This window comes from Hyperolius riggenbachi, chromosome 1 (genome assembly GCF_040937935.1).
Source record: "Hyperolius riggenbachi isolate aHypRig1 chromosome 1, aHypRig1.pri, whole genome shotgun sequence".
NCBI classification, from domain to species: domain Eukaryota; kingdom Metazoa; phylum Chordata; class Amphibia; order Anura; family Hyperoliidae; genus Hyperolius; species Hyperolius riggenbachi.
The window spans coordinates 398,119,610-398,263,788 of record NC_090646.1 but is presented as its reverse complement, the minus strand read 5'-3'; the positions used below and the strand labels follow the sequence as shown (position 1 = coordinate 398,263,788).

At 46.1% G+C, this 144,179-nt stretch overlaps 2 protein-coding genes across 3 annotated transcripts in view; one reads left to right on the top strand and one right to left on the bottom strand.

The window, feature by feature from the left end:
• TTC39B (tetratricopeptide repeat domain 39B) overlaps positions 1-9,053 on the bottom strand; it is a 275,315-nt gene extending 266,262 nt beyond the window's left edge. Inside the window, exon 1 of the mRNA XM_068234826.1 lies at positions 8,878-9,053. Within this exon, the coding sequence (XP_068090927.1) occupies positions 8,878-8,919 (42 nt within the window). The 5' untranslated portion in view covers positions 8,920-9,053. The remainder of the gene's footprint in view (positions 1-8,877) is intronic.
• Positions 9,054-23,503: 14,450 nt separating this feature from the next.
• On the top strand, positions 23,504-143,223 carry SNAPC3 (small nuclear RNA activating complex polypeptide 3). Of its 2 annotated transcripts, XM_068234854.1 has the most exons (9): positions 23,504-23,782; positions 58,011-58,094; positions 102,704-102,785; positions 115,305-115,409; positions 122,061-122,210; positions 123,271-123,353; positions 130,825-130,989; positions 133,449-133,556; positions 141,259-143,223. In XM_068234854.1, the coding sequence occupies exons 1-9, from the start codon at positions 23,559-23,561 to the stop codon at positions 141,404-141,406; spliced, it is 1,149 nt and encodes a 382-aa protein (XP_068090955.1). In that variant the 5' UTR covers positions 23,504-23,558; the 3' UTR covers positions 141,407-143,223. The 2 variants fall into 2 exon arrangements, with proteins under 2 accessions (XP_068090955.1, XP_068090964.1); XM_068234863.1 differs by lacking the exon at positions 122,061-122,210.
• The last annotated feature ends 956 nt before the right edge of the window (positions 143,224-144,179 follow it).

The following is a 144,179-nucleotide window of genomic DNA, read 5'->3' as shown; positions in this document are numbered from 1 at the left end:
GAAATTCACAGTTATGCATGTCAATACGAAATATGCTGCAAATCGTATTGTACACGTCAATACTTTCCTGCACTGTATACTAGACCCTTGATTGACACATTCTGGCAAGTTACAGGAAAAAAAAAAAGGTTATGAAAATTAATTGGATCACTGTTTGCACAGAAATCCTGGGGAAATTGAATGCCAGGGAGGTTAAAGAGTGATTGTCACCATAAAAATCAAATTTCAACAGCAACTGGTCTGAGTGTATTAAGTGATAAAGTTGCTAATCCTGCATTCAAAACTTTATCTGCTGTTATGGTTTGGAGTTATCATATACCCTATGAGCACTGGCCCTTTAATTGCCAAACAGTTGCATGTTGGGGGATCTTTTTATCTATAATATATTCCACCTCCCCCCCTGTATTTCCCCCTTTTTCTAATGACATAAGACAGTGTACTTCCCAGTATAGACCTCAGTGGGAGTGTCTGAAGACTCTGGGAGGAGGGCGGGTAATAATTACACAATTGGCAAGAGGAGAAAAAAAAAAAAAAAAAAAAAAAAGAGTGAGAGAGGAAATGATGTCAGGATTAGCTTCATTCATAGGTAACCAGGATGGAAACTGTCTAGAATAAGATTCTCTGCTTTTCCTTGGACAGTGCAATACATCAGTTATGTAAGTAGAACTAGTATTTATCTACGTGTTTTTTTTTATTTCTATGTTAGCATGTCGCTTGTTCTTTAACTGGTAGCTCTATACTTTTTGCAAGGATCTCATGTGATTGATTTTTCCAATGGTAATTTTTCTGGAATAGCTACATCAAATTCAAAAAAATGTGATGAGAAATGGCACATTCCCCTATCCACCTTTACAAATAATGAAAAATCTGTGTAAACTAAAGTGAACCTGAAGAAGGAAGGCTCTGGATCCTGTAGAGGCTTCCTGTGTCCTCCTCAACCCTGCCACCACTCACTGGAACCATCTAGGAGCAGGCTTTCTCAACCAGGGTTCCTTGAGTACTCTGCAGGGGTTCCTTGGCATTTTCCTCCATCGTGGGTACTGGGGTAGTAGGTATGATAAAAAGCACACTGTAATAGGGGGTACTGTAAAAAGCACTAAAGTGGTGGTCAGAATAATAATGAGCACATTAATAAAAAGCACTAGAATAAAGAGACATTATAATCAAGGGCACTGTAATAGGGCATACCAGCTTTTAAATAAAGACCATGCCACATGCACAATGAATTCAGGGGTTCTTTGAGATCCAAAAAGTCTTTGCAGGTTTCCTCCAGGATAAAAAGGTTTAGAAAGGCTGGTCTAGAAGATCCAGGCCACACTCCTCTTCATGGGAGCATGGCTGTGCCTGCACAGTAGCATGGAGCCGCTCCTGCATGAAGTGGAGCACGATCCAGATCTTCAATCAGACAAGGACTTGTTGGATTTCTCTGGTGGGGTTTGCTAGCTGCAGCGGTGGTCTGGAGGAAAGTGTGGGAAGCCTCTACCTACATGATCCAGAGGCTTACTTCTGGGTAAGAATCTGGTTTTAGAACCAAGGTTCGCCTTGGGTTTCTGAGATCAACATGCTAATACAAGTCCCAGTTAGCCAAGGGATTTCCCTTAGTTCCCACACTGCAGCAATTTAGTTACATCATGGTAAGATAAACTGCATCCACAGCAATGAATAGTACATGTAACAAATTATGCACTTTCATAGTGTGTGTGTTTTGCCATCATATAAAATATTTTTTGTTTGCAGGAACCAATTAATTATGTGCAATAAATCATGCAGAAACACAATTTTATCTCGAATACAGTATACTGTAAATGCACATAATGACGGACAGCTTTTCACCAGTTTGGGCTGGTGCACACCAAAACCCGCTAGCAGATCCGCAAAATGCTAGCAGATTTTTAAACGCTTTTTTTTATTTTTATGAGGCGTTTTGCTAGCGTTTTGCGGATTGCTGCTGCGGTTTTCAGTATAGTAGATTTCATATATTGTTACAGTAAAGCTGTTACTGAACAGCTTCTGTAACAAAAACGCCTGCAAAACCGCTCTGAAGTGCCGTTTTTCAGAGCGGTTTGCGTTTTTCCTATACTTAACATTGAGGCAGAAACGCATCCGCAATCCAAAAAATGCCTCACCCAGGCATTTTTCGTTTCTGCAAAACGCCTGCCGCTCTGGTGTGCACCACCCCATTGAGATACATTGACCAAGCAGATCCGCAGCCGCAAGCGGATCTGAAAACGCCCAAAAAGCCGCTCGGTGTGCACCAGCCCTAAATGCACGTAATGACAGGCAGCTTTTCACCAGTAAACGCACCATAATGACAGACAGCTTTTCACCAGTAAACGCACCATAATGACAGACAGCCTTTCACCTGTAGATGCATGTAATGACAGCGTTTCATGTAGCCAGGTGTATAGTTGTCCCCAGCATAGGTAGGTAGGAGGACTTACCTTGTCCCCAGTATAGCCAGGTGTATCGATTCCCCAGGACTCAGGAGGGGTGGAAGGAGGGAGACATGGGGACAGCGGTGGCCAGTGGGGAAGGGGGGCCGGAGAGAGATATCGATCTGTGCGCCACTACAGTGGTCTAGACTAGACCAGAGTAGCGGTGCACAGATCAGCCGCGCTGGGAAGAGAGGAAGTCTTCTGCAGTCAGCTCGCCGCTCATTTCTAGAGGGGGAGCAAGAGAGAGAGTCCCAAGGTGAGGGAAGGGGGGGGGGGGGGGATAGTCCCCCCTTCCCCACAGCTCTCTCCTCTCTCCCCGCTGCTACCCCACCTGCTTTTTGGCAACCCTGCGGGGGGGGGCTGACAGCTTGTCAGCTGGGGCTCAAGCCTGGGTAAGCCCCAGTGTAGCGCCGCCACTGCCTGATAGATGTTCTTTGTTCCGGTCTGCACCTTTTGCAAGTACTCTTACCAAGGACTTGTTTTAGTCTAAAGGGAATAAATATGTCAGTCTACATATCTGTCTCACTTCAGTTGTCTTTTAAAATTCCTAAGTGTTGGCAGATAAGAGACGAATTTCATGTTACATACTTTTAATCAACAAGATTGTAATATGCAAATTAGGAGTCTGAGTCGAGGAATCGGAGTCAGAGTTGGTGGAATCCTAAACTGAGGAGTCAGAGTTGGTGGATTTTTGTACCGACTCCACAGCCCTGAAGGTCGCAATAGATGGTGCACTGCATTGTATAAGCAGCGTGATAAAAAGCAGTCATTACACGTCAACACACCACAGCGTATGTGGCATACATAAGTACTGTACAGACACATTGCTCAAGCATCCTGTTCCTAGACCAGGGGTCTCAAACTCGCGGCCCATTTGCGGCCCTCGATACAATATTTTGTGGCCCTCGCCGGCAAAAGCTTCCTTATAGTTCGCTTCAGTGCTCCCAAGTAATCTGCCGCATCCCCGCCGCTAAACGAGGGCTGTAGAGCCCCCAAATCACCTGGGGGACAATCCACTGGCATTTCCTGGAAGAGGCAGAGCTTTCAGCTTCAGCTCTGCCCCTCCTGACGTCAATCGCCGCCTCTCCCCGCCCCTCTCTGTGAAGGAAGAGTGAGAGGGGCGGGCAGAGGCGGCGATGCGCCGCGATTGTGAAATTCCTTATGCGGCCCAGCCTCATCCTGACTTTGCCTCCTGCGGTCCCCCAGGTAAATTGAGTTTGAGACCCCTGCCCTAGACACCCAGCAACAAATGGCGAGCAACCAAACAGCAGGAAGAAGAGTACAAATTAACAGCTTTCATTTATTGGTGACAGCTTTACAGAAGCTACATTTTGCACACTATGTTCACAAACAACTGTCTCTAACAACACACTAATGACTAAAATCTAGCATGTGTACTGAGCATAAAGGCTGGTATACACACTAGCAAGATCGTGGCCAAGGTGGCTAGTCAGGGCCATCTCTGCTGAGAATCAAGCATATGTCTAGAGGGCTCCCCAATGTCTCACCACAAGACCCAAAGTGGCAGAGGATCTCAGCTGAACGCATTGAAAAAAAAAAAAAAAAACCACGCACAAAAGTAAACATACCAGTGCGTTAGGGGACATCTCCTATTCCCCTGTCACAATTTCGCCGCTCCCCGCTGCATTAAAAGTGGTTAAAACAGTTTTAAAAAGTTTGTTTATAAACAAACAAAATGGCCACCAAAACAGGAAGTAGGTTGATGTACAGTATGTCCACACATAGAAAATACATCTATACACAAGCAGGCTGTATACAGCCTTCCTTGTGTATCTCAAGAGATGATTTGTGTGTTTCTTTCCCCCTTCAGCTCTCATCCACTGAAGTGACAGGCTGTTTCTTACTGCAGAGTGCAGACAGCTCTGCCCGTATGTAATTCATCAGTATGTGAAAGCCCAGCCAGCTCAAAGGACGATTTATCCAGCTTGTAAAAGATAATAGAGCAGAGAGAAGCTGCCCTAATCTAAATAGCACACAGGCAGTGTGCAGAGAGGGGCCTGGAGGGGGGAGATGCATCACAGAACCACAATACTGAAGAACTTGGCAGCCTTCCAGACACAGGGCGACAAGTCCGACAGGGGAGAGATAGGCTGATTTATTACAGAGATGGTAATAGAAGAAAGTGCTGCAGTAAGCCAGAGCACATTAGAATAGGTATAGGAACTTGTAGGATGGTAGAAAATAGGATTACATTTTTGTTACGGAGTCTCTTTTACCTGCCCACTGGAAATCGCTCTGTTGTGCTCTGTTTTCGCCTTCCCAATAACAAAAGGGATAAGGTATGCTATTTCGGTCCATAATTGTCACCCAAAAGATTGACTCCCTACAGGCTACAATCGTTAAGCATGTGTCTGCACTTTAGTTCTGTGTATGGTCTACAACCCTGCTGGGTCTTCTAGTGTCTAGTTTCTCAACATGTGGTATGGGTACCCCTAAAGTACTTGGGCTTTACCAAGTTAAACAAATGTAAGAAGTTTTGTGGTTTAGAACATACTAAAATAATGTTGCGAACCACTGCACTAGTGTAAATAAAACACGGGTTCATACAGGATTTAAACGACAGTTGTGGTGTTTGGCACTCAAGCACTGTCCACTTAAATGAATAAAAAGAGCTTTAAGGTAACAGTACCATTATTTCCCATTGTTTGCAAATGCCGCGCTAGATCCCGTCCTCTTGTTTCCTCCTGGATGCTACCGGCTACATTCCAAGCTTCTGTGTTCCCCTGTGAGGGTCAAAACCCAACACAACGAACCATGGGAAGTGCTGCCAAAAGTTGTCAAGTGCTTTTCTGCTCGCTAGCAGGCATGCATTTTACAGGGTCTACACAAGATACCGCTGCAGCTGGTTCAGACGCCTGTCTAAACCAGCCCTAAAAACTCTTAAAAGGAGGACATTAGAAAAAGAGAGCCATCTAGGATCTACATCATCTTTCATATATTACTCAAGACTACCAGCTCTACAGGTTAGGCAATTTCCCCCCAAAATGACCACTCTTATAACAAACAGATGAAGCAGATTTTGAAGGGTCCGGCCAGCAAGGTGAGATGACATCACACACCAGTTCAAACAATATTTAGGTGGATACTAGGTAGAACCCGAGGTGGATCTTCGGGGGGCAGTTGGGACACAGAGCCATGTTCTCTGCCTAATGACATGGCTCTGTGTCCCCCAACGGCCGCTCTCTGCCCCCCCCATCACCACTCTATAGCCCCGAGTTTAGCGACAAGATTTGTCGCCAACTTGGAGGTAGACAGAGGGGAGAGCAATTCACTGTTTAAAACGTCCCCCAGGGGCGTTCTGTAACGATCGGTGTAACACAGAGGATCTGATTACCGGTGATCTGCAGTATCACTGGAAATACAGATATATACCTGTTTATTGATGATCTGCAGTATCCCCGATAATCAGATATACAAGCTAACCTCTGGACACCTGAGTAGAGTGTTTGGTGCAAACAGTAAAAATGAGAGGACTGGGCCTCAGAGCAGTAAGGAGTACTGCCCAATTCCTTCTGGACTCTCCCGGAGGGAGGAGTCAGGCTGAGAGAAGGAGTGACAGAACGAGAGTGACACTCTAAAGGAAGTGTCACTATCAAGACTGGGAACCGCCTCTAACAGTAAGGTCGGTTCTCGAGGTTGGACAGATCAGGTTGTAACCACACGGACAGACCAGGTACAGATTCAGAAGGCAAAGGCGGAGTCTAAAGTACAGGCAGAGTTCGGCAACAGGGTATCAGAAATATCGGGGTACAAAAATCAGAAGGCAGATGCAGAGTCTATGGACGAGCCGGGGTTCGGCAACAGAGTAACAGAATGACAAAGTACAGGATCAGAGTTCAGGAGAATGGTCAGGCAGGCAGGAGGTCATAACAGATAATCACAATCAAACTAGTACTTTAAGCTATCAACAGAATCTAGCTAAGTGTAGGATTACAGCTCCAGCTGGTCCCGGCATATTTAAGGATCTGACTAAGGTCTGAGTGCTACCACGTTGTGTTCGCAACGCCAGACAACCAGCAACTGAACAGCCAGCAGTATATATACACACAGGCATCATCCCAGCACCTCCCTAAGTGCTGGACCAATCAGGAGTGGAGCCAGAGTCAGCTGACCAGCCTGGTCAGCTGACTCATTTCTGGGTGTCATAAAATCCCTGCCTCAGTGCGCGCGCGCGTCACCCTAAACCCAGAGGGACTATGAGTCCCAGCCACACCAGCACTGTCTCTGCCAGCTGCGGGAGCTGTCGCACTGCACGCGGCGGCTTTTCCGCGTTCGCCGCAGTTCTCGCGGCATGCGACAGCTTCTCCATGCTGCGCCGCCATGCCGGACGCGGAAGCAGCCGCACTGCTCTGAGAGCAAACGGCTGCCTTTCCGTGTTTTCTCACACGTTCCTACAGAGTTTCCTGAGCTGCCATTGGGCAGCTCTCTCCCCATGGTCCCGCCTCCTGCTGCTCCCCCACACGCTATGAGAGACAACACAGTCTCTCAGTGCAGCGTCATGACCCAGGGGTCGTGGAAGTGGGCCGTTGCGGTCCACAGGAGCGGCGTTTTTTGCGGCTACCTGAGCCACTCAGCCCTGCGGATCAGGCATCCTACTTTTTTTAATTTTTTGAGCTTACCTCGGGATCTCTTTAAAAAAGATGAGATATGACAATGGGCATGATTCGCAAAGCTTTTCACCTGTTTTCCTCTGTTTTCACCTTATCTGTATTACTTTTTTAAGCATCCAAAGAGCAAAAATAATTAAGGTAAGAAAAGTAATATTGAAATAAAGCTAATTAGGAACAACTTACATTACGTGATTATTTTGCTTGTAAATGTGCTGAAAAGTTATTTTTATCAATTAGCTGATAAGTCATTTATGAGAGGTTTTGTGAATAGAGTCTATTGTAGGAAGCTCAGATACAGATTTTCATTTTAGTATACTTTAAAAAAACAACAAGGTATCAAACTGGTTGTAGCACATGGCACAACCGTTACTTTTGGAACAAGGAGGTTCCAATGTCCGTTCTGAAAAAATCATAATCATAATGCTGTGAGAAGCTACAGTAGAGAGTGAGAGCAGGCAAGTCTTTCCGTACAGCGCTGCCACTACATGGGATGATCACATCTCCGCTGTGCCCGTCACCCTGACAACCAGGAGCAGAAGGCTGCTCCCAGCCATCTAATATTAGACGCTTTCTATCTCCTACACACATATGTGCCCGCTCTGCCGTCATCCCAAGAGGGCTACCACTGTCCCTAGCCATGAGTCCTTCCGCTATAAACAGCACACCAAGGCAAAAGGCTGTACAGCATTTGCCTGGTAGAGCACCTGATGCCTGTTGCCGTGCATTTTAAAAATACACATTTGCTTTGGTCATCATCCGATCATTTTTTTCCAGAGACACGTAGCATTCCGCAGGTTTCTATAGCTTGCAGATTTACTGTTACAACGCAAAAAAAAAAAAAGTGTCATCAGCACTCTGCTTAGTGGATTTCATGTATTCTTTATGCTGAAATCTGACCCTGCCCGACAGGAGTATACTCTCAGGGCTCGTTTCCACTGTTGCGGTGCAGAATCGCCTGGATTCCACCGCTGATGAAATCGCATGCGGATGCGATTCCCCATGCGTTTTTTGCCGCGAATTCGCATGCGAATTCGCATAGGTGAGGGTATATGCGATTTTAACCATGTCACTGCCTGTGTGAATTTACATCGGTACCTATGCGAATTCGCATGCGAATTCGCGGCAAAAAACGCATGGGGAAAACGCATGCGATTTCCCTATTAAATACATTGCATGCGATTCGCATGCATTCCACTCTCAGGCGAATTCGTTGGCTCTTTTGTGCGTTTTTTCACCGCTCAAAAAAACGCACATCACCAACGCAACAGTGGAAACAGGCCCATTCACTTGCATACCATGTGCGAATCCGCATGCGTTGGATGCATGCGGATTCGCGATAGTGGAAACGAGCCCTCATCCTTATGACAATAGTAGGGCATTACACGGTTCACTCCGATCCAGGCTACAAGCAACGCTGCACATTTCCCATCCTGAGCAATAACACCTGCCCGTCCGTCCTCCTCCTTCACTATGCTAGGAAACCACCTGTTATCCTCCTGCATCTCCCATGGCTACCAACACAGCAGCACTTCCCAGCAGCGATCAGGTGGCGACACAGAGGTGTGGGAGGAAGCGTCCGGTGTGCTTTATTACCAAGATGACAGCTTCTTGCCCAATACCCAGAAACACCTTTCACTATTAACCTCTTTGCTGCCACAAGAATGGAAAAATATCCCTGTGGTCGGCTACCACTGTAAGATGATGGCTTACCATAGCCCTGCAAACATATAGGGCTCGGACCTGCTATGTACATGTACTGCAAACACAGCACCATACAAGGAGAGCTCGTCATGACAGTCACACACATGTACCTCCTCAGCTTCGTTCTCTGTGCCATTGCTGACACGCGCCATGTCTCCTGGATGTTAGCTCTCCTCGCTGTACGCGGCGCACGGATGGACTACTGCTGCTGCTGCTGGTGTTCAGAGTTATAAGGAAGAGAAGAGTAGCTAAATGCACAGCGAAAGGGTTCAGGCTCTTGTTCCTACCCTCAGTCCCCTCCCTCCCTGTGTAAGAAGATCCAATCTGGCGACGTGCCTCCTCCAAGCACGCCTTTTCATGAAATATTAAACATACAGACAGGGCTCAGCTGTACTCGTGCTTCTGCTACATTACTTAGCTATAGCAGCGTCTGCCTCATTCTTTCACCACCAAGGACTCTACTGCTATTGCTACGGAACCCTATTCATCCCCTGCATGTTTTGCATTTACTTGCTTTCCCTTTGTTTAGTTTCTGAGAATGTTTAAGCAACTTTTTGAAACGAGAAAAGGGGACACTTAAGCCACGCCCATGCCACACCCCTGGTCACGCCCCACCACGGCCCTAGTCACGCAAACCATAAAGGTTTCATAAGAAAATATGTTGTTTTATAATTCAACCCACACTGGTCCTTTCTATCTCGGTTAATTGTCCCTCTTAGTAACATTTTAAAATTAGTAATATATCAATTTAAAGGATGGAAATAAAGTTTAGAGTCAATCAAACACATTTTTAGTATACAAATATATATATTTATATAGAAAGAGGGACAAAGTCCTGAAAGAGGGACAAAGTCCTGAAAGAGGGACAAATGAGGGGGAAAGAGGGACAGAGGGACATGGCTCCCAAAAAGGGAATGTCCCCCTGAAAGAGGGACAGTTGGGAGCTATGCTAAGGTAACTTTGCACTCAAACACTTCTGATTATGGAAAAACAAAACTCTATGTCATCAGTGAGCTTTGGCAATCCTTTAGGGCCTGTACATAAAATCGCAAGCGCGATTGCGTTTTTAATCAAATTTCTACTTGCATTTTTGTGCACATGCAATGCGCTTGAAATTTTGCTGGGGCTATCTTATCCTGGTTTCCTGATTGATTACATAAAAAAACAAAATCGCATGTACTGTGATTTTTTTGTGATTTTCAAACACAGCGCTTAAAAAAACGCAGCAGTCACACCGATTGCGTTTTTCTAAAAATGTGGTTTTCTAAAAAAATAATTGATACAATGCACCAAAACCTGCTAAGGACAGCCATAGTGTCAGAGGTGCAAGAAGGGAGTGTGGAACAGTTTGTTAATGATTACCACTATTCAAAGTATCTATAGAAGTGATTATTATGAGCACAGGACCAATAGAGAGCTAATACTGTAGTTGAAGGAGGGCCCTGCAGGGCCCCTCTGGCCCAAGGGCCCAGATGTGGTCGCAACATCTGCAACCCCTATTGCTACCCCCTGTGTATCGCACCAGTGTGTACAGGTCATCACGATTTTCATGATTTTTCAAAAGACCTTGCAATTTAAAAACGCGTGCAATTTTAAAAACGCAGCGCAAACGCAGCAGTGTGTATGGGCCCTTACAGTTATAGGCTGAGGTCATAAGAGCCAGGAGAGTTGATTAATAGCAGGGGTGGACCTACAATGAAGCCACCTCAGGCATCAAAAGCTATGAGGCGGCGTTTGGACAAACATGTTGGGCCACCTGGCACCTGCCCCTCTCCTTCCGGGTACACACACTACCCTTCTCATTTGGTCTTCATTGGCCCGGTGGCACCTGCCACGCCTCACTATGACCTCAAAAGCAGGTGAGGTGTTGATATATGCCTCTTTAAAGGGAAGGTTCAAGCAAAAAAAAAAAAAAGAGATTCACTTACCTGGGGCTTCTACCAGCCCCATGTAGCCATCCTGTGCCCTTGTAGTCACTCACTGCTGCTCCAGTCCCCCGCTGGCAGCTTTCTGACCTCGGAGGTCAGGGCCACATTGCATACATTTTTACGCATTCCAGCTAGTGCAGGAACAAAAATTTACGCGTTTCACCACTAACGCGTAAAAATGTATGTGTTAATGATCCTGCACTAGTGGGAATGTGTAAAAATGTACGCAATTTGGCCCTGACCTCCGAGGTCAGAAAGCTGCCAGCGGGGGACTGGAACAGCAGTGAGTGACTACGAGGGCACAGGATGGCTGCATGGGGCTGGTAGAAGCCCCAGGTAAGTGAATCTCATTTTTTTTTTTGCTTGGACCTTCCCTTTAAAACATGCGTCACCAGTGAGAGATCACCAAGACTAGTCAGAGGGGAAGCTTTGGCACGCAACCAATCAGGCGGGCGTGCTGGCACCAGACCAACCAATCACAGCTGCCAGCTGCTCCTTTTGCTAACTAGTGTTGATGGTCTTGCAGACAGGACTGCACCGTCATTGGGCCAAATTACTGCACGTGATCAGCAGCAGTGACATCTGATACCGGCATTGAGTCTCCAACCCATCGGGGAGCCAATAGTGAAACCCAGGAACCAGGAGAGGAACGGGAAGGCTTTGGAGGACCCAGAGCCTATGTTTTTTTATTTGCTTTTGTTTTTTTAATTTTCGCTTCAGACTAACTTTAAATGTGCCCACAAATGATACAATCTTGATTGTACAAGCTTACCAAATGTATGCAGTAGAAAGGTAAACTGAGGGAATATATACTTTTAATGGGTACTTTAGGTAGTCCATCATATTGGGCAGAAATGGTAAGATTGGACAATGAAGAATGTGTCTTTAACTTTACCAAGAGGTAATATTTCATCTTATCTAAAGAATAACTTTCCATTCACTTGAATAAGAATCGTGGCAAAATTGGGGTAAAAGCGCAACAAAATGTTACCACAATTCTATCACAATTTTACCACGATTCTCATTCAAGTGAATGGAAATGTGTTTTGTGAAGTGCAAATGCAACAGAGACGTTGCAGAAACGCAAACGCAGCACAGCTAAAGTGCAAAGGCCCTTAGAGCCTTCCCATCCTCTCTGTGTCCCCTCGTTCCCCCGCTGGGCCCCCGTCCAAATGTCCCACTGGTTGTGTCTTCCGGTCTCTGAGTACTCCCAAAGACGAGCGGCGTCATCGACGTCAGAGGGAGTCCCGATCCACCCCTCAGCGCTGCCTGGCACTGATTGGCCAGGCAGCGTACGAGTCTCGGGGGGTGGGGGGGCACCCTCTGATGCGGCGGGTAGCGGCGATTGTAAGTGACACGCAGCTAGCAAAGTGCTAGCTGCGTGTATAAAAAAAATTATGCAAATCGGCCCAGCAGGGCCTGAGGAATCCTCCGCGGCAGGTTACCCCGAGCTGAGCTCGGGATAACCGGCAAGGAGGTTAAGAGAAAAGGCAATAGAATATGGGCCTATCTATGTACGCTGCATAACACCCACAATACAACACCTTCATAAGGCAACACATACACTGTGCTTATTAAAAAGCACACATTATTTTCACATCATAAGAAAATTGTATATACCATGCATGTTTTCACTTGTTATACAGAAATGCAGTATAGAAAGTGCTCCAGGAGAATGTATTATGTTACAATGCACAGGTGAGAATATGCCCATAGAACTGTGTGGTCATGCCAGTACCGGTTCTAGTTACATGAGGCCCCCCTTTTTTTGCTGCTAAATCTCCCTCAGGCTCAGCTGCCGCCGCCGCCCCCCCCCCCCTTCCCTTAAGTCTCTCCCCTAACTTTATTGTGGTCCTTGCTGCATCTTTGCAGCACATTTCCAGTCCGTTTACGTTTTTTTAAAAATTTTCCATGTCCGGGTGGGGGGGAGGACGCCATGCTGGAGGGGGTAGCAGCCAAGAAGGAGGCCAGCAGGCACAGCAGTGGGGAAGGGGATCGGACCCCCCCTCCCTCACCTGGGTGCCTCTTCCACGCTCCCCCTCCAGCTACTTTTGTTAAAATCATTGCCTGCGGGGAGTGGCTAGCGGGAACTCACTCACTTCCTTGAGTTCCACTTCTATACTTCAGAGGGCGGCATTGCAGGAAGTGACGCAGCAAGCGGTGGAACAAGGAGGTGAGTGAGTTCCCCGCTCCCCGCAGGCAATGATTTTAACAAAAGTAGTTGGAGTGGGAGCCGGGAAGGGGGCACCAAGGTGAGGGGGGGAGGGGGGGTCCGTCGCACCTCCCCACTGCTGTGCCCGCTGGCCCCCTTCTTATCTGCTACCCCTTCCAGCAAGGCAATCCGAATCTCCCTCCGTTTCTGTAGCCTGTGTAGAGCGAGATCCGCTTTTGTATTGCCTTCAATACCCCTCTGTGTATCCGGGAGCGATCCGGGGTCAGTGAAGTCCCGCAAATCCGGACTCTGCATTCAATTTTTCTTCACGGATCCCCTGGATCAGTTTTTTTTTTTTAAATGAGTGAAGACAGGTGTTATTTTTAACATTGGTATCCGTGTCTCGGTTTTTTTTAAAACAAGTGTGAACTTACTCTTAATTCTCACAAGGACGACCTCTCCTCTGTGACCTGGTGCATGGTATTATATAATATGCCACCGTGTCACTGAGAAGATGCAGCCAGCAGGAATGAAGACGGGAGCGCACAGAGCCACAAATAGCATGCCAGATGGGACAGGTGAGCCACTACTTTGCCTAAAACTTTTCAGGGGCCCCGGGGACCACAATGAAATTGGTTATTATGATTTAGGGGGGCCCGGCAACTGGCACAGGTCTCTGGGATAATTGCCAAGATTGCCCCTATGGTAGTGCCAGCCCTGGCTTGTGTGTGACACCTATACGATTGTCAGCATATCTGCATAGTACAGATACTGTAACTTAAGCTGAATCGCTCCAAAGAATGTTACATGCAGGACATTTGCTGCTGTGGGAACACCCTCACTGGGTTACATTAGCAAAGCACTTTTAGATACTCATGCACTCTGAAAAGTACTCAAAAGCGCTCTAAGCCTCTAGCTCTAAGCTTTGCTCAAACTTTCTTTCATTGAAACTGGTGAGGGCATCAATGCCAATTTCCTGGAAGTTCTACTGATCTTTTTGGCTTTGTGTCTGAATGCCACACCTAATACAAGCATGCAGCAAGTCTAGCCAGACTTTAATCACAGCACCTGCTTCTTATGTAAGTCTGTGTCAATGACGTAGGGTTCTTTCACACTATGCAAGCGTGGCAATAGGATAATGAAAGGTTGCATCACGCAGTACAAGTGCAAAGCGTATTTACGCATACAGTAAACCATACAGTACACAGAAGTATGCTTCACTGCAACTGTAAAAGCGCTAGTGTAATGTAAAGTATATGGCAGTGAGTTTAGGTACACTTTAACAGCCCTTTTCCACAAGGTAACCTTCAATTTCCACTTTCACAATATGTCGGGTACAAGCACAACCGTACCAAAAATCACGCAGGTCGGCAATTGCAATTCGCGGCGAAAAAAAAATCACACTAGTGAAAAACAGTACCGCAATTTACATGTTAATTGTAATGCTGTTGCGATCGGAAAAATGGCCACAACCTGTTTTTGAAGCAGACTGCAGCCTAGTGGACGAGGACCCTAGTGGAAGGTAAAAATTTTTTTGTTTTTTTTGTTACAGAGAAATAAAATCTCTTATTATCTGAATACTACCTTCACCTTCTTTTCTTCTAAAATCTTGATTGCGTGATCATCTACTGCCTGCCACAGGGTAGGAACACACTAGGCAGAAACGCACATAATCCAAGTCAATGGGCGGCATGGAAAAACGCATGTTTGTGTTCTGCAATGTGCGTTTTTTAAAACACAGGACTTGCTGCATAATTTTCCAAAACACATCTAAAACGCACATAATGAATGTCAATGGTGACGCAGAGGTATTGCGTTTTAGAGAATTTTAGTGTGTTTTTATGCCTTTTTTAAAAACAAAAAACAAGTTTGATGATGTATTTCCGCTTCCTGTTAACTTCCTAGTGATTAGCATAAAACGCATATGCAAAATGCATATGCGATATATATATGCAAACCGCAAACACATTAAAACGCATGCAGAATGCAAAGAAAACGCATGTGTGGAACAAAGACACAAACGCACTAAAAGCGCATGCAAAACGCACTGAAAATGCACAAATACATATGTAGGGCCGGATTTATACTCTTTACTGGGTAGCCAGATGACCCCTCCCCTCCACCCCAAGTATAGATAGCCAGAGAACCCTTCTCCCTCCCTCCAGTATAGGTAGCCCATTGACCCTTCCCTCTAGTATAGGCAGCTAGATGACCTTTCCCCCTGCCCCAGTATAGGTAGGTAGATAACCCCCCCGACCTCCAGTTTAGATAGCCTGGTGACCCCCCTTGGAGCTGCTTCCCTCCAGTATAGGTAGCCTGATGACTCCTCCCCCTTCCCTCTAGTATAAGCCCTTACCCCTTTTCCGTATAGATAGCCTGATGACCCCCCTTCCTCCAGTATAGGTAGCCAGGTGACCCTCCCCAGTATAGCCTGCTGCCCACCCGCCCTAGACCCTGTGGTGTCCTAGGCCATGGCCTATGTGGCATTGCCTTAAATCTGGCCCTGCTCTGATATCATTGTTCTTAAACTGCACGGTCTGCTCCGGCCCATGCGGCGGTGATTGACAGCGCCGATCGTGCAGGCACAGTACAGAGCGACCTCCAGGTCGCTCTGACGTCATCGCCAGGTACCGAGTCGGAGCTCCGGCGAACGACTGCGGGCAAAGCTGCGGCGAGGGAGATCCTGGGAGCTTGGGTCTGGAGAAAGCCCCCGGTAAGTACCACTCATTTTAATCGATTTGCCCTGATGACTCCTTTAAACACAACACTGTCAACATCACTACCACTACATGCCAGACTAATGCCACAATAGGAATACACAAGCCCTAACAAAAGCATCTTTATATATCCTGCCAGGGCACCCTGCCTTGGACCAAGGAGAATTCTCCCTAATGCTAGGTACATATCATACAAATTTCTGACAGATTTACCTGCCAGGTCGATTATTTCCAACATGTCCGATCTGAATTTAGTTTGATTTTTCAATCTTTTTTTAAATTGTTTTTGGGTCAGGTTTTTTTTCGATTTTCATAGAACTGAAAAAAAATCGAAAAATCATTCGAAATTCAGATCGGACATGTTGGAAATAATCGATCTGGCAGGTAATTCTGCCAGAAAATGGTATGGTGTGGTACACACCATACAGGTACTAGCATTAGGTCTGGTTCACATTGGCCTAAGAAATGGACGGTTTAGAGGACCATAACGGAAGAGAACAGATGCAAAGTGTACCAGAGATGACGTGACATGATGAAATAGAAATTATTTATTTAAGTATTTATATAGCGCCAACATATTACACAGCGCTATACAGAGTATATTGTCTTGTCACTAACTGTCCCTCAGAGAGGCTCACAATCTAGTCCCTACCATAGTCATATGTCTATGCATGTAACATGTAGTGCATGTATCATAGTCTAGGGCCAATTTTAGGTATAAGCCAATCAACTTATCTGGATGTGGGAGGAAACCGGAGTGTCCGGAGGAAACCCACACCGACACGGGGAGAATATACAAACTCCTTGCAGATGTTGACCTGGCTAGGATACAAACCGGGGACCTAGCGCTGCAAGGGGAGAGCGCTAACTACTACGCCACCGTGCTGCTCCATGTGCATATACAATGGCAAGCATACAGACACTTATGCTGTGCTACTTTTCTTTTTTCCTCTGCCTCAAAGAGTTTATAATTAGCTATGGAACTGACAGTTCTTCTCCAGTCAGGACCCAGTTGGCTCACTAATAACACATTACAGCTATAAAACAGTTTTCTAAGCAGATCTCTCGGCTTTTTACTGTAATAGGAAACTATAAAAAGGTCAATAGCTCATGTATTTTCACTCTGGGACTCTTGAGACACTGCAATTGAGCCAAGACTATAACATATTACATCTGCTTTGTAAATGTTTATACATAAAATAAAACCTTGAGATATCTAAAGCTGGGCATACACGGCACGTTTCTGGATGCAATTATGCGCCGGATCGAGCCCTTAGGGCCCATTTTTACTATCGCGAATTTGCATGCGTTTTTCACATGCAAATTCGCATAGCAATACAAGTGAATAGGACTGTTTCCACTTGTCAGGATTCCTTTGCGTTTTTCTGTGCAGGAAAAATTTGCATGGCAGAGCCATCAGAATTTGCATACCGCTATGCGAATCGCATACAATGTATTTAATAGGAAATTCGCATGCGGTTTGGGAATGCGAATTTTCATGCGAATTTGCATAGAAACAATGGAAAATCACACCAGCACTGCCATGGTTAAATTCGCATACATCGTCATCCGTGCGAATTCGCATAGACCCGCATGCGAAATTCGCATCTGCATGTGAATTTTTCCCCCGACAATTCCCACCGCACAAGTGGAAATGCAGCCTTAGAGTCATTTTTAGGAGTAGGAGGACAGATCCAACTGTATATCTCATTAGTTTATTTTCATCTCTGGTTCATTAACCACTTAAGGACCACAGTCTTTTCGCCCCTTAAGGACCAGAGCCTTTTTCTCCATTCAGACCACTGCAGCTTTCACGGTTTATTGCTCGGTCATACAACCTACCACCTAAATGAATTTTACCTCCTTTTCTTGTCACTAATACAGCTTTCTTTCGGTGCTATTTGATTGCCGCTGCGAGTTTTACTTTTTATTATATTCATCAAAAAAGACATGAATTTAGTCAAAAAAATGACTTTTTTAACTTTCTACGCTGACATTTTTCAAATAAAGTAAAATTTCCTATACATTTGAGCGCAAAAGTTATTCTGCTACATGTCTTTGATAAAAAAAAAAAACCATTCAGTGTATATTTATTGGTTTGGGTAAAAGTTATAGCGTTTACAAACTATGGTGCCAAAAGTGAATTTTCCCATTTTCAAGCATCTCTGACTTTTCTGCGCACCTGTCAGGTTTCATGAGGGGCTAAAATTCCAGGATAGTACAAATACCCCCCAAATGACCCCATTTTGGAAAGAAGACATCCCAAAGTATTCAGTGAGAGGCATGGTGAGTTCATAGAAGATTTTATTTCTTGTCACAAGTTAGCGGAAAATGACACTTTGTGAGGAAAAAAAAAAAAAAGTTTCCATTTCTTCTAACTTGCGACAAAAAAAAAATGAAATCTGCCACGGACTCACTATGCTCCTCTCTGAATACCTTGAAGTGTCTACTTTCCAAAATGGGGTAATTTGTGGGGTGTGTTCACTGTCCTGGCATTTTGGGGGGTGCCTAATTGTAAGCACCCCTGTAAAGCCTAAAGATGCTCATTGGACTTTGGGCCCTTTAGCGCAGTTAGGCTGCAAAAAAGTGCCACACATGTGGTATTGCCGTACTCAGGAGAAGTAGTATAATGTGTTTTGGGGTGTATTTTTACATATAACCATGCTGGGTGGGAGAAATATCTCTGTAAATGACACATTTTTTAATTTTTTTTACACACAATTGTCTATTTATAGAGATATTTCTCCCACTCAGCATGGGTATGTGGAAAAATACACCACAAAACACATTATACTACTTCTCCTGAGTACGGCGATACCACATGTGTGGCACTTTTTTGCACCCTAACTGCGCTAAGGGGCCCAAAGTCCAATGAGTACCTTTAGGATTTCACAGGTCATTTTGAGAAATTTGGTTTCAAGACTACTCCTCACGGTTTAGGGCCCCTAAAATGCCAGGACAGTATAGGAACCCCACAAATTACCCCATTTTAGAAAGAAGACACCCCAAGGTATTCCGTTAGGAGTATGGTGAGTTCATAGAAGATTTTTTTTTTTTGTCACAAGTTAGCGGAAATTGATTTTAATTTTTTTTTTCACAAAGTGTCATTTTCCGCTAACTTGTGACAAAAAATAAAATCTTCTATGAACTCACCGTACTCCTAACGAAATACCTTGGGGTGTCTTCTTTCTAAAATGGGATCATTTGTGGGGTTCCTATACTGCCCTGGCATTTTACGGGCCCAAAACCGTGAGGAGTAGTCTTGAAACCAAATGTCGCAAAATGACCTGTGAAATCCTAAAGGTACTCATTGGACTTTGGGCCCCTTAGCGCAGTTAGGGTGCAAAAAAGTGCCACACATGTGGTATCGCCGTACTCAGGAGAAGTAGTATAATGTGTTTTGGGGTGTATTTTTACACATACAGATGCTGGGTGGGAGAAATATCTCTGTAAATGACAATTATTTGATTTTTGTTACACACAATTGTCCATTTACAGAGAGATTTCTCCCACCCAGCATGGGTATGTATAAAAATACACCCCAAAACACATTATACTACTTCTTCTGAGTACGGCGATACCACGTGTGACACTTTTTTGCAGCCTAGGTGCGCTAAGGGGCCCAACGTCCTATTTACAGGTCATTTTGAGGCATTTGTTTTCTAGACTACTCCTCACGGTTTAGGGCCCCTAAAATGCCAGGGCAGTATAGGAACCCCACAAGTGACCCCATTTTAGAAAGAAGACACCCCAAGGTGTTCTGTTAGGAGTATGGTGAGTTCATAGAAGATTTTTTTTTTGTCACAAGTTGGCGGAAAATGACGCTTTGTGAAAAAAAAAACAATACATATCAATTTCCGCTAACTTGTGACAAAAAATAAAATATTCTATGAACTCATCATACACCTAACAGAATACCTTGGGGTGTCTTATTTCTAAAATGGGGTCACTTGTGGGGTTCCTATACTGCCCTGGCATTTTAGGGGCCCTAAACCATGAGGAGTAGTCTTGAACCCAAATGTCTCAAAATGACCTGTGAAATCCTAAAGGTACTCATTGGACTTTGGGCCCCTTAGCACAGTTAGGCTGCAAAAAAGTGTCACACATGTGGTATCGCCGTACTCAGAAGAAGTAGTATAATGTGTTTTGTGGTGTATTTTTACATATAACCATGCTGGGTGGGAGAAATATCTCTGTAAATGACACATTTTTGATTTTTTTTACACACAATTGTCCATTTACAGAGAGATTTCTCCCACCCAGCATGGGTATGTGTAAAAATACACCACAAAACACATTATACTACTTCTCCTGAGTATGGCGATACCACATGTGTGACACTTTTTTGCAGCCTAGGTGCGCTAAGGGGCCCAACGTCCTATTCACAGGTCATTTTGAGGCATTTGTTTTCTAGACTACTCCTCACGGTTTAGGGCCCCTAAAATGCCAGGGCAGTATAGGAACCCCACAAGTGACCCCATTTTAGAAAGAAGACACCCCAAGGTATTCCGTTAGGGGTATGGTGAGTTCATAGAAGATTTTATTTTTTTGTCACAAGTTAGTGAAAAATGACACTTTGTGAAAAAAACAATAAAAATCCAATTTCCGCTAACTTTTGACAAAAAATCAAATCTTCTATGAACTCATCATACACCTAACAGAATACCTTGGGGTGTCTTCTTTCTAAAATGGGGTCACTTGTGGGGTTCCTATACTGCCCTGGCATTTTACGGGCCCAAAACTGTGAGTAGTCTGGAAACCAAATTTCTCAAAATGATTGTTCAGGGGTATAAGCATCTGCAAATTTTGATGACAGGTGGTCTATGAGGGGGCCAATTTTGTGGAACCGGTCATAAGCAGGGTGGCCTCTTAGATGACAGGATGTATTGGGCCTGATCTGATGGATAGGAGTGCTAGGGGGGTGACAGGAGGTGATTGATGGGTGTCTCAGGGGGTGGTTAGAGGGGAAAATAGATGCAATCAATGCACTGGGGAGGTGATCGGAAGGGGGTCTGAGGGGGATCTGAGGGTTTGGCCGAGTGATCAGGAGCCCACACGGGGCAAATTAGGGCCTGATCTGATGGGTAGGTGTGCTAGGGGGTGACAGGAGGTGATTGATGGGTGTCTCAAGGTGTGATTAGAGGGGGGAAATAGATGCAAGCAATGCACTGGCGAGGTGATCAGGGCTGGGCTCTGAGGGCGTTCTGAGGTGTGGGCAGGTGATTGGGTGCCCGCAAGGGGCAGATTAGGGTCTAATCTGATGGGTAACAGTGACAGGTGGTGATAGGGGGTGATTGATGGGTAATTAGTTGGTGTTTAGAGGAGAGAAGAGATGTAAACACTGCACTTGGGAGGTGATCTGATGTCGGACCTGCGGGTGATCTATTGGTGTGGGTGGGTGATCAGATTGCCTGCAAGGGGCAGGTTAGGGGCTGATTGATGGGTGGCAGTGACAGGGGGTGATTGATGGGTGGCAGTGACAGGGGGTGATTGATGGGTGGCAGTGACAGGGGGTGATTGATGGGTGATTGACAGGTGATCAGTGGGTTATTACAGGGAATAACAGATGTAAATATTGCACCGGCGAATTGATAAGGGGGGGGTCTGAGGGCAATCTGAGCGTGTGGGCGGGTGATTGGGTGCCCGCAAGGGGCAGATTAGGGTCTAATCTGATGGGTAACAGTGACAGGTGGTGATAGGGGGTGATTGAAGGGTGATTGATGGGTAATTAGTGGGGGTTTAGAGGAGAGAAGAGATGTAAACACTGCACTTGGGAGGTGATCTGATGTCGAAACCTGCGGGCAATCTATTGGTGTGGGTGGGTGATCAGATTGCCCGCAAGGGGCAGGTTAGGGGCTGATTGATGGGTGGCAGTGACAGGGAGTGATTGATGGGTGGCAGTGACAGGGGGTGATTGATGGGTGATTGACAGGTGATCAGTGGGTTATTACAGGGAATAACAGATGTAAATATTGCACTGGCGAATTGATAAGGGGGGGTCTGAGGGCAATCTGAGCATGTGGGCGGGTGATTGGGTGCCCGCAAGGGGCAGATTAGGGTCTAATCTGATGGGTAACAGTGACAGGTGGTGATAGGGGGTGATTGATGGGTAATTAGTGGGTGTTTAGAGGTGAGAAGAGATGTAAACACTGCACTTGGGAGGTGATCTGATGTCGGACCTGCGGGCGATCTATTGGTGTGGGTGGGTGATCAGATTGCCCACAAGGGGCAGGTTAGGGGCTGATTGATGGGTGGCAGTGACAGGGGGTGATTGATGGGTGGCAGTGACAGGGGGTGATTGATGGGTGGCAGTGACAGGGGGTGATTGATGGGTGATTGACAGGTGATCAGTGGGTTATTACAGGGAATAACAGATGTAAATTTTGCACTGGCGAATTGATAAGGGGGGGTCTGAGGGCAACCTGAGCGTGTGGGCGGGTGATTGGGTGCCCGCAAGGGGCAGATTAGGGTCTAATCTGATGGGTAACAGTGACAGGTGGTGATAGGGGGTGATTGATGGGTGATTGATGGGTAATTAGTGGGGGTTTAGAGGAGAGAAGAGATGTAAACACTGCACTTGGGAGGTGATCTGATGTCGCACCTGCGGGCGATCTATTGGTGTGGGTGGGTGATCAGATTGCCCGCAAGGGGCAGGTTAGGGGCTGATTGATGGGTGGCAGTGACAGGGGGTGATTGACGGGTGATTGACAGGTGATTGACAGGTGATCAGGGGGGATAGATGCATACAGTACACAGGGGGGGGGGGGGGTCTGGGAAGAATCTGAGGGGTGGGGGGTGATCAGGAGGGGGCAGTGGGCAGGAGGGGGGGATAAAAAAAAATAGCGTTGACAGATAGTGACAGGGAGTGATTGATGGGTGATTAGGGGGGTGACTGGGTGCAAACAGTGGTCTGGGGGGTGGGCAGGGGGGGGTCTGAGGGGTGCTGTGGGCGATCAGGGGGCAGGGGGGGGGGGAAATCAGTGTGCTTGGGTGCAGACTAGGGAGGCTGCAGCCTGCCCTGGTGGTCCCTCGGACACTGGGACCACCAGGGCAGGAGGCAGCCAGTATAATAGGCTTTGTATACATTACAAAGCCTATTATACAATGTGTCAGCGGCGATCCGGGTGCTAGTAACCCGCCGGCGCTTCCGAACGGCCGGCGGGTTACAGCGAACGGTGGGCGGAGCCAGTCCCCGGCGGCTGATCGCGTCACGAATGACGCGATCGCCGCATAGCCACTCCCGCAGCCGCCGATGGGCGTATTGCGGTCGTTTGGGCCCGGACTTTGCCGCCGCCCATCGGCTGGGGGCGGTCCTTATGTGGTTAAACTAACAGATCCATACACATTGGTTCGTTCCGCTGCAGTTTGGGTCTGCAGCAATTTTTCCAGATTGACGCTTGTGTCGCATTGTTCACTTCAGATCGAAAATTGATGCCTTTAAAAACCGATCTGTTCCACGGATCAGTTTATACATGGATCAGCCTGCAGGGTGTATGGGCAGACAACAGCTCTTTCTCTCTCTAATAAGGCACAGACTAACCAGCAAGCTCATGGTGACCCAGAACTCATTGGAGTGTGTAAGGGACTACAATGGTCCTAAAAGCCCCCTTACCAAGAATCTAATAAGATTCGATGAGATAGATCTGCCCATCATCGCTAACTGTATGGGCACCTTTAGTAGGATTAAATTGAAATAAAGCTTGCCATTAATTGATGCATTGAACCCAAATGAAAAAAAAAGTGTACGTTTCCCTTTACTAGCCTATACAGTATACGCAACAGATGTACTAGCTTCATTTGCCCCTTCTGTATGACCTAAAGTAACCATTCCATTCCACAGCGAGGGACACAACAGCACCACCACCACACCATCCGGATAACAACAAGGCAGCCCACACTTCTAGCGCGGCAGCGCAGTGAAAGCAGAGGGTTGTGGGAAATGGAGGCGGCAGTTCCCGGCATGCAGCGGGGCAGGAATAGACTGTACGCCAGCCATGGAAGTGGAGCAGGAGGAGAATGTCCCTGTGTATGAGGTTACCCATGTCACCACGCGGATAATCCACATAGGTGCGTTCGGGCAGCTGTGGAGAGACAAGCTGTGTGAGGCGGACCTGAGCCTGGCGGAGGAGGAGACGCCGCACGACGTGGCTGATGCTGAGTTCGCTGCAGAGCTGCGCTGTAGTGAGGAGACTGCTGCAGAGCTCAGCCTCTTGTGCAGGTTATTATTATATACTATACGGTATTCTTTCTGTACTGCTGGCTGCTTACGGTATATAGTCTGCTCTAGTCTGTATTTCCTTTCCCTGGCCAGTGCACTACTGCTGGGATAGGAAGTGGTTTAACTACAGCCAAAGTTTTCCTGTAGGCTAGCACCCGAAATACACACTTCTGTATAGATTCTTAATAATGTATGAATTATTTTTACAGTGTTGTATAAGACTTAAAACCTGTAACAAGTAAAGTTCCCCTGGGGGGTACGCACCTCGGGTGGGGGAAGCCTCTGGACAGTGCAGTTTCTAGGTTAAAATGCACCCAGGGCGAGGGTGTAAAAATTGCGCCCCCCCCCCCCCCCCCCGAGCAAGGTATGGGTGCCTGCAGTATAGGTTAGCCAGGTCTAGTTGCACTTAGTATAGGTCCCCCCAGTATAGGTAGCTAAGAATAGGTACCCCAGTGTAGGTAGCCAGGCATAGGTGAGCCAGTATAGTTGCCCCCGCTATAGGTTAGCCAGGTAGGTGCCTCCAGTATAGGTAGCCAGTATAGTTGCCCCCAGTATAGGTTAGATAGGCAGGCGCCCCCGGTATAAGTTAAATAGGTAGGTGCCCCAGTACAGGTTAGCTAGGTGGGTGCCTCTAATATAAGTAGCCAGAATAGTTGCCCCCAGCATAGGTTAGATAGGTAGGTGCCCCCAGTATAGGTTATTTAGGTAGGTGCCTGCAATATAGGTAGCCAGTATAGTTGCCACCTGTATAGGCTAGCTAGGTAGGTGCTCCCAATACAGGTTAGATAAGTGCCCCCAGTATAGGTTAGATAGGTAGCTGCCCCCCAGTGTAGGTTAGATTAGGTAGCTGCCCCCCCAGTGTAGGTTAGATTAGGTAGCTGCCCCCCAGTGTAGGTTAGATTAGGTAGCTGCCCCCCAGTGTAGGTTAGATTAGGTAGCTGCCCCCCAGTGTAGGTTAGATTAGGTAGCTGCCCCCCAGTGTAGGTTAGATTAGGTAGCTGCCCCCCAGTGTAGGTTAGATTAGGTAGCTGCCCCCCAGTGTAGGTTAGATTAGGTAGCTGCCCCCCAGTGTAGGTTAGATTAGGTAGCTGCCCCCCAGTGTAGGTTAGTTTAGGTAGCTGCCCCCCAGTGTAGGTTAGATAGGTATCTGCCCCCCTGTATAGGTTAGATAGGTAGCTGCACCCCAGTGTAGGTTAGATTAGGTAGGTGCCCCCCAGTATAGGTTAGATAGGTAGCTGCCCCCCAGCGTAGGTTAATTAGGTAGCTGCCCCCCAGTATAGATTAGATAGGTAGCTGGCCCCCAGTGTAGGTTAGATAGGTAGCTGCCCCCCAGTGTAGGTTAGATAGGTAGCTGCCCCCCAGTGTAGGTTAGATAGGTAGCTGCCCCCCAGTGTAGGTTAGATAGGTAGCTGCCCCCCAGTGTATGTTAGATTAGGTAGGTGCCCCCCAGTATAGGTTAGATTAGGTAGCTGCCCCCCAGTGTAGGTTAGATTAGGTAGGTGCCCCCCAGTGTAGGTTAGATTAGGTAGGTGCCCCCCCAGTGTAGGTTAGATAGGTAGCTGCCCCCCCCAGCGTAGGTTAGATAGGTAGCTGCCCCCCCCAGCGTAGGTTAGATAGGTAGCTGCCCCCCCCAGCGTAGGTTAGATAGGTAGCTGCCCCCCCAGCGTAGGTTAGATAGGTAGCTGCCCCCCCCAGCGTAGGTTAGATAGGTAGCTGCCCCCCCCAGCGTAGGTTAGATAGGTAGCTGCCCCCCCCAGCGTAGGTTAGATAGGTAGCTGCCCCCCCCAGCGTAGGTTAGATAGGTAGCTGCCCCCCAGTGTAGGTTAAATTAGGTAGGTGCCCCCCAGTGTAGGTTAAATTAGGTAGGTGCCCCCCAGCGTAGGTTAGATTAGGTAGGTGCCCCCCAGTATAGGTTTGATAGGTAGCTGCCCCCCTATAATGGAGGGGGGAGCCGGAGCCGCGGGGAGGGCAGCCCGACCTCTCCCTCTCTCTCCTCTCCCGGTCCGCCCTCCGTGCTCCCCCCTCCAGACTGCAGAGTAATGCTCAGGGAGCGCTGTATACAACATACCTCCCTGCGTTCCAAGCGCTGCTCTCTCGCCGCCGGTCTCTTCCTCTCTGCCTATACGATGATACACACGCTGCTTCCTGTTAGCCGAAAGCAGCGTGTGTATCATCGTATAGGCGGCAGATAGGAAGAGACCGGCGGCGAGAGAGCAGCGCTTGGAACGCAGGGAGGTATGTTGTATACAGCGCTCCCTGCTCATTACTCTGCAGTCTGGAGGGGGGAGCACGGAGGGCGGCCCGGGAGAGGAGAGAGAGGGAGAAGTCGGGCTGCCCTCCCCGTGGCTCCGGCTCCCCCCTCCATTATAGCGCCCCCCTCCCAACAGCGCCCCGGGCGGCGGCACGGCCCAAGAAACGGGCCTGCCTCTGGATCCTATCGAGGCTTTCCAGCATTCCGGATCAATAAAAATTAATAAAAAAAAAAAACCTGGACAAAAAAAAAGCTTTAAATTTTTTTCGGGAGAGCCGATCATATTTATCGAATCGCTGTAAAATCGTATCATTTTATTATATCGTGTGTTGCCACCTTAACCCCTTGCCGATTGGCATGAATGCGGCTGCAGCCCCAGAACCACTCCATACCAATTGGCGTAAAGTCCTGAGGCGGGGTTTTGCAAATCTCTGCTTGAATGATGGAGATTTGCAAATGACTTGTTGGTTGAATAAAAGTAACTTTTTAGGCTGCTTTCACAGTGGGACGTTAAAGTTAAAGCAGCCCAACTCACAGTAATGAAAAATCAATGTGCTGTTCAGAGTGCCCACGTTGCGTTACATTGTAACGCTTCACTTTGAATGAAAGTGCAGCATGGTGTGCGTTATACTGGGCTTTAGCTGCGTTAGACTGCTTGCACATGCTCAGTGACTAGCCACATGGCTAATTCACTGCACTGTGGTGGACTAATAGTGTTGTCCGGATCATGAATGAATCGTGCATTTGATCCGGATCTTTTTTGTGAATCGAATCATCACGATCATCACAATGAACGATTCGGTTCACAGTGGATGTCTGTCTGGAAGAAACAGGAACGTACAGAATGTACAGTGCAGGGAAAGTCCTGTCCTGCTAGTCATTTAACCCCCAGTCTGCTTCCCTAGTAAAATGATTCAAATGATTCGGTTCAAAGATCCGGATCTTTTCAATGATCTGATTCAAATCATCTGAATCCTTGAAAAGATCCGGACTTCCCATCACTATGCTGGAGCGGCTGTTCTATCAGTATAGATTGAACGAAAACAGCGCACCAAGTGCTGCATAACGCGGCTCAATCTGACGTCCAACACCACCATGCGTTGCTTTAGGGGCACGTTATGCGACCTTAACGTCCCCTAAAACGCAACGTCTTGGTGTGAAAGAGGCCTAAGTCAAAATTTGTCAGGGGTATGAATAATTATGAGCAGCACTGTACAGTGTTCTCCCAAGGACTAATTAGGTGGGCGGGCCGCCTGCTGTTTTGAAACCCCACCCGGGTGCTATCCAAGGCCGCCCGCATTTAACACACAGTTCTTATATGCGCTGCCGTCCGCTTGCACAGAGCGGGTCCTGTACATAGCCGTCCCTAGTTCCGGCTGTGCAGCCCAGGGGAGTACTGGCGAGGCCCCTGGACGGACGGGGGGGGGGGGGGGGGGGGGGCGGGAGGTAAGTACTGGAGGATGTGCTCCCTAGTTACAGCTGTGCTGCCTGTGCCCGCCTGTAGAGTTCAGTCAGACCTTCAGATCAGCGGCAGCCCGTAAGGAAATGAGAGAGGAAACTATGTGACGTCACTTCCTATATTTGAAGTCTATGGCGCATTACCGCACATCGCCCCTCTCTCACCTATCCCTGCGGGCTGCCGCTGATCTGTAGGTCTGACTAAACTCTACAGGCGAGCACAGGCAGCGCAACCGGAACTAGGGAGCACATCCTGCGGTCCCCTCCAGTACCTCCCTCCCCCCTCCCGTCCGTCCGTACATGGGCCTGGCCAGTACTCCCCTGGGCTGCAGCCGATCCAGTCTCCCGTCTGTGTCCTCGCAGCCGATCATGGCTTTGAAGATAGTCAGAGCATCCTGGGGTGCATGGAGCGCAGCGAGCAGCAGGATGATGGTGTGCTAGTTGACGGGGGACGGGTGCTACTACATCAAGGAGGCCATCCAGCTCATTTTCCAGATCGTGGCTGCTAATGGGGTGAGCAGGGGGAGGGGTTTACATTTGGGAAGTGTTGTTGTTAGTGGTATAAATTGGTTGTGTATTGATAAATAGAATGGTTATAGTAATGCATGGGCTATAATGTATGTTCTATAATGTGTAATGTACTGTATGTGCTATAATGTATTGTGCTGTGCTGTAAGGAGGGTGCTGGGATGTGATCACTAATAAGCTTTGTAGCCTGTAGGTCGGTGCAAAAATATGTAGTGTGGTGGGTGCTGTATGGGGTCATACTGAAGCGCAGTAATATGTGGAATGTGATAGTGGTGCAGTAGTGTATGCAGTGTTCTCCCCAGGATCAAACAAGTGGATGGGACGCCCAGGTAAAATCCATTACCGGCTATCTGCGTTCCAGCTGTCATCACCGCGTGCCCGGCTATCGCAAAAAAAAGAAATGCAAGCGCTGCTCCTAAAGCTACACAGTTCCGTGCATGAGATCTTGCGCTTCCCGGCGAGCTCGTGCATTAATTGGCTGAACGGTAGTAGTAGGAGGTGTAACCAGCCCGCGAGGCTGAAGACTGTCTCTTCAGAGATGCGTATTGAGGCTATCTCCGTGAAGAGCAGTAGCAGGAGGCGGGACCAGTGCGCGAGGCAGCCGACGGTCTTCAGAGGCGCACATTGAGGCTGTCTGCATGCACGGACACTGTCAAGCCTGTAAGTATGCGCACATAACAGGCTGACAGGGCGGCTGATATAAAGCAATATGAATGATGTTACTGGCGGGCGGGTTGTCGGGGGCTAGTTGGGAGCTGCATGGTATTGCAGGAAAAAAAAAAAAAAAACTGCTAAACACCCCCACCCACCCCCTGAAAACAGCAAATATATATGGAAGTAACATAAAGTACCTATAAGTGATTCATCAACGGAAATAGCGCAAGCAACCTCCTGTTGCTCGCTCTAAAAAAAATCGATGTAACTTAATTTTGTTTCCTTGCATGCTACGCGCACTAGTGACATCGTTGTGTGTATAACTAAGCAACGGCTGCGGCTTACAGTTGCTTAGTTATGTACGCTACGCGAACACTAATGTGCGTAGCATGCAAGGAAACAAATTAAGTTGAGCTGATTTATTAGTGCAACCAATTGGAGGTTGCTTGTGCTATTTCCTTTGATAAATCAACCCCATAGAGTCATATTAAATAAAGCCAATTCAACAGCTGTGGTAAACTTTAGTCTTCACAGCAAAAACATATAAGTAGCAAATCACACTAATACCCCTGGGACAGCGTATAAGGAGTGAGGCTGTGGTAAAATCACTGTCACTGACAATTCAGCCCTTCCCTTTGTAACAAACAGTGAGGCCCCGTTCACACTGCACGCGTTTCCAGCCGCGTTTTGGAAACGCGTGCGGGATGCTGACACGCACGACATCAGACAGTGCATAGAGTGCACTGTCTGATGTTCACACTGCATGCGTTTCTCAGACCTGCGCGGTCCGGGAACGCATGCTGCACGCATTTTTTGCAAAAACGCGTGGCTGTCCCATTCACTTTTCAGTGATGGGATCAGCCACGCAACGCACACAAACGCGGATGGCGTGCGTTTGCATGCATTGCGTTCCGCACGCATGGCCATCCGCGTTTGTGATGTGAACGGATCCTTCAGGCAGCCGTAAATCTAGAGATGATGGTCAGATAGACTAAGAGACCTCTTCCTAATCGAATCGGATTAGAGAAAGATCTGTCGGCTGTCCATACACCGCAGGCCAATTCCTGATCGATTTCATGCAGAAATCGATCAGGAATTGGCCCTGTGATGCCGCGTCCACCGCCTACCCCCCTAATGTGCAATGTACTCCCGCCCCTATACTTTACCCGTCTGTGTGCACCGCTGGCTCCAGGCTTCGTCCTTTATCCACACATGTGCCCCACGTGGTTGCCAGCATACACATGGGCGCATGTGTGGGACATAACACATGTGCCCATGTTACTCTGGCAACCACGTGGGGGACATGTGTGGACATAGCTGAGAGCGAGCGGCGATTAAGGACAGATAATGTATAGTGACTCGGGGGGTGTACATTGCACATTAGGAAGGACAGCGTCGGGGGTTTTATCGTGTTCGTGTCTCTCACCTTTCCCGTTGCACAACCGATCAAGCAGCTTGGCTCTACATCTTGCAGCATGTCGGACCGATTCATCTGACCAATTGGCCGCATCGTCGATTGGGCATGCACTTGGCGGACTCTATTTTCATCCGATTTGATTATCGGATAAACATGGCCACCTTAAGATTACTGCTGAAATTCGAGACTAGCAGAAGTCGTCAAAACGTCAATAGTCAAGTCGTCAAGACCCAGCCACATTTAATTTTCCACACCGCCAAATTTCCCCGTGCCCCACCCGGCTACTTTTTCATGCCACCCGAGACCCTGGGAAGAACACTGGTATGAAATGTTTGAGAGGGCAATACCTATTTTATAAGGAAATAGGACCCAATACTGTTTGAGTTTTTTCCTGGGAGATTTGGGGTGCTGCAGTAATGTAATGGGGTGAAGGCATGCATGGCACGTGATGGGTGCAGGGATGAATGGGATCTGATAGGGGTGCAGGGATGCATAGGCCATGATAGGGTGTGCAGAGATGTCCTATCCTGTAAGCAGAGTTGCCGCCCCTGCATTACCCCGGTTGCACCCCACCCGACTACTTTTTCATGCCACCCAGGCTGGAAAAAAAATTCTGGGAAGTACACTGCCGTATATACCTGCGCATTGCGATTTTTTTCTATTTTTTTTAATACAGCGCTTTTCTAATCGCTTTTGCCGAGCGATTCTGTTTTATCACTTCTTGATGTCAGAAAGTGAACTTTTTCACCCGGAAATGAATAAATACAATGGGTCTGATTCACAAAGCGGTGCAAACTTTTTCGCGGACTTTTGCGCGCGCAAAGTGCCGCGATTTGCGCGATCGCGGACTTTTGAGCGGCAAATTGCGCAAATTGAATGTATTTATTCATGAAAGGGTTGGGGAAATCGCTATACAAAGTGCTTTTTTTTAAGTGCTTTGTGATTTCCTTATACCTTACATTGAGGCAAATTGCCCCGAAAATGGTACAAGCAGCACTTTGGTGAGCGGATTGGAATCAAATCGCTCATGTGAACACTCTCGTAGGGAATCATTGCGCAAGGGCTTTTAGAGCGATTTTAAAAACTGTTTAAAAAAAAAAAAGCCAAAGCGCCCTTATATCGGCGCTCCCCGCTCGCGTCCCTTCCCTCCAATCAGCGGGAGGGAAGGGACGCGGGCGGGGAGCGCCGATATAGAGGAGGAGGGGGAGTGGCGGTGACAGGCACCACATAGGTAAACAGCCTGCTGGCGACACGCTGTGTGTCGGTTGCACGGTGGTTTTTGTTACAGGGGACAGCAGAGCACAGGGGGGTCCTGGGGCACACTATAGGGCAACAGAGGCTGGTAATAGTGTGCACAACCAGCCTCTGTGCCATACTAACATTATTAAATCCCACCTCGGGTTCTCTTTAAAGGAGTTATCCGGGCTATATAAAGAAAATAAAAGCTACTTACCGGGGGCTTCCTCCAGCCCCAAGCTCCCAGGACCTCCCTCGCCGCACCTCTGCGTGCAGCCGTTTGCCGGAGCTCCGTCCCGGTCCTCGGCGATGACGTCAGAGCGACCTCCAGGTCGCTCTGTACTGCGCCTGCGCGAGCGGCGCTGTCAATCACCGCCTTGTGGGCTGGAGCGGACTGCGCAGGCACAGAACTACTGCGCCTGCGCAGTCCGCTCCAGCCCAAAGGATAACTCCTTTTAAGATGACGAAATTTCCTTATAGGAAAAATGTCCTAGATCAGATGCTGCTTTAGCACAATATTCAAGGGACTCGGATTTAACTTTTGAGGCCTCCACAAACTGTTGAGCTGTGTGCTCAGCAAACCGTTCACAGGCAGCAGTAAGCAGTTATCATGTAGCAACAAGCAGTTACCAGGCAGAAGTGAGCAGTTGAGAGAGTTTTTAAGAGGCATTTCACTGCCTATCAACAGTTTGTGGAAAGGAGACCTGAAGAAGCAGGGGTTTTAAAGACCCAATGGATAAAAAGGCAGAAACATTACTTCAAAGTTCATCGGAAGCTGTCTCATTTGCATTTAACCACTTCACCTAAGGGTTTTTCACCTTTAAAACCAGAGCAATTTTCACCTTTCAGGGCTGCGTCCATTTATCTGCCAATAACTTTATCAGTACTTATCACACTGAAATGATCTATATATTTTTTTTTCCGCCACCAATTGTTTTCTTTGGGTGGTACTCCTTTCCTAGAATTATTCTATTATAAATGCATTTTAATGTGACTATTAAGAAATTTTTTTTTAAAAAATTCATTATTTCTCAATTTTCGGTTATTATAGTTTTAAAATGAAATGTTCTACTGTGGATAAAAACCACACATTGTATTTGCCCATTTGTACCAGTTATTGGAACGTTTAAAATATTTCCCTAGTACAATGTATGGCACCAATATTTTTTCAGTTTTGCATCCATCACTAATTTCAAGCCCATAATTTAAAAGTAACAGTAATATACCCTCTTGACATGCATATTAAAAAAGTTCAGTCCCTAAGATAACTATTTGTTTTTTTTTATCTATCTATCTATCTATCTATCTATCTATCTATCTATCTATCTATATAGAATTTTTGCAAAAAAATCATTTGGGTAACTACTGGGGAGTTTGGGAGGTAATGAGTTATTACTATTGGCCACAAGATGTCCTTTCACATAACTTTCCTGTGCGTACTATTACTACGCAAACAGGTAGTAATGCGTGGACGTGTAAGTACCGTCTTTTTAGTGAATGACGCGGCATCTCTTGATGCCAGCAATCATTCACACGGAGACTTAGAATAATGAATGGAAATTGTGTTCCCATTCATTGATCTCCCCTTTAAAGAGAATCTGTATTGTTAAAATCGCACAAAAGTAAACATACCAGTGCGTTAGGGGACATCTCCTATTACCCTCTGTCACAATTTCGCCGCTCCCCGCCGCATTAAAAGTGGTTAAAAACAGTTTTAAAAAGTTTGTTTATAAACAAACAAAATGGCCACCAAAACAGGAAGTAGGTTGATGTACAGCATGTCCACACATAGAAAATACATCCATACACAAGCAGGCCCTATACAGCCTTCCTTTTGAATCTCAAGAGATCATTTGTGTGTTTCTTTCCCCTGCATCTCTCATGCACTGAAGTTTCAGGCTGCTCTTCTCTTCCTGCAAACAGCTTTGCCCTTGTCTGAATTTCCTCAGTATGTGAAAGCCCAGCCAGCTCAGAGGACTATTTATCCAGCTTGTAAAAGATAAGAGAGAAGAGAGAAGCTGCCCTAATTTAAATAATACACAGGCAGTGTGCATAGAGGGGCCTGGAAGGGGGCGTTCATAGCAGAACCACAACACTGAAGAACTTGGCAGCCTTCCAGACACAGGCCGACAAGTCTGACAGGGGAAAGATACATTGATTTATTACAGAGACTGTGATAGCAGAAAGTGCTGCAGTAAGCCAGAACACATTAGAATAGCTTTTTGAACTTGTAGGATGATAAAAAACAGGATGCAATTTTTGTTACGGAGTCTCTCCCTTTAAGGCTCCTTGCACACTGCATGCGATTCCGATTCAGATTCCGCTTTTTAATCGGTTTTTACATCCGATTCAGATTTTTAATCTTTACTGCATGCTGCATTTTTTGACCCGTTTTTCTGTTGAATGTATTCAGGGTAAATCAGAATTGAAAATCTGAATCGGAATTGCAAAACGGATTTGCAGTGTGCAGGGAGCCTTAAGGTCGGTGGCGAAAACGAGTGCAGGAGCAAGTGGGAGTGCACATCAGCAAGGGACATGAGAGCAAATGGTTAAACAAGTTATTGTTTCAATTTGCATTTCTCACACTCTACAGTAGCAATAAAAAGTATGTAAACCCTTTGGAATTACAGTGGGTTGCAAAAGTATTCGGCCCCCTTAAAGTTTTCCACATTGTCATATTACAGCCACAAACATGAATCAATTTTATTGGAATTCCACGTGAAAGACCAATACAAAGTGGTGTACACGTGAGAAGTGGAACGAAAATCATACATGATTCCAAACATTTTTTACAAATAACTGCAAAGTGGGGTGTGCGTAATTATTCAGCCCCCTGAGTCAATACTTTGTAGAACCACCTTTTGCTGCAATTACAGCTGCCAGTCTTTTAGGGAATGTCTCTACTAGCTTTGCACATCTAGAGACTGAAATCCTTGCCCATTCTTCTTTGCCAAACAGCTCCAGCTCAGTCAGATTAGATGGACAGCGTTTGTGAACAGCAGTTTACAGATCTTGCCACAGATTCTCAATTGGATTTAGATCTGGACTTTGACTGGGCCATTCTAACACATGGATATGTTTTGTTTTAAACCATTCCATTGTTACCCTGGCTTTATGTTTAGCGTTGTTGTCCTGCTGGAAGGTTAACCTCCGCCCCAGTCTCAAGTCTTTTTTGCTCCAAGAGGTTTTCTTCCAAGATTGCCCTGTATTTGGCTCCATATATTTTCCCATCAACTCTGACCAGCTTCCCTGTCCCTGCTGAAGAGAAGCAACCCCAGAGCATGATGCTGCCACCACAATATTTGACAGTGGGGATGGTGTGTTCTGGGTGATGTGCAGTGTTAGTTTACCGTCATACATAGCGTTTTACATTTTGGCCAAAAAGTTCCATTTTGGTCTCATCTGACCAGAGCACCTTCTTCCACATGTTTGCTGTGTCCCCCACATGGCTTGTGGCAAACTACAAATGGGATTTCCTATGCTTTTCTGTTCACAATGGCTTTATTCTTGCCACTCTTCCATAATGGCCAACTTTGTGCAGTGCACGACTAATAGTTGTCCTATGGACAGATTCCCCCACTTGAGCTGTAGATCTCTGCAGCTCGTCCAGTCACCATGGGCCTCTTGACTGCATTTCTGATCAGCGCTCTTCTTATTCGGCCTGTGAGTTTAGGTGGACCGCCTTGTCTTGGTAGGTTTACAGTTGTGCCATACTTCTTCCATTTCTGAATGATCGCTTTAACAGTGCTTCATGGGATGTTCAAGGCTTTGGAAATCTTTTTGTAGCCGGAGGCTACAGCAGGCTTAGCTTTAAATTTCTCAATAACTTTATCCCTGACCTGTCTGGTGTGTTCTTTGGACTTCATGTTGTTGTTGCTCCCACTATTCTCTTAGACAACCTCTAAAGCCGTCACAGAGCAGCTGTATTTGTACTGACATTAGATTGCACACAGGTGCACTCTATTTAGTCATTAGCACTCATCAGGCAATGTCTGTGGGCAACTGACTGCACTCAGACCAAAGGGGGCTGAATATTTATGCACACCTCACTTTGCAGTTATTTATTTTTAAAAAATGTTTGGAATCGTGTATGATTTTCATTCCACTTCTCACGTGTACACCACTTTGTATTGGTTTTTCACGTGGAATTCCAATAAAATTGATTCATGTTTGTGGCAGTAATATGACAAAATGTGGAAAACTTCAAGGGGGCCAAATACTTTTGCAAGCCACTGTATATGGATTTCTGCACAAATTGGACACCAAATGGGATGTTATCTTCATCAAAGTCACAATAGACAATCACAGTCTGCTTAAATTAATACCACACAAATAATAAGTTCATTCCTTAAGATAGATAACTATTTGTTTTGTTTTTTTAGTGTGTGTGTGTGTGTGTGTGTGTGTGTGTGTGTGTGTGTGTGTGTGTGTGTGTATATATATGTGTCAGCCAGCTGGAGTCCAATCAATGAGATGAATTTTATAGGGCAGCTGCCCTGCCCTATAAAAAACCATACACCAGATTTGGATTTGCTTTTCCCAAGAAGCATTGCCTGATGTGAATGATGCCTTGCACTAAAGAGCTCTCAAAAGACCTACGATAAAAGGATACCCGAAGTGACATGATGAGATAGACATATGTATGTACAGTGCCTAGCACACAAATAACTATGCTGTGTTCGTTTTTTTTCTTTGTCTGCCTGAAAGAGTTAAATATCAGGTATGTAAGTGGCTGACTCAGTCCTGACTCGGGAAGTGACTACAGTGTGACCCTCACTAATAAGAAATTCCCCTTCTCATCTCTTTCTCGCTCTCAGAAGCCATTTTCTGCTAGGAAAGTGTTTTATAGTTGGAATTTCTCATCAGTGAGGGTCACACTGTAGTCACTTCCTGTCTGAGTCAGGACTGAGTCAGCCACTTACATACCTGATATTTAATTATTTCAGACAGAGAAAGAAAAAAAAGAACACAGCATAGATATTTGTGTGCTAGGCACTGTACATTCACATGTCTATCTCATCATGTCACATGTCACTTCGGGTATCCTTTAAAGGAGTTGTCAGGGAAATTATAATAAAATAAACGCTACTTACCGGGGGCTTCCTCCAGCCCCAAGCTCCCAGGACCTCCCTCGCCGCAGCTCTGCCCGCAGCAGTTTGCCGGAGCTCCGACCCGGTCCCCGGCGATGACTTCAGAGCGACCAGGAGGTCGCTCTGTACTGCGCCTGCGCGATTGGCGCTGTCAATCACCGCCACGTGGGCCAAAGCGGAATGCGCAGGCGCAGTAGTTCTGCGCCTGCGCAGTCCGCTCTGGCCCACGTGGCGATGATTGACAGCGCCGATGGCGCAGTATCGTTCTGACGTCATCGCCGGGGACCGGGTCGGAGCTCCGGCAAACTGCTGCAGGCAGAGCTGCGGCGAGGGAGGTCCTGGGAGCTTTGGGCTGGAGGAAGCCCCCGGTAAGTAGCGTTTTTTTTTATTATAATTTCCCTGACAACTCCTTTAAGAATTGTTGACTTGCATAAAGCTGGAAAGGGTTATAAAAGTATCCAAAAGCCTTGCTGTTCATCAGTTCACAGTAAGACAAATAGTCTATAAATGGAGAAAGTTCAGCACTGCTGCTACTCTCCCTCGGTGGCCATCCTGTAAAGATGACTGCAAGAGCACAGCGCAGAATGCTCAATGGAGTGAAGAAGAATCCTAGACTGTCAGCTAAAGACTTACAAAAGTCTCTGGCATATGCTAACATCCCTGTTAGCGAATCTACAGTACGTAAAACACTAAACATGAATAGAGTTCATGGGAGGATACCACAGAGGAAGCTACTGCTGTCCAAAAAAAACATTGCTGCACGTAAAATGTTTGCAAAAGAGCACCTGGATGTTCCACAGCAGTACTGACAAAATATTCTGTGGACCGATTAAACCAAAATTGAGCTGTTTGGAGAGAAACACACAACATTGTGTGGTGAAAATGAGGCACAGAACACCAACATAAAAACCTCATACCAACTGTGAAGTATGGTGATGGGGGCATCATGGTTTTGGGCTGCTTTGCTGCGTCAGGGCCTGAACGGATTTCGATCGTCAAAGGAAAAATGAATTCCAAAGTTCTTATCAAGATATTTTGCAGGAGAACTTAAAGAGCACCAGAGACGAAGCACCCTCATATATTTTACCATACATATCATTGGGAACTTGACAGTAAACACCTACTCTGCTCTGTGTTTCATTTTTGACTGCTCAGTCTTCTCTTTATGTACAACACACATATGGATCCATCTATCTGATGGAAAATTGTACCGTGTAGATGAGGCTTTATTCAGATGCTATTGCAGCCAAAGTGATCAGCAGGACTGCCAGGTATTGTTAAGGAAATAAATGTCAGCCCCCATATGTCTCTTACCTTAGGTTTCCTTTATGGCTCAACTAAACTAAAAATTGAAGGCAAATTCTAACTTTTGCAGGAAAATAGTAATGATGACGGAAGACTCGAGCATAGAATCTACAATTTCATTAAATAACTTGTCACGTACTTGGTTACAGAATGCGTCTTTTTAACTACTTGTCACGGGAAGTGAGCTTTCTCTCTCTTTTTTATTTAATTTGGCGCATCAATATAAAATGTGATTGGAAATAATTATTCACCAGGATTTCCTACACAAAAGTAAAATTGTCTTATGAGACCATGTGAATTTTGACAAGACTACGCACATTTTGTAGATTAATTACCGAGGCATTCTAGTTTGTATGTGATATTTCCTTTTGACAAAATATTTAGCTTCCTGTGCCTTTAGCAATATACTACGTGCATTCTTCCAAATATGAAATGCGCAAATGTGGCTTACAAGTTTAGTTGCAGTTTGGTGTGAGTTAATTCATTTTGGTCCTTGTCAGCTGATCCGCTTGATGACAGCCAGGAAATTAAGATTATTGGGCTTCATGTTTTTCAGTGACGCAAATTAAACATCAGTTCAGGTTACATCTAATCTGACTAATGGATTATTTGCCTCATGGAAATAAAAAATCTGTTTTTTGATGTTCTCAGATTGTGTTGATCAGTCTAATGCTGGGCATACCCGGTCGATCCGGCGGCCGGTTAGCCGCCGGATCGACCCCCGCCGCGTCCCCGCTCGTCCGCGCGGATTGATTCCCGCTCGTCCCCGCTGGCGCTTCCTATCACCCGCTCGATTCGCCGCTATTGTCCGCCTGCGGGGATCGAGCGTGGAATCGATCCCCGCGGTGATCGGACACGTCGGATATTATCAATCGAGCCATCGGGCTCGATTGATAATCCTCCCCTCGACGCCGTGCCTTTATTTTTGCTTTACAAGTCATTACTTTTTTTTTTTGCTTTGTCTTATCTTTTCCAGAATTCCTTGAACTGTATCATATGTACCAATCTATGGTTTATTGAATGTTAAGTACCAATTACCTCTTTTTTTCAGAGCCTCGAGTTAGGGAAAAAAAGGAACTTTTTGTTCCAAGTCAAGCTTAAATCCAGGAGCCAACGGGCATTGGGTACCAGTTCTGTTTTAACATGTGGCGAAGCCGTTAGATGTTAGGACCCAGCTATCATTTTTTTAAAGAGACCAGGCTATGGGAGGTTGTTAATTTTCAGATTTAGGGTCTATTTCCACTAGTGTACGGAACGATGTGCATCCGTAAATTCATAATGGGATTTAAAATCATGTTTGTATGCAATTTTTAATGTGAATCTTCACATTGTGATTTCAAACCTAGCAACCTCAATTCCCATCAACCATTGCTGCTTTTTCTGCCCAGCTATGATGTGTGGATCAGTTGCGGATTTCCGCATTACACATGCAGATATCCGCATTGCTAACGCAATCCCATTGACTCATTATTTGCGAATCGCCTCCGGCCCTGTGCGGGCTGCAGACACCTACAGCATGCAATTCATAATTTTTCTGCATCGCATCACATCTGAAAATTCGCATTTAATGGAAATTGCTCCATTGACATGCATTGGTTTCGATTTTGATGTGGAAAATCGCAATACGAATGTGCATTTAGTGGAAATGGGCCCTTAAAGCAATCCTGTAAGGAAAAAAACTGCCTCTGCAGGGTACTTACCTCAGGTGGGGGAAGCCTCTGGATCCTAATGAGACTTCCCCCGTCCTTCAGTCACGGGGATCCAGCGCTGACTGGCACTGAACATTGGGCGGCAATATTCACCAATCCTTGCGCCTGCGCAGATGCAGTACAAGCTTCTCCTCGAGCACTGTTTGAAATAGCTGAGGTGGATTGGGTCCGCTCTCCTGCCCAGGCACGAGTCACCTGTGCAGTAGAGCAAACCTGATCGGGTTTGGCTATTTCTGCTGGAGCCCGAGGGGAAGGTTGTACTGTGCCGGAGCGAGGATTGGAAAATATTGTCTGTGTTTTTCAGGGGCTACCAGCGCTGGATCCCTGAGGCTAAAGGGAATGGGGGAAGCTTCATTACGATCCAGATGCTTCCCCCTCCCGAGGTAAGTACCCTATAAGGGCATTTTTTCCCCTTACAAATTCTCTTTAAAATTTTCATTCTGTTCACAGATCGGTGAAGGTAGATAGATCCCATGTGTCATACAGCTGTTTGGTATGATGTAGGCAACAGCTGATAATAGTGGGAGTATAAATAATAAAATAATGAGTGTGTTGTACAGGAAGAGCAGGCAGAAGGATTTCAATGCTATGGGCCAGAAGTCAAACCAGGAAACGGACAAGTTGAAATCAGCAAATAGGCTGGAGAAAGGGCAGGCAGCAGTTACGGTAATCAGTAGATTAATATTATTTATTGGATTTATAGAGTGCCAACATATTCAGCGCTGGACGAAAAATAAGGTTACAGAAAATTATTACAGGGCTTACAGACAACACAATACAGGTAATCAGGGCCGCCATCGGAAATGTTGGGGCCCCTCACACATCATCAGGCCTGGGCCCCCCTCCCTGGGCCCACCCACTGGTTGCTGTGCCCGCTCACTAGCCACCCCACCCCTGTGCGCGAAGTGCGCTGTAGTGAAATATGTGCATGGCACCGACACTGAAGAAAGCGGCATGTACAGCATGATGCGGCAAAAAGTGCGCGTGACTATGGCATATTGTGGGGGTAGCCAAATAGTAGTCCCCGGTTAACAAATGAGATAGGGACTTGTAGGTCCGTTCTTATCCTTAACAGTTCTCTTTTGCCCCCCTCTTTTCTTCATGTGCCTCTTTTGTCCCCCTCTGTCTCACCTCAGTTTGTGCCTCTTTTGTGTCCCTCTGTGTGACCTCATGTTCCCGTCTCCTCTCTTTTCTCCCTGTGCCTATTTTGTCCCCCTGTGTTACCTCTTGTCCCCTTCTGTCTCAGCTCGTCCCCTTGCCCTAGCCAGGTATAGGTGTCCCCAGTATAGGTATCCAGGCATAGGTGCCCCCTGTATAGGTAGCCAGGTATAGGTTCCCCCAGTATAAGTAGCCAACTATAGGCGGTGCTCCAGTATAGGAAGCCTGGTGTATATGCCCCCAGTATAGGTAGCCTGGTGTAGCTGGTGCCCCAGTAGAGGCCAGCAAGATACAGGTGCCCCAGTATAGGTATTCAACTATAGGTGGTGCCCCGGTATAGGTAGCCTGGTATAGTTACCCCCGGTATAGTTAGCCTGCTATGGGTGGTGCACCAGTATAGGTTAGCCAGGTACAGTTGCCCCTGGTATAATTAGCAAGCTATAGGCGCCCCAGTATAAGTAGCCAAGTACAGGTGGTGCCCTCAGTAAAGGTAGCCAAGTATAGGTGGTGCCCCAGTATAGATAGCCAGGTATAGGTGGTGCCCCAGTATAGGTAGCTAGGTATAGGTGGTTCCAGCCCCAGTATAGGTAGCTAGGTATAGGTGGAGGCCCAGTATAGGTAGCCTGTAGACAGATATAGGTGGTGCCCCAGTAAAGAAAGTCCGCTGTAGCGGGCTCACCCATCTGCTCCCCACATTCAAGCGCTGATGTCACTCTTCTCTCAGTGCTGGAACGCGGTGTGCTGGTCAGTGAGCCACAGGCCCGCAGCCAGCACATGCGGCCCTTCCAGTGCTTGGGGGTGATGGCCCAGGGCCCCCAGAAGCCCTGGGCCCCTCACTGCAGTGTTAGTTGCCCCCCCCCCCCCCCCCCCCTGATGGCTGCCCTGCGGGTAATAGGCGATTAGATGCACAATGCCAGATCATACACTGGAGTAGTCCTAATAATACAAGTTCATATTATTCTGTGTGCATGATCAGGTAGGATACACAAGGGGGGAGTGCCCTGCCAAAAGCTTACAATCTAAAGGGAGGGCGTGGTGACACGATAGGAGAGGGATTGCAGCGAGAGGGGAAACAGGTGATCAACTCTGAATTATTTTGAATCTTTTGTATCACACTGAGAACACTTACACAAGACCTGTCATTTTGGAGATGCTCTGATTCAGTCCTCTAGCAGTCTAGCACACAATTTGGCGTGCCTCAGAGTTGCTTAAATCCTTATTCTTGTCCTTTCCAACACCATGCCACCCTGAAGTACAGCTGTTCATTTGCTACCTAACATACCTTACCAGGTGTCGTAACCAGATTTAAAGTGTAGTACACTTTAGTAGAAAAAAATCACTTGGCACACAGCTGATCAAATAGGGGGTAGAACTAGCTCCAATAGGTCTGCAAAAAACTTCACCCATACATTGGCACCTGGTGGTTAGCTCACAGTCCAAGCAGAGAGAAGTGCAGCAAGCCTTTAGACAGTGCAGAGCACAAACTTAGACATATAGCACACAAAAAGAACGCTGTGCACCTTACTCTTGCATGTTTTTATTCCATCCTTCAGCCAACAGCCGGCATGAATGATATAGAAAAACAGAATTGTCAAACCTGGATCGATGGGGGTGCCGGGGTGAGCGGGGAAGAAGTGACCAGGGGATAGGTGGACGGCACTACAGCCGTTTCACGTCGTCTGGCGCTTGTTCACGTGCGCGTGTCCAAAACGGGGCAGCGCTGCACGGCTTCCTACATAGTCTCAAAGCCGCGCCCCCAGCGCTGTCCCATTGGTGTGAGTTACGTGGGAGTGAGGGTCGGGGGTGAAGAGGCGGAGACTCATCAGGCATACAGCTTGCATCATCGTGCTGGGCTGCGCTATGCAGCCAAAGTGGGAGTGACATGTGCAAACAAAATAAATACGTGAAGTACACACATACATTAGTGGACATAATTTCATGCCAAAAATCACTCCTATTACCTGCATAACATATTAAACAAATTAATGTGCATAAAGTTTAAAGTGCAACAGTGCATATTTAAGGGCATACATAGACACCGGCATTATGGCTTAGCTGCCTGGAATCCTAAAACACTGTATGTTTAAAATTAAACCCTTTATTAGTATAAACTTAAAAGGGGGGAATCGCCCCATCAGACCCACCCCAAAGGGGCTCCCACTAAAAACAAGATTGGGGGGTAAAATTGCATACAAAGAGACCTAATAGGGCACATTCACATTCAGGAATGCGCCCATACTCCTATTTTGTTCAATTCCATCTACAAGGAGTGAGGGTTCAGGACTGCACACCCCACACACAAATAACCGGAAGTCACCCCATTAATACATTCAAAACGGGGACAGGTCATTCCCTCAAGGGGGAGTACTTAAAGAGCCAGCGCCTTGGACTTAAGCCAGGTACGTTATAAGTCAGATTCTTGTGGCCAACATGTATCTGGTCGGTGACTGAGAGAGGAAGAGGGAGAAAGAGGATCTACAAGGTGGAAAAACACCCATAAATTCCATGCGGGAGCAGACCCGAATCGTGCAGAGCGGGCTGGGACAATTGTACCCATAGAAAGAGGGAAAGCCAAAGCACCACAGAGTCCCTCACCAGAAATGTCCCCAAACCCAGGACCAATCGCCAGATCCGACCCCCGTACGCCAGGATTTTATGCTGGTGGCACCTCTCTCCTTATCAACGCACAAGATCCGACCCCCTCTTGTGCGTTGATAAGGAGAGAGGTGCCACCAGCATAAAGTCCTGGCGTACGGGGGTCGGATCTGGCGATTGGTCCTGGGTTTGGGGACATTTCTGGTGAGGGACTCTGTGGTGCTTTGGCTTTCCCTCTTTCTATGGGTACAATTGTCCCAGCCCGCTTTGCACGATTCGGGTCTGCTCCTGCATGGAATTTATGGGTGTTTTTCCACCTTGTAGATCTTCTTTCTCCCTCTTCCTCTCTGTCACCGACCAGATGCGTGTTGGCCACAAGAATCTGACTTATAACGTACCTGGCTTAAGTCCAAGGCGCTGGCTCTTTAAGTACTCCCCCTTGAGGGAATGACCTGTCCCCGTTTTGAATGTATTAATGGGGTGACTTCCGGTTATTTGTGTGTGGGGTGTGCAGTCCTGAACCCTCACTCCTTGTAGATGGAATTTAACAAAATAGGAGTATGGGCGCATTCCTGAATGTGAATGTGCCCTATTAGGTCTCTTTGTATGCAATTTTACCCCCCAATCTTGTTTTTAGTGGGAGCCCCTTTGGGGTGGGTCTGATGGGGCGATTCCCCCCTTTTAAGATTATACTAATAAAGAGTTTAATTTTAAACATACAGTGTTTTAGGATTCCAGGCAGCTAAGCCATAATGCCGGTGTCTATGTATGCCCTTAAATATGCACTGTTGCACTTTAAACTTTATGCACATTAATTTGTTTAACCACTTCCCAACTGAGGGGTTTTACCCCCTGACCACCAGAGCAATTTTCACCTTTCAGCCCTCCTTCCATTCATTTGTCTATAATTTTATCATTACTTATCGCAATGAAATGAACTATATCTTGTTTTTTTCGCCACCAATTAGGCTTTCTTTAGGTGGGACATTATGCCAAGAATAATTTTATTCTAAATGTGTTTTAATGGGAAAATAGGAAAAAATGTGGGAAAAAATGTATTACTTTTCAGTTTTCGGCCTTTATAGTTTTTAAATAATGCATGCTACTGTAATTAAAACCCATTAAATGTATATGCCTATTTATCCCGGTTATAAAACCGTTTAAATTATGTCCCTATCACAATGTTTGCCGCCAATATTTTAGTTGGAAATAAAGGTGCATTTTTTTTTTAGTTTTGCGTCCATCCCTAATTACAAGCCCATAGTTTATAAAGTAACAGTGTTATACCCTCTTGACATAAATATTTAAAAAGTTCAGTCCCTAAGGTAACTATTTATGTATTTTTTTAAATTGTAAATTTTTTATTTTTTTAATTACAAAAAAGAAAAATTAGGGAGTGTGGGAGGTAAGGAGTTAATTTTTTGTGTAAAACAAGTTTATTTGTGTGTAAAAAATGGTTAGGGTGTAGTTTTACTATTTGGCCACAAGATGGCAACATTACCAATTTGTTTCATGCGACCTGCAAGCGTCCTTCCGGACGCTTGCAGGAAGTAGAAAGAGGCTGGGACTTTGTTATTTTTTCACAATGATCGCGCTGCTCAGCCGAGCGGCAGCAGATCATTGCGGGGCTGAGATCAACGAACGGGAATGGATTTTCCCGTTCGTTGATCTCTGGGCGAGCGGGCGGCGGCGTGTTTACTAGCGGCGGGCGGCGTGTTTACGAGCGGGAGCGGGGACAGCGGCTGGAGTGCGCAGAGTACGGATTTCTTTGTCCCTGGGGGTGAAAGGATGGAAAAAGGGGCGGAGAAATCCGTACGCGCGGGGGTAAAGTGGTTAATATGTTATGCAGGTAATATGAGTGATTTTTGGCATGAAATTATGTCCACTAATGTATGTGTGTACTTCACGTATTTATTTTGTTTGCACAGGTCACTCCCACTTTGGCTTTATAGCGCAGCCCAGCACGATGATGCAAGCTGTATGCCTGAGTCTCCGCCTCTTCACCACCGACCCTCACTCCCACGTAACTCACACCAATGGGACAGCGCTGGGGGCGCGGCTTTGAGACTGTATGTAGGAAGCCGTGCAGCGCTGCCCCGTTTTAGACACACGCACGTGAACAAGCGCCAGACGGCGTGAAACGGCTGTAGTGCCGTCCACCTATCCCCTGGTCACTTCTTCCCTGCTCACCCCGGCACCCCCATCGATCCAGGTTTGACAATTCTGTTTTTCTATGTCATTCATGCTGGCTGTTGGCTGAAGGATGGAATAGAAACATGCAAGAGTAAGGTGCACAGCATTCTTTTTGTGTGCTACAGATATAAAGTGTTATTCGTCTGTCAGTGAATATAATCTTGTGGCTGTTCATATATGACTACTTTGTGTGGGTAATTTTATTGCACAGTGCATCCGCCTTTTTAAAATTTGTGTTTGGTGTACAGAATGCCAACAAGTTCTCCTCTTTCTGCTTGAATAATTTTTTTTGCGCACAATAAGAGAACACAAATATTAATGTCCCCAGCCTTCATTCTTCAGTACCGTTATTTTAGTGTACAGCTAGATGAGGAATTCGTAGCAGCAGGGTTGTTTCTAGGCATAGGCAAACCAGGAATATATGTTGGATAACACCTGTAATAGGGGGCTCCATAGAGTTATACTTAGCATACTGTGAATTATAGAATTCTTATACACAACTGCTAGTTCCATAAACAAAGGTAAGGATTGTCATTTTGACCCCTACGTGGGCATTGCTGAATAGCATAACAAAGGATTGAATAGCATGACAGTTATATGGCAGGTGCTAGTAATCTGCGAATTAATCTGTAATATATATTACAGTGCTGTACAACGAATATAGTCTTGTCACTTAATTGTCCCTTAGAGGGGCTCGCAATCTAATTCCTACTATAGTCATATCTCCATCATAGTGTAGCACCAATCTTTAGAGGGAAGCCAATTATCTCCATCATAGTCTAGCACCAATCTTTAGAGGGAAGCCAATTAACTTATCTGTATGGGATTTTTGGGATGTGGGAGGAAACCCAATAGACACGGAGAGAACCTACACACTCTGTGCAGATAATGCCCTGGCTGGGATGTGAATCGAAGACCCAGTGCTGCAAAGTGAGAGTGCTATCCATTATTATTATAACAATTTACTGTGGTAGATGTCATAGTTTATATATTTTTAATTATTTTTTTTAACAACCCTGGGATTGACAGTTCAGAGGTGCCCACTCTTTTTCGGCTTGTGAGCTACTTTAAAAAATTAGCAAGTCAAAATGATCTACCTATGTACAATTTTAGAAGCAAATGTGTATATACAGAATGGAAAATGTAGTGGGGTCGGGATTTACCATGAAGTCCTTCGCGATCTACTGGTAGATTGCGATCTACCTAATGGGCACCTCTTTTATTTAACATATCCTGTTGTGGTATTTTTCTTAGATTGCATATAAAAGCAAATATTTAGAGCACTCCTGTAGAAGCCTGTTTTTTTTTGTTTGTTTTTGTTTTGTTTTTTTGTTTTTTTCTCAATGTAAGTGTAGTTTTAGGTCACATTCACAGTGGGACGTTATGGTAGCACGTTATAAAGTCTTATAGCGCAGCTTACTGCAATGCTAATCCTGTGGCCTGTTCACAGTGTGACGTTAAAGTCGTATTAAAAACTGTTGCGTTGTGGTAACTCGCTTGTTGCAGTGCGTTACCTCTTACGGCAGGCGCGTTGCGACTTTCACGCCGCATTAAAATGCAACGTCCCACTGTTAATACAGCCTTACTTTAAATACTAATACCACTGAAACTAATTATCTGACGCCTAAAGTTTACTAACACTAATCAATGTACTTTACTCCTCAACAAGTAGACTATTGTTTTGTCCAGTTGCTGTATAGTGTAGTACTTTTTATTCATAAAATTTACTGTGAAGTACTAAAGAAGAACTTGTTTTATATTTTGAGAGCTAATGTGTCTAATGGAATAAAACCCATGTAAAGTGGAGCTTCATGGTTTTTAAAGGCCCAATACACACATGTAACCATAGGGCCATGGTGTAATATATTGCTGGCACTACATACACTATGGTCCTGGCTGTCATTTCACAGTTGCTCTGGGCAGTAAGCACAAATGCTAATCACATATGAGGAAAAACAACTTGGTCCGGGGTGTGCCAGGGACTGAATATAGTATATACAATCAAGCTTGTCCACACCCTGTGACTAGGCCAGTGATCTGCAAACGTGGCTCTCCAGCTGTTAAGGAACTACAAGTTCCATGATGCATTTGCCTTTATGAATCATGACTGTGGCTGTCAGACTCCTGCAATGCATTGTGGAACTTGTAGTTCCTTAACAGCTGGAGAGCCAAGTTTGCAGATCACTGGACTTGGTCCTATACAGTAGACCCTAATTTAAAAGTGTATAGCTAGCCCTCAATGGTGCAAGAGACAGTGGGCAGGAGGTGTTGTTATCCACCTGTGTTACTTTAGAATAACATCTTACACAGTCTGGAACAATCCCAGCAACACTACTTTGCCCCTATGACATATATATATAAGTAAATCCGCATTCCTTAGTGATTGTGGTGGGCAAACCTCAAGATTAATAAAGCCATATAATATTAAGAAAGAAGAAAGAAATCCTGAAAGAAGAGGGACTGCACCACCACTGACAGTATAACAAATCTTTATTGAACAATCTGTACAATATTATAAAATCACTTAAAAAGAGCTGAACACCAGCAACTCACCACAATACAATTTTATGTGGAATAAACAATCAAAAATGCCTCACCTCCTAAATTCCAAATAAGCCCTGCAAATTGCATCGATCATAACCTGGGTTCAGTATTGAGCCCAGTGTACAATCCTAGACCCAGGTCTGATTAAGTGAAAGTGCTGTGCTATCATCAAAATAGGTTTTAAGGTATAGAAAACCAAGGTGCATTGGTAAAAGTGCAAGTACATTAAAATTATGCTCAAGGAACACATCCCCTAATAATCATAATGGACCGTACATATAAGGATCAAAGTAATGTAAGTGCAATTGGGGATCTATACATACGTATACCAGGACCAGGTGTGTAGGCAGCTGCAAGTCAGGGCGGAGGGAGGCACACAAGATGCTCCACGCATGGTGTGGTTCTAAGGACCACTTCCTCAGGCTGATGTGTACCTCTAGATCTCACTAAATATCTGCAGCGATCCCTATTTTTCCAGTAACCCTCCAGGACAGGTAAACTACGAGATTTGGCCCCTCCCAGGAAACAGAAAACATCCACTTGGTCTCTCTATGTTTAGACCCACCGCAGGTGTCCGGCAGTATGGATGTTTCCTGTTTCCTGGAACAGGTCTCTCTGTAGTTTGTCCGAGTCCTGGAGAGCCTGGGGGGCTAAGGGCTTTGGGCATGCTGCTGGTCCGACATGACTGCTGTGGTGGTAAAGAGAGAGGTCCGGTGGCTTACCTCCCTTAAGACGCATGGCTTTGGCAGAGGATGGCGGCGGGGAGAGGACTGTGGCAAGAGTTCTATTCAGTGGAGGCTGTCGGCGCGGATAGTGGACGCTGGGAGAGGTGGAAGTGGTAGGCAGAGGCCAAGCACGAGTTCCCTCACCCAAAATGGTGGCGATAGTACTTCCCGCGCCGCCGTGACGTCACTTCCGGCCACCGGATTAGAGGAGCCACAGCGTCTTGGCGTTCACTCTCTCACTTGTGCGGAGAGTTATGAGAGATGGACGCTACTCAGGAGTCCGGCGCAAGGCAGGAGGCCAATAAAGACGCCAAAACGGACAAGCCTGAGGGTGACCCTAGCGCAGGAGCGGTGAGATAATGGCTGATTGGGGTTTATGGCAGCTAGCTTTGGCTGCGGGGGAGACATTGTTTAATCTCGTTTGGTTGTGACTGGGCGTTTTTTTTTTGTCTTGTGTTTTTACAGAGTAATGCTGCTGCTGCTGCTGATAAAACTGACAGGCCCAGGTCAAAGCGCTGCCCTACTTGTATTGCTAAATTGTCTCATACTTGGGCAAAATCATTGTGTCAAGCATGTATTATTACTGTATTAAATCAGGAATCTGCTACCTCATATAAATATTTAATGAATACTATGAGAGCAGAAATGGCTGAATCTATTAAAGCATTTAGAGAAGCTATGGCAGTATCAATGATACAGGCACCTGTTGCAAATGTAGTTCAGGATAATGTAGCTGCAGCCGCTAGTCATGCACCTATTGTTACTCCACCTGTGGAGATTACAAATACTGAAAGTAATAATGATGTACCTTTGATTGTAACGGAAGAGACAAACAGTAAAAATTCTGGAGAGTCTGTTAACGTGCATAGGAAGGCTTCATGCAAAACTGACAGACAGGTTTTATCGGATTCTGAGCCTGAGGAATTGGAAATTGATGATTTATCAGGTTCAGATGAGGAGGCCGACATTGATGGAGATTTAAATACTGACAAACCTACAAAGTTTAAATTTCCATCAAATGAGACAGAGGAGTTATTGAAAGCTATATACGATGCCTTAGATCTTAAAATGGAGGAACCTCAAAAGACTTCTGTGCATGACGAATTATATGCTGGAATGGAGGGGGATCAACCACTTGTCTTTCCAGCACATACTTCCACGAAAAACATGATTAATAACCAATGGAAAAACCCTGACAGGAAAGTGTTTCTATCTAGAGGGTTTAAGCGCAGATTTCCCTTCTCTGAAGAGGACAGCAAGCATTGGGACAAGTGTCCTAAACTAGGTGCTGCGTTCTCACAAGTTAATCGTGAAAACGAATTAGCCTTTGAGGATATTGGTAATTTGAAAGAGCCTTCAGATAAAAAGGCGGAATTTGCGTTAAAGAAAACTTGGACAGCGATTGGTGCAAATTTTCGACCCGCCGCCGCTACAACTGTAGTTGCCCGTACTCTGGACTTGTGGATGCGGCAGGTTGAGAGGCACATAAAGATCGGTTCAAGTAAAGACATTATCCTAAATTCGTTTATGATGATGTTCAAAGCCATTCGTTTTATAATTGGTGCGGCATCTGAGTCGATTAGATTAACAGCCAGAGCAGCGGCTTTAGCCAATGTTGCTAGGAGAAATCTTTGGATAAAGACATGGGAAGGTAGTGCACTGTCTAAAACCAAGATATGTACAATTCCGTTTTTGGGTGATCTATTATTTGGGCCGGAATTAGACCAAATCCTTGAGCGTACGTCGGACAAAAAGAAAACCTTTCCAAAGAAGAGATCTTTTCAACAGCTGAAAAGGTTTTTTCGTAAAGAAAGACAAAAAACAATAAACCGGTACGGCAGAATAAGCGTTGGCAGTGGTCCTTTACGAAAGAGCAGAACAAACCAAGCGCTTTGTTCAGAAGCTCGGACACTCAGCCCAAGCAAAAGTGACAACGAGAGCCAGGTGGGAGGAAGACTAACGCAGTTCCTTCCTCACTGGAGGCAGATTTCGAAAAGCCCATTTATTTTAGATCTAATCGAAAACGGTTACCATATAGTGTTTCAGGAGAGACCTCCGAAACGCTATGTAACAACAAATCCATTAAAAATTGCAGAAGGAACAAAGGATTTGGACATAATTCTAAGCGATATGTTGGAAAGAAAAGTGATAACGGTAGTGCCGGTAAACCAAGAAAAAAAAGAGGTTTTACTCAAAAAATGTTCTTGTACGGAAACCAACAGGGAAATTTCGGTTGATGCTGAATCTAAAACCAATAACTCCTTTCATAAAGCATGTGAAGTTCAGGATGGAGTCGATATACTCGGTACGGAATCTCCTAATTCCGGGAGGGTATATGATAAGCGTCGACCTCAAGGATGCATATTGGCATGTGCCAATAGAACCAAGATCTCAGGCGTTTCTGAGATTTGCGGTAAAAAATTCAAACGGAATGCAACACTATCAATTCCGTTGCCTCCCCTTTGGGATAAAATCGGCGCCGAGGATCTTCACAAAATGGATTGCAGAAATAGTTGCAGATCTACACAGGAAGGGTGTGATGTTAATACCTTACCTGGACGATTTATTGGTGCAGGCGGATTCAGTACAACAGCTAATTGTTCACAGAGAAATAGTGATTACGGAACTAAAAAAAGCAGGTTGGATAATAAGCCTGGAGAAATCTCATATGGAACCATCACAGATAATTCACTTTTTGGTGTTTCAGATAAATTCGGTAACTCAAAGGATGTATTTACCGGAACAAAAGATAGAGAAGATTGTGCAGGAAGTAGTAAACTTCCAAGACACAATATTAATATCAGTAAGGGAAGCCATGAGACTGCTGGGCCTGTTGACCTCATCAGCACCGGCAGTACAATGGGCCATGTTGCACACCAGGGTTCTTCAAAGTTGGATTTTGAAAAACTGGGGCAGGTCAGTTCAGACACTAGATCGGATAGTAAAGATAACAGAGGAGGTGAAGCGTTCTCTACAGTGGTGGCGAGACAGAAGGATTTTGTCACAGGAAAAACTGTGGCAATTTCCAGTAGATGTATTGCTAACAACAGACGCAAGTATGACGGGTTGGGGAGCACACGTGAAAGACTTCGAGATGCAGGGAGTCTGGGATCAGCATACCAAAATTCAGTCTTCAAATTACAAGGAAATGATGGCGGTAAAATTCTCAATGATAGCAGCGATGCATTTACTAAAGGTTCAACACGTTCAGTTGAGGACAGACAATGCTACAGTGGTAGCCTATATGAACAGACAAGGGGGAACGAAATCGTTCAGATTACTCAATCTAGCTTTGGAAATTCTAGAAGTAGCAGAAAGCAACCTAAAATCCTTCACAGCAGTTCACTTAAAAGGATCAATGAACAGTCAAGCGGACTTTCTCAGTCGGAATCAGACGTCAAACATGGAGTGGAGTCTGAACGCGGAAGTGTTCACAGGTCTAACTCGGATCTGGGGAATACCAGAGATAGATTTGTTCGCGGACAGAGGGAATGCGAAATGCAGGAAATTCTTTTCACTCAATGCGTGGGATCATCCAGTAGCGGTGGATGCTCTAGCGCAGAAGTGGGAAGTCAGACTTGCATACGCGTTTCCTCCGCTAAACATATTACTGCTAGTTTTGAGGAAGATAAGAGATTCAGTTGTCACGGTAATTCTAATAGCACCGAATTGGGACAAATGATCTTGGTTTCCGCTGTTGTTGAAAATGAAGATCGCAGGCCCAGTTCTGTTGCCAATAACCGACAACCTAATATCAGTGCAGGGGGTCAGTGTTCAGCAGGTGATGAAATGGAATCTTTCGGCCTGATTGGTGAAAGGGCTTTCCTGAGATCCAAAGGACTATTGGATAGAGTGATAGGAACTCTATTGGATAGCCGGAAATTAAATACACGTAAGATTTATGAAAAATATATGGAAAACGTATAACCAATGGTTACAGCAATCTAAGTTTAAGTCTTCTGAAATCGGTTCGGTTTTGGAGTTTTTGCAAAATGGGGTAGATAATGGAATGGAAGCACAATTAGGGTACATGCTTCTGCGTTATCGTTTTTTTTGGATAAACAACTGGCTGCTAATCCATTGGTGATTAGATTCTTGAAATCAGTTGAGCGAAAGAGGCCGGTCCACGTAAAGACATTCCCCAAGTGGGATCTTTCGACGGTCCTTTAAAGCATTATCTGGCGAGACGAATTAGTGAGCTGGAGGCATTGTCATGTAAAGAGCCATTCTGTATGATTTATGATGACAGGGTTGTACTGAAGACCAGTGAGGAATTTTTACCTAAGGTGGGAGATCGATTTCATATAGATCTCAGGAGATTATATTACCTTCCTTTTACATGAATCCCTCAAATGATAAAGAAAGAAAATGGAGTACGTAAGACGTAAGGAAAAATCTGATAGAATATCTGAGGAAGGTGAAAGATATAAGAAAATCAGAAAGTCTTTTTGTTAATTTTTCAGGTAGATTGATAGGTCAGAGAGCTTCAAAAAAGACGATTGCTAGATGGATTAATCTATGCATAGTGGAAGCTTATAAAAGTATGAATTTACAGATGCCTGGTGAGATAAAAGCTCATTCTACTAGGGCAACAGCTACGACTTGGGCCTTTAGAGCTGGGGTCTCGCTGGTGGAGATATGTAAGGCGGCGACATGGAAGAATATTGACACATTCATGCGCCACTACAAACTGGATCAGATGACTGCAAAAGATCAGGAATTTGGGAGACAGATCCTGCAGGCAGTCAGCCCACCATAAGGTTGGTGATATTGATTTCTCGCTCATCATCTCGTAGTTTACCTGTCCTGGAGGGTTACTGGAAAAACCCTAAGCTAGCTAACGGGTAGATTTATTTTAGGTGACCCTCCAGGACAGGTTGCGAACCCACTCATTTAAAAATTAAATAAATATAAAAATATATATATATATATATATATATATATATATATATATATATATATATATATATATATATATATATATATATATATATATATATATATATATATATATATATATATATATATATATATATATATATAAAATCAGTATTACTGTATACGTTATGTGATAAATTGCAATGTGTAATTAGGGTAGTCTGGTGTGTAGACCATGTTCAGGGTTTCTTGAATACATACTGCCGGACACCTGTGGTGGGTCTAAACTTATAGAGAGACCAAGTGGATGTTTCCTGGGAGGGGCCAAATCTCGTAGTTTACCTGTCCTGGAGGGTTACCTAAAATAAATCTACCCGTTAGCTAGCTTAGGGTTTCATGCTGGCTGCTGCTATATTTTGCCTTCAAGTTCAGGTTTGCAAACAGGGTACTCTCTATTAGCTGTAGATCTTGACCGGGGCTTAAGACATCTTTAGTGTCCCTGAGGTATGACACTAAAACCTCCACAAGTGGCTTCAAGAAGATGTCCGTATACTGGCTCACTAGTTCAGTTACACAACCTCTCCCTGACACAGTTGGTCTGCCCGCTGGGTTAGTCAAGTTTTTGGGAGAGCGTAAAAGATGGGCATAATAGGTTATTTGACCATCAGTTTGGGTAAAAATTTTGTGTAACTTTTTCTTCATTAAACCCTTTTTCAATAGAGCTTGTAACTCTTGTTTTTTTTCATGGAATTGCTGGCAAGTACATTATATTGGTTACGATCATCCAATAATTTCATACCCATAGCTTTTGTACATTGTCTTATTCATCACCACAATATTGCGACCCTTTGTCAGCAGACTTAATTTCGATTTCCTCTCTCTCTGTCAGTTCTCGGATGGCCATTCTCTCCTGTGGGGTTAAATTGTCTATTGACTATGAATTGCATTCTTGTTGCATATTCAATTCTCTCAGGTCCCTCTCCGCCATATTGACAAATGTTGCAATATGCTTATGTTGTGCAATATGGGGACAAAAAAAACCTACTTTTTTGTTTATAATGTACTCAGAGGTGCCATAGTACCAGTTCCTTCCTTATTCTTTCTTTGTAAGTTTATCAAGTCAATGAGAGCGTTCCTCTCCTGGTTGGCTGTACAATTAGTCTGTACGGAAGATGACTTGAAAAGCTTAAAAATGGCTCCAGCCTGTGTCTACATGCTGTAGATGTATTTGTAACCAGGAAGTATCATAATGTATGAAACCTGGGGACACAGGACAAGCATTCAGCTGCTAATGCAGATATAGCTATCTACCATGCTGGATATAGCCAGAACATACAGTACTTCCAGGTCGGATGTTCAAATGGATGTATAGCGGGTTAAGGGGGTTTCTTTAGTGGCTCTGTATGCTAAAGTCTTGAATATGTTTTGTCTGCATGTTTATTTTTTACTGTTTGCCAACAGCTGGGGGTAGCAACATGCATGGGGAGATTGTACTTCTTTCCAGATTGTACTTCTGGGCACACCATTTATCAAAGTTCAGGTGCTTGATATTGCATAGGCAATGCCCCAGACAAATTTAGCAATCCACTGTATCAGCACACTGTTGTTCAAGAAAAGCATGCTCTTTTATTGAGCCATTATATCCACAAAAGTAGAGCCGACAATTGTTTTGGGGGCCACGCAGGGTCCCCCTTCATCAAGGCGTGTGGTTGCCGTGCTTTTCTTGAACAATGGTGTGCTGATATATTGGATTGCTGATTTGTCTGGGGCATTGCCTATGCCACAATATCAAGCACCCGAACTTTGATGAATGGTGTGCCCACTCACTACACTTTGGATTGCAAATCAGAGGGCAGACATGTGGGTGCGGTTACTGGCCCCACCCATTGTCTTGAGTGTTGGCAGCTCTGACTCGAGCATGCTACATACTATGTGTATTGACTAATGTGTATATATGGGGGGGGGGGTGCTATGGTGGGTGGTGGCTCTGTATTCTGTGTTTGATATTTGCATCCTGAAGAATCGTCCTGGAGGTGAAAGATGTTTGTCATTGTCATGTTACACTTTGTACAGTACTTGCACCTTTTAATGTCAATTAGTCCTTAGCCCCTTCCCCTCAGCTACTTGGGTAGAGGGAGTCAGCCTCATGGCAGTTGGACCTAGGTTAGGCCTGGGCAAAGTTTATGTGGCCCGTGGACTGCATTCCTAAAATATTTTCCCTCCTCCCCATTACTCCCTGCAGAGTCGTGAGCGGGCGATAAGTGAGAGTTAATACGCTGGCATGTCCAGAATTAGCGTCATGTGAACCCTGTTGCCATAGAGACGTGACGCTGGAAGCTGGGATCAGGTGAATGTTAACCTTATCGCCTTCTCAAGACTCTGCAGGGAGGGGTGGGGGGGTAGTTTGCCCAGCACTGACCTAGGGGCAGTGTAGTGTTGTAACGATTGTTCAACACTGTGCAAGATGCTATTCTAAAGTAACATGGGTGGACAACAACCACGCCTGCCCACTGCACTGTTGAGGGGTAGCTATACATGTATACTTTTGTTCTAGTCATAGGCCCTGTGTTGGCATTTTATGATCTTTATTAAAATGCATATTTTAAATTTGTGTCTATAGTGCCTAGTCCCCGGGAAGGGAAAAGTATGATTATTATATATGAGGCCCTGATTTGCAGTTCTATCTGTCTAAAGCGGTATTGTCACCATAAAGATCAAATTTCAACAGCAACTGGTCTGTGTGTATTAAGTGATAAAGATGCTAATCCTGCATTCAAAACTTGCAAAACTTTTTCTGCTGTTGTGGTTTGTAGTTATCACATACTTTAGGAGCACTGGCCCTAGTGCCAAACCGTGCCAAAGAGTTGAATGCTGGGAGTTCTTTTTATCTTTAATATTTTCCTCCTTTTCCATGTATTTCCCTATCTAGCTCCTTATCAGAAACGCCCTCTGATTACATGTGTTTACAAGCAAGGCTGAGGTGACTCAGTGATTGGATGTGTAAATAAAAAAAACAGTGCAGTTGTTAGTATACACCTCAGTTGGAGTGTCTGAAGACTCTGGGAGGAGGGCAGCTAATGAATACACAATGAGCAAGAGAAGGGAGGGGGAAAACAAGAGTCAGGGAGGATATGATGTCAGCATTAGCTTGGCAAGATGGCCACTGCCTAGAATAGGATTTTCTGCTTTTCCTTTATAAAAATTCACAGAAATCATTATGTGGATAGCACAATACATCTGTTATGTAAGTAGAAGTAGTATTTATCTACTTATATATGTGTTTTTTATTTCTAGGTTAGCATGGGTGTCGCTTGTTCTTTAAAGGACAACTTTAGTGAGAAGAATATGGAGGCTCCCATATTTAATTCATTTTAATCAATATTAGTTGCCTGGCATTCCTGTTGATCTATTTGGCTGCAACAGTGTCTGATCAACACCAGAAACAATCATGCAGCTAATCTTGTCAGATCTGACAATAATGTCAGGGACACCTGACTTGCTGCATGCTCGTTAAGGGTCTATCGCTAAAAGAATTAAGCTCCATCTACACGATACGATTCTTTATACGATTCTATTTATGATCCGATTAAATCCGACATGTCCGAACCGGGATTCGATTCAATTCCATTTGCCATTGCAAAACAATGGCAAATTGAATCGAATCCCGATCGGACATTTCTGATTTAATCGGATCGTAATCGAATCGTGAAAAAGAATCGGATCGTGTAGATTGGGCTTTGGAGGCAGAGGATTAGCAGAACAGCCAGGTGAGTTTGCGTTTTTGGAAAAAAACGAACCGCTCTGGTGTGCACCAGCCCATTAAAATACATTACCCAAGCGGTTTTCAAACCACTAGCGTTTTTAAAAACGCTCCTGAACCGCTCTGGTGTGCACCAGCCCTCAGTAAGGCAGGAAAGAGCAGACACAATATGTGACTCATTATGAGATGTCACTCCTTGTACAAAAAGTCAGTTTGAGAGCAGAGGAAAATAATATTGAGGCTAGACATTGGAAATTTGTAAGATGACAACATGTACAATGTTTTCACAGGTTTGCTTGACTTCAATAGGGTATTGGCCTTTGTGATAATGCCATACAGCATGGACACCCCTTTGTGTAATCCTTGTATAATTTTGAATTATGTTAGCACCCTCGATTGTAAGCCTTTGGGCAGGGTCCTCCTCCCTATGTCTCCTATCTGTTCACGCACCTCCATTACCGTACACCCATGCAATGGATCTGAGTGAAATCTTGAGAGAACTAGACTTGCCTAATCTCCATGCTCTCTTCCAGTGACTGACTAAGCATTACCTTGTATTCCTACTGTGCTGCGTGATCTGGTTTTCATGTATTCCTGTATTGTCATATTGCTGTATGTCACCCTAAATATTGTCTGTATGTCCAGCTCTGCGTAATGCGTTGGCATTTTATAAATACAATAAATAATAAACATGCAGATCCATTTTTGTTTTTTTGTTTTTTTTCAGCATTGATGAATTAAAAAGTAATGAGGATGGAGAGGAAATGGACCCTGAAAAAATCCCAGATGACACCAGCCTAGTGACTCTAGGGTAAGTCTTGAGCCTAATTTAAGTTGAGTAATTGTTGGTGCAAAGGCCATATGTAAAGAGGCTCAGGTGTGCAAATACATTAGACATTTCTTTTTTTAGTCTTTGGGAGCATAGTAACCATACCAAAACCCCACACAAAACTGTACAAAAAACCTGAACAAAATACATGGATTAGGTTCTGCAGTGGTTCTAGAAATAAAAAGGACATGAAGAACTTATACCTAACATTTTAGTGAAGTGGAAACCTCTCTTAAAACGTACCCAAACCAAACATTTTTTAAATTCAAAATATTTAGTTGCACCACTCTGACACATACAAAGATAAATAAACACTCCTTCAAGCCTATGAGCATTTCAGTGCATGCTTTTCACCCTTCTCTTTGCATAACTAGGGTTATACAGGTGGCAGCCATTAGCAATTCCTCCTTTGCCAGACACCACCTACTCCACCAGTTTGTCAGATTCTGTCCCGGCAATATGAAAGGAAGGGAGGGGTTCCTCCAATAAATGTAAAATATTTTATAATTGTCATCATGCAGCTGAAAAAAGGCTGCTATTTATTATTATAACTTAGAAAATAGATTTTATTTCTGAAATCTTGTATTTTTAATTTGGGTCCACTTTAAGAGAGCTGGTCAATGAGATGCTAGTTCTGGTTCACATTCAAACTTAGTGCAAACTGTATTCAGCTTGAAAGTGGCCCATTTAGCTGCGTTTTCTGCCAATTTTGATTGCCCAAATTCAAGCTGCATTAAAGAGACTCCGTAACAAAAATTGCATTCTGTTTTTTATCATCCTACAAGTTCCAAAAGCTATTCTAATGTGTTCTGGCTTACTGCAGCACGTTCTACTATCACCATCTCTGTAATAAATCAACTTATCTCTCTCTTGTCAGACTTGTCAGGCCTGTGTCTGGATGGCTGCCAAGTTCTTCAGTGTTGTGGTTCTGTGATGCATCTTCCCCCTCCAGGCCCCTCTCTGCACACTGCCTGTGTATTATTTAGATTAGAGCAGCTTCTCTCTTCTCTCTTATCTTTTACAAGCTGGATAAATCGTCCTCTGAGCTGGCTGGGCTTTCACATACTGAGGAATTACAGACAAGGGCAAAGCTGTTTGCAGGAAGAAAAGAGCAGCCTCAGTGTTCTCCCCAGAATTTTTTTCCAGCCGGGTGGCATGAAAAAGTAGCCGGGAGGGGTGCGACAGGGGAATTCAGGGCTGGTGCAACTCTGCTTACCGCACAGGATGAGGAGAAACGATGACACCCGGTGCTTACCAAAATTGGCTGGCTGAAGCACTCCTCTAAAAGAGCCTGCTGATAACATTGAATATTGGTGTTCTAGTTGCATTTCATACTAGGGGTGATTATTGCATTTAATAGGTCGGTTAATTCATGTATCATACAACTGTGTTTGTTGCATTTCATAAAGGAGGGGGGGGGGGTGATTTTTGCTTTTCATATGGATGTTATTTGCTGCTGGGGTCGAGGGGTATTGCAGATAGTGTACAGGGTCAGTCAGTATCATACTAAATTATCTGCAATACTGCTGGACCCCAGCAGCAAATAACATCCATATGAAATAACATGCATGTGAACTCTGCAAGAATTACTCCCCACCCACACACTGCCCTTTCAAGCCACCTGCACACACTTTCAACACAGGATCGTGTTCCATATTTACTTTTTTTGATCAGTGGGCAACTTTTACCAGACTTTTCCCAATTACCAGAGCCAGATTTGTACTTTTTACTGCTCTAGGCCAACTTTTTACAATTGTAAATCAAGTAAGGTATATGAGCACTTCTGACACAGACAGCATTCAGCACCATCCCCCATCTCCAGCAAGTCAGCTTATCTAAATTGCAGCAGACTGCAGTCATCGTTTGTTTGTTTTCCCAGGTCCCCTATAGCTTGAAAGCTCTGCAGACTAAAATATATCAGATAAAAAGTGCTCCTGCTCATTAGTGGACACACAGATCTCATACCAGTGGAAGAATGATCAGAGTTCCTGTACAGTTCTCCCAGCATCAGAGCGGCATCAGAGCAGCTTGTGTTGAAGAGAAGCTGGAGAGGGGGGCGGGGCAGCAGAGCTCAATGCCGTGCACTGCCTGATGTTATCTGTGCTCTGAGTCAGCCTCGGAGCTGTGTGGATTCGGAAGGGATGGGACTGGCTGCGGACATTCATGCAGCCAGCCCAGGACAGAGGGAATACATTGGTTTCGCTGGGTGTGAGAGAATCTGCCCGCAGCTTCAGGCTTTCTCCACACAGAGAGCCTCTCCCCACACAACAGTAGCCTACCTGCACTACGCTATCACACTAGATGTGTATCGGATAGCCGCCTCCACTAGCTGAGCTGCCTGCACATGTGCATGCATTGCAGACACAGGCAGCCAGCAAAGAGCAGAGTAGAAACACTGTACTAGGGAGAAGCGGACACTCTCCACGAGGGACTAGGAACTCGGCTCACTCCCGCAGTATGTAGAGCATGGTCCCGCCCCTTACAACCCGCCCAGCCAATCACAGTACCCGGAGGAGGTTACACAGGCAGAGAAGCCTCCTGCACTGTGTAGCAGCGGCTTTCGCTATTGTCTGAGACGGCCACTGATGGAACGCAGTGAAGTGCTCATGGCTGCAGTTTTACAGCACCATTTTTTTCTAGCATGTGAGGCAGGAGAGCAGGTGGGCGGGAATTCAAAACAGCCGGGCGGCCCGCCCACTTAATTAGCCCTGGGGAGAACACTGAGCCTGAAACTTCAGTGCATGAGAGCAGAAGGGGGAAAGAAACACACAATGATCTCTTGAGATACAAAAGGAAGGGTGTATACAGCCCGCTTGCGTATGGATGTATTTTCTATGTGTGGACATGCTGTACATCAATCTACTTCCTGTTTTGGTGGCTATTTTGTTTGTTTATAAACAAACTTTTTAAAACTGTTTTTAACCACTTTTAATGCGGCGAGGAGCGGCAAAATTGTGACAGAGGGTAATAGGAGATGTCCCCTAACGCACTGGTATGTTTACTTTTGTGCGATTTTAACAATAAAGATTCTCTTTAAGTTTGCATACAATTCAGAATTACTAGCATCTCATCAACCACTTAATTGAAATAATTAAGGTACCATGAATAGTATATAGAAAATTGACAAAAACCTTTAATTTGATATGTAATAGCAAAACACCATAAAGCTAAAGTCTGTTAAAATGTATCAGCTCCACATTGCACACACAAACCCCCAGTCACATCTCTCACTAGCACACTCATACAGGTAGCGGTAAACACACAGGCTGGACTCTTAGGGGAGATGCTGAGATGTAGCAAGAGCGGTTTCAATTACTTGGATACAGGCATCAATGCTCTGGATGAGGGTTGACTCGCGTAACCTCTGCCAGTAGTTCAGCAGAAGTGTTGCCTTGTTACTGATTGTATGGAAAGTCACAATTCCAGGCAAAAATCCTCAGTTGCTGGCTTCTAGGATGCATAGATCCATAATTGTCGTCCGTTAAAGGCTGATAGCCGTTGCCTAGCCTCAACCAGCGTGCATGCCAGGGCTTAAAGGTGCCACCCAATACACCAGTGAAGCGATCCTTCGTGACGGACAAACCCCTGTCCACCTATGCGTTGAGCCTGTCAATCATTCGCTGCATCAGGTCCATTTCACAGTGGGTCACTATGCAGTACACAGTTACTGGAATGCAATTTGAGTGTATTTCTGGCCAAGACAATTTGCTGAAGTACTATTTAACTACTTTAGGACCGTGGTGATTGAAATCTATGTCCTGTTTTGGTGGGTTCCTGGCTGGCAGGACGTAGATTTAAATCGCTGTCCGAAGAGCGCGTTCAGTTTCCATTGCTCCCCTCCGATCGCGCCGCTCAAACCCGACGTTTCTCGCTTCAGCTCACAGGCTCCGCCTGTCTCGTCTCTGACGGCAGAGCTATGTGGGCCGGTCAGGAGCTGATTTCATTGGCTCCTGGCCCTGTCTATGAATGTAAGCCGCTCCCATTGGCTTACATTGTTAGACAGTGTCAGGAGCCAATGAAAGCGGCTCCTGACCGGCTCACATGACTCTGCCCTCATAGAGACAGCAGAGTCTATGTCCGGAGGATCCCAGCATGCTGCGGGTACGTGCGGCGATTCGTCGGTGTTCCGTTGGTATTGTACCATCAGCCTCTGGTCCTTAAGGGGACAGAGACCACCGGTACTTAAAGAGAGTCTGAAGCAAGAATAAATCTCGCTTCAGACCTCATAGATAGCAGGGGCATGTGTGCCCCTGCTAAAACGCCGCTATCCCGCTGCTTAACGGGGTTCCCTGACCCCCCAAATCCCCTCCGTACAGCGGGGGAGCGCTTCAGCCGCAGCCCTGCCTCCCACGCGTCTATCAGACGCGTACCTCCGCCTCTCCCCCGCCCCTCTCAGTCTTTCTTCACTGAGAGTGGTGGGGGAGAGGCGGCGATGCGCGTCTGATAGAGGCGCTGAGAGGCAGGGCTGCAGCCGTTAGCCCTGCCTCCAGGAAGAGCAAAATTTACGACCAAGTTGGTCGTTGATTTTGCAGGGGGGGGGGGGGGTGAAGGGACCCCCGTTTAGCCGCGGGATAGCGGCGTTTTAGCACACATGCCCCTGCTTAACTATGAGCTCTGAAGATTTATTCTCGCTTCAGTCTCTTTAAGAACTGTAGTGAGAGGTATATGGAGGCTGCCATATTTATTTCCCTTTAAGCTGTCCTGCTGATCCTCAGCCTCTAATACCTTTAGCCATAGACCCTGAACAAGCATGCAGCAGATCAGGTGTTTCTGACATTTTTGTCAGATCTGATAAGATGAGCTGCATGCTTGTTTCTGGTGTGATTTGGTCAATACTGCAGGCAGATAGCTCAGCAGGGCTGCCAGGCAACAGGTATTGCTTAAATGGAAATTAATATGGCAGCCTCCATATAACTTTCGCTACAGTTCTCCTTTAACCTCCCCGGCAGTCTATTGGGATCGCCAGGGAGGCTGCAGGAGGGTTTATAAAAAAAAATCTATTTCATGCAGCCAACTGAAAGTTGGCTGCATGAAAGCCCACTAGAGGGCGCTCCGGAGGCGTTCTTCTGATCGCCTCCGGCAAGCATAAGTAACAAGGAAGGCTGCAATGAGCAGCCTTCCTTGTTTGGTTTACCTCGTCGCCATGGACGTCAGCCGACGTCCTGACGTCAGCCGCCTCCGATCCAGCCCTTAGCGCTGGCCGGAACTGATTGGTCCGGCTGCGCAGGGCTCGGGCGGCTGGGGGGACCCTCTTTCGCCGCTGCTCGCGGCGATCAGGGAGCACACGCGGCTGGCAAAGTGCCGGCTGCGTGTGCTGCTTTTTATTTGAGGAAAATCGGCCCAGCAGGGCCTGAGCGGTAGCCTCCGGCGGTGATGGACGAGCTGAGCTCGTCCATACCGCTCAGGAGGTTAAGTGGTTAAAATAGATTTTCGGTGACTAGCATAATTTTACTTGCACAACATTTTTTACCATTTGGAAGTACAAAGCAGGGCCAAGACAAGGTTTTCCATCACAGGATGCAAATATCCAACCCAGTATAAAGTAGGTCCCCCAGCATAGATAGACAGATGTATAGGCAGGGCCACTTTAAGCAGCATGGGGCCCCAGGGCAAAGGTAACCTGGAAGCAGTTGGAAGCCTTGGTGCAATTGCCCATTTTGCCTTAATGGCAGTGCCTGCCCTGCGTATGGGTAACCAGATGTGCTCCCAGTATTAGGCAACCCCCTTCCCCAGTATAGATAGCTAGATGTGACCCTAGTATTGGGCATCCCTTTTCCCCAGTATAGATAGCCATATATGCCCCCAGTATAGGTAGCCAGATATCCTACAAGTATTAGGTAACCCTTTTCCCCCAGTATAGGTGGCCAGATATGCCCCATTTTTAAGTAACTGTCTTCTCCAGTATAGGTAGCCAGATGTGTTCCCATGGTTAGGCATCCCCCTTCCCCAGAAGAGATAGCCAGATATGCATAACTCCCAACTTTTGAAAATGTGAAAGAGGGACACTTAAGCCACGCCCCCTGCGTGGCTTTAAGCCACACCCCTGCTTTTGCAAGAGGGTGACAATGGGAGTGAGTGTGCGGGGGAGTGGGCCAGTGGGTGAGAGAGGGTGACACTGGGTGGAAAGGAGGGTGCTAGTGGGTAGGGAGGAAGGTGTCAGTGGGAAGGAGGAGGGTGTCAGTGGGAAGGAGGAGGGTGTCAATGGGCAGAGAGGAGGGTGACACAGTCATATCTGGGTAATACGGCGCATGCCATCAGATAATTCATCAAGTAGTCCCATGCCATCAGATAATTAATCAAGAAGTCTCATGCCATCAGATAATTCATCAAGCAGTCACATGCTGTCCAATATCTATGCATCCTAGAAGCTGTAACAGTCATCCAGATAAATTAAGTAGCCAGGTGCCTCACAAACAAATTACACAGACAGATGCCTTAAGATAAAACAATTTAGTAGCCATGTCCACCCTGGATACATAAATTAAACAGCCATATTCACCAAATAAAAGAATTAGATAGCTATGTGCCCATAGATATCAAGATTAGGTAGAAAAATGTGCCTTTAGATATTTGGTAGCCACAGCGGCCCCCAATTGCTGGCTGAGTGCTGGTTAGGGCAGTGTGCAGGGACAGGGTGCTGGTTAGGGCAGTTCAGGCTGGGGCAGGGACAGGGTGCTTGTGGTTCAGCAGTTCAGGCCTGGGGCAGGGTGCAGCGACATGGTGCTGGTGGATAGGGCAGTTGTGGCTGGGGCAGGGACAGGGTGCTGGTTAGGGCAGTTCAGGCTGGGGCAGGGTGCTGGTTAGGGTAGTTGTGGCTGGGATAATATATGGGAGAGCTGTATTGTCACTTTGCTGCATATTAAACTATACAGGATCTTCTCAAAAAATTTGCATATTGTGATAAAGTTCATTATTTTCTGTAATGTACTGATAAACTTTAGACTTTCATATATTTTAGATTCATTACACCCAACTGAAGTAGTTCAAAGCCTTTTATTGTTTTAATATTGATGATTTTAGCATACAGCTCATGAAAACCCAAAATTCCTATCTCAAAAAATTAGCATATCATGAAAAGGTTCTCTAAACGAGCTATTAACCTAATCATCTGAATCAACTAATTAACTCTAAACACCTGCAAAAGATTCCTGAGGCTTTTAAAAATTCCCAGCCTGGTTCATTACTCAAAACCGCAATCATGGGTAAGACTGCCGACCTGACTGCTGTCCAGAAGGCCATCATTGACACCCTCAAGCAAGAGGGTAAGACACAAAAAGAAATTTCTGAACGAATAGGCTGTTCCCAGAGTGCTGTATCAAGGCACCTCAGTGGGAAGTCTGTGGGAAGGAAAAAGTGTGGCAGAAAACGCTGTACAACGAGAAGAGGTGACCGGACTCTGAGGAAGATTGTGGAGAAGGACCGATTCCAGACCTTGGGGGACCTGTGGAAGCAGTGGACGGAGTCTGAAGTAGAAACATCCAGAGCCACTGTGTACAGGCGTGTGCAGGAAATGGGCTACAGGTGGCCGCATTCCCCAGATAAAGCCACTTTTGAACCAGAAACAGCGGCAGAAGCGCCTGACCTGTACTTGGCACTGGACTTCAGACATTTTGGCATTTCCCTCTCCCCAGTCTTCCTCCAGACTCTGGCACCTTGATTTCCGAATGACGTGCAAATGCTGCTTTCATCCGAAAAAAGTACTTTGGACCACTGAGCAACAGTCCAGTGCTGCTTCTCTGTAGCCAAGGTCAGGCACTTCTGCCGCTGTTTCTGGTTCAAAAGTGGCTTGACCTGGGGAATGTGGCACCTGTAGCCCATTTCCTGCACACACCTGTACACGGTGGCTCTGGATGTTTCTACTCCAGACTCAGTCCACTGCTTCCGCAGGTCCCCCAAGGTCTGGAAATGGTCCTTCTCCACAATCTTCCTCAGGGTTCGGTCACCTCTTCTCGTTGTGCAGCGTTTTCTGCCACACTTTTTCCTTCCCACAGACTTCCCACTGAGGTGCCTTGATACAGCACTCTGGGAACAGCCTATTCATTCAGAAATTTCTTTCTGTGTCTTACCCTCTTGCTTGAGGGTGCTTTTGCAGGTGTTTAGAGTTAATTAGTTGATTCAGATGATTAGGTTAATAGCTCGTTTAGATAACCTTTTTGTGATATGCTAATTTTTTAAGATAGGAATTTTGGGTTTTCTTGAGCTGTATGCCAAAATCATCAATATTAAAACAATAAAAGGCTTTGAACTACTTCAGTTGTGTGTAATGAATCTAAAAGTCTACAGTGTATCAGTACATTACAGAAAATAATAAACTTTATCACAATATGCTAATTCTTTGAGAAGATCCTGTAGTGCCAGACTATTTCCTCCTCTTGGTTTTTTTAGTTGTGCCTGGGGAAGGGTGCAGGTGCAGGGACAGGGTGCCTGGGGCAGGGTGCAGGGACAGGGTGCCTGGGGCAGGGTGCAGGGACAGGGTGCCTGGGGCAGGGACAGGGTGCCTGGGGCAGGGTGCAGGGACAGGGTGCCTGGGGCAGGATGCAGAAACTGGGTGCCTGGGGCAGGATGCAGAAACTGGGTGCCTGGGGCAGGATGCAGGGACTGGGTGCCTGGGGCAGGGTGCAGGCACTGGGTGCCTGGGACAGGGGCCAGGAGCAGGGTGCCTGGGGAAGGGTGTAGGGTGCATGGGGAAGGGTGCAGGGGCAAGGGGCAGGGTGCCTGTGGAAGGGTGCCTAGGGAACGGTGAAGGGGCCAGGGAAAGGGTGCAGGGGCCAGGGTGTCTGGGGAAGGGTGCAGGGTTCCTGGGGAAGGGTGCAGGGGCCAGAGGCAGGGTTCCTGGGGCAAAGTGCAAGGGCCAGGAGCAGGGTGCCTGGGGAAGGGTGCAGGGTGCCTAGGGAAGAAGGCAGGGGCAGGGTGCAGGGGTCGGGTGCCTGGGGAAGGGTGCCTGGTGCAGGGGCCAGGGTGCCTGGGGCAGGGGCCAGGAGCAGGGTGCCTGGGGAAGGGTGCAGGGTGCCTAGGGAAGAGTGCAGGGGCCAAGGGCAGGGTGCCTGGGGAAGGGTGCAGGGGCAGGGTGCCTGGAGCAGGGTGCAGGCACTGGGTGCCTGGGACAGGGTGCCTGGGGAAGGGTCCAGGGGCAGGGTGCCTGGGGCAGGGGCCAGGAGCATGGAGCCTGTAGAAGGGTGCAGGGTGCCTAGGGAACAGTGGAGGGGCCAGGGGCAGGGTGCCTGGGGAAGGGTGCAGGAGCAGGGTGCCTGGGGAAGGGTGCAGGGTGCCTGGGGCAGGGTGCCTGGGGAAGGGTGCAGGGTGCCTAGGGAAGAGTGCAGGGGCAGGGTGCCTGGGGAAGGGTGCAGGGGCCAGGAGCAGGGTGCCTGGGGAAGGGTGCAGGGTGCCTAGGGAAGAGTGCAGGGGCCAAGGGCGCAGGGTGCCTGGGGAAGGGTGCAGGGGCCAGGGGAAGGGTGCAGGGGCTAGGGTGCAGGGGCAGGGTGCCTGGTGCAGGGTGCAGGGACTGGGTGCAGGCACTAGGTGCCTGGGACAGGGGCCAGGAGCAGGGTGCCTGGGGCAGGGTGCAGGGGCCAGGAGCATGGTGTCTGTGGAAGGGTGCAGGGTGCCTAGGGAACAGTGGAGGGGTGCAAGGGCCAGTGTGCCTGGGGAAGGGTGCAGGGCGCCTGGGGAAGGGAGCAGGGTGCCTAGGGAACAGTGCAGGGGCCAGGGGAAGGGTGCCTGGGGTAGGGTGCCTAGGGCCATGGGCAGGGTACACTCTTGGTGGGGAGGAGGGTGCTAGTGGGTAGGGAGGTTGTCAGTGGAGGGGGGGGGGGAGAATGCCCGTGGGTGGGGAGGAGGGTGCCACTTTTAGGTGCGGGGGATTGCCTGGAGGCGGAAAAAAATGATCGAAGCTCCAGCAGCGGTAATGAGGGATGCGGGAGCCCGGCTTCATTACTTCCTCCCTCCCTCTCTGAATGCCCCCCTGATGTGTCTGTCTGTCCCCCCCCCCCCCTTTTGTAGGCAGAGTGAGCGCAGCGGAGCAGCCAGTCGAGTCCTCTTACCGCTGATCCACTAGTACCGTCTTTCCACGAAAATAATACATCCTCTGAAAATAAGACCTAGCTTATATTTCAAGCAAGCTTGAAATATAAGCCATTGTCTGAAATTAAGACCTAGTTGGTCGGTCGGTCGCTCCCTCCCTCCCTCTGCAGAGTGGCGAGCGGAGCGCGGAGCATTACCGACAAAGAGGGAAAACTCACCGCCTTCCGATGTGCCTGCGTTACCGTCTCTCCTCAGTGGCGCCCGGCTTCCTCTCCTTGACAACGGCGTCTCTTGTCATGTGACGTACGCACGTCCCGACGTGTCACTTGACGCGCCTGGATGTGCATGCGTCACATGACGAGCCGCCGTTGTCAAGGAGAGGAAGCCGAGCGCCGCTGAGGAGAGATGGTAACGCTGGCATGTCAGAAGGCGGTGTGTTTTCCCTCTTTGTCGGTAATGCTCCGCGCTCCGCTCGCCACTCTGCAGAGGGAGGGAGGGAAGGAATAGCTTTAATGGCTTGGGGTGCCACTGGGGTCCGGGGGAAAATGGAACACGCTGGGGGCTGCTGCTGGGGACACATCTGACTATTGAGGGCACATCTGACTACAGGGGGGGCATATCTGACTACAGGGAGCAGTGTCACCCCTCACATTTATAAGCCCTCCCTAAAAATAAGCCCTAGCACATCTTTTGGGAGAAAAATTAATATAAGACAGTGTCTTATTTTCGGGGAAACACGGTACTGGCATAGGACTTCCATCTACTTCCTGTGACGTCATAGTAAACAGGAAGCACATGGAGGTCCGATGCCAGACAGTACGCGTGGATCAGTGGTAAGAGGACTCGGCTGGCTGCTCCGCTGCGCTCACTCTGCCTACAAGGGGGGGGGGGGGGCAGACACATCAGGGGGGCATTCAGAGAGGGAGGGAGGGAGGAAGTAATGAAGCCGGGCTCCCGCATCCCTCATTACCGCGGCTGGAGCCTCGATCATTTTTTCCTCCTCCATTCTCTGCCCAGCCGTCGGGATTCAAGAGGGGGGGCCCGGGATAGCGGGAGGGCCCCAAAACGGGAGAATCCCGGCGAAAACGGGACGGTTGGGGGGTATGGATATGCCCCCAGAGTAAGGCATATTGATTCTCATTCGTCCACTTAGTGAATGAATGGGGAGCCTCAGCAGGAGATTCAAAGATATTTTTGCTGGGACTCCAGGGAATACAGTACTGAGAAGAGGGTGGCAGCAGCTGTCACAGCAGGTCCCTTGGGCTGTGCAGAGCGTTGGGAGGCAATGATACCAGCAGAGCCTGGCATACGGCATGTACGTCAGGTAAGTGTTTAGGAGCCTGCTAGCTCTAGTGACTGTCTGGTGACGTCGCCTTATGCACACGCATCTTCCATGGGTATGAGGCAGCAGTGCTGTGATGCTGAAGTACAGCTCCATGGCACAAATGCCTGACCCTAGTTCAAAGTATGTTTTATTGTGACATAAACGATACTTAAAGTGTACCTGAGATGAAACACATCTCAGGTTTCATACTTACCTGGGGCTTGAGGCCACCCTCGCTGTCTCCGTGGGAGGCTCCTGTTCTCTGCAGTACGGCCTGGTGGCCTGGCAGAGCCGCACTTCTTTGCGCATGCACGGGCCGGGCGCAAGCTCCCGTTGTGCCAGTCTCCAGGAGCACTCTGCGTCTGCGCAGTACGAAGCGCAACTCGGTCTAGAGCCACCCAGGGATACAATGAGGGAACAAGCGGCCTTAAGGGCAGCCCCAGGTAAGTATAAAACCTGAGATATGTTTGAGAAATCTTGGTTCACTTTAAGACTGTATAAATATAAAACAGAAATCATGGTTATCCATAGGTATTAAAACCACAAAGTCATTACTACAGATGATTAATACATTGACTTGATGCAAATGTAGTTGTAGTATGTATGAACATTTTAAATTGGACCAGTCAGTTGCAAATGCATAGAAGTTTGCACCAAGTCTGAAAAAATAGCATCTTCAGCGCAAAACTTTTCTTGCTGCAATTAGAGCTGCATGTCTCATTGAGTATACCGTATATACTTGCAAGCAAGCCAAATTTTTGACCCCCAAAAAGTGGGTCAAAAGTTGGGGGGTCGGCTTGCTTGCGAGTGTGTCAAAAAGTGAAGCGCCCCCCCCCCCCCTCCGCTTCCCCGCACCCCCCGCGGCCCCCGCTTCCCCGCACCCCCCGCGGCCCCCGCTGCTATTACCTTAGCTCGGCGCCGCTTCTATTCCCCTGTCCTGCTCGTATAATCCACAGCAGCGCGCCCCACGGCGGCTGCTGTGATGAGAGAGGGAGCCATTGGGAGAGCGGTTCCCATAGTAACGGCGATACACATCGCTGCTACAGTAAGCCGCTCTCTGTACGGCTTCCTCCCTCATCAAAGCAGCCACCGTGGGGCGCGCTGCTGTGGATTATACGAGCAGGACAGGGGAATAGAAGCGGCGCCGAGCTAAGGTAATAGCGGGGGGGGGGGGAATGAATGGGGGTCAACTATACTAGCTATACTGGGGCACTATACTAGCTATACTAGGGCACGTTACTAGCTATACTAGGGCACGTTACTAGCTATACTGGGCACTATACTAGCTATACTGGGGCAGGTTACTAGCTATACTGGGGCACGTTACTAGCTATACTGGGCACTATACTAGCTATACTGGGACACGTTACTAGCTATACTGGGCACTATGCTGGGCACTATACTAGCTATACTGGGGCACGTCACTAGCTATACTGGGCACTATACTAGCTATATTGGGGCAAGTTACTAGCTATACTGGGCACTATTCTGGGCACTATACTAGCTATACTGGGGCACGTCACTAGCTATACTGGGCACTATACTGGGCACTATGCTAGCTATACTGGGGCACGTTACTAGCTATACTGGGCACTACCTACCCATACTGGGCACTATACTAGCTATTACTGGGCACTATACTGGGGCACTACACTGGGGCACTACCTACCCATACTGGGCACTATACTAGCTATTACTGGGCACTATACTGGGGCACTACCTACCCATACTGGGCACTATACTAGCTATTACTGGTCACTATACTAGCTATACTGGGGCACTACCTACCCATACTGGGCACCAGGGCTGTGGAGTCGGAGTCGTGGAGTCGGGCAATTTTGGGTGCCTGGAGTTGGAGTCGGGGAAAAAATGCACCGACTCCGACTCCTAATGAATTTGTAACTGTAATTAAAATAGAAAATATGATAACATTTTCTATTTCTCAGATAATAGTCATTAAAAATAATGTATATATACAGTAATAGCTATGATTAGTCCACAAAAATGAAATAAACCAATCAAAATGAGTTACTTGTGCTGCTTCAATAAAGCAGTCCCCGTATTTTTAAGGTCAGATATACAGATCTGATTGTGACTGTATATATGATGTGTACACAGGAATCTCTTATATATACTAAATAACATCTATGCTGTAAGAATAAAGCCTGATGTGTAGCTGTGTCACTAATAGAGATGGTCAATGAGATGGAAATAATTCTGCATTGATGCTGCTTTATGCAAATGTATGCACTCCCTTTGCTGATGAAATCAAATAATTTGATATGTTAAAATTTGGTTTGGTGACTACAAATTAAAGGGTACCTGAGACGGATGAAAAGTAAAGTTTTATACATACCTGGGGCGTCCTCCAGCCCCCTTCAGGCTAATCAGTCCCTCGCTGTCCTCCACCACCCGGATCTTCTGCTATGAGTCCTGGTAATTCAGCCAGTCAGCGCTGTCCGGCCGCATGCCGCTCCCACAGCCAGGAACATTCTGCACCTGCGCAATAGTGCTGCACAGGTGTAGTATGCTCCTGGCGGCGGAGTGTGTGCATGCGCACTAACCCCGACTGGCTCAAGTACCTGGACTCATAGCAGAAGATCCAGGTGGTGGAGGAGGACAACGAGGGACTGATTATCCTGAAGGCGGCTGGAGGAAGCCCCAGGTCTGTATAAAACTTTAATTTCATCTGTCTCAGGTTTACTTTGTTACACAGTAGTATTATACTCTACATATGCACTCCCTGTCAGGAACCGGCCCGCGGCACGCCTGCGTATACGGTTCCCGACTGCGGGTTTGACCAGATTGAGAGGGGAAGCAGCCTTAGTCAAGCTAAAACAAGGCTGGGACCCCTCAGAACACCTCTCACTGCCACCACTAGCGGTTCGCTAGACACTTCCACTCTGCTGTCGAGTCCTCAGCGCGCACTCCGTGTTTTCGTATTTGGGTCAGCTTTGCGCTTAGGCCAAATACGGGAAGGCCACGCACCCACACACACACACAGTTGCAATCTTACACTGTCGTGAAGCAAAGACCCACTAACAGTCGTTCCGAACGATACTGTTAGCCACTCTGCTGTCGCTACTTGCACTGGCGTTGTTCGTACGTTGGGTCAGCTGCGCGCTTAGGCCAACGTATGACAAACGCCCCCCCCCCACACACAATGCAATTACAATTTCATACGGTAGTGTTGCTCAAGCGTACAATTAGGCATGAACTTATACACGGTTACACTTCAGTCTCTTCTAGGCTATGAGTTAGTTTAGTACGGCAGAAGTCAAACTTATTAAATAATAATTTAATATTCTAGAAAAACATAGAACAATGCAGAACTTAATATATACAAAAAGATTACAAAAAACTAAGTAAAAATAGTTACAAGATAAGTTACAAAGATAACAGGTTACAAAGATACAACACCAAGCAATTTGCTTACCAAAAATACAGGAATCCAGATAGAAGAACCTTGGACTTTTGTGGACGGACACAATTCTGGTTAGACCAGGAGTTCACTAGCTTGGGCCAGGAGACCGGCTGCCACTACCGTCAGAAGAGAACTGATTTGAGGTAGATGTCCCCTGGTTTTTATAATGAAATATTCGCCTCGAGGCTGTAAGCCTGTGTGGACGGGGGGAAGCTAGCTTTAATTACATCCTCAGTCATAATTGGATCTCCAGAGATCTAACATCCACCTGCGAAAAATGTACAATAGCCCACATACATGAAAAGATTTCCCTAGTCCACGTTACAGGTGACAACCCCATTGTTGACAGTACTTCCTAGCTGATCAAAGATAAGGAGGTTGCACCTCCACCAATAATTCAATTTCCACAGGTAGAAAATGGTATCAAAAGGACTTCACCCCTTCCATAATTTCCAGTAGGCTGTCAAATACATTTCAAACATTCAGGTGTCAGCTTCCCCCTTTCCTCAAGACTCTTAGCAGGCTTTCCTTGTATAATGGGACAATAGCTGACACCACACTCAAAAGCCATGCCGACCAGCCTATTCTTCCTCAATTGGCAGCTAATTAGCAGTACACACAGTTTCCCCGGCTGGACAATGAGGGCAGAGGTAATGTACATTTACATGCAGACTTACATTATCCTTTAGATTACTCTGGCCAGGTGGCCAATTACTACCAAGCACAATACACATCTGAGGTTTTACCCAGTAGACAGAAAAAAGACAGAAATATGTTCTGTTATTATCCTTAACATTATCAGCACCCCAATATATCACCACACCTCCCCTCTTTAGAATGGGGCAAGGCAGATGATCTTCCCAGATTATCCTGCCTGCGCCTACATTGTTGGTTCTGCTTGACGGGACAACCCGTCCGCATTCCCATGATTGCTCCCCTTCCTATGTTGAATGGTGAAGCTATATTGTTGGAGAACCAAGCTCCATCTCAGCAATTTTCCATTGTCACCAGAAACCCGATGTAACCAACTAAGAGGGTTGTGGTCGGTGACGACCGTGAATACTCGACCATAGAGGTAGTGCTGCAGCTTTTGTAGGGCCCATACAATTGCCAAGCACTCTTTCTCTATGGTGGCGTAGGCTACCTCCCGGGGTAGCAGCTTCCGACTTAAATACAGAATCGGATGTTCTTCCCCAGTCTGGTTTACCTGGCTTAACACAGCACCCAGGCCAAAGGCTGAGGCGTCCGTCTGGACCACAAACCGTCGGCTGAAGTCTGGCGCTTGCAACACGGGAGGGCTGGCTAGGGCCCTCTTCAGAGCTGTGAATGACTGTTCACATTCTGGCGTCCAGAGAATCTGCTTGGGCAGCTTCTTTTTGGTGAGATCTGTCAATGGCTTGGCGAGGGCACTGTATTTGGGGACAAACTTTCTATAGTACCCAGCCGTTCCTAAGAAGGACTGAATCTGTTTCTTCGTTTGGGGGGTGGGCCAGGACACAATGGCATCTACCTTCCCCGTATCTGGACGAAGCTCTCCCCCCCCCCCCCCCCACCACATGTCCCAGGTACTGTACCTGTTTCATGCCGATCTGACACTTGCTAGGCTTGACTGTTAGTCCTGCTGCAGTGATGCGCCCCAAAACCTGTGACAGCTGTGCTAAGTGGTCGTTCCAGTTGGCGCTAAACACGGCGATGTCATCTAGGTAGGCGACAGCGCAGTGTTCCAAACCTTCCAGGAGACCATTTACAACCCTTTGGAAGGTGCCCGGGGCGTTTTTCATTCCAAAAGGCATTACATTAAATTCAAACAGACCTGAGGGGGTGATAAAGGCAGACCTCTCCCGTGCCTCAGCTGTTAGAGGGACCTGCCAGTATCCCCGACTCAAATCCACGATTGTTAGATATTGCGCGCCCGCTAGCTTATCTAACAATTCGTCGACCCTCGGCATTGGGTAAGCATCTGACGCAGTTATCAAATTTAGTTTTCGATAATCTACACAGAACCGAGTGGTCTGGTCCCATTTGGGTACTAGCACTACAGGTGATGCCCATGCGCTGTGCGACCGTTGGATCACCCCTAGTGACAGCATTTCCTCAATCTCCTTGCTGATGTGGGCCTGAACCTCAGGGGAGACTCTATAGGCTGACTGTCTAACCGACTTGTTATTTCCGGTGTCAACATGGTGTACAGCCAGGCTGGTCAGACCAGGGCGGGCTGTAAAGGTACCACGGTAAAGGGTCAGCACATCAGATAGCCCAGCCTGCTGCTCTGCTGTCAACTCCGGATTGATCTGCACCTCGGCAACAGAGTCGGTTTCCTGGGTGGATGCCAGGATGTCAACCAGGGCCTCTGCTTCACCGTCCGGTAGCAAACTGCAGACAGGGAGAGCGCAAGCGGTTCTAGCATGATGTTCCTTTAACATATTTACATGGTATGTTTTCAGCTGCTTACCTCGGTCATCCAGCGCGACCACATAGGTCACATCACTAATCTTCCTATGTATGGTATAGGGCCCATCCCAAGCGGCCTGCAGCTTATTCTGTCGCATCGGGTTTAGGACCCATACCTTGCGACCTACCTCATAAACTCTCTCCCTAGCCCCATGGTCATACCACTGCTTCTGGGTGGCCTGGGCTTGAGTCAGATTCTCTCGCACTAACCCCACCAGGGTGTCCATCTTTTCCCGGAACTTTAGAACGTATTCCACTATGGAGACCCCGGGACCCATGTCCTGCCCCTCCCAGACCTCTCGAATGAGATCGAGGGGTCCGCGTACCCTCCTCCCATATAATAGCTCAAAGGGCGAGAACCCGGTGGATGCCTGGGGCACCTCACGATAAGCAAACAGTAAGTGGGGCAGGTATCGCTCCCAGTCTTTCCCTTGCGATTCAACAAACACCATTAGCATCTGTTTCAGAGTACCATTGAACCGCTCACATAACCCATTTGTCTGGGGGTGGTAAGGGCTGGCCATGATGTGTTCTACCTGCATTTGTTTACAGAGGCATTCCATTAGGCGCGACATGAATTGCGGGCCGTGATCGGTGAGCATTTCACGGGGAAAACCGACCCGTAAGAAAATGCGCACCAATGCGTCCGCAACCTTGTCTGCCCGTATGGAGCTCAGGGCTACAGCTTCAGGGTAGCGAGTGGCATAATCTACCACCGTAAGAATGAAACGTTTCCCTGTGCTGCTGGGTATCGCTAGAGGCCCAATTATGTCAACAGCAACCCTTTGGAAGGGCTCCTCTATTATGGGTAAGGGCCTCAGTGGGGCTTTGTCGGTGTCACCGGCTTTGCCGACCCGCTGACAGGCGACACAAGACCGGCAAAAATCAGCAATATCTGTCCCCATGTGGGGCCAATAAAAATTGTGGGCAAGCCGGGATTTGGTCTTGCGGATCCCCAAGTGACCAGCCAGGGGCACCCCATGTGCTATTCTTAATAGCTGCTCCCTGTACCTGTGGGGAACAATCAACTGCCGGTCGGCCTCCTCCACTTCAGACGGCTCAGAGGGAATAACCTCTCTGTACAGTCTGCCGTGTTCCCAGTACACCCTCACTTTGTCGCCCTCCACCGGTGCCCTGTTCGCAAGACTCCTGAGCTCTTCCAGGCTGCTATCAATTCGCACAGCCTCGGAGAACTCAGCGCTGTCGGCCACAGGCACCAGGGAGGTGGCAAACTGAGAGGCCTCTGGGTCCTCAGAGCCAGGCTCTGAAGTGGAAGAGCCCGACCCAGTGACATCAGCCCCTTCAGTGGACAATTCGTCTGCTGCAGCCCGGTGAGCACTGCGGGTCACCACTGCAGCTGACGGAGCGTTCACTGCACACATGTCATTATGCAACACATCACATATTACATCAACATTATCTGCATTCATGGTAACAACGTGTCCCCCTCCAGGCCTGAGCACTGGAGACTCACTAGGGCTGGCTCCTAGTACACAGTCCGTAGCCCCTGGGGCCTCACCAGCACTCCCCGCTTGCACAGCATTATCACACAGTACCTTGCCAGAGTCCGGAACTTCTGCGGGGGATGCAGGCTCCATGGGGTTTGGAGTAGGCTCATACCGGGCCACTAACCGTCCCAGGTCAGTACCCAACAAAACGTTCGTGGGGATGGCATCCGTTACCCCCACTGCTTTCATTCCGCTGCCGGCCCCCCAGTCCAGGTGGACCAAGGCGGTGGGTATGGCGGGGGTGACACCCCCAACTCCTTTGACAGCCATAGTCTTGCCAGGAATGTACTCCTCAGGGTTCACAAGCTGGGGGTGCACTAGAGTCACCTCTGCTCCAGTGTCTCTTAGACCGGTGGTAACCGTATCCCCAACCGTGACAGGTTGCAGATTCTCTGCATAGCTACCTGCATTCCTGGTGGCACACAACGCATTCCGGGCCCCGCCAGAGTTTGGGGCTTCCTTCTTCTTTTCTGGGCACGTAGCACTGATGTGACCCGGTTTGTTACAGGCAAAACATCTCCGAGTGTCAACGGTGGCTGTTCTACCTCCAGGCGGCTGCGGGACTTGGCTTCGCTGGGTGCTCAGAGGAGAAGGTCTCGCAGGCTTTTCTCCCTTCCAGCTGGGCGCCGTAGTCCTTCGAAAGTCAGATGCTCGATTGGACGTGTAGGCATCAGCAACTTTTGCGGCCTCATCCACGGTCTTCGGCTCTCGGCCCCGTACAAACTGCCGGACCTCAACAGGACAAGTGTGGAGGAACTGGTCTTTTATTATCAGTTCCTGCAGGGCATCAAAGGTTTCAACCGACAGTCCTTTTAACCACTGCTGGAAGGCAGTGCGCAGGTTGCAAGCATGATCCAGGTAGCTGTCATTAGGACCTCGCTGCACTGTCCTGAAACGTTTGCGATACACCTCTGGCGTGAGGTGGTATCGCGCAATAATGGCTTTCTTAATCGCCTCAAAGTCTGTTTCTTCCTCCTGGGGGAGACTCACAAACGCCTCCAGGGCCTTGCCTCTCAGCCCTGGTGTGAGGTATCTTGCCCACTGCTCACGGGGCACCCCATACTGCCGACAAGTCCTTTCAAACCCCTGTAGGAAAGTGTCTATGTCAGAGTCCTTGTCCATAGCGGGGAACTTATCCAGGGGGATTCTGTGGACTCGCTCACCTTTGCGTTCTGCGGGTCCAGCAGACCGGTTCTGCTGCTGAAGTTTAGCCAGCTCCAGCTGGTGTCTCCGTTCAGCACTTTCCCTCTCGGCCTGGTGTCGCCGTTCAGCTCTTCCCTCCTCTGCCTGTCGGTGCAGTAGGATCAGCTTTAGGCGCAGTTCAGGATCAGCCGAGTTCAGTAGCTGTAGATCAGCTTCCAGAGATGGCATCTCCCTGCTTGGTGGATCGTCCAGGACATCGTCTCCACTTGCATTCTGTGGCGTGAGCGATTCCTCCTCTGGCGTGTCGTGAGCTGCATCCGCTGACGTTGAAGCACGGGCTTGCTCTGCCTCATCATGCTCCTCGAGGGCATGAACCAACTGCTCCTTAGTCTGGCCGCTCACCGTCTCGATGCCTTTGTGCTCACACAGGTGGAGTAGCATCTCTTTATTTTGCCTTGCATAGCTGGATGCTTTTTGAGCCATCGTGTTGCAAAAAAGAAAAAAGGGGGGAAGGGAAAGCAAATACCCAGTGTGTATCTTTGAACAAAAAAAACGTATATAGATTCTGCACTGAGTAGACTTCTGAAGGCTAGTTGCTTCTAGCAAGCTTCCAGCCTTTAGTACTCAGAATAGCAAGCTAAACTGCGTACTAATGTACTAAACGATCCCACCGCTGCCACCAATTATGTCAGGAACCGGCCCGCGGCACGCCTGCGTATACGGTTCCCGACTGCGGGTTTGACCAGATTGAGAGGGGAAGCAGCCTTAGTCAAGCTAAAACAAGGCTGGGACCCCTCAGAACACCTCTCACTGCCACCACTAGCGGTTCGCTAGACACTTCCACTCTGCTGTCGAGTCCTCAGCGCGCACTCCGCGTTTTCGTATTTGGGTCAGCTTTGCGCTTAGGCCAAATACGGGAACGCCACGCACCCACACACACACACACAGTTGCAATCTTACACTGTCGTGAAGCAAAGACCCACTAACAGTCGTTCCGAACGATACTGTTAGCCACTCTGCTGTCGCTACTCGCACTGGCGTTGTTCGTACGTTGGGTCAGCTGCGCGCTTAGGCCAACGTATGACAAACGCCCCCCCACACACAATGCAATTACAATTTCATACGGTAGTGTTGCTCAAGCGTACAATTAGGCATGAACTTATACACGGTTACACTTCAGTCTCTTCTAGGCTATGAGTGTTAGTTTAGTACGGCAGAAGTCAAACTTATTAAATAATAATTTAATATTCTAGAAAAACATAGAACAATGCAGAACTTAATATATACAAAAAGATTACAAAAAACTAAGTAAAAATAGTTACAAGATAAGTTACAAAGATAACAGGTTACAAAGATACAACACCAAGCAATTTGCTTACCAAAAATACAGGAATCCAGATAGAAGAACCTTGGACTTTTGTGGACGGACACAATTCTGGTTAGACCAGGAGTTCACTAGCTTGGGCCAGGAGACCGGCTGCCACTACCGTCAGAAGAGAACTGATTTGAGGTAGATGTCCCCTGGTTTTTATAATGAAATATTCGCCTCGAGGCTGTAAGCCTGTGTGGACGGGGGGAAGCTAGCTTTAATTACATCCTCAGTCATAATTGGATCTCCAGAGATCTAACATCCACCTGCGAAAAATATACAATAGCCCACATACATGAAAAGATTTCCCTAGTCCACGTTACAGGTGACAACCCCATTGTTGACAGTACTTCCTAGCTGATCAAAGATAAGGAGGTTGCACCTCCACCAATAATTCAATTTCCACAGGTAGAAAATGGTATCAAAAGGACTTCACCCCTTCCATAATTTCCAGTAGGCTGTCAAATACATTTCAAACATTCAGGTGTCAGCTTCCCCCTTTCCTCAAGACTCTTAGCAGGCTTTCCTTGTATAATGGGACAATAGCTGACACCACACTCAAAAGCCATGCCGACCAGCCTATTCTTCCTCAATTGGCAGCTAATTAGCAGTACACACAGTTTCCCCGGCTGGACAATGAGGGCAGAGGTAATGTACATTTACATGCAGACTTACATTATCCTTTAGATTACTCTGGCCAGGTGGCCAATTACTACCAAGCACAATACACATCTGAGGTTTTACCCAGTAGACAGAAAAAAGACAGAAATATGTTCTGTTATTATCCTTAACATTATCAGCACCCCAATATATCACCACACTCCCCACAGAGCTGCAGGGAATCCACTGAGAATGTTGTGCACATTGAACACAGAGGTGTTGTCTGTCACCCATAAACCTTGTTCAGATTGTGCATGAAGAATGTGTAATAAAGGAAGAATCTCCTCATTCCCCTGCAGAGTACCTGCACATCATTCTTACATGTACCCACACTTACATTGCCTAGGGCCTGATAGATGTTCTTTGTTCCGGTTTGTACCTTTTACAAGTACTCTTACCAAGGACTAGTTTTAGTCTGAAGGGAATAAATATAGTAGTCTACATATCCTTCTCACTTCAGTTGTCTTGTAAAATTCCTAAGCGTTGACAGTTAAGAGACGAATTTCATGTTACATACTTTTAATCAACAAAATTGTAATATGCAAATTAGGAGTCGGAGTCGGTGGAATCCTAAACTGAGGAGTCGGAGGATTTTTGGACCGACTCCACAGCCCTGCTGGGCACTATACTAGCTATACTGGGCACTATACTAGCTATACTGGGGCACCACTTACCCATACTGGGCACTATACTAGCTATACTGGGGCACCACCTACCCATACTGGGCACTATATTAGCTATACCGGGACACACTGGGGGGATCACACGGACAGCATTTCCTACCCCCGGCTTACATGAGGGTCAATCATTTTTTCCTGGTTTTCCAGGTAAAAGTTGGGGGGTCGGCTTATATGCGGGTCGGCTTGCTTGCGAGTATATACGGTATGTCTCTAATTAGCTTAGCACAGCCAGCTACTGGGATTTTCATCCATTACTGAAGCCCAAAACTACTCCCAACATCTTAAGTGGGTTACGTTGGTGATAAATAGCAGCCCACTGATCCTCTCTTGTGCATGTGTCCAAGGGGGTTCCCCATCACTACACATCTCTTTTTTGAGTGTTTTTTTTCTTTCTTTATTGCTTTATTTGGGTTACTTTTTAACTGCCTCATATGTAAGAATTTCATATCAAAGAAGATTAATACATATCATTCAATTTCAACAATTTGGACTGTATTGTCCATTACATTAATACAAATGAAAATTTATTTTATTTTAAGGTTGTAATGGTACAAAATAGAACAAACACCAAGGAGTATTAATTTATTTTTTGCAAGGTACAGTATGTGTGTATCACTATGGCATTAGTATAGATTAATGATTGCAAGTAAATTAACAAATTATTATGCATATTATTTCTCCTTATGGAATATCTCCTTTTTCTGCTGTCTGTGTCTCCATGTTTCCATTTACTGAATATTTTTCTGCTCTTTTATCCAAGCCATGAAAATGTGTTTGGCAACATTTGATTCAAAAGAAAAATCACAGGAACAGGAGAATATGTGAGGAGCGTGTGCATAAAAGTACACTGCTTAAGTGCAGCTAATAGCATCAAAAACTAGGCTAGATTTTATATAGCTAAATCAAAGACTTAAAAGGAAGTACATTTAGTGGTGATTTAGTAAGCATTGTGAAGCCATACTTTATATAATTCATGGGCTTATGATGTGGGACCTTTGACATTGATTCTCTCTACAAGTTTTGTTCTTTCCAGCCATTTTTGTAATCTTGTTTGTTCCATTCTCTTTGGCTAAGTTCACACTAAATCCGATCCGGTGTGGAAGTGGTACAACTCATTGGATTTCAAGTCTTTTCTGATAACGCATTCGTGACAACACACAAAACCATGATGTCATTTATTAGTATTGTAGTGTCTAGTATGGTTACTGTAAGCAGGGCCAGATTACCCATCAGGCACTGTAGGCATGGGCCTATAGGCGCCTTATGAAGCAAAAGCGGGACCTCCCCCCCCCCCCCCCCACCCCCCCACCACTGCAGTCCATCATGAATGCAGCAGCAAGAATTATCCACTCCTCCCATCGCTCCACCACGGCAGCTCCCCTCCGTAAATCCCTCCACTGTCTTCCTATCCAGTTCAGATTCAAGATACTGTGTCTGACCTACAAATCTGTCCACAAAACCTGTCCAACCTATGTTTCCGATCTTACTCAGAGGTACACCTAGCCGCTCACTCTGCTCCTCCAATAACCTTCGCCTGACTGCCCCCCACATCACCCAGTCCCATGCACTCCTCCAGGACTTCTCAAGAGCTGCTCTAACACTATGAAACTCCCTACCTCCACCCATTAGCGCTGCCCCCCTCCTTCAACATCTTCAAGAAGGCCCTCAAAACTCACCTTTTCACTCTGGCCCACCCCCCTTACAAGTGCGCTAAACCCACAGCTGAACTCTGGTCTCTACCTTTCGTGTCACTACCTCTCCCTCTAGATTGTAAGCCTTTGGGCAGGGTCCTCTTCCTTTTGTGTCCTACCTGATCATGCACCTCCATTACTGTGCACCCATGCAATGCATCTGAGTAAACTCAACTTGCCTAATCTCCATGTTCCATCCAGTGACTAAGCATTACCTTGTACTCATACTGTGCTGTGTGATCTGGTTTTCTTGTATTCCTGTATTGTCATATTGCTGTATGTCACCCTAAATATTGTCTGTAACCTAAACTAATGTCCAGCACTACGTAATATGATGGCCCTTTATAAATAAATAATAAATATACAGTCACTCTCACTGCCCTGCACCTAGCTCCTAGCGCAATGACGATCAGCTCTTTAGGACAGGCGGGAGCCCGCCCTACAGTCAGTGACACGGGAGCCCGCCCTACAGTCAGTGACAGCGGGCGGCCATTTCCAGGGTGCATCAGACAAGTGTTCCCTGGGTGCAGGCATCTGGACAAGCTCCGCCTCTGCCCCTCTTCACAACACGTTGGAGCAGCGGCAGTGATGAGCAGTGGCCAGGGAGAGTAACCGTAGGATTGCTGCTGCACATATGATGGTTCCCAGCAACAGCATACGGGGTAATGTAGTGACACGCTAACAGCTGCTGTCTCTATGCTGCCAAGTGCTGGGCCTCCCTCTTGTAACCTCTTGTTTCCAGCGATGAGCTTTCGAGTCCAGAAGGACTCAAATTTGGAATTCAAATGAAGTCTAATGACTTCAGCTGTGACCACAGGCAGCGGAGAGTTAACTTACCCAGAAGTCTTCGGGGATGTCTGTGTTCCATTATGCGTCATAGGTGTAATGAAATCCACGTTCCATGACTCACTATCGTGCTTCCTTTTTCAAGCCGGAAGGAGGAAGCACGATACTGAGTCAGGAACGCAGACGTCCCTGTAGACTAGGTAAGTTAACTCCCCGCTGCCTGTGGTCACAGCTGAAGTCATTAGCCTTCATTTGAATTCCGAATTCGTGTCCTTCTGGACTCGAAAACCTATCGCTGCTTGTTGCATCTCTGTTCTGATTCCCCTCACTTTGTCTGCTGAGTGGAGAGCAGAGGAGACAAAACTGGTAGCAGCCGACAGTCATTATTGCTGCCCTTCCCCCAGGGCCGGATTACCCATAAGGCACTGTAGGCACGTGCCTACAGGCGCCTTATGAAGCAGAAGCAGGTCCCCTCCCTCATTTACAGTCACTCACACTACCCTGCACCTGGCTCCCAGAGCAATACTGATCAGCTCTTTAGGACAGACGGCAGCCCACTCTACAGTCAGTGTCAGTAGGTGGCTGTTTCCAGGGTGCGTCAGATAAATGTGTCCCCAGGTGCAGGCATCTGGAGAAGCTTCGCCTCTGCCCCTCTTCACAACAAGTTGGAGCAGCAGCAGTGAAGAGCAGTGACTAGGGAGAGCAACAGTAGGATTGCTGCTGCACATATGATGGTCCCCAGCAACGGCATCCTGGGTAATGTAGTGACACGCTAACAGCTGCTGTATCTATGCTGCCGAGGGCTGGGCCTCCCTCCTGTAACCTCTTTTTGCATCTCTGTTCTGATTCCCCTCACTTTGTCTGCTGAGAGGAGAGCAGAGAAGACAAAGCTGGTAGCAGGCGACAGTCATTATTGCTGCCCGTCCCCCACGGCTCTGCAGGAGAGACGCTATCTAGCTGTCCCTGGACATCATGCTTCCCGAGCTGCGGACCTCCTGCAGAGTACTGGTGCACTGTGTGCAGGCTACATGAGGTGTCAGGTCTGCAGATACCCTGTCCGAGTGCTGTATATTTATTGCATGCTTGCAATGTTAAATGTACAGCAATGTTCCTTATCCTATCATACAAGCTTTGGGCTGGTGCACACCGAGCGGCTTTTTCAGCGTTTCTGCAGCCGCTTGCGGCTGCGGATCCGCTTGGTCAATGTGTCTCAATGGGGTGGTTCACACCAGAGCTGGAGGCGTTTTGCAGAAACGGAAAATGCCGGGGTGAGGCATTTTTTGGATTGCGGGTGCGTTTCTGCCTCAATGTTAAGTATAGGAAAAACGCAAACCGCTCTGAAAAACGCCTGTTCAGAGCGGTTTTGCCTGCGTTTTTGTTACAGAAGCTGTTCAGTAACAGCTTTACTGTAACAATATATGAAATTTACTATACTGAAATCCGCTGCAGCAATCTGCAAAACGCTAGCAAAACGCCATAGAAAAATAACAAAAAGCGTTTCAAAATCTGCTAGCATTTTGCGGATCTGCTAGCGGTTTTTGTTGTGCACCAGGCCTTAGAGTGGAGCTCTACTTTAACCTTTTCGGGACCATGTGCATGAGATCCTACGCCGCACTTGTGGCTGTTCTAGCCTGATGCGGCGTAGGATCTACGCCGGCCCGAAATTTCCGCTCCCGACGCGATCGTGCGCACCCGGAGGGGGAGATCAAGCTGTCATATGACAGCCGACATCTCCCCCGAGTGATCAGCAGCCATCGCGTATGGCTGCTGATCACACGATGACTACGATCGCCGTCGGATCGTAGTGATCTGTTTGACAGCTGCGGCGGCAGGGGGGGAAAGAAGAGGATCCACTCACCTCCCTGCCATTCCAGCGACGATCGGCGCCCCCTCCGCTCTGGCCGGCATCTCCGCTTCATCTGACGTCAGCGCCGGGTCCCGGCTTGATGACGTCATCAAGCCGCGACCCGGAACTGCTCGTCAGATGAAGCGGAGATGCCGGCCGGAGAAGAGGGTCCCGTGCGGCTCATCGCTGGAGCCTGGAAGGTAAGTGAAGGCTGCTGGCAGAAGGGGGGGCCCAGGCCACCAAGGGGGGACACAATGCCCGGCAGCCACACACGGGATCCGGCCGCCTGACCCCCCCAAACGCGCGCACCCCCTTCCCGCCAAAAATGCCTGGTCCTTAAGGGGGGGTAGGTGGCCGGTCCCGAAAAGGTTAAAGGTAGCTATACATAACCAGACTAAAAAAAAATGTTGTGATACTGCTCCTTCATGCTACATTTGACATGACACTGATTGTACACAGATGTTCAGACTTGTTGTGAGAGGGGTACTCTTTCCTCAGCAGTGAGGATGGGGGAAATTGCAAGTGTTCAAGATCTAGTGATAGTGATAGTCATATGCCACCCAAGAGTCACAGGGAGAGATTTATCAACGCGTTACTGACAGTTTTTTCTTCTTAATCTGTTCTAACCAGCAGGGAGAACAGTTCTGCATGATAAGAACCTTCTTAAATCCTAGGTAATAGTGGCAATTTAGCAAGAATTTCTAGAGCTGCACTACATTTAAGAAAAGTGCAAATCCATCCCCAAACTGGCGCAGAATAAGAAGTGCTTGATAGTAGTTCTACAGATGTAGAGCTGCAGACTAGACATGATTGCAGAGTGCAGGCTACACATGATATGTGTGGTGCTCCTCCCCCTGCTGAATTCCTCCTCAGAGCCTGCTGCTATCAATACAGCAGGTGTGTTGGTTACCTCAGCAACAGGAATTCCCCTCACACACTGCACTGTCTGAGAGACCTTCCTAGCTCCTCCTATTATACAACAGTTTTAGAAGGAATCTGCACTATCTAATGATTTTTTTAGGCTGTCTGAGACAGTTCTGCATGGATTTCTAAAAACGTACCAATACTTTCTCAGACACTGTTGATAAATCTGGCCCACAGTAAATACATATAAATTATTGGTTTTTATTTATTGGATTCATATAGCGTCAACATATTGCGAAACGCTGGACAATAAGGTTACAGAAAATGATAATGGGGGTGACAGGCAACACAATACAGATAAAAAGCAGTAATACACACACTGCCAGATCATGCACTGCAGTAGTAGTCCCAGTAATTCAAGTTCATGTTGTTCCGTAAATAGGATGCACGGCAGGATACACAAGACACGACAAATAACATGTAAATAACATCCTGGCGGACTCCAAGCACCAGAGCTGCAGCCACTAGGGCAGGGGTCTCAAACTCGCGGCCCATTTGCGGCCCTCGTACAATATTTTGTGGCCCTCGCCGGCAAAAGCTTCCTTATAGTTCGCTTCAGTGCTCCCAAGTAATCCGCCGCATCCCCGCCGCTAAACGAGGGCTTCAGAGCCCCCAAATCGCCCGGGGGGCAATCCGCTGGCATTTCCTGGAAGGGGCAGAGCTTTCAGCTTCAGCTCTGCCCCTCCTGACGTCAATCGCCGCACGGATCGCCACCTCTCCCCGCCCCTCCCTGTGAAGGAAGAGTGAGAGGGGCGGGCAGAGGCGGCGATGCGCCGTAATTGTGAAATTCCTTATGCGGCCCAGCCTCATCCTGACTTTGCCTCCTGCGGCCCCCAGGTAAATTGAGTTTGAGACCCCTGCACTAGGGCTTGCTCTATGGGCATCAATATTGCACCATCCAGCCACTGCACAACGGCCTGAAATCATCATTTGTGATAATTTTTAGTGACTGTTTAAAACAGTAGCGTCATCCTGATGCACCTGATCGTGCATCCTGTTTATGGAACAACGTAAACTTGAATTACTGGGACTACTACTCCAGTGTATCATCTGGCATAGTGTCTTACTGCTTATTACCTGTATTGTGTTGCCTGTCACCCCCATTATCATTGTCTGTAACCTTATTTATTGTCCAGCGTTTAATAATATGTTGACACTATAAATAAATATATAAATCATAACCAATAATTTATATATATTTACTGTGACTCTTGAGTGGCATATGACATCACTAGAACTTGAACACTTGCAATTTCCCCCATCCTCACTGATGAGGAAAGAGTACCTTCTCACAAGTCTGAACATCTGTGTACAATCAGTGTCATGTCAAATGCAGCATGAAGGAGCAGTATCACAAGAACTGTTTTAGTCTGGTTATGTATAGTTACCCTTAAAGCAGAGCTCCGGTCAAAGCTTGTATGATAGAATAAGGAAGAAACTGCTAGGCTTTCATGGTTGCCAGTTTACTTATTCGAGAGATTTCGTACACGGTGTGGTCAAAAACAATAAGCAAGTCTCTCTTACATTAACAATACTAGACACCATGCATTAATAATAAATGGTGACATGGTTCTGTGTGTTGTCACGTATGCGTTATCAGAAAGACTTGAAATCCATTGAGTTGTACCACTACTGCATGCATTTCCGATTCAGATTCCACTTTTTACAGTATATACTCGCATATAAGCCGACCCGCATAGAAGCCGACCCGCATAGAAGCCGACCCCAAACCCCCACTTTTACCTAAAAAAACAGTAAAAAATGATTGACCCCCATATAAGCCGGCGGGTAGGAAATGCTGGCCGCCTTATTCCCCTAGTGTGTCCCAGTATAGCTAGTATAGTGCCCAGTATGGGTAGGTAGTGCCCCAGTATAGCTAGTATAGTGCCCCCGTATCGCTAGTATAGTGCCCCCGTATCGCTAGTATAGTGCCCAGTATCGCTAGTATAGTGCCCAGTATCGCTAGTATAGTGCCCAGTATCGCTAGTATAGTGCCCAGTATAGCTAGTATAGTGCCCAGTATAGCTAGTATAGTGCCCAGTATAGCTAGTATAGTGCCCAGTATAGCTAGTATAGTGACCAGTATAGCTAGTATAGTGCCCCAGTATAGCTAGTTTAGTGCCCAGTATAGCTAGTTTAGTGCCCAGTATAGCTAGTATAGTGCCCCAGTATAGCTAGTATAGTGCCCCAGTATAGCTAGTATAGTGCCCCAGTATAGCTAGTATAGTGCCCCAGTATAGCTAGTATAGTGCCCCAGTATAGCTAATATAGTGCCCAAGTATAGCTAATATAGTGCCCAAGTATAGCTAATATAGTGCCCCAGTATAGCTAGTATAGTGCCCAGTATCGCTAGTATAGTGCCCCAGTATCGCTAGTATAGTGCCCCAGTATCGCTAGGTAGTGCCCCAGTATAGCTAGTATAGTGCCCTAGTATAGCTAATATAGTGCCCCAGTATAGCTAGTAAAGTGCCCCAGTATCGCTAGTATAGTGCCCAGTATCGCTAGTATAGTGCCCAGTATCGCTAGTATAGTGCCCAGTATCGCTAGTATAGTGCCCCAGTATAGCTAGTATAGTGCCCAGTATAGCTAGTATAGTGCCCAGTATAGCTAGTATAGTGACCAGTATAGCTAGTATAGTGCCCCAGTATAGCTAGTTTAGTGCCCAGTATAGCTAGTATAGTGCCCCAGTATAGCTAGTATAGTGCCCCAGTATAGCTAGTATAGTGCCCCAGTATAGCTAGTATAGTGCCCCAGTATAGCTAGTATAGTGCCCCAGTATAGCTAGTATAGTGCCCCAGTATAGCTAGTATAGTGCCCAAGTATAGCTAATATAGTGCCCAAGTATAGCTAATATAGTGCCCAAGTATAGCTAATATAGTGCCCAAGTATAGCTAATATAGTGCCCCAGTATAGCTAGTATAGTGCCCAGTATCGCTAGTATAGTGCCCCAGTATAGCTAGTATAGTGCCCCAGTATCGCTAGGTAGTGCCCCAGTATAGCTAGTATAGTGCCCTAGTATAGCTAATATAGTGCCCCAGTATAGCTAGTAAAGTGCCCCAGTATCGCTAGTATAGTGCCCCAGTATCGCTAGGTAGTGCCCCCGCCTCCCCTCTCCCCCGCGGCCGCCGCTGCTTTTACCTTAGCTGGCGCCGCTTCTTTTATTCCCCTCCTCTCCGGCGCCGTAGGACAGCAGCACTCTTCACGGCGGCTGCTGTGATGAGACAGGAAGCAGCAGAGAGCGCGGCTTCCTGTAGCGGCGGTTGCTATGGGAACCGCTCTCTCTACTGCAGCTGCCGTGAAGAGCGCTGCTGTGAATTATGGAGCCGGACAGGAGGGGAATAGAAGAAGCGGCGCCGGGTAAGATAAATGCAGCGTAGCGGCGGCCGCGGGGGGAGGGGGTGGGATTGGGGGGGGGGGGGCTATGGCGCGGACCACCACCACCAAACTCGCATACAAGCCGAACCCCCCCCAGCTTTTGACCCACTTTTGGGGGGTAAAAATTTGGCTTGTATGCGAGTATATACTGTAATCGTTTTTTACCGATTCAGATTTTTAATCTTTACTGCATGCTGCTTTTTCTGATCCGTTTTTCTGTTGAATGTATTCAGCGGAAATCGGAATTGAAAATCGTAAACGGAATCAGAAACGGAAAATGGATTTGCAGTGTGCAGGGAGCCTTTGAGTGAACTTGGCCAAGGAGAATGGAACACACAAGATTACAAAATGTCTGGAAAGATCAAGGCTTGTAGAGTGAATCAATGTCAAGGTCCCACATCATAAGCCCATGAATTATATAAAGTACGGCATCACAATGCTTACTAAATCACCATTAAATGTACAGTACTTCCTTTTAAGTCTTTGATTCAGCTATATAAAATCTAGCCTAGTTTTGATGCTATTAGCTGCACACTAGCAATGTACTTTTACACACATGGGGCTTAATTCACAAAGCGGTGCTAACTGTTAGCATGCCTATGAAAACCCCCTTAGCACGTCTAAACAAGCTTTTCGCGCGCAAAACTTTACGCGCGCACTGCATAGTGCGCAGAGCGCTCCGCGCGAAGTGCCCATTAAAACTTATGGGACTTAGCGCGCGCATAGGACTTTGCGCGCGCAAAACTTTGCGCATGGTACTTAGCGTGCAATCTGATTGAGAAAACCGGTGCTAACCTATTTAGCACCCTGGTTAGCGCGCCTAAAGACTTTAGACGTGCTAAGTAGGTTAGCACCGCATAGTGAATCAAGCCCATGCTCCTCACAGATTCCCCTGTTCCTGTGATTTTTCTTTTGAATTAAATGTTGTTTTCCTGCCAAACACATTTTCATGGCTTGGATAGCAGAAAAATATTCAATAAATGGAAACATGGAGACACAGACAGCAGAAAAAGGAGATATTCCGTAAGAAGAAATAATACGCAAAATAATTTGTGAATTTACTTACAATCAGTAATCTATACTAATGTCATAGTGATACACGCATACTGTACTGTACCTCACAAAAAATTCATACCCCTTGGCTGTTTTGTTGCATTACAACCTGGAATTAAAATAATTTTCATTTTGATTTATATAATGGACAATACAATCCAAATTGTGGAAATTGAATATGTATTCATTCTCTTTGATATGAAATTCTTACAAATGAGGCAGTTAAAAAGTAACCTAAATAAAGCAATACATAATAATAAAGAAAAAAGTATTGTAGTAGACAGTGGTACACATAGAAAGCAGCCTGTTCTGTTTTGTGGTGAGTGGAGCCCCCTCCAGAGGGGGGGGGGGAGAGATGTGAGAGGCATATTGCTACTTAACTTTGATAGATGTAGGGGGCTATGGGCAAAAATAGTTTAACTTACCTGGGCCTTCTAATGGTTCCATGCATAAGTCCTATCCCCGCGCAGCCACTCGCTGATGTTCCGCTCCCCGCCTCCGGCTCACCTCCGGAATTTCCGACTTTAAAGTCAGAAAACTACTGTGCCTCAAGCAGGGACATGGACACGCGGGTGCAGTGGGTTTGCGACTTTAAAGTTGCAAATTCTGGAAGTGAACCAGAGGTGGGGCCGGAGCATCGGTGAGTTGCTGTGCGGGCACAGGACGTCTGTGGGGGACCATTAGAGGCCCCAGGTAAGTTCAACTCTTTTTTTTTTTTTTTTTTCCTCCCTAGCCCTCTACAGTAGTCCTTTAAAGGGAACCTTAACTGAGAGGGTTGCGGATGTTTCTTTTTAAACAATACCAGTTGCTTGTCAGTCCTGCTGATCTCTTTGGCTGCAGTAGTGACTGAATCACGCACCTGAAACAAGCATACAGCTAATCCAGTCTGACTTCACTCAGAGCACCTGATCTGCATTCTTGTTAAGGGGCTGTAGCTAAAAGGATTAGAGATACAGGATCAGTAGGAGAGTCAGGTCAGACAACTGGTGGTATTTTAAAAGGAAAGATGCATATCCTTCTCAGTTTAGGTTTCCTTTAAAGAGACACTGAAGCAAAAGAAAAAAAATGATTTGTATGTGTAGTACAGCTAAGTAATAAAACATTAGGAGCAGAGACATAAGTCTAATATTGTTTCCAGTACAGGAAGAGTTAAGAACCCCCAGTTGTTAACTATGCAAAAAAAACCTTGAGCTTCATGACTTTCAAAGTTGCAGAGAACTCTGCCTTCTGAAGCTTATTATCTCAACTGTCAGTCACAGTATTTTCTTTTTCTCTCCAGAGGACAGGTCAATAGTTCACTAGCCTGCTCTGTAAAATCATGCAGAATGCTGAGTAGTGTGTAAACTGCAAATATTAGTGAATGATGCAATGTTATAAAAAAAACACTATAGAACTAAAATTAAAAATATGAGAATATTTTCTTTGCTACTAATATTCTTTTTTTTTTTTTTTTTTTTTTTTTTTTGTTATACTGTTTTTTATTAAGTTTTTAAGAAAGAACAACAATCAAAAGAATTTCCGGAGGCTCAATGAATACAGTACAAGGGTCAAGTAGAACATATGAATGAGCAGGATTATGTTTACAGAATGTACAGACATCTTATAGTTAAGGTATAAGTGGAGGAGTCTTTCTGTAGCTACTTGACAAGGGAGTAGAGACAACATGCTTAATATATGTATTCTATTATAACCCCTAAAAAGAGAAATTCCAACATTTGAAGTATCTGAGTGGACCTTCGTCCAAATAGGTATTTAGTTGTAGTTAAAGGAGAGCAGTTAAAGAGGTGAGTGTGAAAATATTGAGAAAAGGAAGGGGGTAAGGAGTGGAAGCCAGTTGTAGAGCAAAAAGAGAGAAAATTGTGGTCCTGTGTATGGAGTTGCATGGTATCACAAAGGTTAGCCAATACTTGTAAGAGAAATCGACAGCTTGAATAAATGGGTATGTAGGTAAAGGCCTAATGTTAATAGAGTATAAGAGACATTTTTTTTTTTGTTTTATGTGGTCAAGGGGGGTGGTAAATAGGCGATGCATAAGGCCATGATTCCCAGATTTTGTGAAAGTTGCGTTCAGTATCCCTGAGTGAGGCTGTAAGTTGTTCCATGGATCTAGTCCAGTTAACTTTGAGGATGACTTCAGATATGTTTGGAGGGGCAATGTTTTTCCAGGCTGAGGCAATAGCTAGTCTAGAGGCGGTTAGTATATGGGTGATTAAGCGATTCGTATGTCTATTTACTTCCGGGATTGGTTTGCCTAGTATCATATGTATGGGGTCTATTGGGACTATGACACCAGTTGTGGAAGTAATAAGTTCTTGAACTCCATTCCAGAGAGGGGATAGACAGGGGCAGCTCCAGAATATATGTTCTAAAGTGCCTTTGTTATTGCAGCCTCTCCAACACAGATCAGATGTGCCCGGGTAGATTTTTGACAATTTTTCAGGGGTAAGATACCAGTGGTAGATAATTTTATAGATATTTTCCTTAATTTGTGTGCACATGGAAGAGTGTTTGGCGGTTTCCCAAATCTCCTCCCAGTCTTCCATAGATATCACTGTAGAGTGAGGTTGACCATTTTGTCATGTAGTGATGGTCTGGTATCCAAGTTCCCGATTTGGTAATAAGTAGTATGTAGATTTGGGAAATTAAACTCTTTTGGTAGCCCCCTTGACCACATAGTCGTTCAAATGAGGTAGGTCTGAGTGTTAAGACAGGCTCGTGTATGATGGTGCGTAAAAAATGCGTAGTTTGGTTGTAACCCATGATTAGTTGGGGTGTAAAGGGCATTTTGCCTTCAAGTTGGTTTCTGGTATAGATTTTGCCTGTAAGAGGGTGTATCCAGTTGCTGAGGTTAAAGTAGCCCATTTTGAGCCAGGTAGCCATAAAGGATTCTGAGAGGCCCGGTTTAAAGCCAGGGTTCCCTAGTATTGGGCATAGTGGTGAGGGGGAGGACTTCAACTTAGCCATGGTAGCTGTAGTACGCCATATGTGTAGTGTAAATTTGATAGTTGGTAGCATTTGTTGTTTGGGGAGTTTTGGAGTGGAGTGTGACCAGATTAAGGATGCTAGTGAGATTGGTAGCAAGCTGGTAGCTTCTATGAGACCCCATTTTGTATGAACTTTTAGGCTGGACCACTCAGGGAGTTGTCTTAGGTGTGAGGCATAGTAGTAGGAACGTAGATGTGGAAGCCCAAGACCACCTTGTTCTCTAGGAGATAGAAGTATGGTTTTATGGACTCTTGGCCTTTTATGGTTCCATATAAATTTACCGAAAGCTGATTGTAGAATTTTGAATTGGGAGGATGGTACTAGGACTGGTAAGGTTTCAAATAGGTATAAAAGGCGAGGTAAGATATTCATCTTTAAGGCATATATTCGGCCTAGCCAGGAAATCTTATAGGCTGTCCACTTGTGTAGGTCTTGTAGAATCTTTTGTATAAGAGATGGGAAGTTATGCTTATATATAGTAGTATACGTGGGGGTTAAAAAAATTCCTAAGTATTTTATGGAATGGGATTGCCATTTGTAGGGGAAACTTGATTTCAGGGAGATGAGGAGATCTGGGGTGATTTTTATTGGCAGAGCTTCAGTTTTCTCCTGGTTTAGTTTAAAGCCTGATAGAGATTCGTAAAGGGCTAGTGTAACATGTAGGGCTGGAAGAGAAGTGAGAGGATCCACGATGGTCAGAAGGATGTCATCCGCGAATAGAGATATTTTGTATTCATGTTTGCCCTGAGTAACCCCCTTAATATTGATGTTTTGCCTAATGGCTGAAGCTAGTGGCTCTATACTCAGGGCGAATAAGAGAGGGGAGAGGGGGCATCCCTGCCGTGTGCCATTATGTATATTAAAAGGTGAATGGGGGGTAAAAGGGAGTTTAACTGATGCTGTTGGTGAGGAGTAGAAGAAGTTAATTAGGTGAAGAAAAGGGCCAGTGAAGCCTTGGTGTTCAAGAACTCTAAATAGGAAGGGCCAATGTAAACGATCGAAGGCCTTCTCTGCATCTAAACTTAAAGGGAACCTTAACTGAACGGGGGGTAAAGAGTTTCACTTACCTGGGGCTATTACCAGCCCCCTGCAGCAGTCCTGTGCCCTCGGCGCCGCTCTGGAATCCTCTGGTCCCCCGCTGTCACTTAGTTTCGTTTTTGACGACTCACCAGTCGCCGGCCGCCATGCGTATTATTGGACGCATTCACCAATGCAATTAGCGCTATTGCGGACCGCAACACGTACAAAAATACGCGTTGCCGCATATCTACGCGTGCGGAATGCGGCAACGCGTATTTTTGTACGCGTTGCGGTCCGCAATAGCGCTAATTACATTGGTGAATGCGTCCAATAATACGCATGGTGGCCGGCGACTGGTGAGTCGTCAAAAACTAAACTAAGTGACAGCGGGGGACCAGAGGATTCCAGAGCGGCGCCGAGGGCACAGGACTGCTGCAGGGGGCTGGTAATAGCCCCAGGTAAGTGAAACTCTTTACCCCCCGTTCAGTTAAGGTTCCCTTTAAGAGCAGAGAAGGTCTGTTGGATCTGCCCATCAGTGATATTAGGTCTATGGCCTTTCTGGTGTTGTCACCCGCTTGACGACCCATAATGAAACCTACCTGGTCGTTGTTTATGAGTCTAGTTAGTATGGGGTTAAGGCGGTTAGCTATTGTTTTTGTGATGATTTTTAGATCTGAGTTGAGGAGAGAGATCGGCCGGTAGCTTTGGGGTATCTGAGGGTCCTTGCCTTCTTTGGGAATAACAGTGATGAGAGATTTAAGAATAGAATGCGGCGGGTTCTCACCATTCATAATTTTGTTAGCTAGTTTTACTAGGAGTGGGATAAGAATTGATTGAAAGTGTTTGTAGTAGGAGTATGGCAAGCCATCTGGTCCTGGTGATTTGGATGATGGTAGTTTTTTAAGAACCTCTAGTAGTTCAGTTGAGGTGATGGGGGCGTTGAGGGTGGCTCGGTCTTCATCTGTTAGTTTAGGGAGATGAAGCTGTTCTAAAAAGGATGACACTTTCTCTGAGTACTGTGGGTTTCTAGAAGGATCGGGTAGGTTGTATAGTTGTTTATAAAAGGCGGTGAAAATGTTAGCTATTTTAGTCGGGTTATAATGTATGACTCCTTGATCGTCCTTCATTGAATAGATTATCTGCTGGCTGCTCTGTGGATTAAGTTTTCTGGCTAGTATGGTATGTGGTTTATTGCCCCTTTCAAAAAATAATTGTCTAGTCCATTTTAAGCTCTTTTCTAATTGGGAGGATTGAAGAGTGCGGATGTCTAGTTTAAGTTGCTGTATAGCTGAAAAGTGCTCTTGTGTCGGATCTTTTTTATACGAAGTGATTGCTTTAGCCAGGGAGGTATTTAGTTCTACCAGTTTTTTGGATGTGTATTGTTTTTTCCTAGATCCTTGTGCTATAAAGAAACCTCTTATAAAGGCTTTATGCGATTCCCAGACTAGGCCGAATGATGAGACAGAGTCCATGTTTATTTCAAAATAGGAACGTAGTTCCTCCGAGCAGTTTAGGATAAGTGTCTTGTCTCTCAGTAGAGATTCGTTTAGCCTCCAATAAAATGGCTTATGTGGGTTAGATAGCCAGTCAAGTTCTATAATTACTGCCTGGTGGTCAGACCATGCTGTTGGGACTATAGTGGAGTCAGTTAGTATAGGAAGGAGTGGGGCTTTAGCGAAGAAATAGTCAATTCGCGAATGGGAGGCATTGGGTGGGGAGTAGAAAGTGAAGTCAGTTGCTGTGGGGTTAGCTACCCTCCATAGGTCTATCAATCCATATTTTCGAAGTAATATTCGGAATTTACGGGAATTTCGTTCGTGCGAAGCAAGAGTAGATGTGGATGGAGTTTTACTTCTATCTTTCGTGGATGAGAAGGCCAAGTTGAAGTCCCCCCCCAGGATAATAGTACCCTTAGCAGTTTTATGAAGTTTTGAAAAGAAAGAGGATAAAAAAGGGATCTGTTGTGTATTAGGTGCATACACATTTGCCAATGTGATTGGCTTTCCCGCTAAGGACCCTAAGAGTATCAGGTAGTGTCCTTTTTCGTCACGTATGGCTTTATCTATTAATAGAGGCAAATCTTTTTTATATAGTATTGCTACACCAGCGCGTTTTTTGGGTCCAGAGGCTAAGTACACATTTGTATAATGTCTGTTATTAAGGCGTACCGAATCTTGTGCAGTTAAGTGTGTCTCTTGTAAGAAGGCCAAATCTGCATCAAGCTTCTGTAGGTCCTTCAGAAGAGACATTCTTTTTTGTGGAACATTAAGGCCTTTAACATTCAGAGTATATAATTTAACCATTGTCTAATAAGAGGATATTGTCATAATGTGGGTTGGTAACCATTTGAGAGTGAATGCAAGGACCTTGGGGTAGCGTTTGAGAAAAGAGAGAAAACATAGGGTATGCGTATAGCAGAATTAAGAACAATAACATTAACATCATAAGAACCTTTATGAAATAACAATAGCCACTGCATAAGTTGTGGCAACATGCTAGGACAACCAAAAGTGGTTGTGAGAGCACGAACCGCCAAGGTGTGACCGGTCCTCGGGAGGGCCAGGCAGACCTAATGGCTGGTATCCTGAGGTACATGTGGGAGTCCGAGAGTAGCCCCTCAGAGCCCAGAGTCCAGCACTTATTATCTGGTAATATAGATCAGATTATTTTTATACTGGCAGTATAAAATAAAATGTAGTGTATGGAGTCTGATTAGAAGCATATCTTCAGGTTGGTATCATAAAGTTGTCAGCTTTTCTGATGAATAAAGTCAGCTTGGGAGGGCTTCCATTTCCTCTGACCTGTCCGGGTAGGTGAGACTCCGTACAGGGGTTTTAGTCCAGTCGGAGGTATGGCGAAATTTTCGTGGTGGAGATCGGACAGATGGTGAGAGTATATGTTGAGAGGGCACATTCGGAGGTGGGCGGAGGCCCATCTGCTTTAAGAAGAGGGGAGCATCGTCTAGATCAGTAAGTGAATATTGGAGGCCTTGTCTGTTTACTATCAGGCGGAATGGGAAACCCCACTTGTATGGGATCTTTGCGTCAGCCAGAAGTTGTGTAACAGGCTTTAGGGCCCTCCTTTTGGTCAGAGTGATTAGAGATAGATCATTAAAGATAGAGAGTTCATCTCCTTTGAAGGGGACTTTGGAGGTATTGCGGAGGGCACGCATTAGAGCCTCTTTTGCTTCATAATAATGCATTCTAATTATAACGTCCTTAGGACGGCGTACAGTCGCCTGTCTTTCACCCAGGGACCTATGAGCACGGTCCATACGCCAGAGTTCGTCTGGTTGGTCAGGCACAATTGATTTGAATAGCTCGAGGAGATGGGGCATCAGTAGATCTGGAGTAACTGTCATAGCCATGCCTTTGATTCTGATGTTTTGCCTCCTATCCCTATTCTCGCTGTCCTCTTGTGCAACCCTTATGGCTTTTAAGTCATTTTGTATGATTTTCTGTTCATCCTCTATTTCATGCTGTTTAATTGTTAGGGCCTCCATTTTTTCCTCCATAACAGTAGTGCGTTCCCCTAAAGAAGTGATGTCCCCTTTAAGATCCTTAATAGCTGTTAATATTACTTGTTGTAAAGAGTCATGGAGGGATCTATAGTGTTTTTCCAGGGTTACCTCTAGCATGGAGGCCGTCAGCGGGATGTCTCCTGATGCTTGGGGAGATGTGCCAGGCTGCTGCTGCGGCTGTGGGGCCTGTGGTGCGGTGTCAGCGCCAGAGGAGTCAGCGTGGTCGGCGCCATCTTGGGTGGAGGAGGTGCGCACATACCGGTCCATAGCTCCGGTTTGCTGGGCCGTCTTGAGGCTGGATTTGGCTGCCATCTGGGTGGGTGAGTGCTCCGGTTCTGATCTGTGCAGCCGCCGTTCCTTGTATGCTGAAGTGTAGCTGATAGCGGCGGAATCAGTGCGGGGTCGGGCCGGAGCTCTGACTCTAAGCGGCCATCTCGGATCCGCCGCGCATGCGCCTCCTTTGCTACTAATATTCTAGTAATTATCCGTACTACACAACCAAATCATTATATCCTAGTTTTTTTCCGCTTCTGTGTCTCTTTAAGAACAGAGGCTGTTCATTGATGATCCAACATAATGGATCACCAGTGACAACTTATCTTTGACATCAGGAGACATTTGTACACATATTTTTAAGACTATACTGAAATATCATTTTAGGCACCAAAAATCAAGTGTGTATGTAGTTTTATTCTTTAAAGTAAACTTGAAGTTAAACAAATCTGCCATATTTCTATCGGGTTTTAAAAAAATAAATACAAATGCTTGGTTGTTGCGGTGTTAATCTTCTGACTTTGAGTCTTATGCCTGAAACAGGCATTCAGTCACTTAAATTAGAATATATGATTTGCATATTCCGTACAGCCAGCAAACAATTTAACATCCTTTAAAAGAAGCCAAAAAAGGCACCTTCCCTATTAAAGGGATACTTAACCACTTAAGGACTGCAGTCTTAAAACTCCTTAAAGTGAACCTAAAGTCAAGGTAAAAAAAAATGAGATTTACTCACCTGGGGCTTCCCTCAGCCCCCTGCAGCTGATCGGTGCCCTCGCAGCTCTGCTCCGATGGTCCAGGACCCGCCGGCGAACACTTCCGGTTTGGCCGTCACCGGCCGACAGGCATAGGACCGCGAGTGATTCTTTGCGTTCCCAGCCTGTATATCGCCCCCTATGCTGCTATTGCGGCCTTTTCTGAACGGGATCGCCAGAGGCGATCGGAGGGGCTGGGGGGGATGCCGCTGAGCAGCGGCTATCAGCGGCTTCACCTTGTCTCGCTACATGAAAAAAAATAAATAAAAAAAACTGCTTTGCTGGCACCTGGCGGATGTTAATAAACCGCCAGGAGGGTTAAGTCATAGAGACCAGCAGTGATCAGGAAAAAAAATTGGGTAATTGGGTGCCCGCAAGGGGCAGATTAGGGTCTGATCTGATGGGTAGCAGTGACGGGGTGATCGATGGGTGATCAGTGGGTGATTAGAGGGGAGAACAGATGTAAATGCACTGGGGAGGTGATCGGGGGGGTCTGAGGGCGTGGGCGGGTGTTTGGGTGCCCGCAAGGGCAAATTAGGGTCTGATCTGATGGGTAGCAGTGACAGGTGATGACGGGGTGATTGATAGGTGATCAGGGTGTGATTAGAGGGGAGACTAGATGCAAGCAATGCACTGGCGACGTGATCGGGGGGGGGGGGGGTCTGAAGGCGATTGAGGGTGTGGGCGGGTAATTGGGTGCCCGCAAGGGGCAGATTAGGGTCTGATCTGATGGGTAGCAGTGACGGGGTGATTAGAGGGGAGAAGGGGAGAACAGATTTAAACAATGCACTTGGGAGGTGATCTGAGGGCGGGTCTGCGGGTGGTCTGAGGGTGTGGGCAGGTGATCAGGTGCCCGCAAGGGGCAGGTTAGGGTCTGATCTGATGGGTGGCAGTGACAGGTGGGGACAAGGGGTGATTGACAGGTGATTAGTGGGTGATTACAGGGGAGAATAGATGTATACAGTACACGGGGGGGGGGGGTCTGGGGAAGAGCTGAGGGTGTGTGTGTGTGTGTGTGTGGGGGGGTGATCAGGAGCCCCCAGGTGGCAGTTTAGAACCTAATCTAAAATATAGTGTTGACAGATAGTGACAGGAGTTGGTTGATGGGTGATTAGGGGGGTGATTGTGTGCAAACAGTGGTCTGAGGCGGTGATCGGGGGGGGGGGTGGGAGTCTGAGGGGTGCTGTGGGCGATCAGGGGACAGGGGGGGGGCAGGATCAGTGTGTGTGTGTGTGCTTTTGCTAGATGGGCTGCCTCCTAAGCGGCAGATCGGGGGTTAACAACCCACCGGCATTGCTATTTTGCCAGCGGGTTGACGTCGCGTGTAGGCAGAGCCTAAAGCCGGCGGATGTACGCAATCGCCAGCTATTCAGTCTCCAGTTACCACCGCCGATCGGCGTTACGCGGCCCTGGGTGTGCCACTTTGCCGATGCCCATAGGTAGTGGGCGGTCGGCAAGTGGTTAAAGGATACATGAAGTGACGTGACATGATGAGATAGACATGCATATGTACAGTGCCTAGCACACAAATAACTGTTGTGTTCCTTTTTTTTTTTTTTTTTTTCCTCTCTCTGCCTGAAAAAGTTAAATATCAGGTATGCAAGTGGCTGACTCAGTGCTGACTCAGACAGGAAGTGACTACAGTGTGACCCTCACTGATAAGAAATTCCCCTTTTTATCGCTTTCTTGCTCTCAGAAGCCATTTTCTGCTAGGAAAGTGTTTTATCGTTGAAATTTCTTATCAGTGAGGTTCACTTTGTAGTCACTCCCTGTCGGAGTCAGGACTGAGTCAACCACTTACATACCTGATATTTAACTCTTTCAGGGAGAGAAAGAAAAAAGGAACACAGCATAGTTATTTGTGTGCTAGGCACTGTACATACGCATGTCTATCTCATCATGTCACATGTCACTTCGGGTATCTTTTTTAAGTGTACAAAAAAAGCCAGTTTTACTTACCCGGGGCTTCTACCAGCCCCCTGCAGTCGACCTGTGTCTGTGAGGATACTCTACGATCCTCCAGTCCCCTACCGTGGCTCAGTTTTAGTTTTGGCGACTGAGCCTGTTGCTGGCCACTGCACCTGCATGGCCCTGGCTACGCACATCTTCGTTTGCACGCCTGGCGCCGGGAGCGTCCTGTGCAGGCGCAGTAGAAGTTTTTTTGTACGGCATCTGCACAGGACGTTTCACGGTGACCGTGAACAAGGACGTGCATGGCGTAGTGGCCGGCAACAGGCTCAGTTGCCGAAACCGAGCCGGGGCGGAGGACCAGAGGATTGTAGACTACCGGCACTGGCACAGGTTGACTTCAGGGGACTGGTGAAAGCCCCATATAACTAAAACTGGATTTTTTTTGGTACACTTAAGTATCCCTTTAAGGTGACCATACATCACTCAATGTACTACCAGATCTACCATTAGATAGACCCCTTTCTGAGTGAATCTGATCAGACAAGGATCTGTTACCTACCCATACACCGCACACTGATTTCCTATAGATTATAGCATGAAATCCATTGGAAATCGTCTTGCTTTGGCCCTCAATGCGTATATGTATCCCCACATAATCCACACGCATACACTTGGGTGGGGGGGGGGTCTGTCGGTTGTCAGGATATCTAATGCCGGTACTGGAGCGCACCCGATCAAGCCTTCAGTTCCTCTTTAACCACTTCGGGACCAGCACCCTCTGCCCCCTTAAGACCAGAGGGTGCTGGTCCAGTAAACCGCCGCTTCCCGACGAATCGCCGCAATAATCCGTCGCTCCTGCCTGGCACGTCGCTCTGTCCCCGCCGCAGGCTGCTCTCTCTGCCGTCGGTATGACGGCAGATCGCTGTGCGCCGGTCAAGAGCCGCTTTCATTGGCTCTTGACCCTGTCACTCCATGTAAGCCAATGGGAACGGCTTACATGAATGACAGGGCCAGGAGCCAATGAAAACTGCTCCTGCCCGGCTCGCAGTGCTCTGCTGTCATAGAGGCGGCAGGGCAGCACATTCGGGCGGAGATCGAGCGGCGGGGACGGGCTGGGGCGCGCGGTGAATGGGACGTAGAGTTTACGTCTGGTCAGAACTGCAGCGCCCCCTGCCTGCCGTAGATTTATACTGCGGCGGTCCGCAGGTAGTTAATATGATCCTTGTTAAGACTAAGAAGAAAGCCTAACACTGTGAGGCAGTCAAGCTGTGGTTTTATGCTGACAGAAGGAGAGCGCAGGATAATGAACCTTTAGGCTTGGTTCACACTAAGGCCCGGCTTGCAAACAGCCAGCCGGAGCGAGTAGTGCAAGATCCGCTTTAGTACTCCGTTAAGGACCAGAATGTTTGCGCTTCCACTATAGGCTTTTATGGGAAACTCTTCAGCTTATCTGGAAAAGTGCTGCAAGTTAGGACTTTGTGCTTTTGGCTGCATCATAACCAACATTTGTAAACGGATGCTATTAATAATTTGGGATCTGTTAGTTTTTGTGATCTGTAAAAAAAAGACGGACAAAAAGTTTTTTGGGTTTTTTTGGGGCTCTAGTGTGAACCAAGCCTTGTTCTGCATTCTTCAGTCACTGGTCTGAGGCAGGTCTTGACTCCATATGAAGTCTTTAACTATAGTAAAGAGTAGTGAGGCCACCAGTATTATCGTGCTATTTATGATGGCTACAGGAGTGGCTGAATGGAGTTTAACATTTTTGGTGGATAATGGTAGTCCACAAATGTGTACTTCAACTTTTTTTCTTTTCTTTTCATCGCTCTGATTTAATCTACATTAATAGCTCCTTATTTATTATTTTTTTTAACAGGGTACGAAAGAAGGCAGTGGAACGACGTAAAGAGTTGTTGATTGACAGAGCATGCAGACTGGAGACATTTACTTACGAGATGGTGAGTTGAAATTTATTAAATGCACTAGCTGATGGCCTGGCGTTGCCCGGGTATGTATTTGGCTGGTGTTGGCTCTGCCCACGTTTTCTAACCCTAATGGTGGCCATACATGGTACAATTTTTTCATCCAATCTTACCATTTCTATGTAGTATAAGGGTAAATTAAATGAATATACTGAAAGGATAAATTAGGCAGTCCCCTTATATTACATAGAAATGGTAAGATTGGATGAAAAAATGGTACCATGTATGGCCACCATAACACACAATTACTCACTCAATGACCTAGTTTGTTAGATTTGCGGTCTTTGGAATCAGTAATTTGCATTGAAATGAAACAAATCTGATTGGCTGTTTGTGGCTCCACCCCCTTTTCTGAATTTGAACCCCAGTCACCCAATGACCAATTGTACCATGTTTGAGGCTTGTGCCATTAACCGTGCAAGAATGGCAGCAATTAAATATTCCCCTTGAAAATCAATAGGTGAATTTGCATTGGCTTTTGTAGGCTCCACCCACTTTGAGTATTAATCCCAGTCACCCAGTGACCAACTGTGCAAAGTTTGAGAACCCTACCATTAACAGTGTAAGAATGGCTGCAGTTTACATTTTCCCAGTGAAATTTGTATTTATCTCCGCCCACTTTTTGGTTATGGGGATAAAATGTATCCTATATGTTATTCCAGGTAATGTACTATGTGTGTGCCAAATTTCATTCAAATCCGTTCAGCCATTTTTGCGTGATCGAGTAACAAACATCCAAACTTTTACATTTATAATATTAGTCAGATTCTTCTTGTGATGTTTTCAGTTAATTCAAAGAGTTAAAAAAATAAATAAATAATACTGGTAACTAGTGCTTTTATAAAGAGAGAATATTCATGCCTACACTTACCGGCATATCAAGCAGGGGCAAACCCAGGATTTTCAAGGGGGTGGATTCCTGAAAGGTCTCAGTCAGCCACGCACAATACAGTATAATAATTTGGTAGGGCATCATGCTGGGTACACAATTTCCCGTCCAACTGACAGGATCTGACCATTATTTCCTAAATGTCCAATCTGCTCCCAACCGACAACGGGTTTGATCAAAAGCAGTTTGGATACAGATAATAATGACAGCCAACATTGATAATGAAGGTTAAAGTGAAGCTTTCACACCGCAGGGCACAGGGCTGTGCTCATACCTGTCAAGTTCCTCAGAGCTGCTCCATGCTCTGTACACATGCTGCTCCATGCTCTGTATACACGCTGCTGCTCCATGCTCTGTACACACGCTGCTGCTCCATGCTCTGTACACACGCTGCTGCTCCATGCTCTGCACACACGCTGCTGCTCCATGCTCTGCACACACGCTGCTGCTCCATGCTCTGTACACACGCTGCTGCTCCATGCTCTGTACACACGCTGCTGCTCCATGCTCTGTACACACGCTGCTGCTCCATGCTCTGTACACACGCTGCTGCTTCATGCTCTGTACACACGCTGCTGCTTCATGCTCTGTACACACGCTGCTGCTCCATGCTCTGTACACACGCTGCTGCTCCATGCTCTGTACACACGCTGCTGCTCCATGCTCTGTACACACGCTGCTGCTCCATGCTCTGTACACACGCTGCTGCTCCATGCTCTGTACACACGCTGCTGCTCCATGCTCTGTACACACGCTGTTGCTGCTGCTCCATGCTCTGTACACACGCTGTTGCTGCTGCTCCATGCTCTGTACACACGCTGTTGCTGCTGCTCCATGCTCTGTACACACCCTGCTGCTGCTCCATGCTCTGTACACGCGCTGCTGCTGCTCCATGCTCTGTACACGCGCTGCTGCTGCTCCATGCTCTGTACACGCGCTGCTGCTGCTCCATGCTCTGTACACTCGCTGCTGCTGCTCCATGCTCTGTACACGCGCTGCTGCTGCTCCATGCTCTGTACACGCGCTGCTGCTGCTCCATGCTCTGTACACGCGCTGCTGCTGCTGCTCCATGCTCTGTACACGCGCTGCTGCTGCTGCTCCATGCTCTGTACACACGCTGTTGCTGCTGCTCCATGCTCTGTACACACGCTGTTGCTGCTGCTCCATGCTCTGTACACACCCTGCTGCTGCTGCTCCATGCTCTGTACACGCCCTGCTGCTGCTGCTCCATGCTCTGTACACGCCCTGCTGCTGCTGCTGCTCCATGCTCTGTACACGCCCTGCTGCTGCTGCTGCTCCATGCTCTGTACACGCCCTGCTGCTGCTGCTGCTCCATGCTCTGTACACGCCCTGCTGCTGCTGCTGCTCCATGCTCTGTACAAGCCCTGCTGCTGCTGCTGCTCCATGCTCTGTACACGCCCTGCTGCTGCTGCTGCTCCATGCTCTGTACACGCGCTGCTGCTGCTGCTCCATGCTCTGTACACGCGCTGCTGCTGCTGCTCCATGCTCTGTACACGCGCTGCTGCTCCATGCTCTGCACACACGCTGCTGCTCCATGCTCTGCACACACGCTGCTGCTCCATGCTCTGTACACACGCTGCTGCTCCATGCTCTGTACACACGCTGCTGCTCCATGCTCTGTACACACGCTGCTGCTCCATGCTCTGTACACACGCTGCTGCTCCATGCTCTGCACACACGCTGCTGCTCCATGCTTTGCACACACGCTGCTGCTCCATGCTCTGTACACACGCTGCTGCTCCATGCTCTGTACACACGCTGCTGCTCCATGCTCTGTACACACGCTGCTGCTCCATGCTCTGTACACACGCTGCTGCTCCATGCTCTGTACACACGCTGCTGCTCCATGCTCTGTACACACGCTGCTGCTCCATGCTCTGTACACACGCTGCTGCTCCATGCTCTGTACACACGCTGCTGCTCCATGCTCTGTACACACGCTGCTGCTCCATGCTCTGTACACACGCTGCTGCTGCTGCTCCATGCTCTGTACACACGCTGTTGCTGCTGCTCCATGCTCTGTACACACGCTGTTGCTGCTGCTCCATGCTCTGTACACACCCTGCTGCTGCTCCATGCTCTGTACACGCGCTGCTGCTGCTCCATGCTCTGTACACGCGCTGCTGCTGCTCCATGCTCTGTACACGCGCTGCTGCTGCTCCATGCTCTGTACACTCGCTGCTGCTGCTCCATGCTCTGTACACGCGCTGCTGCTGCTCCATGCTCTGTACACGCGCTGCTGCTGCTCCATGCTCTGTACACGTGCTGCTGCTCCATGCTCTGTACACGCGCTGCTGCTGCTGCTCCATGCTCTGTACACACGCTGTTGCTGCTGCTCCATGCTCTGTACACACGCTGTTGCTGCTGCTCCATGCTCTGTACACACCCTGCTGCTGCTGCTCCATGCTCTGTACACGCCCTGCTGCTGCTGCTCCATGCTCTGTACACGCCCTGCTGCTGCTGCTGCTCCATGCTCTGTACACGCCCTGCTGCTGCTGCTGCTCCATGCTCTGTACACGCCCTGCTGCTGCTGCTGCTCCATGCTCTGTACACGCCCTGCTGCTGCTGCTGCTCCATGCTCTGTACAAGCCCTGCTGCTGCTGCTGCTCCATGCTCTGTACACGCCCTGCTGCTGCTGCTGCTCCATGCTCTGTACACGCGCTGCTGCTGCTGCTCCATGCTCTGTACACGCGCTGCTGCTGCTGCTCCATGCTCTGTACACGCGCTGCTGCTGCTGCTCCATGCTCTGTACACGCGCTGCTGCTGCTGCTCCATGCTCTGTACACGCGCTGCTGCTGCTCCATGCTCTGTACACGCGCTGCTGCTGCTCCATGCTCTGTACACGCGCTGCTGCTGCTCCATGCTCTGTACACGCGCTGCTGCTGCTCCATGCTCTGTACACGCGCTGCTGCTGCTCCATGCTCTGTACACGCGCTGCTGCTGCTGCTCCATGCTCTGTACACGCGCTGCTGCTGCTCCATGCTCTGTACACGCGCTGCTGCTGCTCCATGCTCTGTACACGCGCTGCTGCTGCTCCATGCTCTGTACACGCGCTGCTGCTGCTCCATGCTCTGTACACGCGCTGCTGCTGCTCCATGCTCTGTACACGCGCTGCTGCTGCTCCATGCTCTGTACACGCGCTGCTGCTGCTCCATGCTCTGTACACGCGCTGCTGCTGCTCCATGCTCTGTACACGCGCTGCTGCTGCTCCATGCTCTGTACACGCGCTGCTGCTGCTCCATGCTCTGTACACGCGCTGCTGCTGCTCCCAAAGTCAACTGTAGAAGGGATAGTAAGGGAGCAGTGCTGTGAGCTGCAGGATGCCTGCAGATATTTTGGTGTCTCAACTTGTGCATGTCCCCAGACACTGCACCGGCCCTGGTCTTGAGGGGGGATTCTGGGCAGCTGTAATCCCCCCTGCGTTTGCCTATCTCAAGGTTTGCCTTTTGCCTTCTACTATGCTAAAGATAGAGAATACATTATTACACACATCAAGAGAAAGGCTAACGTAGAGTGATTACACAGAATGGCCTCAATTCACTACGCTTTATCACACGTTTGATAACTTACCTCATGGGTAAAATATGATTTTGAATTTACTAAGGAGTTATAGATGTATTGAACGTTGTATCGATAGAACATTCGATAAATATATAACACCTTAGTTATTTCAAAATTAGATTTTACCCATGAGGTAATTGATCAAACGTTTGATAAAGTGTTTGATAAAGCTTAGTGAATTGAGGCCAATGTGTAAGAGGAACTGCGGCCTAGTTGCAGGTACTACTGCAGTTTGCATTGTTCTGCTCCATACAGTGGCTTGCAAAAGTATTCGGCCCCCTTGAAGTTTTCCACATTTTGTCACATTACTGCCACAAATATGAATCAATTGTATTGGAATTCCACGTGAAAGACCAATACAAAGTAGTGTACACGTGAGAAGTGGAACAAAAATCATACATGATTTCAAACATTTGTTTAAAATAACTGCAAAATGGGGTGTGCGTAATTATTCAGCCCCCTTTAGTCTGAGTGCAGTCAGTTGCCCATTGACATTGCCTGATGAGTGCTAATGACTAAATAGAGTGCACCTGTGTGTAATCTAATGTCATTACAAATACAGCTGCTCTGTGATGGCCTCAGAGGTTATCTAATAGAATATTGGGAGCAACAACACCATGAAGTCCAAAGAACACACCAGACAGGTCAGGGATAAAGTTATTGAGAAATTTAAAGCAGGCTTAGGCTACAAAAAGATTTCCAAAGCCTTGAACATCTCACGGAGCACTGTTCAAGCGATCATTCAAAAATGGAAGGAGTATGGCACAACTGTAAACCTACCAAGACAAGGCCGTACACCTAAACTCACAGGCCGAACAAGGAGAGCGCTGATCAGAAATGCAGCCAAGAGGCCCATGGTGACTCTGGACGAGCTGCAGAGATCTACAGCTCAGGTGGGGGAATCTGTCCATAGGACAACTATTAGTCGTGCACTGCACAAAGTTGGCCTTTATGAAAGAGTGGCAAGAAGAAAGCCATTGTTAACAGAAAAGCAAAAGAAGTCCCGTTTGCAGTTTGCCACATGCCATGTGGGGGACACAGCAAACATGTGGAAGAAGGTGCTCTGCTCAGATGAGACCAAAATTGAACTTTTTGGCCAAAATGCAAAACGCTATGTGTGGCGGAAAACTAACCCTGCACGTCAGTCTGAACACACCATCCCCACTGTCAAATATGGTGGTGGCAGCATCATGATCTGGGGTTGCTTCTCTTCAGCAGGGACAGGGAAGCTGGTCAGAGTTGATGGAAAGATGGCAACCTTGGAAGAAAACCTCTTGGAGTCTGCAAAAAACTTGAGACTGGGGCGGAGGTTCACCTTCCAGCAGGACAACGACCCTAAACATAAAGCCAAGGCAACAACGGAATGGTTTACAACAAAACATATCCATGTGTTAGAATGGCCCAGTCAAAGTCCAGATCTAATTCCAATTGAAAATCTGTGGCAAGATCTGAAAACTGCTGTTCACAAACGCTGTCCATCTAATCTGACTGAGCTGGAGCTGTTTTGCAAAGAAGAATGGGCAAGGATTTCAGTCTCTAGATGTGCAAAGCTGGTAGAGACATACCCTAAAAGACTGGCAGCTGTAATTGCAGCAAAAGGTGGCTCTACAAAGTATTGACTCAGGGAGCTGAATAATTACGCACACCCCACTTTGCAGTTATTGATTTGTAAAAAAAAATTTGGAATCGTGTATGATTTTCGTTGCACTTCTCACATGTACACCACTTTGTATTGGTCTTTCACGTGGAATTCCAATAAAATTGATTCATGTTTGTGGCAGTAATGTGACAAAATGTGGAAAACTTCAAGGGGGTCGAATACTTTTGCAAACCACTGTAAGTTTCTCCTGTTAACCCAGGCAGCTTCACAATGTGAGGTTTTATGCTTCTCTGTGCTAAGCTACATAGACACGCTAGATTGTCGTCGTAGCCACACTAATGATTCTGAAGAAAAATGTGACAAGTGAACGACGACGTCTGGCAACGTGGCACATTTACCGTGACCCTGAAGTGACAAAAATTGCCCCCATGGGTTACTTACTTCGGTAGTGGGAAGCCTCTGGAACCTAAAGAGGGTTCCCCATCCTCTCATTCAGCTCCGTTCCAGCAGTTGGACCCCAGAAATTTCAGCGACAATGGCTTGTTTATGCTGCGCAGTAGAGCGGACCCGATCGGGCTAAACCATTTCCCCCAGAGTCGAGCAGTATGATGAGTGCGCACAGCGCTGCTATTATTGTTATTGGTGGTTGGGTGGTGCCAGCCCTGGATCAGTCTGGCTGAGGAGGCTTCCTCCTTCCAAGGTAAGTATCGGTGCTAGTTCACGCACGTTCCAGCGGTGGCCTCTGGAGGATCCAGAGGCTTCCTTCTACTGAGGTAAGTATCTGACTTTTTTATATCTAACAGACAGAGCTGTGCTATGTAACTAGCTAAATAAACAGGCTGCTAATTAGTGACTTTACTTAGCCCATTTAATTATTTAGCTAGTTACATAGCATGGCTCTGTCTGTAGCGTGTGAGCTGGTAGTGTTATGAATCAGCGAGTGTCAGCAGCAGTTAAAGGGTACCTAAACTGAGAAGGATATGGATATTTCCTTTTAAAATAATACCAGTTGCCTGACTCTCCTGCTGATCCTATGTCTCTAATATATTCAACCACAGCCCTTAAACAAGCATGCAGATCAGGTGCTCTGACTGAAGTCAGACTGGATTAGCTGCATGCTTGTTTAAGGTATGTGATTCAGCCACTATTGCAGCCAAAGAGATCAGCAGGACTGCCAGGCAACTGGTATTGTTTAAAAGGAGACCTCCATATCCCTCTCAGTTTAGGTTCCCTTTAAGCAGAGAGCTAGTCCATTGGATTCTTATCACCAATGATGCAGTTCAGATGTGCAGGGAAATAGAAATGTGTGTTAAACTTTTTTTTAAAACAAACTCTATGGTGAAAGTTATGCTGTCCATATTAAATGAATGATGTGGGGATAATGGAACAGCAACAATGCAACATCGCCATAGTGCCCCTTTAACCTGCTGGGCGGTCTGGACGAGCTCAGCTCGTCCAGTACCGCCGGAGCCTGCCGCTCAGGCCCTGCTGGGCCGATTTGGCTCAAATAAAAAGCAGCACATGCAGCTGGCACTTTGCCAGCCGCGTGTGCTGCCTGATCGCCGCTGCAGTGCGGCGACCTGCCGCATGCAGCGGCGAAAGTGGGTCCCCCCAGCCGCCTGAGCGCAGCGTAGCCGGAACAAAAAGTTCCGGCCAGCACTAAGGTCTGGATCGGAGGCGGCTGACGTCCATGACGTCACTCCGCTCGTCGCCATGGCGACGAGGTAAGCGAAACACGGAAGGCCACTCATTGCGGCCTTCCGTGTTACTTCTGGCCGCCGGAGGCGATCGGAAGAACGCCTCCGGAGCGCCCTCTAGTGGGCTTTCATGCAGCCAACTTTCAGTTGGCTGCATGAAATAGTTTTTTTTTTATTAAAAAAAAACCCTCCCGCAGCCTCCCTGGCGATCTTAATAGAACGCCAGGCAGGTTAAAGGACACCCGAGGTGAAAATAAACTGATAAGGTAAACAATTGCATCTATCCACCTTCTCCTAGAAATTACTTTTAATTTTTTTTTTAGATATCTCACAGTTGTATTTTATATTTAAATCTACTTTTTACTTGTTTCATTGTTTCTGCTAAATGACACATTCATTGAAGAATGCCAGAGCTAAAGTCTTTTAAAATCATTTTCGTTGTTGTGTTTTTATTTCATTTAACCCTTTGTGGAAATGGACCATGCGGGCTGGTATAGCTCAGGGTGCGAAGCCCCACGTGGCCGGGGCTCCGCATTCTGGCTATCCCAACCTGCATGGGGACAAGGGGTTACAGAGAGCTCAGGAGGGGGGACCCCACGTCATTTTTTGAGGGGGAAGTTTCCCACACTCTAACAAAAAAAATGTAATTAAAATACATTTTTTTCCCCCCAATATAGTTTCCCACTATCTTTTTAACATATCCTGCAAATTTGGTGTTGCTAGGATGTAAGGGGCCTTTGCTATTAACTGCTAAAGTCGGCGGGAATTGTTTCCCTAAGAACTGTCATTTACACATTTAAATGTATAGTATTTATCTTTGAAATTTTAAAATAAATTTTCTCAAAAAGTATAAGGTCTTTTTGAAAAAAAATGTTTTCCTCTTGTAGTCACTGACCCCCCCCCCCCCCCCCCCCTTCATGTGTTAGACCCCTTGATACATCTTTTACATCACTTTTGTGGCCAGAAACAGTGTTTGTATTTTTCAAAGTTCGCCAGCCCATTGAAGTCTATTGCAGTTCACGCGAACACGGACTTTTGCGGTTCGCGCTCGAAGTTTGCGAACCCAAAATCGGAGGTTCAAGCCATCTCTACATACAATGTTAGGTCATTTTTAAAGAGGTGTGTTTTAAAGGGCTTGCTCAATAAATGTAAATAATCTGGCTGCCCTGCTGATCCTCTGCCTATTAGGCCTGAACGATTTGAGGAAAAGATTGAATTGACATATTTCTGTCAGAAATTGAGATTTCGATTCGATTCACGATTTTCTTCAAATCAAGCTTTAGCACTAAATTCAATGTACAGTAACATTAACAAACATGCATTGACAGAAAATATCATACTATCAAATTAATTGTGTGATGTCATTTTCTGCCATGTTTGTAAATGTTACTGTACATTGTGAATTTAGTGCTAAAGCTTGATACTGTACTTACCACCTCTGGACATAGTCATTATCCCCCCTACCCCTCATATTATGTATGGCCATTATCCCCCCTACCCCTCATATTATGTATGGCCAGTATCCCCCCACCCCTCATAGTATGTATGGCCAGTATCCCCCCACCCCTCATAGTATGTATGGCCAGTATCCCCCCACCCCTCATAGTATGTATGGCCAGTATCCCCCCACCCCTCATAGTATGTATGGCCAGTATCCCCCCACCCCTCATAGTATGTATGGCCAGTATCCGCCCACCCCTCATAGTATGTATGGCCAGTATCCCCCCACCCCTCATAGTATGTATGGCCAGTATCCGCCCACCCCTCATAGTATGTATGGCCAGTATCCCCCCACCTCTCATAGTATGTATGGCCAGTATCCGCCCACCCCTCATAGTATGTATGGCCAGTATCCGCCCACCCCTCATAGTATGTATGGCCAGTATCCGCCCACCCCTCTTTGTATAAGCATCACCCCTAGAAAGCCCTTGTCGCCCCGGCTCTGACCTGTGGCATAGTAGTAGCCACTATAAATGTGTATGAAAGTAGCACGGCAGGGGGCGGTGTCACCCCGGAATCCCTCTGCAGCGTTTCCTCACCCCTCCATCCTGGCTCCGCCTTTTCTGTGCTCCAATCTTCAGGTCTGACTGGGAAGCCAATTATCTTCTAAATGTCTCACCCCACCTCCAGCCAGCGTCACCATAGCAACCTGGAAACAGCGCCACATGGTAATAAAGAATGCGAGACCAGGGTGAAGATGGCAGGAACGTCACTTCCCCTACCCACCTCCTCCGGGAGTGAGAGCCACTGAGCTGACATCACATAGTTATCCACGTGTGTACAAAGTCATTTGAATTACGCACTTGTATTCAATGCGGTCATGTTGTGCAGTCCATCGTTTCACTTGCGCGCTCAGTATGTAAATTAGTTAGTCGTTAGCGAAAAATACAAGTCATTTAAATGGTTGGTCATGCACTTTGTTGGAAGTGTTTATGCACCTTTATATACCTCTCGCTACAGATTTCCTTTAAGATGTTGGGTATATACTGACATATGAGTTACACAGTGTATATACAAAGAAACAACTGTCACTATTTGCTACACTGTACCCAGTGTATGTGCCAAAGTGCTGATAAGTGCTATACAGAGATAAGAAAGACTAACAACAAATTTACAGCACACACAAAGAAATAAAAACATGATAGATACTTTATCAAAGGATGGGCACAAACTACATCTGTTCTACTATGGGTGTAAGTAGAGAGTACTAGCTTATTCTGTACCTACTGGAGGTAACATGCAAGCGTCCTAAAATTAAGGTAAAATCATGGCGCTAGTCTAGGGAACCCAGCAGGAAACCTCATAGGGAAATTCCACTATCGTGATTGGATCGACAGCACCTTCTCGAACTGCTAGGTTTCAGACAGGTTGTAATAAACTATGCCCACACTATTCAACCGATCACAATGCTTCGTGCTGTAGAGGGTGATTTGATTGGAGAACTTTTCCCTATGAGTTTTACTGCTGGGTTCCCTAAACTAGACTAGTGCCAAAGTCACTGATGAACATATTGCATTATTGATTAGGATCCCGTATTTTGGTATAGAGATTTAGGCACACTTAGTTGTAAGTAGACTAAAGGCTAGTTTTCACTAGGGTCGAATTCGGCCCGAATCTGCAGTGTTTCCCTACAGGTGAGTAGAGGATGATACAGCTGTGTCTCAAGATGCCACTAGATGGGATCATAGATATGAGATACCGTGATTGCCATACAGAAAAAACACCTGATCATTGTACCACTGGCACATTGCTTGCACGCTCTACAAGCCAGGGGACACAGGTAGTCTTGAGCAAATTGAACACAATTGTATAACCTAAATTTGTATAGAATTTGAGCTGCTACTTTCAGACCTAGAGAGAATGCACAGATCAGGTATTGTGACTGAAGAATGATTTCACTAGCTGCGTCCTTTGTTACAGAAGAGCGACAAAGGCCTCTTTCACATAGTATGTTGAAAAACTGATGTGTTTTAACCGTTCAATTGTTCCATAGCGGTGAAAAAGCTTTCAGGTGAGCTGCATATCAATTATCCCTTGAGTTATAACTGACAGCAACTGATTTAGTGTAAAAGGGTCCCTAAAACACTGAAGCCAAAAAACTGCATGACAGCCTGTTAACTAGAATCCTAAGGCCACATACAGACATCAGACCATAGTCTTTGGAAAATGAAAGATCACAGACCAATCTTACCACCCTTCCTGTAGTATAAGAGCCATACTCTACACAGTCTTTTCTATGGAGCTGAACTCCACATCAGGAAAAAATCTTGGCAAGATGCTGCACACACAGATGCTGTACAGACACAAAAGATCAGTATCTGCAAAAGATCTGTTCCTGCCAAAAATCCATTCCTGCAAATTGCAATGATAGTCTATGAGATCTGCAGATCATCATACACACATGATTTAACTGACATTCATCTGCAGATCAGATCCATCAGGATGGATTTTCAGATCTGCAGATGAATGTCAGTTAAATCATGTATGATGATCTGCAGATCTCATAGACTATCATTGCAATTTGCAGGAATGGTTTTTTGGCAGGAACAGATCTTTTGCAGATACTGATCTTTTGTGTCTGTACAGCATCTGTGTGTGCAGCATCTTGCCAAGATTTTTTCCTGATGTGGAGTTCAGCTCCATAGAAAAGACTGTGTAGAGTATGGGTTCGTATAGACGTACGATAAAGATCGTTCGTTACGAACGATTCGTGACGTTTACACGATATTCAAATTAGACGGAAAAGATCGTTCGTAATGAACGATTGTGTACACACGTGAACGATATAAGTATAAAGTACTGAACGACGAACGATTAAAAAATGCGTGCGGAAACGGAAGTGACGTTATGACAGGCAATAAGAACATGCGTTATCGGACGATCTTTGTACACACTGCAACGATTGAACGATTATCTTTCGAAAAAATCCGCCGGGTTGGATCGGTCGGATTGAACGATAACGGTCGTTATCGTCCCAAAAAACGATCGTTGGAAAATTTGGAGCGCACGATTATCGGTCCAATTGTCGTTATCGTTCGTTTTTGAACGATCGTTATCGTACGTGTGTACTCAGCTTATGGCTCTTATACTACAGGAAGGGTGGTAAGATTGGTCTGTGATCTTTCATTTTCCAAAGACTATGGTCTGATGTCTGTATGTGGCCTAAGTCATTATAAAGCCTTTTTGATAGAAGCTGATTGTTCTATTTTAAATGTTTTTTTCACCAGGAATCTCGTGGTATAAGAACAAGGCCGGAGGATCCTTCAGACATGGTTGAAGAAGGTGAACTGCTGTTAACCTTGAATGTTGTATATCCTATCATTTTGCACAGGGTATGCTAATACCTATTAACTGCTTCCTAATATGATTTTTGTTGTTTGTTACACATTGGAGGCCATGTCAGGCAGCACACATCCTTACACAGACATGTCTACATCTTGGAAAAAGGTATAACTATAAAAAAATAGAAAAACTTGCTTATATTTTGGTACAAAAAAAACACCAGTTCATTTCAAGTAAAGGGCCCAGTATCTATGTCTGTCAGTATACTTCTATTAAAGAGACTCTGTAACAAACTTTTCAGCCTTATTTCTTCTATCCTATAAGTTCCTATACCTGTTCTAATGTGGTCTAGATTACTGCAGACTTTCCTAGTTACACAGTGGCTGTATTATCTCTGTTATATACGGTAATCTAATCTTCTTTCCTCTGACGGCTTTGTCGGACTCAGGCAGGAATGTGCTGCTCTACTTGTGATAGGATAGAAGCTATACACACCCTCTCCACGCCCCCTGCAGGCTCTGTGTGAGTCACAGACTGAGCTCCTCTCAGCCTATCACACTCTGGTTAGCAGCCATGTCTTTTGTTTGTAAACACTGCCTAAAACTGACAATTACAAGCCAGGATCGCAGCAGGGAGTAGCAGACACAGCACAAAGGGGCCCAGGAGAACATAATGAATAGAATGGAATGCTTTTTATTGTAAGAATTTTAGAGTACAGATTCTCTTTAACCCTGGTTTTATCATAAATATACAGTATATATATATATATATATATATATATATATATATATATATATCTTCTCTAGTAAGATAGAAATAGTGCTTTTAAAGAGTTAGTGCACAAAAAAATTAGACAGGCCTGCTTATTTTTCTGTAGAGTGGGTAAGGATAAGACTAGCTGGATGTTTCCATGTTTTAACCCCCCCCTTTCTCCAATCCTAACTTACTGAGGAAGTTCATTTTTCAAATCAAACTGCTTCCTAGGTAGTAAGTTTTTTTTTTTTTTTTTGTTTTTTTTGTTTGTTTTTCAATATGGCACCCATACCTGGTGGTCCAAACATCAGTTATATCACTTGATTATAATACCTTGAAGGCTGGTTCACATGAGCTTCTGCCAGCGGCCATGCGAGTGGTTTACGGCTGAGATAGAATGCACCCCACAATGAGATGAATAGCAGCCTTGATCTCAATGCGTTTACCAGTGATGGTGCGGGCGTCACGGTCAATCAAAATTCCTGAGCCGCTGCATGGAGCATTCTGTAGCTGTTGCGTTCGGCGGTTCTGTGTCCCCCATGTGGCTGAAAACGTGACAAAACAGGAAACTGATGACTAACGCTTTCCTGTTCGGTTGCAGAAAAGTGTTTAGCATTGGCTAAACAAGCCACCTGCAGAAGCCTGTGTGAACTGGCCCTAAAGTTGAAGTATCTTTCTTTTCACTCCAGTGTATTTTGGAGTCATTTTCTTTTAGCCATTCTGAGAATTATCAAAATTGTTAAAAGAAAAAATACAGGTAGCCATACACTGGTCGATTAGCCATCGGATTCGACCAACAGATAGATCCCTCTCTGATTGAATCTGATCAGAGAAGGATCGTATGGCTGCCTTTACTGCAAACAGATTGTGCATCGATTTGAGCCTGAAACCGATTCACCATCTGCTGAGCTGCCGCTGTCGCCTGTCTACCCCCCCCCCCCCCCCCCCGCATACATTACCTGAAGCCTGGTCCCGGGCATCTTCTCCGCATCACGGTATCCGCGTATAACTTTGTCACTCCAGTGACAGCAGAGGTTCAAATAGAGCGCCCTCTATTTGTACTTCCGCTGTCACTGCAGTGACACAGGTAGTTATACACTAATGCCGTGATGCGGAAGGTGATGCAGAGTAGATGCCAGCCGGGAGGTGATGCGGAGAAGATGCCGAGAGCCAGCTTCATGTAATGAATACCTGCGTCGATCGTATGCCGCTAGCGATGCGCTCCCTACCCGTGGGCAATCGACGGTAATTTCCCGCACGGAGCGATTGACGGGACCGATCTATTTCGGGACGAAATCGATCGAAGTTTAGTGTGAACAATTTGACAGCAGATTCGATCCCAGTGATCAAATCTGCTTTCGATCGGCGGGTAATCGGCCTAGTGTATGTATAATTTGGCATGGGTAGAGCAGACAGTTAAACACCAAACAAATAAAGTTTGCATGCTTTTCCCATGCTGTTTACCAGAGATTGTTACAGTCTGAGCAGCTCTAACTGTAACCTTCAGTGGGTAGAAAAAAAAAAAGAATTGCAGGAATAAAGGTATCCACAGTTTGTTGCTTTGTAGCCTGAAATGCCACACAGATATTTTTCCAGCTGTAGTTACAGCAGTTCTGAAAAAATAAAAACTGGTATTTTGCACGATTTTTTTTAATGGAGAGCGAACCATTCATAGAAATAAAATTGGAGTGTTGGCAAGGGCTTTAGGTGGGATCATGTTATTATTTAAATTACGGTAAACCAAAAATAGTGATGCTGGACAGGGGCTCTAACAAATCTGAGGGGAGTTTAAAATTAGGCAATGCAGAGTTTTTATAATGTCTGGACATAATTCTCAAAGGGTTTATGAATTCTTCAGTTTATAAACATGACTGGTTTCTGGAATGTTGTTAACTTCCTGACAAGGATAGTACTGAGTTTATGTGCTAAAGAGATTTTGCTTAAATACTGCATAGATTTTTCTGTTTGCTGAGTTATAATAGAATTAATATTTTATGCAGTGATTTGTGTTAGGATCATCGGGTTGTGGGATATGCTGTTTATATAAGCAGCCTAGGTCTCCTGTTAAAGCTGCGTTTTTGTTTTTTTTCCTTTGGGCAGATCGCTTAAAGGGAACCTGAGGTGAGAGACATATGGAGGCTGCCATATGTATTTCCTTTTTAACAATACCAATTGCCTGGCAGTCCTGTTTATCTTTATGGCCAGCAGTGTCTGAATCACACAGCTGAAACGAGCATGCAGCTAATCCAGTCAGACTTGAGTCAAAGCACCTGATCTGCAGGCCTTGTCAGGGTCTATGGATACAACATATTGGTGACAAAGGATCAACAGGTTAGCCAAGCAATGTGCATAATCCACCTCTGTGGTTGCTCTAAATTCTATTTTGGGTCATTATACACTGGCTCTATACTGCGTTCTAAATGCCTCTCCTGTTTTGGGTGGGTCTGGGGGTGCAGACTGGTAATAGAGGGTTTTGTCATAGGTGATCTTCTGTTGTAAACTTAGCCATTCTAGGATGGAGATGTTGAAATATGTGTGCCTCCATTATGGATTACATTTAGCTTGGAAGAGAAACCATAGCTATGCTTTTGTAAGTGTGCTGCCTGTTGACAGTTGAGATTAGCCTATAGGCTGCATTGGGATCCTACCTCTAGTCATGGCACTGCCCAGGCATGCCACCTTGGAACACAAAGGAAATCCTGAGAGAAGCAGCTTATCAGTAAGTACAGCCCAACAGAATTTCAGAATATCTCCACTTAGAAGTAACAGACATGCTCACCACAATATGTTTCCACTGTAACTTCTTTCCCATAGATGCTTATGGCTACCGGCAAGTGCTAATGCTTGCAGTGTCAGCATTAGCACAACCCTGTGCAGTTTATGTGCCTCTCTGTACAGAGATTACAAATGTATTGTATAAAGTGTTAGTACTTTCTTATTAGCTTGGTGTATGCAGAAGCAAAGAGCAAAGAGTAAAGAGCAAGACGAGTAAAATGGGCGTTGCGTCACCAAAAGCCTTAATGTGAATTACAGCTATAGCAGCGCTCAGTGAGTAATTTGGGTGCTGACAAGACACGAAGCCCAAATTATGATAAAAACATTGCAATTTAGCCGCCAACAATAGCTGGAAGACTAATTGTGTCTTACCCCCACTGTACAGCGCCTTGGAGGGAGAAAAGTAATTTATGCTGCTGAGAAATTTTCCACAGCAGGGTGAGCCATTTTCCAGCTTCACCCTGCACTCCGGTGCCCATTATACAGTGGAGGAAATAATTATTTGACCCCTCACTGATTTTGTAAGTTTGTCCAATGACAAAAGAAATGAAAAGTCTCAGAACAGTATCATTTCAATGGTAGGTTTACTTTAACAGTGGCAGATAGCACATCAAAAGGAATATCGAAAAAATAACCTTAAATAAAAGATAGCAACTGATTTGCATTTCATTGAGTGAAATAAGTTTTTGAACCCCTACCAACCATTAAGAGTTCTGGCTCCCACAGAGTGGTTAGACACTTCTACTCAATTAGTCACCCTCATTAAGGACACCTGTCTTAACTAGTCACCTGTATAAAAGACACCTGTCCACAGAATCAATCAATCAAGCAGACTCCAAACTCTCCAACATGGGAAAGACCAAAGAGCTGTCCAAGGATGTCAGAGACAAAATTGTAGACCTGCACAAGGCTGGAATGGGCTACAAAACCATTAGCAAGAAGCTGGGAGAGAGGGTGACAACTGTTGGTGCGATTGTTCGAAAATGGAAGGAGCACAAAATGACCATCAATCGACATAGCTCTGGGGCTCCACGCAAGATCTCACCTCGTGGGGTGTCAATGGTTCTGAGAAAGGTGAAAAAGCATCCTAGAACTACACGGGAGGAGTTAGTGAATGACCTCAAATTAGCAGGGACCACAGTCACCAAGAAAACCATTGGAAACACATTACACCGAAATGGATTAAAATCCTGCAGGGCTCGCAAGGTCCCCCTGCTCAAGAAGGCACATGTGCAGGCCCATCTGAAGTTTGCCAATGAACACCTGAATGATTCTGTGAGTGACTGGGAGAAGGTGCTGTGGTCTGATGAGACCAAAATAGAGCTCTTTGGCATTAACTCAACTCGCTGTGTTTGAAGGAAGAAAAATGCTGCCTATGACCCCCAAAACACCATCCCCACCGTCAAGCATGGGGGTGGAAACATTTTGCTTTGGGGGTGTTTTTCTGCTAAGGGCACAAGACAACTTAATTGCATTAACGGGAAAATGGACGGAGCCATGTATCGTGAAATCCTGAACGACAACCTCCTTCCCTCTGCCAGGAAACTGAAAATGGGTTGTGGATGGGTGTTCCAGCACGACAATGACCCAAAACATACAGCAAAGGCAACAAAGGAGTGGCTCAAGAAGAAGCACATTAAGGTCATGGAGTGGCCTAGTCAGTCTCCGGACCTTAATCCAATAGAAAACCTATGGAGGGAGCTCAAGCTCAGAGTTGCACAGAGACAGCCTCGAAACCTTAGGGATTTAGAGATGATCTGCAAAGAGGAGTGGACCAACATTCCTCCTAAAATGTGTGCAAACTTGGTCATCAATTACAAGAAACTTTTGACCTCTGTGCTTGCAAACAAGGGTTTTTCCACTAAGTATTAAGTCTTTTATTGTTAGAGGGTTCAAAAACTTATTTCACTCAATGAAATGCAAATCAGTTGCTATCTTTTATTTAAGGTTATTTTTTCGATTTTCCTTTTGATGTGCTATCTGCCACTGTTAAAATAAACCTACCATTGAAATGATACTGTTCTGAGACTTTTCATTTCTTTGTCATTGGACAAACTTACAAAATCAGTGAGCGATCAAATAATTATTTCCTCCACTGTACATGCTTGCGGTCAACAGTTCTGTCTCTTCAGAAGAGGCTGAAGCTAATGTTAATAGGAAGTGGCTGTATTTCCAGATTAGCGACTCTTTTCTGTACAGGATTTTCAGAAACTGTAAGCTGGACATGTTTTTTCTCTATTCTGTTTGCTGTCTTTGAAAAGTTTTGTCCTTGGTTGCTGTAGGAAAAGATGCTGTTAAAAAGCCCACCCTTTTATGTTTTTCATGTGTTCTAGCTTTATAAACATCTCTCCTTGCTTTCAAGTCGCTGCAGTTACCGGTTCAGTAGACTCCCTTTTATAGTGAACACCAAGGGACTGGGACAAGTAGTTTACTATACCAGAAGTTTACTACAACATACATTGTCATACTCAAGCACATAAAATATACTATAGTACTGTATCTTAATTCATTCATTAATTGGGAGTCCTTTTTTCTTTTCAATGCTTCAGCAAACGAGCACAGTCTAATCTAGATCAAAAATGCACAGTGCATAGATTTGCATGCAATAATCGTGCAACAGCTTGCACAGGAAGCATAGGTCTCAACAGTTGGTGCATGTACAGTACATGTAGTGTGCTCTTCTGACCACATTTTTGTGCAGCCTGGATGATACTGTAGTGTTGCAGCCATGCACAAGCAAGTCACAGATGATGGGCAATTCCCTCTGTAATCGGGCAGCAGCTTACACAGGAAGCATTGGTCTCACTGGCTGGTGCTTTTGAGGTAATCCATGCAGGCCCAGAATAGTGTGCAGATAGCAAGCCAGCCAGCCGACCCACCGACCACGGCTCATAGATCTCCAATTGACGTATGACACATGCACCCACTTTCCAATATAGCCGGATGCAGAATGACACAGGTCAAAAACACATGTACTATAACAGAAGTTCTATTATATCAGAGTTTAATATACCAGGCGTTATTCCCGTAGACTTATAATGTTGCTTGGCGGGAACCCGGACATTTGGTTTACTATACCAAAAGTTTTACTATATCAGCGTTTACTATAACAATATACTGTACATGCTAAACTGTTAATGCACAAAATGTAATTGCACTTCTAAATATTTCAGCACAGAGAATACAAACCATATGAGACTGTATTAGTACTCGGCAGCCAGAGACTCACAGAACTGAGAGATGGCTTAAAGTGTGTCAGCGACTTGCACATTGGTGGAGAGTTCAGCAGCAATCCAGATATGGCCCCTGAAAATATTTGCAAGGTAAAAGTAACTTTAGCAAGGCCAAGTTAAAGGCCAACTATAGTGAAAAATTGTACAATTTAAAATGCATACATATTAACCACTTCACCCCAAAGCGGTTTTTACCCTAATGGACAAGAGCGATTTTCACCTTTCAATGCTCATCTCATTTCATCCCCTATAGTTTTAATATAAACACTGCTACTGTACATAAAACCCACACATTTTGTCTGCCTATTTGTCCTGGTTATCACAATTTTAATTATGCCCCTAGTACAAAGTATGGGAAGAAACAATTGTACCTCAGCGCAAACAGCTATATATCAGTGGTGACAAAGTTAGTCTCCTATGTGAGATGAGCCATATGGTTAACGCTGCTGATACAGCTCAGAATACCAGCTGATAAACATGAACGAAGAGCAATACAGTACCTCCTCCTGGTGAAATGGGGGTTGGTACCTCTCTAAGTGGTAGATCTTGCTGTAATCCCGATATCCCCCTGTCTCCTAGTGGCAATTATTGCAGTAATCCCGATATCCTGGCGCGAGCAGGCAGCTCCGCTCAGCTCAGCGTGGATTCAGCCTGACCGTAGCGTCTCCTGGTCAGCTGATACCCGAACTTCCTGTTTCCGGCTTCCTTGCGCTCCACAGTGGTTCCGTCCCAATGTTAGTGAAGGCAGCAGCGGCGCTTCCTGGCTGGGGGACAAAATAACAACAATAGTGCACACTGCGCTAAAGGAGCCAAGCAGGGGGTAAACACTTACTGGATAAAGAGCTTGTTTATTGCACATAAAAATCTGCAGCCTCACTTCCCGACTCGAGTTTCAGCCATGTTGCCTTCGTCAGGGGGTCTTTATCCAGTAAATCACACTACACCACAACATTTCATTTTCTACAGTGAATACACACCATTCATGATTACAGGAAGATGATGCAGGAGGTCCTCTCTGATCGTTATCATTTTTCATGTGATTTTAGGGTTAGCAGATGTAATTGAGAGAAAACATACAGCTTCTACCATTTAGTTTAAAAAAAAAAAAGCATTTTCCATTGCTAATTTTTTCTCCTTTTTCTTTTCAAAGGATCTTTTCAAATCTGCGTTCTTTTTTTTTGAAGGAGCGTTCTACAACGATATGAGATATCCAGAATGCAGAGATCTAAGCAGGTATAGTGTGTGTTTAAAAGACTTGGGGTTGGGGTGACTAGTGCGCTCCTCAGGCAATCACTTTTTTCCTCTAAAGTTCACTTTTTTCTAAAATTATAAATCCAAATCTGAGTGCCTGGTGCGCTTCTTATCAACAGGGGTGTATACCCTTAAATAGATAGTGTAAACAATGGATGATAGCGCTCAACAGGTCTTTCCTATTTACCACTTGTGCAAGTTACTCAGTATCCGCTTATGATGTATAATTATACTGTGCACCCAGTGATAAAAATTGGTTCTACTGTTTACAACAGTTTACCCTAAGCATATGCACATCAACTTATAAAGTCCTTATATTAAAGTCCTAATGTAAAAGTCCCAGCCTCACACACGTATACATCTAAAAATATTAGTCCAAGTATGTTATGGACCCTTTTCCTGGGCTCCAGTCCTCAATGGTGTCTCTTCATAACCACATTCAGCATGTTTAAATGAAAGTCCTAGTTTCCATGTCCCAAAAAAGAAACGTATCGATATTGAGATGAAAATTCTACAGCAGCATGTTTTATCCTCATAAAGACATTAAATCTGCTCACCAACTTGAATTGCCAATCACAACAGTTGGCATTAAACGTGTGTGGCCCAGCCTGTCAGATACTTCCGATCCTCCTCTCCTCCAACCGTTTTCCAGTTAGGCATGCAAAGGAAAGAAAGCTTCTATGGTATAGTAAGTTTGGGGATAATCACCCTAGTGCACCTCACACAAACTGCTAAACGTGACCCAGCCATAATATGTGGTAAGAGGCTAGGATTACATCAGAATAGCTCCTGCATGTGGCAGATATTGAGGTGCTGGGTCACGTTTAGCAGTTTGTGTGAGGTGCACTAGGGTGATTATCCCCAAACTTACTATACCATAGAAGCTTTCTTTCCTTTGCATGCCTAACTGGAAAACGGTTGAAGGAGAGGAGGATCGGAAGTATCTGACAGGCTGGGCCACACACGTTTAATGCCAACTGTTGTGATTGGCAATTCGAGTTGGTGAGCAGATTTAATGTCTTTATGAGGATAAAACATGCTGCTGTAGAATTTTCATCTCAATATCGATAAGTTTCTTTTTTGGGACATGGAAACTAGGACTTTCATTTAAACATGCTGAATGTGGTTATGAAGAGACACCATTGAGGACTGGAGCCCAGGAAAAGGGTCCATAACATACTTGGACTAATATTTTTAGATGTATACTTGTGTGAGGCTGGGACTTTTACATTAGGACTTTAATATAAGGACTTTATAAGTTGATGTGCATATGCTTAGGGTAAACTGTTGTAAACAGTAGAACCAATTTTTATCACTGGGTGCACAGTATAATTATACATCATAAGCGGATACTGAGTAACTTGCACAAGTGGTGAATAGGAAAGACCTGTTGAGCGCTATCATCCATTGTTTACACTATAGTGTGTGTTTGCCTCTGTGTGTATAAAATCTGTACATCCTCACTGGACAGCAGGTAGCACTGATAGACAGTTTGGAGAGACAGCAGGGCAAGAATCAGTACTAAGCACCAGATCCATAAAAGTGTTTATCTACTTCACTAGACGGGGCCCAAGATGCATTCTGTGCAGTGAGGTGTCAGACAGTACAGTGGACTGTGTAAGAAGCAGGGAAAAACAGAATACATGGCACATCTAAGTATCCGATATTATGCTGCTGTGACAGCTCTAGGAATAAATAGTCGCATGTACAGCATTAATTTCTTAGTTTATGGTTAGTAACACTACAAAGGTATTTGTATCCTTTAAATCCATACACTGCTTGTGGATTAGACAATGTCTGCATGTATTTGGGATTAGTTTAACAACAGATTTCCTCACTATAAATGTAATCCGCATCACATTGGTATAAAACTGTGTTTGACAGCCACTACATTCTTTGAAGCTATGTACATTAATGTACAGTAATGATGGCCACAGATGTTACAATTGTTCAATTGAGAAAGCACATGTACATACCGGTAAGTATTCACAGCCTTTGCCATGAAGCTCAAAATTGAGCTCAGGTGTATCCTGTTTCCCCTGATCATCTCTGAGATGTTTCTGCAGCTTAATTGGAGTCCACCTGTGGTAAATTCAGTTGATTGGACATGATTTGGAAAGGCACACAACTTTCTATGGCCTCAATTCATAGGTTATCTCATGTCTTTAATAACGTTTCTATAGTTATCACTATGGTGATGAGGCATGTAGCATTCAGGAAACATTTTACCTCAGGCAAACCTAAAGTTAACTTTTCTGTATTTAAGTTAACTCTTCAATCCTTAAAATAACTCCAGAATTCTAGACAGGCTGTTAATTAACTGCATGTGAAAATAACTACAAAGGAGGTAACTTAACTACAGAGGAGGTAACTTAAGGAATGAAGAGATAAGATAACTCACTGTGTGGTGGCAAGTTTACTCTTGCCTTACTATCTCCAGCATGATCTTAGTGAATTGAGGCCAATATAAGGTCCCACAGTAGACAGTTCAAGTCAGAGCACAAACCAAGCATAAAGTCAAAGGAATTGTCTGTAGACCTCTGAGAGAGGATTGTCTCGAGGCACGAACCTGGGGAAGGTAACGGAGACATTTCTGCTGCTTTGATGTTCTCAAAGAGCACAGTGGCCTTAAAGAGGCACTTAAGTCAACTGAAAAAAATGAGTTTTACTCACCTGGGGCTCCCCTCAGCCCCCTGCAGCCGATTGGTGCCCTCGCCGTGTCTCGGAGATCCTCCCGTCCTCGCCGGCGACCACATCCGGTTTGGATGTCACCGGCCGACAGGCATGGGAACGCGAGTGATTCTTCGCGTTCCCAGCCATAATATCGCCCCCTATGCGTAAAGCCTAAAGGTGCTCATTGGACTTTAAGCCCCTTAGCGCACCTAGGCTGCAAAAAGGGGTCACACGTGGTATCACCATACTCTAGAGAAATAGTATAATGTGTTTTGTGGTGTATTTTTACACATACTCAGGCTGGGTGGGAGAAATATCTCTGTAAATTAGATTTTTTTTGATTTTTTTCACACACAATCGTCCATTTACAGAGAGATTTCTCCCACCCAGCATGGGTATGTGTAAAAATACACCCCCGAAACACATGAAACTACTTCTCCTGAGTACGGCGATACCACGTGTGACACTTTTTTGCAGCCTAGGTGCGCTAAGGGGCCCAACGTCTTATGAGTACGTTTAGGATTTCACAGGTCATTTTCAGGCATTTGGTTTCAAGACTACTCATCACGCTTTAGGGCCCCTAAAATGCCAGGGCAGTATAGGAACCCCACAAGTGACCCCATTTTAGAAAGAAGATACCCCAAGATATTCCGTTAGGAGTATGGTGAGTTCATAGAAGATTTTATTTTTGTCACAAGTTAGCGTAATTTGATTTTAATTGTTTTTTTTTTCACAAAGTGTCATTTTCCACTAACTTGTGACAAAAAATAAAATCATCTATGAACTCCTCATACACCTAATGGAATACCTTGGGGTGTCTTCTTTCTAAAATGGGGTCCCTATACTGCCCTGGCATTTTAGGGGCCCAAAACTGTGATGAGTAGTCTGGAAACCAAATGCCTCAAAATGACTGTTCAGGGGTATAAGCATCTGCAAATTTTGATGACAGGTGGTCTATGAGGGGCCGAATTTTGTGGAACCGGTCATAAGCAGGATGGCCTCTTAGATGACAGGTTGTATTGGCACTGAAGTGCAGGAAGCGCAGGATGTTATCAAATCGTGACCTGGACATGGCAGCAGAGAACATGGGCATGTGATATATTGGGTGCGTACACCAATAAGACCACAATACATTCTTTTTGACTAGACCCATGTGTCACAGACCGCTAGGCCGGTCTGCGGATGGGGTAAATCGATCAGCGTCAGAAATCCTCTTACACGGTCATTTGTTCATCACGAAGGGTAACCCACGTTCGCAATTTGATGAACTGACTCGCGAAGGGAGCGTTCTGATACCAACCGAATCACTCCACACACATACAATTCAAAGATCTGCCACCAAGCGAGTTACACAGCCCGCTACTGTAATTATACTAGGACTTGGAGAACACTTTAGTAACCCCTAGCAGTATGCAGGAACCTGGGTCAGATCGTTATATCTGGGCCGGGTTCTCGCATACGGGTTATAAAGGTGTACTTCTATTAAACACAGGGTAGCGAGTTCAGGAGAATAGGTACGATTGTGTATGTTCAGCAACAGGTCATAACCGCTAAACGATTTTTAAAACGTTTAATAACACAAATGCATTACATACAGTTATATACACCTACTAACATATAAAACACAGAGCTTAAAAATAAAAGGAATAAAATCAGAAAGTTCTTACTTAGTGAGCTGAGCAGTCCATTTGAAGCATGAAGAAAATAGTCCAGTTTAAAAGTAGGCATTCAGTTTTAAAAGTCCTTTGTACACTGCAGGCGCTGGCTCTCCTTAGCGCCTGCTTAGACGTTCCTTAGTCGATGGAATTTGGAGAACTGGGTGGAGTTCCTTGCAAACGCTTTTTACTGACCAGAGTTTTGGGGCGGTCACTACCTGGAAAGTAGGTGTGTTTGAGGCAGGGTTACCTCCTGGCAGGCAGGTTGCCACCCACAGACTCAGAGCAAGGAATGTACCCATTTATTAATAATTTGTGTGACTCGGCCCAGGAGTGGCGTATCGCAAATCCGAGACTATATTCGTAAACTGCTCGCGACCCTCTATTAAACGAGGTTATGCATGCCTAGTCTGTCGCATTCGCTCTACGCAGGCCGGATAAAGTGGATTCTCTGTTGATTCCTGATAGCCAGAAAATTATAAATCATGTGAGTGATAGAACTGATTTCTGGGTATCAGGAAATGTGTTGTCTTTCTGTGCCAAACCCATCTTGAATTATTAATAAAGTAAATGTTCCCATTGTGTGAAGCTATAAGCTTGGAGGGAAATTTGAAGTTCAACCAGTTTGAGCTGGTTTGGTGGAACATGAGCTATGTGACCAAATGGCTGCTCCCCAGGTGGTCTGGCCACTTGTGAATTCTTTCCTGACCTGAACAGGATGTGGGGGAGGGCTGTACTCCTGCCATGCTCTCAGAAGAGGAGCAAAGAAAGGCATTTGTTATTCTACCCAGGGCTGACAGTAACTGTGTGGGGCCATACGAAAATCGTTGGCGTTTACGCGCACGACTTTCCGTAATGTCTGTCACACCATGTTAAGGAGAAGGCCCCAAAAAATGTTATGTTCGGAAACTTGAAGTGGTTTCCACCAAAAAGGCTGGGCATGGTAGCTTCTTGGATTGGTGGTTGTGTATTGTGTGGCATAACGGTTGGTCTCAGCCACAATTAAGTCGTAGAGACCAGCAGTGATCAGGAAAAAAAAAAATTCTGTCACTGCGGTGGGGCGGGTGAGGGTTTGGCCCGGTGATCAGAAGCCCGCAGGGGGCAGATTAGGGCCTGATCTGATGGATAGGAGTGCTAGGGGGTGACGGGAGGTGATTGATGGGTGTCTTAAGGTGTGATTAGAGGGGGGAATAGATGCAAGCAATGCACTGGGGAGGTTATCAGGGGGGGTCTGAGGGCGATCCGAGGGTGTGGGTGGGTGAATGGGTGCCCGCAAAGGGCCAGATGAGGGTCTGATCTGATGGGTATGATGGGTAGCAGTGACAGAGGGTGATTGATGGGTGATCAGTGGGTGATTAGAGGAGAGAACAGATGTAAATAATGCACTGGAGAGGTGTGCAGGCGGGGTCTGAGGGTGTGGGCGGGGGTTTGGGTGCCCGCAGGGGGCAGATGAGGGTCTGATCTGATGGGTAGCAGTGACAGGGGGTGACGGGGTGATTGATAGGTGATCAGGGTGTGATTAGAGGGGAGAATAGATGCAAGAAATGCACTGGCGAGGTGATCAGGGCTGGGGTCTGAGGGCGTTCTGAGGGTGTGGGCGGGTGATTGGGTGCCCGCAAGGTGATTAGAGTGGAGAACAGGTGTAAATGCACTTGAGAGGTGATCTGAGGGCGGGTTTATGAGCGATCTGAGGGTGCGGGCGGGTGATCAGGTGCCCGCAAGGGGCAGATGAGGGTCTGATCTGATGGGTAGCAGTGACAGGTGGTCACGGGGTGATTGATGGGTGATCAAGGGTGATTAGAGGGGAGAACAGATGTTAATGCACTTCGGAGGCGATCTGAGGGCGGGTGTGCGGGCGATCTGAGGTTGTGGGCGGGTGATCAGGTGCCCGCAAGGGGCAGGTTAGGGTCTGATCCGATGGTTGGCAGTGACAGGGGGTGATTGACAGGTGATCAGTGGGTGATTGACAGGTGATCAGTGGATGATTACAGGGAAGAATAGATGTATACAGTACACGGGGGGGGGGGGGGGTCTGGGGAGGATCTGAGGGTGTGGGGGGTGATCAGGAGCCCCCAGGGGGCAGTTTAGGACCTAATCTAATAGCGTTGACAGATAGTGACAGGGAGTGATTGATGGGTGATTGGGTGCAAACAGGGGTCTGGGGGGGTGGGCAAGGGGTTAGGGGGTCTGAGGGGTGCTGTGGGCGATCAGAGGGCAGGGGGGGCAGGATCAGTGTGTGTGCGTGTGTGCTCACTAGGGGGGGCTGCCTTCTGCCCTGGTGGTCCCTCGACCACCAGGGCAGGAGGCAGCCTGTATAATACGCTTTCTATACATTACAAAGCATATTATACGCTTTCATTGCGGGGGTTAACAACCCGTCGTCGCTGCTAATTGGGCGGCGGGTTGACGTCGCGGGTGGGCGGAGCCTATTGCCGGCAGATGCGCGCGATCCCCGGCCAGAGACTGCAGAATGACCCGCCGCCGATGGGCATTAGGCGGTCGTTCTGCTCACCACTTTGCCGCTGCCCATCGGCTGTCGGCAAGTGGGTAAAGGGCCCGGAATGACAAAAGTTACAGCTAAGTTTTCTATTATTGTAAGTAAATAGAGCTAAAGATGGATTGTCAAAAGTCTTGTGCACCTGTTTACCTCGATAGGTGATTTATTGTAGCATGATTTTTCCTTTACATTACTTCAGTTCCTTTTTTAAATATTTTTCTTTCTACTTGCAAAAAACTCACGTATTAATTTAGAAACATGCAAGATTTTTTCATAATGTGGAGTGTTTTGCAGAAAATGGCAGCTACAAATTATCACTTACTAGTTATATTCTCCAGTACGGCTGCTGATAAATAATCAAAGCAGCCTACACACATGTATTCTATACAGCTACAGTTCTCTGTTACCAAGTTACTAGTGTGACATGGCCATTGTATTAGGCATAAGTGAAAGCAGTTTTAAATGATGTATGTTCCTGTAGATAGTGCTTGCAGACAGCTATAACTGAACTGAAGGTTTTGGTATAGTGTTATACTCCATACATGCACACTGGATGCAGGCATACATGCATGCTATTGAACTTTAACCACTTTCTTCTATTGATCTGCATGTTATCGTCCTCTTGCAGAACCATAACTGAATGGGCTGAATCCCGTGACCGAGGGTATGGTAAATTTCAGGTTGCTAAGATGGAAGACTATACTTTTAATGACTTGCATATCAAAATTGGATACCCTTATCTGTACTGCCATCAAGGAGATTGTGAGCACATTGTAACTATCACAGATATAAGGTAGGTAATGTAACTGGGAGCTGACTTTGCGGCTAAAGTACCTAAAATACACCTTGCACACAAACAATAATCTAAACGCAGATACAGTTAGGACCATAAATATTTAGACAGAGACAACTTTTTTCTAATGTTGTTTCTGTACATTGCCACAATGCATTTTAAAGGGAAGGTTCAAGCAAAATAAAAAAATGAGTTTCAATTACCTGGGGCATCTACCAGCCCCATGCAGCCATCCTGTGCCCTCGTAGTCACTCACTGCTGCTCCAGTCCCCCGCTGGCAGCTCGCCGACCTCGGAGGTTGGCGGGCCGCATTGCGTACATTTTTACGCATTCCTGCTAGTGCAGGAACATTAACACATACATTTTTACGCGTTACTGGTTCAATGCGTACATTTTTACGCATTGAACCACTAATGCGTAAAAGTGTATGTGTTAATGTTCCTGCACTAGCGGGAATGCGTAAAAATGTACGCAATGCGGCCCGCCGACCACCGAGGTCGGCAAGCTGCCAGCGGGGGACTGGAGCAGCAGTGAGTGACTACGAGGGCACAGGATGGCTGCATGGGGCTGGTAGAGGCCCCAGGTAAGTGAAACTCATTTTTTTATTTTGCTTGGACATTCCCTTTAAATGAAACCGCTCAGATGCAGTTGAAGTGCAGGCTTTCAGCTTTAATTCAGTGGGGTGAACAAACTAAAGCATTTTTAACGCCATCCCCTCATTTCAAGGGCTCAAAAGTAATTGGACAAATGACTCAAAGGCTACTTCATTGGCATGTGTGGACAAGTTCGACTGTCATTATGTCATATGCAATTAAGCAGACAAAAGGGTCTGGAGTTGATTTGAGGTGTGGTGCTTGCATGTGGAAGATTTTGCTGTGAACAGTCAACATGCGGTCAAAGGAGCTCTCCATGCAGGTGGAAAAAAATCTTCCTTAAAGCGGACCTGAAGATACGTGAAAACAAAATTCTTGAATGGCCAAGTGAGTCATTTTCTCTTAACCCAATTGAGCAGGCATTTCACTTGTTGAAGACTAAACTTCGGACAAGGCCTTCAAACAATCCGCAATTGAAAGCTGCTGCAGTAAAGGCCTGGCAGAGCACTAAAAATGTGGAAACTCAGCATCTGGTGATGACCATGAGTTCAAGTCTTCAGGCTGTCATTGCCAGTAATGTGTTTTCAACCAAGTATTAGAAATAAACATTTTATTTCCAGTTATTTAATTTGTCCAATTACTTTGAGCCCCTGAAATGAAGGGCTTGTGTTAAAAATACTTTAGTTGCCTGCAATAATTTTGTATGCAATAATTTTGTTTACCACACTGGATTAAAACTGAAAGTCTGCACTTCAACTGCATCAGAGTTTCAGTTAAAATGTATTGAGATAATGTACAGAACCAAAATAAGAAAAAACTTGTCTGTGTCCAAATATTTATGGACCTAACTGTAAGTGAAAAAAAAATATGTTTAGTATTATGCCCCTCCATGTACGAGTGTGGCCGCACTTGTACTGCATTTGTGCCGCCTGCGCAGTAGCATGGAGCAACTCGTGCACAGGTTTTTTCTGGCTTTGTGCTACTGGGCAGTTGTGAACCAACTGGCGCCTTTGCAAATGCAAGGAAAGCGTCTAAGCCAATGGACATGCACAGAACTCTCCTGACGACGGGAGCACAATCACAGAGGTTTGTTTACATGACTGCACATGCGGCACAATGGAGGCCATCCAGAGAACTTAGAGGGAACGACTATGGGGAGCTAAAAAAAAAAAAAAAAAAGCCCCTGGTAAGTAAAAATCTATTTTTTTAGATGCCTCCCAGGTAGTGCTTTTGTAAAGAGTAAAGGTAATACTGAGAATTGCCCGTAGGGAGATGGGGTACTTACCATGATGGGGGGGGGGGGGAGCCTTAGGATACCAGTGAGACTTCCCCCGTCCTCTTTAGCCTGGGGGGATCCAGCACTGGCTCCCTCAAAATTTCCTCCGACAAGCACTGCACAGGCACGGCAATATTTATCTGTCCCAGCTCCAGCGCAGTAGCGGCTTTCTGATAGCCAAGCCAGATTGGGTCTGCTCTACTGCGCTGGTGCGAGTAGCCTGCACAGTAGAGCAGACCCGATCAGGCTTGACGTTTCCGCCTGAGACTGAACAGGAAGCTGTTACTGCGCCTGTGCTGGATCGTGGTAGGTAAATATTTACCTCGCCACTTTTCAGGGGGTCGCAGCAATGGGTTTTCGGGACAAAGGAGGATGGGGAAGCCTCATTAGCATCAAGAGTCTTCCCCCTCCCGAGGTAAGTATCCCCCAGAGCGTTTTTTTTTTTCCTTACACATTTTGCTTTAATTCCACTCTGATTTGAGAATATTTAGATTAGTGTGATTTCATCATGTCTTTTCAAAAACTGCTCCATATTTGTCTTCCCATTGACATTTTATGGGATTTATTTGCCTCCTTTTTCCATTTGAAAGGTTAATACACCATGATGACTGCTTAGATCGTAACCTGTATCCATTACATGTCCGGAAACACTGGTTCTATTCAAGAAAGTGTCATGTTTGCAAATTGTATATTGCAAAGTAAGTACTATTTATTTAAAATTAAATTTAACTCCTAGTTAAAACTGCAGCAAGTTCATCTTCTATGTTTTGACAGTTGTAGCATGATTGTATCTGCAATTCAATGCTTAGACTGTAGATCACTAGTTACAGTGGATCCAAAACATATCCACAGCACATCACTTTTTCCACATTTTGTTGTTAGTTTTATTCCAAAATGAATTAAATTCATTTTTCCTCAGAACTCTACACTCAACACCTCATAATGACAACATGAAAAAAGTTTACCTGAGGTTTCGACAAACTTATTACAAAATAAAAACACTTGAGAAAGCACATGCACATAAGTATTCTCAGCCTTTGTCTTGAAGCTCAAAAATTGAGCTCAGGTACAACCTGTTTCCCCTGATCATCCTTGAGATGTTTCTGCAGCTTAACTGGAGTCCACCTGTGGTAAATTAAGTTGATTGGACATGATTTGGAAAGGCACATACCTGTCTATATAAGGTCCCACAGATGACAGTTCATGTGAGAGCACAAACAAAGCATGAAGTCAAAGGAATTGTTTGTAGACCTCTGAGACAGGATTGTCTCGAGGCACAAATCTTGGGAAGGTTACGGAAAAATTGCTGCTGCTTTGAAGGTCCCAATGAACACAGTGGCGTCCATCATTCATAAGTGGAAGAAGTGCAAACCACCAGCACTCTTTCTAGTGCTGGCCAGCCATCTGGAGACACGGGTGGGGGTCATATAGGAGGTACAGGGGACAGAGATGGCACAGTGTTTCGACTTATAGACAGATTTAGGTTAAGAACAAACCTACAGTCCCCATCCTGTTCATTAACCAGGGACTTGTCTGTACAGTTAGCTAACATGCGGTAACTGAAAACAAAATGGAAAGGTGACTACTGAGTTAATGGTTGGCAGGGCCGGATTTGTACTTTTTTCCACCCAAGGCCCACTGTCACCAACCGCCCCTGAAATTATAGCTATCTCCTTCTAAAAGATAATCAGTTGTGGGATTCTGTGCATGCATGGATAAGGCTGCACACTTCTTGATCATGCTCCTATGGCTGGCAGCATTCTACTCACAGGAGCACAACTATGGAGGTGCATTTGTCTAGTGGGCAAGCTTTTGGATGGGCAGTTGGGGGACAGCTGCACAATGTAAAAGATAATGAGAAACCAAGCGACCTGTACAGTTATGAGGGGTTAAAAGAAGCCCTAGGTAAGTAAAATAGAACTTTTCTCCCATCTCAGGTATACTTTAAAGGAAACCTGAGATAAAGTATAAGGTTTTATACTTACCTGGGGCTTCCTCCAGCCACCTTTTAATCCATCTGCTTGATTGCCGTCCTTCTGATCCCCTCTATTCACCATCAGTGGAATCGGTGATCCAGCCCAGTCGTGCACCACTGCACATGTGTGGTCCCAGGCTGGCCGCATACACCCTCCAATCGAAAGCCCATGGCTGGTAGAGTCCTGCGCAAGCAATGTTGCAGTCTTCGCGAATTACGCATGTGCAGAACACTCCTGGCTATGATAGTGTGATTGGCTGCAGTGAATCACGACAGGGGTAGTTGGAGAAGTTACAGTGCCAAACTGTGGCAGAACAGCAATCAAGCAGATGGACTACAGGGGGCTAAAGCAAGCTCCCAGGCTGTGTCTACTGTGCACATCTGAGTAGGAGGCAAGGGAGCTCACATTAAAGAGTTCACAGAGTGACAACAGAAGAGACCACAACAAAAGACCGGTAAAAAAATCATCCCCTCTAGATATAGTTATCTTAGGACATTAGGACTTTTGTTTTCTAAAGGGGGGAGGGGACACACAATGAACATCAGTCAGACAGTACAGTAATTTCAGTGGTGTCCACTTACAGCCTGCAGCCTTTATCTCCCCTGCTGTCAGACCCTCTGGCATCCATCACACACACTGGAGGTGATCGCTGCGCACATGCACAGCAGAGAAACTTTTTTTTTTCAGAGGTGGGGAAGGGCATCACAAGCTGTGCGCTGCCTGTGCACACTAGAATTCCTATACATAAATCAACCCCAGCGGTAACGTGAGACCTAAGACCTTCACATCCACTGTTCCACTCCACACTCCTGGCTGGGCTCGGGGCTGGCTGACGTCACGTAGAATGTTACATGACTTGATTGACAGCGGGCAGAGAGCGATGCGTCCATTGCCCGCTGTATAGGAAGTCTGGCTAGCCACTGACACTGCCCAGGGTGAGACTTGGGAGAGAGTCTGTATGTAGGAAACTGCAGACTCGTTGCAGCTTTACAGTGCACCACTCGTAGCTGGCTTCCTCTGCCGCCTCCGCCAGCTGCTCTGCTTACACAGGCTCAAGCAAGACAGTCAGAGCGGGCGGCTGAGGACTTGCAGAGTGGGCGAGCGGTTCTTATGGCGGGTGGCAGGAGCAGTTAACCTGTCACCCGCTCCTCAGAATGAGGCAGATTCTGTCGCCCTAGTCCCTGGCCTTGGAGGCCTGCCCCTAAATCCGGCCCTGATGGTTGGCTGACAGCTGACCTTATTCCCTTTTATGACTGGTGGCAAGGAAAAAACAAATACTGCTACCGGTATAAAGGGGTATTATTATTATTATTATTATTTAGTGTTTATATAGCGACATCTTCTGCAGCGCTGTACAGAGTATATATTGTCTTGTCACTTAACTGTCCCTCAGTGGGACTCACAATCTTTTCCCTACCATAATAATTATTATTATTTCGTATTTATATAGCACTGACACTTCCTCAGCGCTGTACAGAGTATATTGCTTTGTCACTTAACTTTCCCTCAGAGGAGCTCACAATCTAATCCCTACCATAGTCATGTCTATTTATCATGTAGTGTATGTATTGTAGTCCAGGGCCAATTTAGATGGTAGCCAGTTAACTTATTGGTATGTTTTTGGGATGTGGGAGAAAACTGAAGTGCCCGGAGGAAACCCACACAGACACGAGGAGAACATACAAACTCCATGCAGATAGTGCCCCAGCCCCATAAGAACGCTAGGTCTATGCTACTTACGCCCCATGCTGCATACAATGTGGGTCACAGTACTGGAAAGAAGATGCAGTAGGACGGGCGCCAGGCCACCAAAGGTTTCTTAGAATGGTAGCAGGCAGATGCATTTTATACGTTTCTGTATGGAAGCCTTATGGGGTTAATTTTAACTGTGAAATTCTTCTGTTTTTTTCAAATATTTGATATTACTTTTAAATAGTTTTATAGCTATTTTGATAAGGTCACGCTTGCCAAATGTAGAAGGTAATGCAAAGCAGTAGAAAAGTAAATGGCTTCTGTCATACCTGATTTTAAAGCCCTTCCCAATTTTAAAAATGCTTGTGATAGTTAATTTTCAGTAATGAGAAATACCAAAAATTCTTGCACACTACTTGTACTTTTTATAATAAATGTATTCAAAGTAGCAGTGTGGCTTCTGGTAGGCTGCGGCTAGAAGCTCCTTATTGTCAGGAGAGTGGGAGTTGATTCCTCAGAACCGTGCAGATCACCTGACCACTTCTTTCCACTTTTGAGACAATGTTTCTGCTCAGTGTACAGTAAAGTGTACAACTTCCTGTCCCTTCCCTACTGTTTTTCTAAGGGCCACATGCACCTCTTATCACCCTACTCTGCCTGCAAAGAAACCATTTCTTGATGCTGTTTTTATTCACTTCAGTGTCAACGTACTTTAACCGAGGGCCGCTGTACAGGTGCTAGATTCTCTACCATGTTTACAAGACTTAGTGCATTCTGTTTGAATTCTGGATTTAAAGAGAATCTGTACTCTAAAATTCTTACAATAAAAAGCATACCATTCTATTCATTATGTTCTCCTGGGCCCCTCTGTGCTGTTTCTGCCAATCCCTGCTGCGATCCTGGCTTGTAATTGCCAGTTTTAGGCAGTGTTTACAAACAAAAGACATGGCTGCTAATCAGAGTGTGATAGGCTGAGAGGGGCTCAGTCTGTGACTCACACAGAGCCTGCAGGGGGCGTGGAGTGGGTGTGTATAGCTTCTATCCTATTACAAACAGAGCAGCACATTCCTTCCTGAGTGCCTGAGCCCGACAAAGCCATCAGAGGAAAGAAGATTAGATTATATAACAGAGATAATACAGCCACTGTGCAACTAGGAAAGGCTGCAGTAAGACGGACCACATTAGAACGTATAGCAGTGCTTTTCAACCCTGTCCTCAAGTACCACCAACAGTGCATGTTTTGTGGAAATCCACAGAGGCAGTTACCGTATTTTTCGGACTATAAGACGCTCCGGACTATAAGACGCACCTAGGTTTAGAGGGCAAAAAACAGGGAAAAAATAAAAACTAAACCTAGGTGCGTCCATGGTCCAGGAGTTGGCTTATAGACCTTTAACCCCCTCCCCCCAGACTTCTCTAGCTAAGTTACACTGCCCAGCTACACTAACCACTGCTGCCCCCACCAACTATACTATACTACACTACACTAACCCCTGATGCCTCCCCCACCCAGCTACACTACAGTGCAAAAACACCTACTTCCCCTTCCCCCTAACCTAGCTACACTAACTGACCACTACAACAACATTGAGCTCTCACCTATCCAGCCTGGGTGGCAGCTTCTTCTGTAACAAGTAGTGGTCCAGTGTGGGTATCCAGGCTGTACATCATCCTAACGAGGTCCCCGGTCAGTTGGCAGCAGCAGCATTGTCATCTGATTGGTTTCCACCTCCCGAGCGGCATAGCAGCAGCAGCTGTACTAATCTGCAATGTGTCTCCTCTGCAACGCTTGTCTAGTCCCCGCGGTGAGGCAGCTGCGTGGTTTCAAGTTTCCTGACTCGCTACGTGGCATAGCAGCCGCTGTTACGCCTTATGAAGCTGACCATTTATGCAAATCTTGCCGGCGATTATGTCCATGCATCAGCCCTGTGTAATTAGCGTGATCCGGGCACAGCAGGACACCCTCAGCCGCTATAACGTCAGAGACCTCCGAGGCTTCCGTACTGCCTTGGCTACTGGCGCCCTCTCATGACCTGCGGCGCACGTGCGGGGTGACATCATTAAACAGGACAGTACGGAAGCCTCGGAGGTCTCTGACGTTATAGCGGCTGAGGGTGTCCTGCTGTGCCCGGATCACGCTAATTACACAGGGCTGATGCATGGACATAATCGCCGGCAAGATTTGCATAAATGGTCAGCTTCATAAGGCGTTACAGCGGCTGCTATGCCACGTGGCGAGTCAGGAAACTTGAAATCACGCAGCTGCCTCACCGCGGGGACTAGACAAGCGTTGCAGAGGAGACACATTGCAGATCAGTATAGCGGCTGCTGCTATGCCGCTCGGGGAGGTGGAAACCAATCAGATGACAATGCTGCTGCTGCTGCCGCCGCCTGACCGGGGACCTCGTTAGGATGAGAAGCCTACTAGCAAACGCAAGCGCCCAGATAGGTAATATTTGCCACATTCGGACTATAAGACGCAGTAACTTTTTCTCCCCACTTTTGGGGGAGAAAAAGTGCGTCTTATAGTCCGAAAAATACGGTAATCAGCTTTGCTGAGACACTAATTGCCTCACCTGTAAAGGTTTGTGGTTTTCTGCAAAACATGCACTGTTGGTGGTACTTGAGGACAGGGTTGAAAAGCCCTGACTTCTGAGATAGAAGAAATAAGGCTGAAAATTTTGTTACAGAGTCTCTTTAAAGTGGACCTGAACTGTAAATTTCAAAAAACAACATTGGAATCCTTTTTAAAAATCATAGTCAAAAACTGTCCAATATATAATAAAAATATGTGAATAAAACTCATAATCTAAATAATTGAATTTATCCCCTCCCACCTGTGCCGTTGGATGCCGCGGCAATCACTTGATAACTCCCCGGCAGGCTTGCAGAGAATGCTGGGAAATCGTGTACGTCTGTAATGTGCTCGCGAGAGTTCTTGCAGGCATGTTTTGTTTACTATTTAGTGACGTCCTCAGCTGGCGTCTCCTCGGAAGGCAGAAGAAGGGGAAATGACAGGCAGAGCGGACTCAGTAAAGCAGACAGCGGAGGGACGAGAGAGGAGATTAGAGGAGGGAGAGAGAGCTGTTGGAGGAGGGACGGCAGACATCGGAGGGAAGGAGGCAGGAGAGAGCCTAGCAGAGTAGATGGTGGAGGGGGAGGAGAGGCTGGGAAGCACAGTAGAGGGACAGTGCTCAACAAAGAGCCCAGCAGACTCACGCCTGAGTGCACAGAGGAGGATCCCCCCTCCTCCCCCCTGCACTGCACAGAGCCCAGCAGACGAAGGAAGGGGAGAGGGGCCTCCTGTACCAGCGAACACAGCTAAGAGATGTGCTGTCAGACTCAGCACTCCCCCGTAGGTACATTGTGGCAGGCAGGGGGAATCCCCTTTGACATCATCCAGCTGCCCTGGTCTCCCCTATAGATAGCAGTGCAGAGGGAATCCCCCAAATTAAAACTCTAAATGCTCTGACCTGTATAGCTGCAGCACAGTGATGTATGACAGTCTGTTGTGACCTCCAGGAAGTAGAGCATTGTACACAGAGTGCACTCCTTTATCAGATGCACAGTGATGTGCTGCAGCTTTGGTGACATCAGTTTGAAGACCCAGTGGTTGTATCAGGATGTCTCTACTTCCTGGAGCAGAGTGCAGCGGCTATAGAGGACACAACAGTGATGTATGACTATCATACATCACGCTGCAGCTTCACAGGTCAGAGCTTCAGAGTGTCAATTTAGGAGATTCCCTCTGCAGCAGCTACCTATAGAGGAGACCAGGATGGTTGGATCACGTAAGTGGGGATTCCCCCTGCCTACCTACAGGAGAAGGGGGCGGGGGTTGGTTGACATAAAAGGGAATTCCCTCTGCAGCACCAACTACAGGGGACACCATGGCAGCTGGATCACATAAGAGGGGGTTGCCCCTGCCTACCATGCTAACTACAGGGGGGGGGGGGGGGGCAAGATGTGGTTGACATGAGAGGGTGTTCCTAACTAGGGTAGACCAGGGCAGCTGGAAGCTTGAGAAAATCAGCTGAAACAGCTTACTTTACATGTGAAGTCGTGTGCCAATACAGAGCAGCAGCCTTACAGTGTCAGTGTCCTGTGACAGCCTGGGCGACTGCTGATGACATCATGACACAGGGCTGTAAATCTCATTCAGTGGGCGTGAATGGGACAACTGTAACACCGCCCAGGGAATCTGACTGCACCTCCCATGGAGTGAGAGCTGCAAGATGGAGCCTGCCAGTCTCCAAAAAACCTTTTACTCAAAGTTGAATTGCGCAAATATATATATTTTTATATTGCATGTGACATGTGTTTTTTTTTATCTAATAATTAATTACTAAGGGATAAAGAGTCTCAATTTAGTGACTTTTTTTAGTTCAATTCCTCTTTAAAGGGGGCTATACCATCATGCTTTCTGATAAGCTATGAGTCAGCAGGGAGCCATGGCATTAGCAGACAGAGCAATCTACTTAAATACCTCCCTTAACTCCACCCACTTCAAGCTCCTGTGACTAAATTGGAAGTAGCTCAGACAGGCTAGTTGTCAGCAGCCAGCAGTGAGTCTATTTAACCAGTTTTGTGCGTAATCACTTTAGCATGGTACTTACAGTAGCTGAAAGTAAAGTAGAACATCTTGTATGTATGTATGTATGTATCATCCTACACACTTTCATTGCAATTTTGTAACTGTGTCTGCCACTAATGTTGTTCTCTGTTGCTTTAGGTGGGTGACTAACAATGACAGTTTTGCACCAGATGACCCTTGCTTCTTCTGTGATGTGTGCTTCAAGATGCTTCATTATGATAACGAGGGCAATAAACTTGGAGACTTTCTTGCATACGCCTATGTAGACCCAGGAACGTTTAATTAAAAAATAGAACATAGTAGCAGTAATGGTTTGTTTTACTGCATAGCAAAGGTTGCACAGATAAATTATAGACTCGTAATAAATATAAAACAGTGTTGCTGACTTCTAAGGGTAGCGCACATGGACCTTCGGCGACGTTCAGAATGACATTCATGTTTCAGCTATACAAGTGAATAGGGAAGTGGGTTGGTTCATTGCGATCTTATACATAGCAAGAAATATTGGCCACTTAAATATATTGACTGTAAGAGCACAATTGTATCAAAGCAAAAAGGAGATTATAGAATTCAACAACCTAGATGCTTTCCTTAAATCCGTGTCTTCATTAAAATCTCTCAGAAATACCAACTTGACGACAGATGCTCAGGTAAAGGTAATCCATCCAGTGTCCTTACACAGAATCTCTAGTCTCTACTCTGCTAAATAGAAGGGTTATTAATAATCTGGCTATGATGCATAAAACAATTAGTAGATCAGTTAGAAAACTAACAGTTGTTTATCAGTAGATGTAGTCTGGGTTTGGAAGTCATCTATTAATAATTATGTGCATGGGAGCCTGGGATATAATAAGCTTATTTCAGAATTAACAGGTGTGATACTTAATAGAATTATGATCCATATATGTGTAAGCCAAAAATGGACACATTATTTATAACCCAGGCTTTTACTTCAATCCAGTCCTCTTTCTACTTTGATTTGGGCATTAAAGCAAACCCCAAATTATATTCTTTTGTGTAGGAAACTCTGAAGAGAGTTTGATAACTAGCTGAGCAGCCACAGAAAACAAGTAGAACATGACAGACTTTTACCTCAGAAAGAAGAAGCTGACTTAAAATGCTATCATGTACTAATATACAAATGACTGGGTCCTGGTTGCCAATATTAAGATAAGCAAAAACTCTATATTAAATAGTAAACATTGTGTGGAACAGACCTCTTTATTTTGGGGAAGGAAGAGGCAGGTTTACTTTAATGGTAATTTATATCTAGTTATGTGGCATAATCACTGAGGACAACTGAATGTGTGTAATGTACAGTAGAACATTGGTGTATTCCTGAGAATTGTTAAGTATACTATCCACTCCTCCTTCATATAGGCAAAGCCATCAGACTGTGCAGTTGTTATGCTGGGAATACACAAAAAGTTTTCTTTCGGCAGATTTACTGACCGATCGATTTTTCAATAGTTTTCATTTTGTTTTGTTTTTTAACGATCCATTCACTAATTGATCAGAAAAACGATCACAATCAGATCGGACCTGTTGGAAATTATCTATCGAGCATCTATCTGCTGAAAAGACTGATAGTGTATTCCCAGCATAACTCTACTTGCTGGTTCAGTTTCCTGGAAACACACAGGAAGGATGAGACCTGATAACACTGTTCCTAGCAATGGCTTGCATCATATGAAGGTCTCACAGCATCGCAGGTCGGTTTCTGTTCTTGGTAAAAGTATGATAGAGTCTCTGAGTTTATTTAAATTCTACAATAGTAGATAGCTATTTGTTGAAATTCAACTGATTATGTTTGTTTCATGTTGTTGTTACATGCTGTACATATTCAGTAGCAGTATGTAGAAAGTATCCAAGACCTCAACTCTGTACACTTTTTGTTTTCTTGTTTTTTTAATAAAACATTTTACTTGTTCAGTATGTAGTAACTCAGCAGTTATTCCATGTGTTACTAGCTAAAATATAGTACATCAAAACAAAATTCCCTTTTGCCAAGTTCCATGTTGGAACTTTTCAGTTTAGATTTTATATGCACCACCCTGCACAATTTAGACAAACTAATCTGCAGAATAAAACCTATGGGCAGTTCTTGATGTTTGTTTGTACATCTGTATATGGGGAGGAAAGAGCTACCAGGAAGCTCCATCTGGATAAAAAATGTAATCTTGATTAATCTGAATCTTTTTCTCAGATGCAGTATATTACTACAGTATACAAAAGGTTCAAAAAACTTGATTGCCCTAAGCACATTCATTAACTCATTGACAAAATGTATTTCATAAACCTGCAACAAAAGACCCTTCAGATCAAACTCCAACATAGAATGTTCCTTAAAGAAATATAAAAAAACAAAGACACCTGTGGTCACAAGAATATGGTGCAGGATATGAAGAGCTGGAACTCATAATTTTTCGTGACAGATAATAATTAGTTAATAGCAAAGCAAGTTTAGTTAGATTAGAGCAGTATCAAAGTCGCACATAAACAGGTTGTGTTGTAATTGGAGCTGGTTGATGAAAGCATAGGGCAAATAAGGTATTCCAAGAACTGAGACAAGCAAGCACAAAATACAAACACGTTCAGTACAATGGGTTACAGATAAAAGACAACTGAACAGGTCAGCGATGCATCGTACATAAAGGTGGAAAATGTGTAACCTCTTTAAACAGCCGTAATAACACATAAGTGTAAGAGAGCCTTGTCTATTTGATCTTGGTGACCGTCCACGCTTGTAAACAAAATTTTTGCATTACTTTTTTTGGCTATTGTGCTTTGCGATTCTAGTGAATGAGAATTGCGATGCTATTGCCTGAAAAATGCTGCAAGCAGCGCGTTTGCGATCAGGGAGAATCGCAAACATGCTGCAGTGAGAGTAATACCATAGGATCTCCAGCGGTCAGCAAAGCGCGAATTGTGGAAGAAAAGCGCACTCATGTGAAGGGCCCTTGCAGTCTGAGGAGCTGAGCAGTAGAACAGGTAGGGGAAAGCTGTGTACAAGGAAGTAGGGTAGTGGTAGATGAGTAGTTAAGCATCTTAAAGAGGAG

Coding starts and splice junctions, on each gene's coding strand:
- SNAPC3 (XM_068234854.1), top strand. CDS start 23,559: ATGGAAGTGGAGCAGGAGGAGAATGTCCCTGTGTATGAGGTTACCCAT. Junction 122,211..123,270: donor CCCCTGAAAATATTTGCAAG/GTAAAAGTAACT, acceptor TTCTTTTCAAAG/GATCTTTTCAAATCTGCGTT. Junction 130,990..133,448: donor GTAACTATCACAGATATAAG/GTAGGTAATGTA, acceptor TCCATTTGAAAG/GTTAATACACCATGATGACT.